Raw genomic sequence first — 144,179 nt, 5'->3', positions numbered from 1 at the left:
ACTAGGTCTGAGGGACAGTGGACCGGCCCCCTGCTGAACAAGTTTGCTAACCCCTGTCCTAGATGTCTGCCTTCCCATATTTTTTCCACTTTTATGGCAGAACACCACTATAGGCAGCAAAACAGAGCACTTTTATTTTTAATGAGACTAATTCCATAATTAAAGCACCTCCTCCACCACCAACCCCCTGCAGGAAGAGAAGCTGGCATTGCAGCAATTTGGAGAAGCTATTAATCAGATACTTTTTATCAGCCCAGATCAACAGGCGATAATAAAGCAGGCTAAGCCTGCAAAGCAGGAGACTTTCAATTAATGTTAAATGGGACTTTTGTTTGTTAAACAAAACTTGTGCATGGACATTATAGAATGATTGTGACCACGGGGAAGGGCATTGCTGGGTAATACTATATTACATTGCTGTAAGTGCCACGTGGAATCTCTCTCTTAATGCTACTCCCAGCCAAATATGGAAAAGTAATGCCTCTGCGCTAAAGGCCACTGCTGTGGAAACACCCCCAGGAATGTAAAGCCAGGACGATGACAAGGGCTGTTTTTCATTTATTCCCACTAAGTTGAAAGCTGCACTGTCTAACACAGCTGAGGGGGCAGAAAGTCACCCATTGCCCCCAAATCAGGGATAACTGGGGGCAGGTTTAGTTCCCAAGACAGGGATGGCGCAAGTGGCACTGTGGTCTAAACCACTGAGCCGCTTGGACTTGTCAGTCAGAAGGCCCGCAATTCGAATCTGTGCAGTGGAGTGAGCTCTCGTTGCTCTGTCTCAGCTCCCGCCAACCTAGTGGTTCAAAAGTATACCAGTGAAAGTAGATAAATAGGTACTGCTGCAGCAGAAAGGTCAACAACGTCTCTGTGTGCTCTGACTTCTGTCACGGTGTTCCATTGCGCCAGAAGCTGTTTAGTCATGCTGGCCACATGATCCGTAAAGCTGTCTGTGGACAAGCGAGATGAGTGCCACACCCCGTAGTCACCTTTGACTTAACCATCCAGGGGGTCCATTACCTTTTAGTTCCCAAACTAAATGTGTGCACTTTTACTTGGGGGAGGGGGGAAGCAAAGCACAGTGCTTCATTGGTTTCATTATATTTTCATGCAGACATTTCAGGTGCATTAGATTCATTGGGTATTGATTACATATAGTCTTTTCTGCAATTTCAGCGACATAACCAGATTCCTTACAGTCTTGTGGGAGAGTTTGCACTGCTACAGAAACAACAGGATGGCTTTTCAAACTATTTAATTAAGCTGATGATAAACTTCGCTTTCCTTAAAAGACATTTCCAAGTTGCTTTTCATTTGGGAAAGAAATAAACTTCACATCCGTGTTGTTGTGGAGAGGAGTAAAAATGCTTTGACAACAAAATGCAAATATCATTTAATTACTGTTGATATGTCAGATTCAATCCCCTGACCAGTTTTTCAGGTCTTCTAAAAGGTACTAGTTCACTGCTCTGCATTCTTGTGTCACTCCAGCCTCTGGCAATTCCCTCAGGGATGATTAGCAAGATTGGGAAGTAGGAACCCAGTTACTGCTGTTATAGTCGAACATTCTTCTGTATCAAAATAATTGTGAGCACTGCATTTTAAAGCCATCAATATAAAAATAGAATATAGGAAACGCAGGGTGCAAGCCTGACAGGTACATCTAAGCACCTCCCAAGTCCTGTTGGCTCATTGCTCAGTGCCATGTGTTCCATCAGATGTGTGAAGAAGGAGCAGGTGGAGAACCACATCTGATGGCCATGCATCTAACAGCATCCTCAATGTCCAAGCATTTGGCTGAACATGTAAAAGGACAGAGGTGTGCCTGCATATCCTGCCCCCAGTGTCCCCAGCCTGAAGAAAAGCCCCCATGGCCAGGGGAGTTGGAGGGTGGGATATGCATGCATGGCCCTGCAGTTTATGAGACGCGGGTGGTGCTGTGGGTTAAACCACAGAGCCTAGAACTTGCCGATCAGAAGGTCGGCGGTTCGAATCCCCGCGACGGGGTGAGCGCCCGTTGCTCGGTCCCTGCTCCTGCCAACCTAGCAGTTCAAAAGCACGTCAAAGTGCAAGTAGATAAATAGGTACCACTCCGGCGGGAAGGTAAACGGCGTTTCCGTGCGCTGCTCTGGTTCACCAGAAGCGGCTTAGTCATGCTGGACATATGACCTGGAAGCTGTACGCCGGCTCCCTCGGCCAATAAAGCGAGATGAGTGCCCCAACCCCAGAGTCAGCCACGACTGGACCTAATGGTCAGGGGTCCCTTTACCTTTTTACCCTGCAGTTTAACTCTTTGCGTGTTCAGGGTAACACCTGTTTCCTCTCCATGCATTGAATGAAAGCGTGGAGGAGATTGTCTGAAGGAAGCTGACCTTTTTAATCCTACATTTCCACACATAATTTTGCAAACACCTCTTGTTGCCTTACCCCTTTACAAGTTTGGTGGTGTATATTTAAACCATTTTAGGCATTCACCTAAAAAATAATGTGAGATGTGGCTTACAATTCTTCTTTAAATTATGACGGTTTTCTCAGATTCTATGGGCACATGGTACATAACTGCCTGCACCTAGCTGCGAAAAAATCAGTATGGGGTGGGTTGGGGGGGTTCCAAATATGAATTCACGCCTTGATGTTTGCAAAAAGTTGTGATCTGATCCTCAGTATTCTTATAAAATTACCAATTTGCGTCTTGAGAGCTTCTTATTGATTGGTAGGCTTTTTAGCCCCTTTTTAGCCCCTCACAATAGAAAATACATCGGAGTGTGTGTCACCTGGTTAGATAATATTATTACATTTGATGTAATTTCTGATATTACGGTGGATGCTTTGGTCTGGTGCTGTGAAGACATTTTAATGTACCCAGTGGGGAAAGAAATACAAAAGCCACAGAAAAGAGAAGCGTAGCTCTGATAAGTGTGTTAACACATAATAGGGAACTCACAATCGTTACGCACCACTGTGTCCTTTCTGAATTAGAGTGGAGATGAGCATTTTAACAGGAGATAACTAGGAAGGCATCACTGAAAGATTTATGGATGGCTTTGTTATTATGGGGATAATGGAAGACATTACAATATACCACTGAAAGCAGGGAGAAATGGGGGTGACACATGTTGGAAATCAATCATTTTTAGTGTGCTTTGGCTCATGTGAAATGCAATTTTATAGCAATGGGTCATCTGACCTACCCAGTTTCTAGAGCAAGGTTACTGCCAGTAGGACACTTTCTGGTGTGTTGTCAGCTACTTAATTTTTTTCCATTCCAACCAATGGAGCAGATACTCACTTCCCCTGGGAGATTATTCTGCTGCCTAATAGATTTCTCTCAACTCAAACCCACTTACCTTGTTGATTCATAATCCTTTTGACGTCAGTGAGAGTATACACACGAGGAGGGCAAGAAGGCTTTGCTCCTTTTTCCAAAGCAGACTGGTGGCCTGATCCTAACACTTTGATGCGCTGGCACGCGCATGCTTCAGAAAAGATACAGACAGCTGATCCTGCTACCTAGTCCATCGTGACTTTACATCAAGCTGGTGTGTTGCTGGGATGCTACAGCAGCACTAAAAATGGTGCAATTGTTTTTATCGTTGTGTTTTGAATTGTTGCAACCTGCCCTGAGACATCAGGGTGCAACTAGGGTTGGTGTCTGAAATATACTCTGAGTCCTGTAGTGATTTCATGCTCTTTATTGCAGCTTGTAAAACAGTGATTGAATTGCCCCCCAAACCTCAGGCTTTTATATACATTATTTACACAATGAGTCCCATCTGATTGGCTGATTCTGCTTCCCTCCTGGAGCCTGATTGGTCTTCTCCTGCAGGCCAATCAGTTGTTCCATTCTATAATCCTACCAGCCTAATAGGCTGATTAACTTCCTCCTGGAGCCTGATTGGTCTTTTCCTGCAAGCCAATCAGTTGCTGCAATCTAGGATCCTACCTGCTGATTGTTCTAGGATCCAAGCTTAGTACATAACAACGTCCATCCCTAGAAAAACGTGATTGTCCGTTTTTTGGAGAAAAGTTTTCCCTATCCTGTTTAGTCTTCAAACAGGAAGCTTTTTTTCACATATTTAAGCTCCTCCTCCTCCTCAAAACTATGCAGGCAGTGGAGACGGCTCAATTGACTAGCAAACTCAGAGGAAACTCAAAGCAAAAATTTGCGTAAAAATGGGATGGTTATAGAAGATATGTTCAAAAATACAATAATCGTTTTGACTCCGTGCTAGCATTCGAGTGATAGAGGAACTAAAAGGAGGTGGATAACAATTAAGGATTTATTATGTTTTCAGAACGTATTGGAAAAATTATATAGAAAGGTTTATTGTTTTATGTGCATTCGATTGTAAGATAAAATACATGCAAAGGGACTTGGCAGGAAGTCAAATATTTTGTAAGATAAAAGGTGAAAAATATTTATTTTCATTATTATTTTGTGTGTGGGTGTGGGTATATGGGTGTCTGCACATATGTGTGTTTTTGTATGGAATGTTTGGGAGGAAATAAGACGGTAAATAACAAATAAACTAAATATTGATGTATGTGATTTTTGTTTCTTAATTGTATTTGGTGGTTGTGTGGTTGTGTTGTTTTTTGTGGCATAAAATCATTCAATAAAGATTATTTTTTTAATTAAAAAAAACTATGCAGGCAGAGGGTAGGTCAGGTGGGGGGGAGGAGGGCGAGGGCCTGAGTGGGAGTTTGTGCCAGCAAAGGCTGGGTCCATGAGGATGAGAGCAAGAGTTATTTTGGGATGCAGGCAGAGGGTAGGGTGGGGCCAGGAGGAGGAGTTCTCCGGTCTCTGAGTCTTCTTTGATTCCGCTTTCCATTTCATCCTTCTCTGCTCCGCTTTTATTCACCATTTCATCAATCTCAGCTCTACTCACTTTTATTTGCTCGTCAAACATTTGCTGAGGGATGCTGACAGCCACTGGAACGTCCAACGATGTATTTGCCATACCGTGTGTTCTTGATATTGTTAACAAGTCATTACAACTCCCGTCTCCACCTTAAGATCTTGACAGCGTTATCTCTTATCAAAAGACATTCCTTTTCCACAGAGAAGGCCTGGAGTGGCAAAATTACTTTTGATTCCAAGGCACAGTTTCGTCATGAAAACAGAGAATTATAAATAATAATTTAAAAAATTCTTAAGCACTCAGAACTCCCTTGATTGTTTAAAGCTTTTTTGGCTCAAACAATTAGAGCATGCTTTTTGGTCTGCCTTCAGCCCTTTAATGACCGACTCTTCTTAAAGCCAAGAAAGTAGCTCACACACCAGGTGTATATTTCCACCAGCAGAGAAAGCTCTCTCAGTCATAAAATAAAATATCTCAGAGATAATTAGAGAGAATGATGCTTTTGCAAACCCCATTAGGGCGTTGGGGGGGCAAGATATTGATTCCTCTACTCTTAAGTCTCTCACCCCTGTCCAGGTTTCCAGGAGCTTACAACTTCTCAGTCTAATTTTGAAAACTTCACTTGTGGGGGGTGTCAGGGTACAATAAACAAATATCCTCCCCATCCACATAATCTTATTTATTTGCATAACAGAAGGGGGGGGGCTGAAGTAGTTGAAATCAATAGTTGTGCTTTGAAGAACTTGTAAAGATATGTTTAGTGTGGAGTCCTACCAGAATCTTTTTATACACATATTTTAAAAGAATATGATGTTTAAAAAAGTTTTGCTTTTCAGTATTCCTTGATTATTACTTTTCTTTCTTTTTTACTGTTAGCAGAATATATTTTTCTTGATGATTGGATAAAGCAACATTGTTTTGCTTTCAACTTGCAATATAATGGGGGAAGGTTTTAGTGATCAAGGGACTAATTAGTCATCGTACCAATAATTTCTGAATTATTAAAGGATATTTTCTCTATGCCATGGAGATGCTACATGCCACAGTGCTCTCTAGGGCGCAATCTATCAAATTTGTACCAGAAAGTCCATTTACTGATTCACTACACTGTGTTGACGAAGATGACCACAGTTGCCATAAGGGTCATTTCTCCATTGTGTTGAAAGCTGCTCTCCAAATTCTCAGAAGTTTCTTCTTCTATGTTAGGGTCACCACATTTCAAAAAGTAAAAACCAGGACACGCCAAAAGTTGTTGAGCTTTTTTTCAACAACAAAACGTCAAATTTCGGATGTATGGCAGCCCTACTCTATGAAACAAGCTTCCATTTATTCTGCCTCTTTCTCAAGGCATTCTGAAATTTCTTTAGAACTTTCAGCTTTATGCTTGAGAGTTGGTCGAGAATGGTGTGTGCATGTTTTTGCTTTTCAGTAAACATTTATCCAGTGCTCTGAAGCTTTGTCAGCTACCTTTGCTTCCTAATCTGAAAATGTCTCATGGCATGGGAGTGGTTACTCCAGGTGTCTTTCCTTGGGCTTTACCTAAAATGTGGGAATCCAGGAATAATAATATAATAATAATTTATTATTTATACCCCACCCATCTGGCTGGGTTTCCCTAGCCACACTGGGCGGCTTCCAACAAATATTAAAATATAGTGGTCTGTTAAACATTTAAAGCTTCCCTAAACAGGGCTGCCTTCAGATGTCTTCTAAAAGTCTGGTAGTGTGCAAACCACTGGTGTCATAGTTGACATAGTTTATAGAATGAAAAAAGGGCATTCTAACACCCCACAGCTACCTTAAAAGTAAGCTAAGAGTGACGAAAACCTGTTCCCTACCCATAATAATTCCATCTAAATTTTCTCTTCCCCTTGGATAATTTTCACATTAAGAGAATGGATAAAATACAAATTGTGGGGGAAATGTTTTGCCCCTGTGTAGTCCAAAACACCTGGTTGGCAAATCCTACTCTTTGGACAGAATTTGGTTTGCACATGGTTAGTTTTGCATGATGAGTGCAATATGTAGCCAGGGTTGGGGGGCCCCAGGAAAATGAACTTCAAACTCCTGTTTTAATTTTTAATTCAAGTCCTAAACATACATTCTAGGAAACATGCTTCATTCAGATCAGTGAGATTGCTCTTGATGGGAGGGTGTTTGGTGGATCAGCAGTTATAAATTTGAAGTTGCCTACTCAAGTCTTAGGGACGCAGGTGGCGCTGTGGGTAAAACCTCAGCGCCTAGGACTTGCCGATCGCATGGTCGGCGGTTCGAATCCCCGCGGCGGGGTGAGCTCCCGTCGTTTGGTCCCAGCTCCTGCCCACCTAGCAGTTCGAAAGCACAATTAAGTGCAAGTAGATAAATAGGGACCGCTTACCAGCGGGAAGGTAAACGGCGTTCCGTGTGCTGCGCTGGCTCGCCAGATGCAGCTTGTCACGCTGGCCACGTGACCCGGAAGTGTCTCCGGACAGCGCTGGCTCCCGGCCTCTAGAGTGAGATGAGCGCACAACCCTAGAGTCTGGCAAGACTGGCCCGTACGGGCAGGGGTACCTTTACCTTTACCTTTACTCAAGTCTTATTCACTTAATCCTGGTTAGTCTGGAATGAGAAATGAGGATAAATATTATGTCCTAGCTTTCCTCTCTCTACGCACATGACAAGTTGGTTTTTACAGCTGTGTACTATAGAAGGACTGAGATTCATCAAGGTTTTCCTGACAGCCATCTTTCTAATTACAGTGGTACCTCAGGTTACAGACGCTTCAGGTTACAGACGCTTCAGGTTACAGACTCCGCTAACCCAGAAATAGTACCTGTGGTTAAGAACTTTGCTTCAGGATGAGAACAGAAATTGCACCATGGTGGCGCGGCAGCAGCAGGAGGCCCCATTAGCTAAAGTGGTGCTTCAGGTTAAGAACAGTTTCAGGTTAAGAACAGACGTCCAAAACGAATTAAGTTCTTAACCTGAGGTACCACTGTACAGCATTCCATCTTACTCCGAGTGTGCTATGTTACTTCTGTTTCTTCTTGATGTTTGTGACCTCCAAATTATCCATGCTGTAATAATGACAATAATTTTGGCATTCGGCTCCAGGCTTTTAATTGCATTAATAACTGTTCTGTGAATTCTCTTTACAACATGCCTACTTTCCTGGAAATATTCGAGCCGAACAAGCACCACAGCAATTGCTTGAGATTTTAATGCACTGTATTGCTGCAATGTAGACTAGCTGCCAAAGAACATTTCCTCATGCAACATTTTTACCTCAAAAAGGCCATGGGTACACGATCCCAAAGACAAAATGACGCAATGTGTTTTGTGATGGTTTCCAAGACACTTGTGGCTAATGCTGTAGCATAGCAGTAAACTAAAACTCCTGTTTCTTTTTTATTTAGGAGTAGCTTGCTATTTCATGATGACCAGGTGAAATTACACAATTCTCTCCAGCTTATTACTCCTCTTTGGTGCTCCAGATAAAGAATTGCTTATTGAGTGAGTTTAGGGCTTCAGTTTAGGGAGACCCTGAGATGATTATGTTGATGATGGTGATTAATTTCTGTACTGCCCTTCATCAGATAAATTTTGAAGGGTATGGATGGAGCCTGATCTCACTGTGCCAGCCCATAAGCATAGAACAAGAATAGATAAGGTAAACCATCCTGGGGCAACGGCAAAACAGATAGTTCTGCATTTCTTTAGCAAGGATCATGTGGTTGCTAATATTAAATATTAAAATTAAACTATAGGTGAGCTGTTGTAGCCTAGTACAGGTTAATCCAGGCTCTGAACTGTTTATGCTGATTTTGATGTCAGGATTTCATTTTGTTTTTGCTGTCTTGTTTGTTAGTCATAATTATTTTATATTTTAAAGATTGTTCTGTTTCTAAGTAATCCAGGGAATAGTTATTGATCTATAAATGTCCTCAATAACAATAATATTAAATGTTAACAGTTATACAATGCATCTTCACTGTGTAATGATGATAACAAAGAGAAATCCCTGTATAGCTTTTCGTCCCTTCGAAATATACACATATTAATTTTAAAATACAGTTTCCCCCATCTTGGCTGTCATCCTAAACACTGTAATCAAAATCATCCATCTGATGGTATCTTCGAAAAGGTGTATGGTACAAAATGAGTGCAGTGACAGCCAGTTATTATTTATTGTTGCTATAATCTTATCTTTGTGATTGAAGACTGCTATTATCAAGGTCAAAAGAGTGAGGGGTGTTGTTTTAAGTTCATATTTTTGACCAAAGTATTTTAGTTCCAATATACTTGTGCAGTTGCTCAAAGTAAAATGACATTTCAGTTGGGACGCAGTAAAATCAATACATATATACTGTACAGCCTTCATTTTAATTTTCTTGTTGCCCAGGCAACCTCAACAGAAAAGAATTCAGGTTGCCATGTTTATACTTCGAGCTCCCTCTAAAAGCCTAGCTCTTTTTGTGGGTTTCAGAAAATACAGGGTAATTTCCTGTTCTGTCTTTGGGTTCTCCTATTCTCCGGTGTAGCAGAGTGGCTAGTTGTCTTCCTGAAGGGCCCCCAATTCACGTATTCCTAGTTAAGCATGAACAAAGAAGCCAGCAAGGTCTTTTTTCACATGCCTAGAAGTAATTGTAAGATCTCTTCAATGGCCTTAGGCAGGGTAGAATGGATCCATTCCCTTCTCTGCCATAATTTGGCTGAGCATAACTAAGTGATTTCCTAGTCCATGTCCTCTAGAACTTGATAGTGCACAGGGCTGAAGGTGGATACAGTGGTACCTCGGGTTAAGAACTTAATTTGTTCCGGAGGTCCGTTCTTAACCTGAAACTGTTCTTAACCTGAAGCACCACTTTAGCTAATGGGGCCTCCCGCTATCGCCACACTGCTGCCGCTCAATTTCTGTTCTCATCCTGAAGCAAAGTTCATAACCAGAGGTATTATTTCTGGGTTAGCGGAGCCTGTAACCTGAAGTGTCTGTGACCCGAGGTACCACTGCAATTACATGCAGTTTTGGGTCTTGAAACAGATGCCCTTGGGACATGCAGCCAGCCATATGTGAGCAGCTTATCAACCAGCAGGTCCTGCAAGCTTGGGGGAACACAGAAATTTGCTAGTGGTGTAGGCACTTTCCCATACCACCCAACATTTTGGGAGAAAAAAATCAAGGTACCACCACCCCGCTGCCCCCATTGCTCACCCCTTCGCCACCCCCTTCCCTCGTCCCCCTTGCTTGCTCACAGCCACCATGTCTCTCCTTCCCTCCTCGTACCTTCATCTGCAGCCTTTGCCTCCTCCTTCTCCACAGCCTAAGCCTGCACCAGCCAGCGCAGCCTTGGGAGAAGCTGCGCCGGCCAGCCCATTTTTCAGTCCCGTGCTGTGGCGTTAGCCAGCTGACTCACTCCACAGGGCAGGATGGTAAAACGCCTGTCTTTGGGCCCCATGGTCTGGTGTGGCCAGAGCATGGGAGGCAAAATGGAACACCTGGGATTGGGAACAGAAGCCAAGATGACTGTCAGGTGTGCGTGCAGGAGCCAGGCCCTGTGACCAATAGGACTCTGCCTTCCTAAGTTTGTTCTGAAGGGGCAAGACCAATAGGCCTCTGCCTTCCTAAGTTTGTTCTGAAGAGGCAAGGCGCTGCCACACAGGTGAGGTCGATTGGTAACTCACAGCACCTGGTGGCAAGAGCCAGGAAGGGATGTAAAGTCAGCATTTTCCCTTTGGCTCTTTGCCACAGCAACACGTTCCCTGCCCTGCTGCGTTTGGTTCCTTGACCCCTTACTTCCTGACCCTCGGACCCTCGGCTTCTTGACTCCCAGCTCTCTGACCCTCTTGGCTTCCTGATTCCTGGCTTCTGGACTCCTGTTCCTGCTCCCACTCCACCATCTTGCCCCCGGTCCTGACGTCCCCAGCCGGGACTTTGATCGCCTGTGAATCGGACTGTGACAATGACTTTGTTAATCTGGGATGTCCTACTTAAAACGGGGCAGTTGAGCAGTATGCTTTCTTTCCCACCAGGGAGACTGAGGGTGTCAAGTCTATGGCTGAAGACCAAGGCCAACACCCTTGCTCTACAGGTCATGTAGTCATGAGGCGCCTGTTTGTGGGCAAGTGGCTGCTCCAAGGTAATTGAGAGCGGGTCTTTTGTGTGGTCCAGGGAGTGCGAGGATACATAAAGGAGAAGAAAATATTCTGCACAGGAAATAAATCAATGTGCATTTCAATCTTTGGGTTAAACGAGGCAAAGAAAGGGTGATAGCTGGCTTCTGTTTATTACTATGAAAAATCTTACATATTTGTTTAACCTACTAGACAAGACAGCAGGTGGAGTTGCTAGGAAACGGACAGCAAATCTATGCAGGAATGTGCTGCATGTAAAGTCAAAATAAAGTAAACCAACAGCACCTACGAACCAGTTGCTGACTTTTGGGAAGCACTGACAATGGGTGTGGCTGCTGTTTTTAGGCAAAGTTTTAATTTTTTTGTTTTGTTTTTCAAAGACAGAGCACCTCACACACTTTTTTTTGTTCCAATCAATAAGAGTTTAATGCCAGATGCAAGTTTTCTGAATATTCAACTTTTTGCGCACTAGTTTCTCTGAATAAAGATTTTGCTTCTTTTTTCTTAATTCTTACTTGCAGCCTTATACCTAGCATTGCTAGAGAGGTGTCCAGATGCAGAACAGACAACTTATATAAGTGATTCTGCATGATCAGTAAGACAACTGTAACTCTGATCTGCTATGGATTTTTAAGGCATTGATTAAAAATATGATATACAGTAGGTTGATGAATTTTACCAGTTTAAAACATGAGGTCATTCTTTTTCACAGCGTTTCAAACCGCATTTGCACATTAAAGGAATGTGCAGTCATTCATTCTGGGTGTTTCAAGTGGTGTTTGCAATGCGCACCTTAATTTTGCAACATAATTTGGCCAAACATCTGGAGAAATAACATTGTTAGCCTTTTGCATCAAAATCAACAGAGTCTTGTGGTACCTTATACCACAGATTTATTATGCCATAAGCTTTTGCAAGCTAGAGCCCACTAAGCCTTACAAATCTGCAAAGCCATTATTATCGACATTTTTCATCAGTTTCATTGGCTATATTCATCTGGAAAGAAAAGAGAATAGTTGAGAACAACAGAGTACAAGGGGGACGATCTAGAGATAAGAAGCTCCCCAGACAGAAACCATCTCCATAGGATGTCAGCTAAAGCAGCCAATACATTGATGTCTATTCCTGTGTAGCCGCCATGAGGGAGCTTCCAGCTAGACAGGGTGCTCTGAAATCCCCCTTCAACTGGGAGACCGCTGGCAGGGTCATCCTTCAAACGATTTATTTTGTGCTGTGGAATTGGATCTGATAGCAGCTCTTTCACTTGCAAACAGATCAGATATATTTCTGACACCAAGAGCTGGGGTTGTTAACCTTACCTGTCAAGAGCAGCTCCCAAGACGTAGCTGCCTCCTTTCCAGATCCATGTTCATTATCTTCCTGATAACAACTCTGATTTTTTAAACTAGCTGTTACTGGAGAATTGCTGCGCACAGCAGCAAAAACAAACACATGCCAAATTTTAAAGAATTGTCTAAGAACTTGATGTATGCTCATTTTTTATTTGAATATCACATGTTAGGTGATCAGATCCCAGGGTGGACAGACTGAAGGATGATAATCTGAAGAAGGACCTGGTGGCCTCTTTATTTATTTATAGATTTCTATATTGTAATCCATCATATGTCAGGGCAGTGTTTAATTAATTTTATCAAGGATGTCAGCCAAAGGGGAAGTCTGAATGAGCTCTTAGACTGCTAAAACAAAGAAAGCTTGGAGGAACCAGGAGTGAACTTCGTGAAAGGACTGAAATGGTCCAGTGCAGTTCTAGAGCTGAAAACAATCTCCCAAGCTCCAGATGTGCTCAGGAACACTCAGTTATTTCATTCTAACCAGTATGTCTTTTGTATTTGGCTGTAGCTGGTAGATCATAGGAACACAGGAAGCTGCCTAATTCAGAGTCAGACCATTGGCCACCAAGTGCTCTGCTTCCTTAATAAAGACTTTCTTGGATCCAACCTTCTCATGCTTGTTCATATTTTATTAGCAGAACTGCTTTCTCTTCTCACCTGACACTTATTTGCAGGGGGAGTGTTCTGGACCCGGGGGGTTACCGAGAGGCGTGGTCAGAGTCTGGTCCTGGGTCGAGGGTCTGGAGACTGTTCACCAAGGGCGAAGTGGGGTCGGGAACTCCAGAAGAACAGGTCTGGGTGCTGGCAGAAAGAGGTTTCCAACGACGTTGCTCCCGCAACCTGGGACTGGGCTGACTGGCCTTTATCTCCTCTGAGGCCAGGGGCGGTCCCGGCCCACAGGTGACTCGCCTCTCCTGGCCTTAAGGCAAGCACTCCTCCTGAGAGCACTTAGTTCCCTCCGCCTCTCTGCCTCTGCAGCTCAGGTGAGGCTGGAGGGTTACTGGACCCAGGGGCAGCTTCACCTTCCCCTGACAGGGCTGGGAGAGGTGCACCTGCAGGCAATGGGTCCTCAATCACCTCCGGAGCCAGAGTGGATACATCTGGTCTCTGCTCCTGAGGACCCAGCACAGGTGCAGGCCCTTCAGATTCAAGCCCCAGCCCCGGCTCAGCCGGTCCTGGAGGCGGGGACTCCTGTGCAGGCTGGGACTACTCAGGTTCAACTTCTGAATCAGATTCCCAGGCCATCACAGGGAGGGTGGCAAGGAGTGACATGAGCTCATGCCACACATGTATGTTTTTTAAAACTTTCAGATTCACACTTTTCAAACTGGACTTAATCCACCATAATTTAAATTTGAAGAGATTTGCTGCAAGAATCTATCTGTCTATCTAGCTATCATATATCTATCATCTATGTTGTTGAGACCATTAACTGATTATATTTTGCACTAATTCCACAAGAACATTGGTCCCTAGCATGTCCTTTGAGAATGACAGGCTGGGATTAATTTGTTGTTTGAGTTGTACCTATGGCTGGCTTCCTTTGCAAGAGTCAAGTCATCTTTTCAGAGAAGGGATGGTGTTAAGTAACAGAGTCCTGCTTGCATAAGCTGTAACTTAGAGGTTAAAGATCTTGCATAACCTTTGAAACATAAAACCAGTTATCATTGCATTAGGAAGAATTGGGACAAATGCGAAGACTTGGCTCATTTTCTAGCCAGTCCTCCAATAGGAACTTGGCCAGGTGATGTCAATGTGACTTTCCTAAATGAAAACTGAAGCTGTGGTTGGCTTGATTTTTATGCTCTCTCAATTCCAATGTCACTGGCAAAATTCGCACTGAAAACACCCTGCTGATAATCCAGCCAGAGTTAAGTGCTTCTAAGTCCCATCCATTTCACTAGAAGAGTTAAGTATGTGCCATGTTACATCTCTCCCATAGAAATAAAAGGCAATGAAAAGTTATTCTTTTTGGCTGGATTGTCAGAACTTTAGGTTTGTGTTTAAATAGCTTCTAACAATTAAATTCTAGGTACATAGTGGTTTCTGGTGCAGCAGTGCCTAAGAATTCACAGGCTGATCTGACGTATACTGTGGTCGTAAACATCATAATGATGTGGTAGACAGCATAGCAATGGATTTTACGTTCTAGCCTATTCCTATGCCTGGCTCTCTCCTTCACCATAAAAAGTAGGATTCCCTGATGTGCCAAACTGTGAAGATATGTAGGTTGTAGTCTGGCAACCTAACCCAATGACACGAAGCAGCTCAACCTCCAGAGAAAGTGGTTGACTGCCAACCAAAATATTCTTATTCTAACACATACACATTTTGACCATAATGGGATGTTCTTTTACCAGCAGTTAGGGTTGCCATATTTCAAACTTGTTGGGCTTTTTTTGAGTTTTGCCCAAAGTTGTTCAGCTTTTTTGGCAAAATCTGATTATTATTTTGCTGTTTTAGAGCTGTTTTTATGGGAAAACGGCACTGTCAACATGGGCTGCCATACGTCTGGATTTTCCTGCACATTTTTGCAGATTTTTGCCCGGACACTGCTGCCGACGTATGGCAACCCTACCAGCAGTACTTTCCTACTGAGAACTATAAGCATGGACAACAGTGTTCAGCCATGAAAATGTTACACATTCAAACTTCTTCAAGCACACAGATCTACAAGTGTGTACATATGTTTTAATGGTAACTGGGATCTAATAAGAATTCAGGGGCTGTAACATACTGTCAAGGGCTGTCCAACCTTTATACCTACCACCAGTTGGCGAGTATACAATTGTATACTAATATATAGTGTAGCTGTATAATGCATGTGTGTGCATGCATTAAAGGGCATATTTTTAAAAAGCTAGCATTGAAAGTTAAATCCTTTTCTTTACATGCTCCTAGGCCTCTATACAATTTATACTGTTAAATATATAAGTCCTTTGTGGACTTGCTGGAAAGGTTGAAATAAATTACTTTCATTGATTCAGATTATTTCGTAGGAGAAGTTGCAAACCGTTCCCCCTGACACTCTTTTTAGTGTGATATATTAAACACAAGATGAAAGAGAACTACTAAATACTTCCATTATAGTTGGAGTGTGTATTTTTTGCTAGCAGTTCAGACAGATAAAAAATGCTGAATATATGCTTTCTGGGGATGCTTGATCTTAAACTGAAACAAATGTGGAAGGATCAAGACTCAAATTATTGAATTATTAGCTTAGATTTATTATTTCCATATGGACTACTCATTTGGCTTTCTGCATGATAATGGCTGCATACAAACGAACCCGTATGCAGCACAGAAAAAGTAGTTTTGCTCAATCTGGGATTGTTTATACTCATCCTCAACCTGCTGCTTTCAATTTAGATTGATTCTAGATTCTGCTGTGGGTGTAGTTACTTGATACACATTTGGAAAAAACTCCCCGTTTTGGTTTTGCTCTCTGCACATTCCTCAAGTGAACTAATTCACATATTTCCCCCCTTACCGCTTGGTGAAAGCATTTTCACATGGAGGCGTAATCTGGCAATCAGGAGAAAGATCGTTGAGCTGTCAAAAGCACGAAGCCAGAGGATTTGGCCCAACCAGATGGTCCTTAGCTCCTATCAGCTTCTCCACCCCTCAAACATTTCAAAAGCAAAATGTTTTGAGCCAGCCAAAGCAATAGAAGAAGGGGTGTCCAAAATTCCCCCTCATTTGCTCTGACAGTCTTTGCACAGCAATGACATGCTTCACCTTTCAGTGGTTTGTAAAATTTCAGCACAACAAAGAAATTGAAGCGGGGAGGATTCATCTTTCCTGAACCCCCTTCTCAGATGTCCCATCAAATCACTTAGACACAGTGTGGTCCTCCACCAGTTTTTCCCTTTACCACAAGGATGGATATAGCAGGCGGTTGCTGAAAAGCAAAAGAATGATGCCTCAGCAATGCTAAAGACTTCTAGTGTGGACACAACCTCCATCTGTCTGCATGGAGGGCAATAGGAAGAGTGCTAGGAAACAGGGAAGCTACACAGGATTGCGGGCCACTTCATCATCTAGGATTCAAAGTGTATTTTGCTATAAAATTGACTTTTTCATTCTCTGTAACAAAGTTTATGCCATTTAGTAGTAAGGGCTTCACAGTTATGGAATACAGTGGTGCCCCGCAAGACGAACGCCTCGCAAGACGAAAAACCCGCTAGACGAAAGGGTTTTCCGTTTTGGAGGCGCTTCGCAAAACGAATTTCCCTATGGGCTTCCTTCGCAAGACGAAAGCCCATAGGGAAATCTCCGGGACAGCGGGGAAGCGCAGCGCGTCTTCCCCACTGTCCTCGGACCTCCTCCGAAGGCTGGCGGTGGGGCGGAGAGACCTTCTCCCCGCGCCAGCCTTCGGATGGCTGTCCTGAAGACTTGTGGTGGGAGGAGGGTTTTCCTTCCCACCGCCAACATTCAGAATGCTGTTCTGAATGTTGGCGGTGGGGAGGAAAAACCCTCCTCCCACCGCAAGCCCCGGGAACAGAGGAGAAGCGCTGCGCACCTTCCCCTCTGTTCCCGTACCTGTCCTGAAGGCTTGCGGTGGGGAGAAAAGCCCTTCTCCGCACCGCCAGCCTGGCAAGCGGTCTCCATAGGAACGCATTAATTGATTTTCAATGCATTCCTATGGGAAACCGTGCTTCGCAAGACGAAAAACTCGCAAGAAGAAAAAACTTGTGGAACGAATTAATTTCGTCTTGCGAGGCACCACTGTACAGGAGCCCAGGGATGACTAGAAGATGGCATACAAGAAGAAAAAGAGAAAAAGAAAGAACATTGAAGTGTGACTGGAATATTTATCTCTTTTTTAAAGAAGAAGAAATGTGAAAGTGCTGTTTTTAAATATAAATTAGTAGGGCAATGGGGATGCAGGTAAGATAAAACTGCTTCAGGCTGAACGCAGCCTGCAGGCCAGCAGCTGCCTTTTATTCCCTCTATTTTTGGTAGCTAGGCACCAATGCTTACATAGCCAAAATGGTGCAACCTGTGCACAAGAGGTATCTCTTTCAATCTTTTTCAATCTGCTCTGCATTTTTGCATGGTGTCAGTCAGTATGGCTGGTGTAATATTAAGTGCCTTGCAATCCAGCTGTGAAGGATGAGTCATAATTAATCAGCACCTGCCAGTGAAATTTCTCAGGGCGAGCTCCTTTCCCCTCATGACAGCAAGCTAGTCTGAATGCAAAGCATTCTCTTTCCTCTCTGGGCTCCAGGGCTTTTAGTCTTGATAAACTTGGCTTTTATTCAGCCGGAATCAATCTATTGATTGATTAACTGAAGTTTGACGTTATTTTCAATACTGTAATTTAAAGAAATTACATAGGTATACTTTTCTTTTTCTGAGGGGGCGGGAATCCTCTCCAATGCATTTTTGGTCACAAGTCAGAGGCGTACATCTTATATTCTTTTTTGAACAATAAGGGCATTAATACTTAGATGCATTTTAAGGGTTCAGATGCAGGCAGGAACAGACCAAGGCATTTTGCTGCCCCTGTGCTCCTTCAGGTCAAGGTTCATAGTCCTCAAGGCAGCCAAATTAGTTGGCACTGGAGGCATAAACTCTCACAAGCTCCTCTCATGGCAGTCAACATTTAGTGATAAATTAAATAGTGCATGATTTGTTGATCTTTTACGAAACCCAAGATGGACTGCAGTGACGGTTCTTTCCTGAGGCAAAATGAGTCAACTGCCTCAGGTGGCGGACTCAGCCACTCAGGTCGTGCGTGGCTCTCCAGAGCCGTCTCCTGGCCATCTCTTCCTCGCTTGCAGCCATCGCGGCCCCCACTTGCTCATCTCTCCTCCTTGCTGCTAATGTGACAGCAATGCTGACCATTCCCTCGGCCCCTACAACCCGCAACTCCATCTTGGTCTGAGAAAGGACCAGGGGCTCTTTGTAGCAAGGCATTCTGGGCAATGTGGCGCAGAAGGCTGCCTGCACTGCTGCAGGTAGATATTACCTTTGAAAATGTGTTGAATTTATGAAAGGAACTTTAAGGGTGTCTATTTTTTTTAAAAGGAATTTCTAGCTGTGGTGGCAAAAATTTGTCAGCACAAGCAGCCTTCATACCCACAGTGCTTTTCTCTGAGGGACACCTGACCCAGGGAGTCGGAGGCTACGGAATGGCCACCCAACTAAGTCATGGGGGGGGGGCAGAGTGCAGAGGAATAAGCAAGTGGAATGGGGGGCGGTTGTGCCCATCTTGAGGGGCATGATGGATTGTGATAATCTCCCTGATGTGGTGTCGTGACAGGGTCAGCCTTATCTCCATAATTTATTAATGTGCATTATTTGCCACAGTGTGCACATAACTGCTTGTAAGTTAAATGTCTGTCTTGCCTCATGGTGGTAATCATATGCAGATGGTGCTATGGTCTAAACCACTGAACCTCTTGGGCCTGCCAATCGGAAGTTTGGCGGTTCGAATCCCCGCAACGGGGTGAGCTCCTGTTGCTGTGTCTGAGCTCCTGCCAACCTAGCAGTTCGAAAGCACACCAGTGCAAGTAGATAAATAGATACCACTGTGGTGGGAAGGTAAATGGCGTCTCCATGCGCTCTGGTTTCTGTCACGGTGTCCCATTGTGCCTGAAGCGGTTTAGTCATGCTGGCCGCATGACCCAGAAAGCTGTCTGTGGACAAACACCAGCTCCCTCAGCCTGAAAGCGAGATGAGCACCGCAACCCCATAATCGCCTTTGACTGGACTTAACCATCCAGGGGTCCTTTACCTTTACCTTACCTAGTAATCATACCAACCCCTTTTCTTCTCAGGCTCTCTGATGAGATGGGAAGATTTGTTTCGCTGTTTGGGAGGACGGAGAAGACGATGGCCTTACTGAGTGCTATTACGTACCGAGCTACCGTTTGGTGAATGACCGTCTCTATTCCCTTCCTATTTAAAAAGAAACGTGCATTTTAGAGCCAACGGCAGCGATTGGATTAGGTGCTTTTCCATTCACCGCTTCGTGACTGAAGCTGGATTTCCCTCTGCCCCAAATGTCAATTAGTCTGAGTGCATGATAGCACTTGCCAGTGAATGGTCTACGTCTCCTCTCCTCTTCTGCCTGCCGTTTGCTTTTGATCTTGAACTGCTGCCATTTTGCAGCATGGACTGGGGGGGGGGGAAGAGTGATGTCATCAAAACAGCGTGTTCTGAATCATTATGTTAGTGCTGCGCTCTCTCAAGAGACAGGGTCACTCTGTGGAGAAAGCGTCTCATTAGCTGGTAATGAGGAAGGGCCTGCAGCAGTCAGCCAGGTTATGCAGACCACTGACTCCTACCAGCTATTAAAAATCTCGGGTGCTGCGCTATTGCTATTTTAAGAGAGAGGGAGGGTTTTTTTAGGTCTTAGTCTTTAACCTCATTCAGCTGGAGAATCAGCCTAAAATGCTAGTTACCAAAACATTTGCTTCTCGTTTCATTTTTTTAAAAAGAAGTGTGGGGGGGCTCAACAGAAATGTGGAGGAAATTGGTATGTGGATGCACACAGAAAATAATAAATGTATAATATTGAATTAACTGTGTTTTTTAAAATGAAACTCGAAGCCTATCCTTGGATCACATTCGCTAATCTTGGAGTTCCTTTCCCCAAAGTTGTTGCTGCTCTAGGCATTAAAATAAAAGCAAAAAAATGTTCCCTACTTGGGTCTCTTATTATAATCTAAATATCCTAACAATGGAACATTAAATGCTAAAGAGAATTTTTTAAAAATGACAGCCATTCAATATAGAAGCACAAAAACTGAAAAATGGTACAGTTTTTGTGCTTCTTTATTGAATGGTTGTCAATTTTTTAAACTTCTCCCCTTTACAATTATGTCTATGCCTGTATATCCAGTGGGGAACAAAAGGCTCTCAACTGCATCAGTAGTATGGATGCAAGGATTTGTCAGTTCCACTTCTCTCAGTTTCTCATATTCCCAATGTTCACATTTCCTCCACATTTCTGCAGCAATTTGCAAATTTTCTTTTCCATACCCCCTATGAAATTTCTCCTGATAAGACACATTTTTGAACGCCATTTTGACGCATGTACACATTTTTGCATGCAATTTCTCCGAACGCAAGGCATTTTGGTACATTTTTAAACTCTTATATTCATTGTTTATGTACACCTTTACCTAATATATGTGTTTTTATAAACGTTGTTCGGTTGGGGAACTGTACTGCAAAATTTGATAAGGGCGAATTTTGAAGGACAGCTATGTTTTGGCTGTCATATTGTTTTAGAAAGTGCAAATATGATAGATTTGCCTTTAATGGGAAACGAACTGAATTTCTCCCCATGGAGTTGCTAGTCTCCCTCTGTGCATCTCTTCCAAAGTACAGGTGTGCCTCTCTCCAGTGCTTTTTTTCTAGAAAAAGAGGTGCAGGGAACTTGTTGACCTTTTTTTTTGGAGAAAAAGCCTGGCACGCTCTCTCATCCATCTGAGGCAGCTCCCACTGAAACTTCAGCAGGAAGAAAGAACTTGATCTTGTGGATGTTTACGTATTCACTGTACCTTTAAAGCACATTTTAAGCACCTTCTTTCCCTCAAAGAATTCTGGGCACTGTAGTTTAACCCTCGCAGAGTTACAATTCCCAGTATCCCTTAACAAAACTGCAGTGCCCAGAATTCTTTGCAGGGGGAAATCTGCTTCCTGTGTGCTTCCAAGGTTTGGTGTGTATCACACAGATGATGAATTAATGCAACTGAAGGTCAACTTGAAAGCAGAAAGTTGTAGTTTGTCTTCTGCATCATTGGTGTAAGAGCATTGTTAGGCGTGGTTCTCATGGTGGTAATAATGACTCACCTTGGCAGATTGAATTCCAGCATTCCTGTTCTACCTGATGCACTTTCATCCAGGGCACAAAGAATACTTGATTCCTGGACAGGGAGCATATATAATTGAACTCCTTACATAATGAAAAGGAGAATGTGTTATCCTGCTACCAACTCCCAGCATTAGCTATTGTAAGATAACAACCCACTTTCTCTCCTACTAGAGAATCTACACAGACCCACACCATACATTCAGCACGCGGCATGACTTCCCCCAAAGAACCTTGGGAACTGTGGTTTGTTCAGGAAACTGGGGACTGTAGCTCTGTGAGGAGGAAATTACAGTTTCCAGGATTCTTTGGGGAAAGTAATGTGTTTGAAACATGAATTGGAGGTGCTTTAAATGTATCTGTGCACCACTTACTGACTTGGACTCAGATCCAGCGCCGAGGGCCTTCTGGCGGTTCCCTCACTGTGAGAAGGCAAGTTGTAGGGAACCAGGCAGAGGGCCTTCTTGGTAGTGGCACCCACCCTGTGGAACGCTCTCCCATCACATGTCAAGGAAATAAACAACTATCTGACTTTTAGAAGACATCTGAAGGCAGCCCTGTTTAGGGAAGTTTTAAATGACTGCTGTTTTAATGTATTTTAATCTTTGTTGGAAGCCGCCCAGAGTGGCTGGGGAAACCCAGCCAGATGGGCAGGGTATAAATAAATTATTATTATTATTATTATTAGTAGTAGTAGTAGTAGTAGTTGTAGTAGTAGTAGTAGTAGTAGTAGTAGTAGTAGTAGTAGAACCATTGTGCAGAAGCGGCCATTCCAGCAGGTCATCCATAGAGCTTTCCCTGCAGTGCTGCCAGGGAAGCCCCCAAATGCAGCAAGGCTGGCTGACTACCTTCCATAGAAGGTGAAATAACACATGTTCACCAAGTAAAGAGTAAGGCATCTCCATAAGACCATTAAGTCCAGAATCTAAAATTACCCATCACTGCCTGCAGCTGCTGCTTCTAAGTGAAAAACAAGCCCTGGATAAATGATCGCATGGCAAACACATTGTCTGGTCCTGGTCTAAGTTTCTAGTCCTGTAGCAAAGGAAAACCTGAACTGTGGTAATTGAACATGTGTCTTTAACGGGCGTGAGATGCAGGAATTAGCAGGTGAAGCTTTCGCTGGCATGGAGATAAGCCATTTGTTGCGGATCACATGGCTATCGAAGGCATGGCTAAAAAGCCAATTAAAAAGATGGCAACGATCACTAGATACAAGGAAATCATTAAGAGTTGAATCATAGAATTGTGGAGTTGGAAGGACCCTGAGGGTCATCTAGTCCATCCTGCAATACAGGAATATCAACAGGTGGTCCCCCATCCAATTTGAAACTCTTCTAAGCTTTGCAAATGTGCCAGCAGTTTTATTGCTTCTAAAGTAATCTAAAGTCAACTCAGAAGTAGTCCCATTGGATTCAGTGGAATTTACTCCCAAGTGATTGGGTACAGGAGTGCAGACTTGATTGATGATTAAGTTCTTGGACAGAGCTGTGTAATTATTCTTTTTGCTGAATTTATGGTAACCATTAAGAGAATGAGATTATTTTTGCCTGTATACTTCTAACACCATGCATTTTTTAAATAATCAACTTGGGGAGCGTGGGGGAACAAGCCCCTCATTTTAAAGATCTACTTTATAATTAATACTTTCCCACCTGCTATATAAGATGGGGAAATACTGGGAAAATTTGGGCTTTTGTTTCCAGAAGCAGCTGAAGGCCATTTCCAAGGGTGGCGCTTACAAAAGATCTCATTTTCCCGTCTCTGCTTCCATCTAGCGTTCCAACAGCAAATTACACTAAGCTGTAGCTTTTTACAGCTTTTTGTATGAATCTGGTAAAAAGTGGCATTGCTGCTGTGTTATGTGAATCCTCAAGGCCAACTGCTGCTATTCAAGCTTCACAAACTACATTCCATTTAATATTGAAGCATTAGCAGATCATGCCGTCCAACTGGGGAAAGAAATGTGCTAGCAGGATAATTTTGTTTAATGTATGATTGCAAGAAAGCCAAACTGCTCCTTTGCTATGGAGGGCTTAAAGGACACACAGAGTCTATTTTGTGATATTTTGGTGGGGCTAAAAAGATATTGCGCTGCATTCAACTTTTGCTCAGAGTATTGAAAATAATGAACCTAACTTAGTCACCTTCATTACTTTCCATGAGTGACGGCAATTTTTTAAAAACAAAAAGTAAAAGAAATTAATTCCCCTCAAAGTTGCAAGTGTGCCCCCTGAAACTTTCAGCAATGTTCATTTCCCCCAATTGCTGAAATACCATCTCTTCAAATTTCTCATGTCTGAGTGGTGTGACTCCACACTTGATTACCACTCCTGCATCATGGTGATTTACAGGTGCCAAGACTTTTTGGCACCTGAGACAAACCACAAAGTGGCACTCCCCTCCCTGCCAGGGAAGGGGTGAGTGAAGACCTATATCAGGAACAGGGTATGGGGCAAGGGGATTGGAATCTGCTACCCCTATGGATCCTATCATCTGAGGCAATCACCTCATCTTGCCTCATGGGTGGTGATTTTTGACTGAGCCATTACAGATCAAAACAAAGGTTGGAAGGCCATCTGTCACGGATGCCTTAGCTGAGATTCCTGAATCACAGGGGATTGGACTAGATGACCCTTGAGTCCCTTTCATGTCTATAATTCTATGAAGATAACAGACTAGATTTGAGACAAAAGTAAGGATTTGCTGAATTAATTATGTGAATGGGAATACAAAAAAGGGAGGTGTGAGGAGGTCAGGGAAACAAGTTAAGGAGAATTTAAAATTTGAAAAATTGATTTGTTTTTAATTATCTTTTTGTTCGTTGTGTTTTATGTATTTTTGTATTTTTTGCATTTTCTTTTTTTTTGGTACTTTCGTTGTTTTGAAATGTCTGTCTTTTTATAAAACTTTAATATATATCTTTTGGGGAAAAAATAGATTTGAGACAAAAGGTGGTGGTTGTTTTAAGTGGGAGAAGAGGACAGGGGGTGATGAGAGAGGTTAGATGAGCTAAACATAGTAATCAAATAATGAAAAATCCATTTATTAGTCCCACTATCAACATATAAGAGGGACGCGGGTGGCGCTGTGGTCTAAACCACTGAGCCTTGGGCTTGCCGATCAGAAGGTCAGCAGTTCAAATCTCCGTGACGGGGTGAGCTCCCATTGTTCAGTCCCAGCTCCTGCCCACCTAGCGGTTCGAAAGCACATCGAAGTGCAAGTAGATAAACAGGTACCGCTCCGGCGGGAAGGTAAACGGCATTTCTGTGCGCTGCTCTAGTTTGCCAGAAGCGGCTTAGTCATTCTGGCCACATGACCCAGAAGCTGTCTGCGGACAAACGCCGGCTCCCTCGGCCTATAGAGCGAGATGAGCATGCAACCCCAGAGTCGTCCGTGACTGGACCTAATGGTCAAGGGTACCTATCAACCTATATGTCAATGTGCAAATGGTCCTTATGAATGAATCTCTCAATATATAACCACAGTACCTTGCAACACTGATACAGTGTCTATGTACACTTGTCTTACTGAATTTATAGGAAGTTGTCAGGGGAAGGGCGCAGCTATCAGGCTCCTGATGCACACAGTTTGTGATGGACATCAGTCAGCTAGTGGGCTCTCTTTCTATATGTTTGAGCTACGACCTGTAAAACTATGCAGCTGGAGTCCCACTGATCAGCTTTTTGATAGGACAGCAGAATGATGGAAAACCAAGGGTACAATGCTGCCTTGGTTCTCAAATGTAATCCATTCCAGAAGTCCGTTCGACTTCCAAAATGTTTGACAACCAAGGCACGGCTTCCAATTGGCGCAGGTGCCCCAGGAACAATAGCCGACATCTGCATCGGATGTTCAGCTTCCAAAAAACATTTGAAAACCAGAACACTTACTTCTGGCTTTTTAGCATTCGGGAGCCAAAATGTACCAAGGCATTCACAGAATCACAGAATCATAGAGTTGGAAGAGACCACAAGGGCCATCGAGTCCAACCTCCTGCCAAGCAGGAAACACCATCAGAGCACTCCTGACATATGGTTGTCAAGCCTCTGCTTAAAGACCTCCAAAGAAGGAGACTCCACCACACTCCTTGGCAGCAAATTCCACTGTCGAACAGCTCTTACTGTCAGGAAGTTCTTCCTAATGTTTAGGTGGAATCTTCTTTCTTGTAGTTTGGATCCATTGCTCCGTGTCCGCTTCTCTGGAGCAGCAGAAAACAACCTTTCTCCCTCCTCTATGTGACATCCTTTTATATATTTGAACATGGCTATCATATCACCCCTTAGCCTCCTCTTCTCCAGGCTAAACATGCCCAGCTCCCTTAGCCGTTCCTCATAAGGCATCGTTTCCAGGCCTTTGACCATTTTGGTTGCCCTCCTCTGGACACGTTCCAGTTTGTCAATGTCCTTCTTGAACTGTGGTGCCCAGAACTGGACACAGTACTCCAGGTGAGGTCTGACCAGAGCAGAATACAGTGGCACTATTACTTCCCTTGATCTAGATGCTATACTCCTATTGATGCAGCCCAGAATTGCATTGGCTTTTTTAGCTGCCGCGTCACACTGTTGGCTCATGTCAAGTTTGTGGTCAACCAAGACTCCTAGATCCTTTTCACATGTACTGCTCTCAAGCCAGGTGTCACCCATCTTGTATTTGTGCCTCTCATTTTTTTTGCCCAAGTGCAATACTTTACATTTCTCCCTGTTAAAATTCATCTTGTTTGTTTTGGCCCAGTTCTCTAATCTGTCAAGGTCGTTTTGAAGTGTGATCCTGTCCTCTGGGGTGTTAGCCACCCCTCCCAGTTTGGTGTCATCTGCAAATTTGATCAGGATGCCCTTAAGTCCATCATCCAAGTCGTTGATAAAGATGTTGAATAAGACCGGGCCCAAGACAGAACCCTGTGGCACCCCACTAGTCACTCTTCTCCAGGATGAAGAGGTACCATTGATGAGCACCCTTTGGGTTCGGTCAGTCAGCCAGTTACAAATCCACTGAGTGGTAGCATAGTCAAGACCGCATTTTACCAGCTTCTTTACAAGAATATCATGGGGCACCTTGTCAAATGCCTTGCTGAAATCAAGGTAGGCTACATCCACTGCGTTCCCTTCATCTACCAGGCTTGTAATTCTGTCAAAAAATGAGATCAGGTTAGTCTGACATGACTTATTTTTCAGAAATCCATGCTGACTATTGGTGATCACAGCATTCCTTTCTAGGTGCTCACAGACTGTTTGCTTAATGATCTGCTCCAGAATCTTCCCTGGTATTGATGTCAGACTGACTGGGCGGTAATTATTTGGGTCCTCTCTTTTCCCCTTTTTGAAAATAGGGACAACATTTGCCCTCCTCCAGTCTGCCGGGACTTCGCCTGTTCTCCAGGAATTCTCAAAGATGACTGCCAGTGGTTCTGAAATCACATCTGCCAGTTCTTTTAATACTCTTGGATGCAGTTCATCTGGCCCTGGAGACTTGAATACATCTAGACTAGCCAAGTATTCTTGTACTATCTCCTTAGTTATTCTGGGCTGTGTTTCCTCTGCTGAATCATTTGCTCCAAATTCTTCAGGTCGGGCATTGTTTTCTTTATCGGAGAAGACTGAGGCAAAGAAGGCATTGAGGAGTTCAGCCCTTTCTGTGTCCCCTGTTTGCATTTCACCATCTTCTCCTCTGAGTGACCCCACTGTTTCTTTGTTCTTCCTTTTGCTACGAACATACCCATAAAAGCCTTTTTTGTTGCTTTTAACCTCTCTAGCAAGCCTGAGTTCATTCTGTGCTTTAGCTTTTCTGACTTTGTGTCTACACGTGCTGGCTATTTGTTTGAATTCCTCTTTGGTGGTTTCCCCCCTTTTCCATTTTTTGTACACATCCTTTTTTAATCTTAACTCAGTTAAAAGTTCTTTAGATAGCCACCCTGGCTTCTTTAGGCACCTTCCATGTTTCCGTCTCATTGGTATTGTCTGAAGTTGTGCTTTTACTATCTCCCTCTTAACAAACTCCCAGCCATCATGAACTCCCTTTCCTTTTAGTATTACTGTCCATGGGATCACACCAAGCACCTCCCTAAGTTTTATGAAGTCGGCTTTCTTAAAGTCGAGAAATTGAGTCCTAGTATGCTTGGCTGCTCCTTTCCGCTGTATAGTAAACTTCAGAAGAGCATGATCACTTGCGCCTAATGATCCTTCCACTTCTACCCCACTAACCAGGTCATCAACATTGGTTAGGACCAGATCTAAAATGGCTGTTCCTCTTGTTGCTTCTCCCACTTTCTGGACAATGAAGTTGTCTGCAAGGCCAGTGAGGAATCTGTTTGACCTTATGCTCTTGGCTGAGTTTGACATCCAACAAATATCCGGGTAATTGAAGTCCCCCATTACTACTATCTCCCTTCCTTTTGCATGCTTGGCCATCTGTTCCAGGAAGGCATCATCTATGTCCTCCGTTTGGCTTGGGGATCTATAGTAAACTCCCACAATGAGGTCACTGTTATTCTTCTCTCCCTTAATTTTGACCCAAATGCTCTCACTTTGGCTTTGAGGTTCTAAATCTTGGATCTCTTCACAGGTATACACATCCCTGACATATAACGCCACTCCTCCTCCTTTCTTGTCTGGTCTGTTTCTCTGAAATAGATTGTATCCCTCCATTATTACATTCCAATCGTGGGACTTATCCCACCAGGTTTCAGTGATTCCTATTATGTCATATTTAGTTTGCTGTACCAAGAGCTCAAGCTCATCTTGTTTATTTCCCATACTTTGCGCATTAGTGTACAGACATTGAAGTCCATTAATCATTCCCCCGTGTCTCTTATTTAAGGATTTTTTCCTCCCACCACTAGGTCTGCGTGCTGTTTGCTCCATTCGGTCTATGCCATTTGGATGATCATCTTCATCAATTGATAGACTCCTACCTTCAGGAGCACTGTCTCCCTCCCCCACATTAGTCAGTTTAAAGCCCTCCTGATGAGGTTTCTGAGATTTTTTGCAAAAACATTCCTCCCAACCGTTGTGAGGTGCAGCCCATCGCTTGCCAGAAGTCCATCTTCAAGAAACTGCATTCCGTGATCTAAGAATCCAAACCGTTCCTGTTTACACCATTTGCGAAGCCAGTTGTTCACTTCCACTATTTTTCCCTCTCTCCCTGGGCCACGTCGTTCAACTGGGAGGACAGATGAGATGACAATTTGTGCATTTAATTGCTTCAGTTTCCTGCCCAGAGCCTCGTAATCTCTTTTGATCTTCTGGAGGCTATTGCTTGCAGTGTCATTGGTTCCCACATGAACCAAGAGGAAGGGGTATTTGTCAGTGGGTTTTATGATTCCTTGCAGTCGTTCAGTTACATCTTGGATCTTAGCCCCGGGGAGACAGCACACTTCCCGAGACATCTTGTCAGGCCCACAGATCACTGCTTCTGTTCCCCTCAGTAGAGAATCCCCTATCACCACTACACGCCTCCTCTTAGGTCTGGTCGGGGTTCTTCCGTGAGCTGTCCGTTCCAAGGTCGCCTGCACATTCCCTGAGGACTGCCTTTGCTGCTCGTCTTCATATACCTGATCGACTGTAATGAGGGAGAGATCCTCAAATGGAGTCTGCTCTTCGTCTTCCATGCTAGGGGAAAGGACCTCAAAGCGATTGCGTATTTCTAAACAATCAGAGCGAACCCTGGGCCTCCTACTTCTTTGAGTCACGTTTCTCCATATATCTGGCTCCTGTGTTGGTGAACTAGCCTCCTTCTCTGGGGAGTCCCCTGTCTCCTCCTTGGTGGAGACGGTGTGCTCTGTTGCTTCCAAGAAGAGCTCCAGCTCTCTAATTCTTTGGAGCGTAGCTACACGTTCCTCCAGTTCCTCCAAGGTTCCACTGTACTTCCAGAAGGGTCCTTATTGTGGGTTCAGTTGCTCCTCATAAAGGTAAAGGGACCCCTGACCATTAGCGCCAGTCGTGGCCGACTCTGGGGTTGCCGCGCTCATCTCGCTTTATTGGCCAAGGGAGCCGGCGTACAGCTTCTGGGTCATGTGGCCAGCAGGACTAAGCCGCTTCTGGCAAACCAGAGCAGCACATGGAAGTGCCGTTTACCTTCCCGTGGCAGCGGTATCTATTTATCTACTTGCACTTTGACATGCTTTTGGACTACTAGGTTGGCAGGAGCAGGGACCGAGCAATGGAAGCTCACCCCGTTGCGGGGATTCGAACTGCCGACCTTCATGATCGACAAGTCCTAGGCTCTGTGGTTTAACCCACAGCGCCACCCGCGTCCCAATAGTTGCTTCTCATACTTATCAGTTTTGTAGTGCTCACACAATATCATTGCCATCAAAATACCAACCTGCATTTCAATCTGGGTTTATACTTTCTGGGGGAAATCTGATAAGTAAAAAAACAAAACAAGAAAAAACTAAGAAAAGCTTAAGAAGATCAGGCCAATGGCCCGTCTAGTCCAGCATCTTGTTCTCACAGTGGCCAACCAGATGCATATGGGAAACCTGGAAGCAGGACCTGAGCACAACAGAACTCTCCCCTCACCGTCCATTTTGTGTCATGAGTCATGTGGAGGGGCCATGGAACGGGAGGTTGGATATGGAGAAGGAAAGGGAGGAGCTTGGAATTGGAGCTAGGTGATTCAGGCGAAGGTCCCAGTGGGAATGGGGGAAGATGAGCGTGGGACCCCAAGAAGGGTCTGAGTCTGGAGACAGGGGCAGTGGTTCAGGAAATCCACTGACATAGAAACATCTGCCAGCACAAACAAAACTTGAAGGTTCAACCCGATTGCTTGCCCAATTCTGGGACTTTGGCTGCTTGCCACACGAATGCTGTGCCTGCTCTGTCCTTCCAAAGGAAGGTGAAAGGGGCGTGCCACTTGTTCGAACAACATCTTAGCTTATACTTAGCCATGTATTTCTACATCTTTTGCGCCTGTGGTTCTGTGTACACCAATCTGAGCCTACATACCAGTTTTATTTATGTGTTTGGTCTTTGTCCAAAAACAAGTCCATACGTAGTTCCAATGATTTGTCCAGCAGTGAGGACATTTTGCCCCTTTTCTCAATCCATTAGGAATTATGTTTTTGTCAAGGAAATTCTCTGACCCAACTAGAAAATTTTCAACACACCTGGTTTGGGATAGAAACACAGGAGTCTGCTTCAATGTGTTATAGGCGTGAGTTGCAGAAAGGTAATTGCATCTTGAGCTGTGAGGAATTTCAAGTGTTTTGTACAGGGAACAGAATAGGTACACATAAGGCAAAGAGAACACGTATCTTTCAAGCAGAGTTGTCCTCCCATAATTGCGTGAGTTCATGTTTGGCTGAATTGTTCCTCTTCTCTACACCTTACTGAACATTATGATTAATGTATCCCTGCTGCTAGTTCTGGCTTTGGTAAGCAGCCTTTGGTAAAACTAATTCTGGCCAAAAAACACATAATTTAAGCATTTGAAAAGTGCTCATTATTTCTCCAGTAAAGAATGATGACAAAAAAGTGGATTTTCCCCTACACAACAGGTGATTAGTTTTCTTGAAGGGAATGTAGATTTATGATGGCTGCTTTTTTTATCTTAACAACAGCAACAAAAACACACCCCATCTGTCCATTCTTCAGGGGAGAATCCAAGCAAAATCTAACATTGCTGATTTCTAAACCATTGCAGTATGGTGCACTAACCTCCACAGAACAGGAAACATTTCAAGAGGGGCAAGATTAACAAATGAAGACAGTAGCTTTGAACACTTGTCTGCTGTTAGTAGTGCTGTATAAAGTGGTGTCTCACTCCAAGACAAAACACCAGTGTGGATAAGGCCCAGCCTATTTCATTGGCATCCATCGTTTATTTTGTATGCTGGGAGTAGAAGAGAATGAATTAAATGCTGCGCTTCAAGCTTGACGATGAAATGTTATTGAACCTGTTTTACCCTGCCCTGTATTTGCCGCTCCCTGAGAACCACACACACTGAAAGCAAGTTGCAAATCAAGTAAAACCCAACTTGGTGATTTGTCATGCAACATGTTGTCAGTAATTTAAATACACACCCAAGTCAGTCATGTTATTTAAGTTTCATTACAGTTCACTGGCTGAGACTTTTCTCATCTTCCAGTCTAAGCGCTTTCCAGTTAAGATTAAGAACTTTGGGGTTTTCTTTTTTTTAAAAATGAAGGTTAAATATCTTTTCACATGGTCAGAATCTCCTTCAGGCTGGACCAAAACAAGAGCTCTCTTTGCAAGTGATGGTCTGCAGGGAGACTGAATGCACAGGGTCGGAGCTGGAATGCTTATTGTGCAATGCGCCTGTTTGCATGGAAGCTTCTTGTGTTCAGCTGAATGTGTGTGGGCTTTCTTTTCAGACATTTGGAACAACCTGTGGGACTTATTAGGACAGTGGTGCATGGGCAGAACCATTAGGCCATGTGGCACAGTCTTGCTCTGACACCCACCCCATATCTAGCCTATGCATGGAGGCTAACCTGTGAAGAGGGCTTTGAACTAGACCCATCTTTGTAGCTCATGTATAAAAGTATATATGGAAAGATGCCTATGGAGTGTGGAGAATTCTACAACAACCTGGGATGTTTGCCCAGACTTGTTCACTCCCCATGCGCTCTATGAAGGTTGGCAGGTTATAGTCCATTGAGAACGTATATGTGGTCCACTTCAAAATTTTAGATAAGGAATTGCATTATAGAATGCTATCCCATGTAAAAATCGACATGACCATAAACAGTTAGACATCATGCTATTTCCAGTCCAGCATGCTGTTCTTCAGTGAAAAGGAACTGAATTTTTGTGTGTGGTGTGAACAATTAATGCATGTGGCTTACCCCATCTGCAGTCTAAACTGGTGTAGAGCAGAAACAGTTGTAATACATGATCTACTGTTTATGTAGACTGGTTGCCTGCACATTTTTGTTTGTTTTGTTTTGTAATTTATGCTTTTCTACTGGCATGTGCTCGTATTTGCCTGTGTGATGATAAGCACCAATGCAAACTGAGGATATGGGCCAACTTAGCTTGGGAATCCTGATTCACTCCTGAAGTAAACTCCTCCTTTCAGAAGACATGCTGGTTGTCATTCTATGCATTTTGGCAAGAATTGTGCAGTGGTACTTGTTAATTAATCCCAGTTACTAATTGTCCATGACAACACTGTGCACTATAAAATACATAAACATATGTTTGGGAAGTATAGTCACGCTTACTCATTTAACCTTTGTGTTCTGAGTAAAGACACAAATGTCAGCAAATGCATAAATGTCTAGTTGGTTTGTCCTTTTTACTCTTTGGAAAGCAAAGGCGGTGGCATTCTGTAAGGTAAATGTTCCTAGGCACCACCATTGCTAATGTACCCACGAAGAGAGACCCTAATTCCTATATGGACCCAAAGACTCCTACCATCTCAGCCCCTATTAAGTCCAACAGTGTTTGAAACAAGAGCCCCTGTAAAATTGCAGTGAATAGGCTGATGTTTAGGGTGCCGTGAGTATTCATGGCATTTCCAGCCAATCTCATTAATTCTCCTTCTGCCTTCGGCATGTGAATTTTGCTGAGACTTGTGGGAATAAAATGTATCGCCAGGAGCCTTTTCGCTGTCACTGAAGGCTCTCTTGGCATCTGAAGTATGTGTTTGCCAACCTGTGGCCACTCTTGCAGTGTTCTCTCTTGTATGGATTAAGGTGTGGCTCAGTTCATGCTGTTGCTGCGTACCTGAAACTTAAAGACGAGCAAATTTCTCCTCAAGATAAGCACAAAGCCTTGGGAACAAGATATACACGTTCTAGGTTCATATAATTAACTCTTGCATTTGCAGTTCTATTAATAGCTTGCAGCCTCCCTTCCAGGAATAGGCTCAGAGAGTGTGTATCAATCACTTTTGTATCCTGCCATTCCTCCAAAGGGCAGCATAGCGTAATCCCCCTCCCCAATTAAACCTGCTTATAACCACCTTGTGAAGCAGGTTATGCTGCCAATGTGGCTTGCCCAACTTTGAGTTTCATGGGTAAAAACAAATATTTCTCATATTGAAGTCCACTTTGTCCAATGCCCCCTGGTTGGACTTGGATTTGGATCCACTGACTGGTAGATCTCAGACTGATTTGCAGTAGATCGCCTAGAATTTCTGATTCATTTTGCTATATGCAGCACCTCATGCCACAACATAGTTACAACATATACTCGGGCTACCAAAACAGAGATAAAGGTAAAGGTAAAGGTACCCTTGCCCATATGGGCCAGTCGTGTCCGACTCTAGGGTTGTGTGCCCATCTCACTTAAGAGGCCGGGGGCCAGCGCTGTCCGGAGACACTTCCGGGTCATGTGGCCAGCGTGACAAAGCTGCATCTGGTGAGCCAGCAGAGCACACGGAAACGCCGTTTACCTTCCCGCCAGTAAGCGGTCCCTATTTATCTACTTGCACCCAGGGGTGCTTTCAAACTGCTAGGTTGGCAGGCGCTGGGACCGAGCAATGGGAGCGCACCCTGCCGCGGGGATTCGAACCGCCGACCTTTCGATCGGCAAGTCCTAGGCGCTGAGGCTTTTACCCACAGCGCCACCCGCGTCCAAAACAGAGATAGCCACTATTATTTGTAGATGCCAGAACAGGTCTCCCATGCGGAAGAAGAGTTAGATGCTAAAGCTATTTAATAGCCAAATTCCTTCTTCTTTTTCTATTTTTCCTTTTTGCTTGCTTCTTTCCTGGGTGAGATATTTCTAAACTTGTGCATATATAGTTTTTGAATTGCTTTGTGTATAAACTCTGTAAATTTTGGGAGTTAGTGAGACATAGCTGATGGGCTTGGAAGTGAAATTTTCCAATACCGAGCTCTCCGGAGGGAAAGAAATAAGAGTTGGTAGCTCTGACCTTGAAGTTGGTTGAACTGAAGTAATTGTTTTGAGAACAGTCATGGCAGAAAAAAGTAAACAGGGGTTTTTCCTGTTCTTATTCTGTCTCTCACAGCTACAATAAACCTACCATTAAAATTATGGACTGGTCATTTCTTTCTCAGAGGGCAAATGGGAAAATTTAGCAGGGGGTCAAATACTTTCCCCCCTCACTGTAACCCCTTACTTATGTTAGGTTAACGGAAAACAATTAAAAAATCAGGAATTACCATAACTTTGAGGATTTATTTTAATCAAAAGAGATATATGCAACATTAAATACTGTAGACGCTCGGGTTGCGAACATGATCCGTGTGGGATGCACGTTCGCAACCCGCAGCGTTCGCAACCCGCAGCGGCACATCTGCGCATGCACGGGTTGCGATTCGGCACTTCTGCGCAGAATGTGATTTAGCACTTCTGCGCATGCATGACTGCCGAAACCCGGAAGTAACCCGTTCCGGTACATCCGGGTTTTGGCAGTCCATAACCTGAAAAAGGGACGTGGGTGGCGCTGTGGGTAAAAGCCTCAGTGCCTAGGACTTGCCGATCGAAAGGTCGGCGGTTCGAATCCCCGCGGCGGGGTGCGCTCCCGTCGCTCGGTCCCAGCACCTGCCAACCTAGCAGTTCGAAAGCACCCCCGGGTGCAAGTAGATAAGTAGGGACCGCTTACTAGCGGGAAGGTAAACGGTGTTTCCGTGTGCTACGCTGGCTCACCAGATGCAGCTTGTCACGCTGGCCACGTGACCCGGAAGTGTCTCCGGACAGTGCTGGCCCCCGGCCTCTTAAGTGAGATGGGCGCACAACCCTAGAGTCGGACACGACTGGCCCGTACGGGCAGGGGTACCTTTACCTTTACCTAACCTGAAAAAATGCAACCTGAAGCGTCTGTAACCCGAGGTATCACTGTACCTCACAGCAGGCTCCAGAATGCCTTGGATTTTTTAAAAAACACACCATTATTTTGCTATATATTTGTTTGGCTCACCTCTTGGCATGGGTGTTTAATGCTGAATGATAGTGCATAATCTGACATCATATGTTGGTTGCCTCACATCCTCTATGGGGTGTCCACCTTCTTCATGAATTAGAATTACATCCTTGGAGAGCGAGTGCATAAATAAAATATCTGTTTCCATACAACAGCAATTGTAGCCCTTTTATTTAGTTATACTTCAGATTGCTTAATAGCTAAACCTGATTTTCCAGAGCAGAGCGAGTTTTCTTCTGGAGTTCCTACAACGCCAGCTTCTAAGAAGGCTTCAGCAAAACGACTGAAATTCTTCAGCCAATAGACATAGGACTGCAGTGTGTAAATTTCTCAGGTTACGGTCCTGAAGATTCCTCACATGCTTGGCAGGGTTTTTTGTTTTTTTTTTAAAAAATATATACATTCAACTTCCAACTAAAGTGATAGGTCTCTTGCAGCAGAGTGACAACTGGCTTCTTGTTTTTTATGGGATTAGGCACCTTGTAACAAAAATGTATTGTTATCATTAGCAACCTGCATGTTTTTTGCTGTCTGTTGCAATCTGTCTCTGCATCACAGGAGAGAATTTAGCAGAGACTAGAGTACAAAAATATGCCAGTGGATTTTAACTGAACTGGTATTTGTGCAAGGTGAACTCCCTCTTCTGCACCTCCTTTCTCCTCCCTGAATGAGTCAGCCTCTGGTAGAGAAGCCTCCAAGCTGTTAAGACTGTCAGATGGAGGACGATCCTGCTCTTCTGTAAACTGAACTGCGTAACAGAGACCACTGGGTGCCGAGTTCTGGACCTTTTCATTCATGGTTTGAAGAGGTAAGCATGGATTTTAATATATACTGGGAATTGTTACAGGCCAAACTCTTCTAGTGAGTTTGGACTTACGGCAGCCAACTTCAGTTTTGAGGACTGGTTTTATTCTTCTTCTACCACATTCCTGCTTCACAGACCTCTGTATAATCTGATGGAACCTCTGAAAGGCTACACAAAAGCTGGGGTGTCAAAATCGCTTTAGAGTTTTGAAAACTTGCTTGTTCAAACGATTCTCTAATTTGTAGTTGTTTGCTTAACTGATAACTCTAGTGTGCACTCACCCTGGAAGGAAAACGGCTTAATCTTTTTATCTATTTTTACACGTGGGAGATGGTGGAAGGAGTAGCATTTTACGCATGTTAATCTTATGTGCATTGTGGTGGAAATGTACCAGTACATTCCTTTCATAGGAAGGAACATAGAAATCAGACATGTCTTTAAAAACAGAGTATGAAATAAATTTGGTAGATGGCAGGGATTAAAAGTTCTGCTTTATTGCAAGTATGTAGCAGATCTTTGAAGGAAGGTGTTTTGCTTTGTTTTCTTCAAAATAACAAAGAAATAAGTTTCAAGTTGTACAAAATGTTCCACCGTGCAGAAACAATTTACATTTGAAGCACAGGAGTGTTTGAAGGAAAACAAATTCACACAAATCAAAAATTTTGTCATCTTTAACTAGCTGATTTCAGGCTATGTACAATTTTAAAGATTAATTTCTTTCAAGGCACAATCTTCTCCACCCAAATCCTGCAAAACCAGTTCCAGAAGCTTGCTTTGCTATGAATAGACAAGTGATTTCAGCATTACACTTTTGTACTGGGTCGTTAAACCTTCTCTTTTGTATTTGTAATCTCCCATGACTGAGATAATGATGATCATATTTTACTAAATACGTCATTCCTTATGTGCAAAACAGAATACATGTCTGCCTGCAAAAAATGCTATTTAGGGTGTGAAACTTGTGAGATGAGATTGAAGCCTGATGATCTGTTTGGTCTCTAAAACATGCATGTAGTTAGCTGCCATTTTGGCCTAATCTAATTAACTGTGTAGGGACGCGGGTGGCGCTGTGGGTAAAAGCCTCAGCGCCTAGGGCTTGCCGATCGAAAGGTCGGCGGTTCGAATCCCCACGGCGGGGTGCGCTCCCGCTGCTCGGTCCCAGCGCCTGCCAACCTAGCAGTTCGAAAGCACCCTCGGGTGCAAGTAGATAAATAGGGACCGCTTACTGGCGGGAAGGTAAACGCCGTTTCCGTGTGCTGCGCTGGCTCACCAGATGCAACTTTGTCATGCTGGCCACGTGACCCGGAAGTGTCTCCGGACAGCGCTGGCCCCCGGCCTCTTGAGTGAGATGGGCGCACAACCCCAGAGTCTGTCAAGACTGGCCCGTACGGGCAGGGGTACCTTTACCTTTACTTTAATTAACTGTGTGCCCATAAGACCTGTTCTCAGAGTCACTACAACCTGTCACTACAAATGCCTCTGATTACTGTAGGTGGCCCAGATTCATTTAACCATAGAGTTGGAGGCTTCTTTTGTAGACTATTTAGTACAACAGTCTGCTTGAGGAAGGAAGTGCAGAGATACAGCAGATGGTTATTTAGTTTCATGACTATTTGCCCACCACCACGATGAGCTGAATTCAGCTTTGAACACACGAATGCAAAGGAGACCCTAACTGTATTTATGGTTATGCTGAGAAGCTTTTTGCTGAGAAGGTTTTGTTTCTGTTCCCTCTACTTAACTGTTCTGCATAAACAGTGTTTCGGCTCCCATGGTATTAACTGCTATCCTCATTAAGCTACTACAGAACACGCTTGCTGGCAAACTGGAGCTCCTGAAGTGGTGTAAACCTTTCTGTGGTTGATTCTTCTATCTGCTGCATTGCAAGCTGTGCACATTTAATGGATAAACCCGATTTAAGTGCCCCCCATAGACTTGGATGCCACTGCCTAGTTGCTTTTGACCAGATCTTTATTGCTGGTTATCTAAAGATGTGCATACATCAGTGTATTATACATATTGTTTGCTGCATGAGGCATTGACATGGCTTAAATGATTGCCTCAGCAGTTGAAAGTGTGAAGATGCCCTTCTTAAAACACCAGTAGTTAGAATGGCTATTATTATGATTTCCTCTATGTGAAAGGATCAGATCGTGCTTGCTTAGGGGATCCTGCTGCCAGTGACTTTCACCTGTTTTAAATCTGTTTTACAAAAGCTTTGACATTCTATATACTTTACAAAACTTAATTTTACTTCCAGCGTGCTATCCTAAAAACTGCATTAGCAACCCTCCAAGTATCCCTGCTTTCCAGGGACAGCCCCAAATTTACAGAAAATGTACCAGTTTCTGATTTGATCCCAGAATGTCATGCTTTTCCTTAGGACATCCCTATTTTCATTGGAGAAATGTTGGAGGGTATGAAGATATCTGACCCCTGAGCCATTTGAAGGAAGACCTGTATAAGGAAGTTTAAAATGTTTATTTTTTTAAAGTTTTGTTATATGTTGGGAGCTGCCCAGAGTGACTGGGGCAACCTAGTCAGAGGGACGTGGTATTAATACTACTACTACTACTACTACTACTACTACTACTACTACTAATAATTATTATTATTATTAATGGAATAGGACATCCCTATTTTCATCGGAGAAATGTTGGAGGGTAGGCATTAGAGCAGGGGTGAGTAATCTTTTTGAAGTTAATGGATGCATTTCCTTGAGGGTGCAACCCCTTCTCTCTTCTTCTTCTTCTTCTTCTTCTTCTTCTTCTTCTTCTTCTTCTTAACACATTCATTCTCTTTCTCCCACACAAACATCTCCCATCCATCCATCCATCCACATACACTCGACACCAGCATTATTCCCATTCACCCACCCATTCTCTTGTCCTCTCATCCATTTACACAATTGTCACACTAATGCAGGCATGCAGCCAAGAGCGCACACCATTCACCCACAAGCCATTCATTCTCTTTCTCACAGAGGGCAGCACCGAGATCATCACTGTGAAGGTTGTTCTAGCTCTGGTGGTCCATAACTGGGCTCTTCTCTTTCTCCTGGCACGTGTGAAGCATGTCAGGGACTGGCTTGATGAAGAAGAGTGATGGAAGGCTGTCTCCCAAGAGGCCCCACCAGGGAGGGTTCTGAAGACTTCACCTTAGAGCCCAGAGCCTGGACACTGAGGAGCAGTCAGCAGAAGGGATGAGCTGGGAGCTGATAGAAGCAGGAGAATTGTGCCTGAGTGAACCAAAAGGACCAAGGATTTTGACAGTATTTTTTCCTTACAACAGATCTGGGCTGAGCTGACTTATTGTGGGACAGTAGCAATTATTATTATTTTTTTGAATACTGAGAACTTAGAATCTCCACAAGTTTCAGCAGGGATAAAATAAAGGCAGCTCTAATGTTGCTAATTGTCTACTCTATAGTAAACCTCTTTTTTGTTTGTTTTTAAATGTTGCCCCCTTCAATTAACCCCTATTTTTTGTGTGTGGTGATTTTGTCATCCACCACAATTTTGAAACAAAAGTTCTTTTCTCAGTGCTACAGGAAACTATCCTTAATTTGTTAAGGCGTGGATTCTGGAGCCTGAGGCAGAGCGAGAAATTAAATCTTGTGGAGTCACAGGATAATAGGTAAAATAGAGATGGGAGAATTAGGCCAGGGTGAGATTGTTTGTAGACCTGCGATAAAGAACAAGGAGCACGAAGTTTACAACCCAGCATTAGCAACTGTTCACACGCCTGCCTCTCCCTCCCCAGGAGCCTGGCTATTTAGTTCACATAGACAGCTGAGGTACACTTTGGGAAATCAACTTGGTACAATGTGGTCCATCATGTATGGTAGCTGGACAGCAGCCGGAGCTTGAGGATAGTGAAAGCCTTGTTGGCTAAAAGGAGAAGTCCTGTCCGGAGCTGTGAAGGGCCAGAGTAGGGCCCTTGTTCAGTCTAATCACACAGGAACAAGGGCATAAGGACAGGGGTGTGTTGTAGGAGCAGCAAAAACGATCTGAGGCACACTTGAGCTTACCTAGGAACTACAGTACTTATACAGTATTAATATCTTCTCCACATTTGAGCATTATTTAGCTGTTGATCCATTTCCCCCCATTCAAATTAGACCGGAGTACTCCACCCCTGAATGCATTTGAATTTGTATATGAAGAGCAACTTTGATGTTGTCCATTAATACGCATAGGAATTCCCTGTTGTGTTTCTTCCCACCTTCTAATTTGTTGATTGTATTATGCTGATTAAGACCAACAGAGCATGCATTCAGATAAATAACCAAAAATTATCCACCCAGGAAGTGTGAAACAAAATAATACACAGTCTCAGGCAATTGTGAACTCTCAGCACACACCTTTGAAGTTTTCCGGTTTTGTGCAAGGGGTCTCCTAGCAGCTCTCAGCACCCTTAAAGGATTACAGATTCTTTGGGGGAAAGATATAACAGCAAACTGGTATAAGATTGCTTAAAATGTACAGTTTGGGTGCGGCTAACACTGAGCTGTGGATGTGACAAGACTATATTTCTTTTAAAAATTACAGGAATTATATCTAAGTTTGCTAATGCGTACAAGCTAGCATGTCTGATGTTTATGTGGTCAGTCACTGAGATCAGGATGCTGGACTAGATGGGTCATTGGCCTGATCCAGGAGGTGCTTCTTAAGTTCTTATGCACAAATGTTATGCAAATACTCATTTGCCCTCCTTTTTTAGGTGATGCATTTCCCTTTTTTATTATTATGCTTAAGTAAAGGTAAAGGGACCCCGTGACCGACTGGGGTTGCGGCGTTCATCTCGCTTTACTGGCCAAGGGAGCTGCCGTACAGCTTCTGGGTCATGTGGCCAGCATGACTAAGCCGCTTCTGGCGAACCAGAGCAGCGCACAGAAACACCGTTTACCTTCCCGCCCGAGTGGTACCTATTTATCTACTTGCACTTTGCTTTCAAACTGCTAGGTTGGCAGGAGCAGGGACTGAGCAACGGGAGCTCACCCCGTTGCGGGGATTCGAACCGCCGACCTTCTGATCGGCAAGTCCTAGGTTCTGTGGTTTAACTCACAGCGCCACCCGTGTCCCATGCTTAAGTGGTCACCCTATTAAATTTTCCTGCCAGACTACAGATTAGTTATTACACAGAGGCCATTTCCAGCAGCATCTGCATGGTAAACATAGCTGTGCCAGGGTCCTTATTTCACCTGCGTGCCTTTTCCTTGTGAATCTATTCCAATTTTGGAGCCAGACTTGCACTCCTCACATGTGAAATACCTTTTGCATCCCTCCTTGACGCCAGCTCATTTCCCTCCCCCCAAAGCCATCATTCCTTTAGTAATCACCACGCCCAATTACCACGCTCCCTTGCCCAAACAGGATGGAGTTATCAAAACTAAAAATGCGTGGATTAAAACACACACACACCCCATGACAGCAACACAAAAATGCAACTGCCCTTCATCATTTTTTCAGCCGTTGAGGACTGGTATTGTAAGCTTATTCACATCACGATGACTTGGAGATGGGAGTCCACCCAAGATTGTTTGCTATTTTGGGTTCATGTTTATTTGTCAGCCGGATACAAGGGTGCCTGTCGCGGAGCTGTCATATTGTGAGTACCCTGGTGCATGCTGAAACTATGACTCACCAGCGTATGACAAACAAGTGAAGCAGCGGCCAAATAATCGGTGGTCACTGGTGTACATGGGGTAGATCGATTAGACAGTGCATCTGCAGAAGATCTCTCAGCTTGGGATGAAGAGAAAGGGATAAGTGAACTTGGGAGCTTAATCTTACAGAGAGCAATGAGCTAAACCATGTGATGTCTAAGCAGGAGACCATAGCCTCATAAATAACAGTTATCAAATGTGGATAAAACAAATCAAGATCTATTGCAGTGAAATCAAAGCCTATCTTTAGCTAGCCAGACAACTCACAGTATTATCAAATACCATATTTTTTGCTCTATAAGACTCACTTTTTCCCTCCTAAAAAGTAAGGGGAAATGTGTGTGCGTCTTATGGAGCGAATGCAGGCTGTGCGGCTATCCCAGAAGCCAGAACAGCAAGAGGGATTGCTGCTTTCACTGCACAGCCATCCCTCTTGCTGTTCTGGCTTCTGAGATTCAGAATATTTTTTTTCTTGTTTTCCTCCTCCAAAAACTAGGTGCGTCTTGTGGTCTGGTGCGTCTTATAGAGTGAAAAATATGGTAGATCTGTGCCAGTTTCTTTTGGTCTGTGATAGAGAACGGGTGGATTTTGCCACCAGGTCAAATTACTTTTCTGACTTCTTGTAGCCAAATGTTTAAATGACATAGTACATGAGAAAAAGGAGACCCCAGTGGTGGGGAAGTAGGTGGGGCAGGGGAGGTTCTTAACCCCTTCTATTTCAGCCTTTTTGTTTTACACTCCAAAATGTGCTCCAAGCTACTTTTTCCATTGTTTGAAGAAGCATTTGTTGCTTCTAGGGGTCTAAAAATTCAAATCAGCATATAAAATCCAGACCTTCCCATCCATTTACTTTCTTGCCCTCTCAGGGTTGCCAGGTCACAAGGTTGCAGTCACAATTTGTACTGTTCCCCCAGCCTTCCCAAAAGCCCTCCCCCCCCTTTGGAAATTGCAATGTAAATTGAACATCCCAAAACATCTGGCAGATATACATTGTTTCATCTCAAATCATCCCACCATCAGCTAGAGCTCAGAGGAATATTGAATATTTTCAAGCTGCATGCTGAAAAAATATTAGTTGGGTGTCCTTTGGGGAAATTAAAATAAGAGCAAGTGAGAAGGAAATGGGTTTTTTGTTTGTTTCAACTTTAGTCACTAAAATTATCAAAGCAACTGGGGGGAGGGTGTCATTATTTTTGCTTCCCTCACCCCTCCCCATTTGTTTTAAAACACCCAGACAAGTCAAAGGGAATTATATACCAAACGCTGGCTTGAAAACTGAAATTGGTAGCATGCATTGTTTAAGATGTCCTGTATACTAGAAAGGTTTGAAAACAGGGCAAAAGTGAGTAAAATGCTTGCACTGTGGTCCAGAGCAAGCAAAGCAATAACTTGGGAGGGAATTTGGGGTTCTGGGAGCTGATCGTTTGCCTCTTCACACACTTGATATAGCTTTGGAAGGTTTATAAAGTTGACAAGAATGTCCTTCCTTCCTTCCTTTAGAAAAGTATTTACATAATGAGACTTCATAAAATATCAGGGTAGTGTACCACAGCAATACCACATTGCAAACATTTAAAAGCAGCACAGAGTGATCATTTTTAAAGGACTGGCTCCCCAGGAAAAAAAATATTAAACAACAGCACAGGCATGACAGCATTAACAATTCTGGAAGAGACTCCTAAACACCAAAAGTGAAATGCAAATGCAAAATGAAGTCCAAATTTGCAACATGGAGCCTTAATTTATATGTTGGCACACCAAAGAGTGTCAACGGTCTGTGAAGGTGGAGTCTTGCAATGAAAGCTTTGCCAGGGTTGAATGCTTATAAAAACAAAATTCCTCTAATTCAGATAGCATGGAAAAAATAAAAAGCAGCCACAATGAGCATTCAGCACCTTTCTTGTTGCTTTTAAATTGATCAAGCACACTTTGGTATAGCCTTTCTTTGGAACGGCAGTAGCTACCGAAACAACATAAACCTGAAGCCAAAAATCAACTATCCCACCCCTTCCCCAACAAAGCTTATCTGATAGTATAAAAAGAGTGGTTACTAGGAAATACTCCATGTTGGCTTAATGCCCAGTGAGCATTTCAAAACAATTTCTTACAGAAGGCTTGAACATTTTTGTTGTTGTTGGGTGAGAAGAAAAGCTTCCCGTCATATGTTCTGCCTGTTGCACTTTGCCAATGAATTTGACATAAATTGAAAGGGCAAGGGTGTTGCTAACATTTTCAAGATCAACAAGTAGAATTCTGAAGCTTATGCAGACAGGTGTGAATTAATAGGTGTGGCAGGACCAAGGTTTTTGGCCTCAGTCTGATACTGTTTTCAGAGTCCTTTATGAATACTTGTTTGAAAGGGCCTGAACAATCTGTGATCTACCAAGCCAGTTGCTACCTACTGACCTGGGTGCGCTGCTGGATGCTCAGAAATAGCCTTGGTGTCACATTCTCCAGCAAGCATTAAAAACAGGAGATGTATTGTTCTCCCATAGGTTGATGATCTGCAGTCAGCTTGACGAGTCACAATTGCTCAGGCCTGTTGTTCAATGCCTTGGTTGTTACAATACTCATGATAGCAAACAATTTAAACTTTCTCCTTTCTTTTGAAAAAAGAATCAACTAGAATCACTTGGAACTGGTGGAAGAGTCTATCTCTCGTGCCCCTTTATCTTCCTGCAGGACACCCTGGGAATGGAGCGTAAAACATGGTGTTGTGCAGCACCTTTTGATCAGTGTACAGTGGTACCACAGGTTACATACGCTTCAGGTTACATACGCTTCAGGTTACAGACTCCGCTAACCCAGAAATAGTACCTCGGGTTAAGAACTTTGCTTCAGGATGAGAACAGAAATCGTGCTCCGGTGGCCCAGCAGCAGCGGGAGGCCCCATTAGCTAAAGTGGTGCTTCAGGTTAAGAACAGTTTCAGGTTAAGTACAGACCTCTGGAACAAATTAAGTACTTAACCCGAGGTACCACTGTACTGGCATTTGCTTTGGACTCCACTCCAGATTTGTGTAGGGTTTGCCCCTTAGCTGTTTCTTCTACCGAATATGTCCTGCAAGGCAGTACAGTGGTACCTTGGTTTAAGAACAGCTTAGTTTATGAACAACTTGGATTAAGAATGCTGCAAACCTGGAAGTAGGTGTTTTGGTTTGTGAACTTTGCCTTGGAAGCAGAACATGTTCCGCTTCCTGTTGAGTGTGTTCCATTTGTAAATTGAGTCCCCCGCTGCTATGGGAAAGCACGCCTTGGTTTAAGAACGCTTTGGTTTAAGAACGGACTTCCGGAACGGATTAAGTTCGTAAACCAAGGTACCACTGTAGAGGTTTAGGATCAGAGTTTGCCTTCTCCTAGGTGGGCTACGTGTTATGTACTGAAGTTCTCACCCTGGGCCAGCAGGGGGATACTGTAGATAGTTTTCACTCAGGTCCTCATATTTAAATAAGGAATTGAAAGTGACGTTCAGTGATTGGATGTTACAGAAAGTTGTTACTGCTGCTTTTGTAGTGGCGCTCTATATAAGCAGGTTGGCTGAACCCTTCAGTTCAGTTCTGTTCTGGCCTGTGAATAAACAAGAGCTGTTTGAAGAATCGCTGTGTCGTCTGATATGTTCACCCACAACTTAACACTACCTTCCCAGGTTGATGAGCCTCGTCTGCCCAAGTGGAAAGTAGCACTTGATTTTAAATTTAATAATGTTGCAGTCACTATATCCAAGCAGTGTGTGAATGATTACGTTGAATATATTCTCTCTTCTCCTGTTTTTGTCCTTGTTCTATGGCACAGTCATTTATTGTATCTAAAAAACTGGTTTTGTTTTGTCATTAGTACCAAAACTTACATGTACCCGGCCAGTTGGAGAGACGTTGAAGCCAACCATTATTTACTTAATTTGATACTTTCGCTCGTTCCCTTCTTTCCCTTTCTAAAAATTGCCACCAGACTTTTAGTTAGTGGTGGTCATGCGTAAGGCAGAGAAGCTCCTGAGTGCTTGTTTAGTTGTGTGGTCAGGAATCAGAAAGCAGAGGGTCTCTGCTGACTAGTGTAAAGCAGAGCAAATAAGGAATGCCAGCTTTAAAAGACAACAGAAGCTGCTGAGGAGGGTGGATAGCTGTTCCTGCCTCCTGTCTGAAGAGGAAATGTCAGCAAGCCAATATCGAAACCTCTCTTTCAGCAGCTGACTGCTCTGCATGTTGGTGAAAAGGAGTCTCTCCTATTCCTCCACATCTCAGAGAAGCAAAGAGCCCGTTCATATTCTTGTATCTGAGGCCTGTGTGAACTGACAGCTTAAGTGAGGACTTGGGTCCTTGCTTGAGATGTATTGGGTTGTGGCTAGTCAAAATGTCTATGTGTAACTCCAGGTTTGAATCAGAGACAATATCTCACTGAATATCAGCTGCTTGGAGCAACAACAGGAAAGGGCTATTGGCCAATTGGCCATTGTGGGAAACAGGATACTTGGCTAAATAGTCCGACCCATCAGGATTCTTCTTATGTTCAGTTATATGAAAGCTGGCACCTGGAAAGTGAAGCTGAGGAAGAGTTGTGGTCTCATTATTTTAGCCTGCCATTTATGTCTTTTGCCAGATTGTGTCTCCTCCCTCCCACACACCGCCCCATACTTAATCTCTCGTGTTTTTACTTTCTTTCAGTGCACCGTAAAGAAAGCACCTCTGAACAAAATGACAACCTTCACTGTAGGAAAATCAGCCCCTAGCAAAAGTGGTAATGTGCTAGCACTCTTTCTGTTCTGCTTCTGTTGAGTTAGTCAAGGGGTTGGGGGGGAATAACATAGCCCCCTCTTTTTAAAATGTCAAACCAACAGATTGGCAAAACGTCTTCCAGCCCTTTGCATTTTGTGTCAGCTGTACTTCAAATTTAACTACATGCTGATTAACCCTTGTTGTTTGTCTGTTTTTTTGGTTATGCTATGAGGTCCCAGTTTGAGTTTCAAACTGGTCTTGAGATCAGTTGAGATGGCTGCCGCTACTCCTCTACAAGGGGATCTAGAAGTCCCACTGAACACATTTTTGAGCAAAAATGCATAAGATTGTGCTGTCAATATCTTCCATTCAGCCAGAAGTACCTCACAAATGCAATATAATCATTTTTAAAAGTTCTATCACGCAAAAGCAAAAGAATCTTTATTTGCATCAGCCACTAGCCATAGCAATAAAATACAATAAAATGTACTGAATATCCAGCTTTTGCTGACAACAGTACATTTGTGCAGAGCTGCAAACTGGAAGAAAGCAAATGTTTCTACTCGGAGAGCTTTAGCTTTCATTACAGCTTTAATAAAATCTTATGGTGGGGCGGGGGAACTAGCTCAGAGAGGTTTCAAGGAATATGGCAAGTGTGTGAACAGACTTTGAGTACAGTCCTTTTACAGAGTTAACTGGAAGTAAGCTCCATTGTACTCAGTGAGATTTACTTCTGAGTAGACCTGCAGTAAATAATAAGATGAATTTGGAGAGTTTTAGATATGGTGGCCTCTTATATTGGATGGGATGTGTTTATAGGTTTTTTAAAAGTTTTATATTGATTATTATTTTTGTATTATGTTGTATGGCACTTTGGATGGGATTCACCTCATGGGCCCCATAAGCGGAAGCCATGTGCAAGTACTTCCACTTGTGCCATGCGGCTTTCTTCTTCCTCTCCCCACACCCCCATGCTCCCCAGTTGGTCCTAAGGGAGGGCTGGCAGAGCCCCCAGAACAGTGCATGGGCGGGGGAGGGGGAGGAAAAGGGGCAAAGTCCCATTAGCCAAATCGAAATGCTTGCACAGATATAATTTTGTCATGGCTTGACATTGAATTCTACCCTGCTTGGAAGCATTTATGGAGGAAGACAATGGAAAAAAAAGTTTACTGAAAATTTAGTTGTTTTTAATTATGCATTGGAAAGATAACATCATGATGTTGATCAACATGCTAAGGCTATAGGACTTCATCCTTAGGGCGAACCCTGGTATAGTGTGGCAAGAGATTTCACATGCATCAGGCTCTAATCCCATGCAAACCTGCCTGGTAGAAAATCTCACTGAACTCAATGGAGCTTGTGTCTCAGTAGAAATGTTCAGGGTTGCACTGTAGGTATTTCTAGCAAAATAGTTAATAGTTGTGTGACATGCAGGCAATAGTCTACCACCCTGATTTCAGCTTTGAGGTTTATCTGGGAACTTTCCAAGTCTCACACTCCTTCTCTTAATTACTATTTTAAGATAGATATTTTATTAGAAACTATAGCACACATCAATGAAATCTGCAAAGTGAACAATGCAAATATTTGATCCAAAATTACATTTGGTATGTAATTTCTAATTTTCTTGCCTGTGCACTAACAGATACGAAGAATGCTTCCATTGCAATGAAGAGTAGACAACAAGTTATTAATGAGGTCAACAAGAAGAGGACTCTGTTACAAGATAACAGCTGGATAAAGAAAAGACCCGAGGAGGAAAAGTAAGCGGGGGGAGACACATTTTGGCTTTTATCTTGTTGTGATCTGCTACTCCAAACATGGCCCAGCAGTTTGCTATTGTGGCCTGCCAAGAGGCTTGCCGTGGACAAACTTCATGTTTTGTAGTCCTCGAAAGGCACAGCCACTCTTCTCGGTAGGTCTTGTCACTATGAGGCAGTTGTGGAAACTGAAGGACTCAGCCTTCCCCCAGCTGCCTAAGTCTCCTCCTGTCCAGGGTTTTCCCCAAGCAATTTGAGACTGCACCTGCATGCCTGCCTTTGCGCCTACTTCATGCCTCTCCTGGTCCTGGGAGACCAGGGAGGAGGGGAGCTTTTTGCAGCAGGAGTGGGAGACACCCTGGCTTCTTCACCAGCCTGACTCATCTCTGCCTCTTGACCTCCTCCTCTCCTGTTTCTGCTTCTGCACTCCTCTCTGCCACAGATTCTCCCTGCTCACTAAAACCTGTTGCCTCTTCGGCTTCCAACATCTCCTCCTCCCAGCCTCTCTTCTCCCTCTGATCACTCACCATCATCCCACCCCCAATCTGAAGCCTTCTTCCCTTGTGTGCTGGTCCCGAGGGTTAACCGTGCGGTGAGGTCCATGTCCAGTCCAAGGTCGAGGAGGCTGTCCATCAAAGCTGAAGCGGGGTCCGAGGCAGGGAGTCGGGTGAGGTCAGGAACTCTGGCAGAAGAGCAGGACAGGGTGCAGGCAGGAACGGGCTACCAACAATGTTGCTCCCGCAACCTGGGACTGGGCTGGCTGACTTTTATCTGCCCTAGGGCATAGGGTGGCCCCGGTCCACAGGTGACTCGCCTCTCCTGGCCTGGAGGTGAGCATTCCTCCTGCGGGAACTTAGTTCCCTCCGCCTGTCTGCCCTGAGCCTCTGCAGCTCAGGAGAGGCTGGAGGGTTACCGGACCCAGAGGCAACCTCAGCTTCCTCTGACGGGGCTGAGAGTGGAGCACCTGCAGGCAACGGGTCCTCCATCACCTCAGGAGCCAGAGCAGACTCAGCTGGTGTCTGCTCCTGAGGATCCGGCACAGGTGAGGACCCTTCAGGCTCATGCCCCAGCCCCGGCTGGTTCTGGAGGCGGGGACTCCTGTGCAGGCTGGGATTCCTCAGGTCCAGCCTCCAAGTCCAAATCCCAGGCCATCACACCTTGGCTGTTCCCCAGCCAGTGCCTCCCACCATTCCTCTGCTTCCAACCAGTCCATGGCATCCTGCCTCTGAAAAGGAGTTTCTAATGATCAATGATGTTTAATAACCACTACTGGATTGATGCTCCATGAATTTGTCTACCAGCCCACCTTTTCCTCGGTTGTATGGGCTCTTTGAATCTTGGCTCTAGACCAAGAATGGGGAACCTGTGGCCTGCCAGATGTTATTGGACTGCAGTCCTCACTTTTCCTGAATGTTGGTCACTGGTTGCCCATCCCTGCCCCAAACCAACAAGTTCTTGCTAAATGACACAGAAAGGAGTTGGCTGCTACAGTACTTGGGCAGCCAGTTTGCTTCTTCTGTGAGGCTTGCCTGTGCTTGCAGCTCTTGGTGCAGCCATCAGCTTCAGAGAGAGAAGGGATGGAAGGCAGGCCACTAAGGTGTGTGTGTCTGTGGTTTTATGTGTAATCTTAATAAAACTTCTCCCAGGGCTAGGCGCTGCAGATCAAAGGATAAGATCAAAGTACTTCAGGAGATGTTTAAATTAAACACAGGTAGCACAAGAGATAGAAAGATTAAAAATGCTTTAGAGAAAGCTTGTAGTATGTAGCATATTGCCAAGGCATGCAGATGTCAGAGTTTCACTCCAAGTGGCAGGGCACTTAACACTTAAAACAAAACAGTAAAAGTAGGAGAGGTCTGGGATGCATCTGTAAAGTCTCCTTTGTCCAGTCAACATCTGTTACATCCAATCTATTGCATATCCAATGGTGAGTCTAACTCTGTGCATTTCAAACTGTGTTCCGGGGAACCCTGGGGTGCCTCATAAATTCTCCAGGCATTCCTTAATGATCAGTACAGACAAACAAACTTACCTGAAAGATGGCTAGCTCACAACTACCCATATTCTAAAGCATATTCTCTGTAAACATAGTGTAATGGTGAGGTCGAAATATCCTGGTCAATACCTTGCATGAACTGACTATGGGCAGTATACACCCAGAATTCTCTGCTCTGCACATATAGACTACAGCTACAATATTATAATCAACAACTGCTGAAATTCCTGCTTTGACGCAACTGCTAAATTTAGTCAACAGAATCAAAATATTTTTTAAATATCTTGAAATGATCACCTTTGTTGTCTCTCAGATCTGCAACAGAATTTTGTTCCATACTCGTTTTTAAGCAAACTGACCTAATTCACACCTCCCAGGCAAATACATGGATTAGAGCTAATTATCCTTCAGATTTTGCACTTTTCCAAAGTTTCTTAGCTCAAAAAAATTACCAAAAGGGGGTATTGCACATGTATATGTTTAGTAATGCATTCATTGAAATAATACATATTTAAATGAGTATTTTGTGATAGCACAGATTTGCAATTTAATGTGAAAATGGGGTGGAATGGATTTATAAATGACCACATGTAAAACCAACAGAGACTAGAAGCAGACTGACCCATGTACTCCAAATCTGGACATTGTAGATGCAGGAGTTCTAGGGCAGATGTGCAGAACTCTTTTGACCAACAAATCTGACTGGAAGGGGTTCCCTCAAGTTTTGAAAGTTCAAAAATTACTGGTTTTGCTTTCGTAATGGAAGAATAGGATTTATGGCCATCTAGTTCAGGCATAGGCAAACTCGGCCCTCCAGATATTTTGGGACTGCAACTCCCACCATCCCTAGCTAATAGGACCAGTGATCAGGGATGATGGGAGTTGTAGTCCCAAAACATCTGGAGGGCCGAGTTTGCCTATGCCTGATCTAGTTTATAATAGCCAGAAGGTGAGGGCTGAAAAAAATCAAACAGTATTTTGCAGAAGAGTTATCTGTAGAGCAAGGGGAAAGTTCAGCAAACAAAGCCTGATGATTAAAGTATGTGAACTTTGCCACACATGTTGGCATTGGGTCCTTCCATATTTAACTCAAGATGAAGGCCTTAACTCCATTATAAGAATCAATCTTTTGTGCTCTGGCAACAGAATTCATTTATTTGTATTACATTAATAACTTGAAACTCAAGAAAGCTCAATAGCTCCATGATTTGTGCGTTGTAGCTGCAGAATTATAACTTCCAAAAAGTCATATGGATAGCTATATAAAATCTGAGTGTATGTTCATATGCTGTAGCTTCAGTGTGTGTGTGTGTGTGTGTGTGTCTGTGTGTGTGTGTGCCCGCCCTTGGTGAAAGGTTTATAGCAATTTATGGATCCACACCCGTTCATAAATTGTTGTGTAAAAATGAGGAGGTGCATCTGAACAGATGCCCAGGGCTTTTATCTGATTACATTACCAATATATGCTACATTTAGAAGTAGAATCAGTAGAAAAGTGTATGGCCCTTGAGTATTTTCCCTTTGTCAGCCTCTTCCTACATTGACACACTTCCTTGAACGGGGCCTTCAGACAGCATCATTAGTTTATAGGCACCATATAAATGAAAATAATATGAAATATTTGGTTTATTGCAGCGCTGATGAAAACTATGGCAGAGTGGTCCTTAATCAATACAAATCACAAGATGGTTTACACAGGTACAGTAGCCTGTTAATCTCTATAAGTTTCCTCCATTTTTTCCCAACTATGGAAATATATGCAAGCTATGGTTGTTTGTTCTCATTAATAACCTATAGCAGGGCTGAGGAACTTGAGATCTTCTAGGCGTTGTCGTAACTCGCATCAATCAGTCCTGATCATTGGCAATGCTGCTTGGGACTGATAGGAGTTGGAGACTAACATCTGAAGAATTTGCTTTATTGGTTCAGCAAAGTCTATGTCTTTGATTGCAATGCAATATTCCCCTTGCAAATTACGTATATTAGTGACAGAATTCTACATTTCAAGTTAAAAATGTGCTGGATCTACCCATCCATCTCCTCTCATCCACTGCTTTTAAAAATGAGAAGATGGAAAATGGATTTGTAATATGTGATAACTCCAACAAACTTTTGAAGAGATAGACCCACGTTAAATTGGACAAGACAGCTGTGAAAGGATATTGACTATTGAGGATATTGCCATGTATTCACATGATACTAGATTCTCTGGAAATGTGAAGATAATTTCTCAACATTTCTTTTGTTCAATTTAGTCAAGAGAATCAAAATATTTATTAAATATCTTGAAATGATCACCTCAACTGTGATATTGGAATATTTCAATTTATTTCTTATCTCAAAAGATCAGTTATTAAATTGCAGATGTTAATCCTCTGACAGATCTAATTTGGATACTTTGGTGACTGAAAATCTTTAAAGTCATTACTATCCCTCAGTTACTATAATGTCTTTCTTAATGTCAGGAGCCCAGATGAAAAGGATGATCAGAAAGCTTTGCTTAGCCGATATAGATCTGATACAACTTTAGACAGGTAAGAGTTTTATATAGATGGCTTTATTGTTTTGTATTATAAAGTTTGGCTGCTCTCAGGCTTTTGTACCCAGCTACACAATCCTGCTACGCTTACAATGTGATTCAGATGTTATTACTGTGTTGTGGTTTGGTGTAACAAATAGTGTTTTGGATAGATGAGACCTGGAGTCAGACTTCCCCATTCAACCTTGAAACTCATCAAGTTGCCTTTACAAAGTTGCTGTCACATAGCCTAACTTACCTCACAAGAATAAAATGATATCATTTTATGTATCCAGAGCGCTCTTGAAGAAGGATGGCGTACACATTTGATAATTACCGTATTTTTTGCACCATAACACTCACTTTTTTCCTCCTAGAAAGTAAGGGGAAATGTCTGTGCGTGTTATGGAGCGAATGCCTACGGATGGCGGGGGGATCTGCTGCAGTCGTGAGCAGAGGATCCATGGTTCCCCTTCCTTCCCTCCTCTGTGGCTCACTTTGAAACAGCAAAGTGGGAGAAGAGCCGCTGAGTGGGGAGGAGAGAGGGACAGAGAACCTGCTTCTTTAAAGGAGCAAAGCGGGAGAGGAGAGGAGCCTTCTCCTCTTATAACCCTCTTCTGCATTATTAACAGCATCCTTCTCCACCCACCCCACGCGTGTTCCTTGTCCCTTGAGTGCTTTTCCTTCCCACCCCACTTAAAACGTGGTTACAAAGCACGGATCCACATGGATCTTCAGGATTTTTGCACTGGGTCACCCCAAATTCACCATCAGATCACATAGCATGTCCATGGCTACAGCTTGCACCAAAAAAATCACGCACCCACTGTTGCCTGGGGCCGCAGTGGTGCAAAAACGTGGTTACAAAGCATGGATCCACATGGATCCTCAGGATTTTTGCATTGGGCTACCCCAAACTCATCATCAGATCACATGTCTGTGGCCACAGCATGAACCACAAAAATCATACATCCGCTGTTTCATTTAGAATATTTTTTTTCTTGTTTTCCTCCTCTAAAAACTATGTGCGTGTTATGGTCGGGTGCGTGTTATAGAGCGAAAAATACGGTAAATTGAATATCTGCCTTAAGACAGTGAAGGGGAACCTGTGGCCTTTCAGATGTTTCTGGCTACAACTCCCATCACACCTGACTGTTGGCCTGGCTAGCTGGGGCTGATGGGAGTTGGAGTCCTGCAGCATCTGCAGAGCCACAGGTTTCCCATTCTTGTCTTAAGAGATGCTTTGGCTTGGATCCTAACATCTGTTCTCCTCTTGGAATGGGACTTTCCCACCTAGCAATGCTAGTGGAATTCAATCTTCATGAATTTTTATTCAGCAGAGGTGGCTAACCTGTGGGTTGCATATGGCCCCCTAAGTGAGTTTCCCCAAAGCTGTCATAAATTGACTGCTCTTATGGGTCCCCCACAGTGAGTCATAATGCTAAAATGTATTTGCCCCCCCCCCAATTTTATTTGTTAATTAATTTAATTTTAATATTAATTTGAAAAACTACTGACTACTCCCATAGGTTCCCCACAAAGCTGTTGTGGCCCTCCAATTAATAAATTAATGATGATATTAATAATAACAATAAATATACAGTATCGTAAAATACCCCAGACACAGAGCAGTGTATAATACAGTCGTACCTTGGACCCCAAATGCCTTGAGAGGCAAACGTTTTGGCTCCCGAATGCCACAAACCTGGAAATGACTGTTCTGGTTTGTGAACGTTCTTTGGAACCCGAATGTCCGACGGGGCTTCCGGGGCTTCTGATTGGCTGCAGGAGCTTCCTGCAGCCAATCGGAAGCCGCGCTTTGGTTTCTGAACATTTTGGAAGTCGAATGGACTTCCAGAACGGATTCTGTTCGACTTCTGAGGTATGGCTGTACATATTAGCAGAGAACCTGGCATGGGGCTGCCTTTTTTAGTAATATCTCTATACTTATTGTAACACAGAGCCATTCTGCCTAAGGTGTGTAACAGGAGCCACCTCCTCTCATCCACTGTTGCCATTGCACTTCCCCTTCCCCTTCCTGTACTCCCTGCCTCGCTCTGCAAAAGCGCCAAGAGGGTCCTTCCTCCGCGTGAGGCATTTGGCTGGGCGAGAGCCATCTTCTGACTTTAGATTTTCACCTCAGCAGAACTTCTAGCTACCACAGCTAGGCCCGGCATGCCTTGCTCTGAAGATGGACCCCCCTTAAAGCCCGTTCTCAGACTGAGGCAGGTTGGAGGAAATTAGCCTCACATAATTTTCACAGAGATCCATTTTGCCATGAGGGAAGGGGGGGGGGCAGGAAGACACCGTGTTGCTGTTCTCCCCATGTCCGTCACCAGAGGCAATAGTCTCATTTTGCTTCAGTGGGATGGCCCTGTGGTAACATGTAGCTCAGCCTTTAATAAAAGTCTGTTTGAAAAGAGAAAGTTGAATGAGTTGGATACCCTTGCTTGGTTCGTTATAGACAGTGAAATTTCGGCATATAGTCATAATCATAATAAGACATCGAGTGAGTCAATTGATATACCACGAGTTTCTACAGCGAATGCTACCCTGGATACAGCAAAATCATATTACAAAGACCAGGTCAGATTGCCCTTTAGTTTATTGCTTTCACACTGTCTCTGGGCACATCATATATAACTAGATGATGGGCAAGATGGTAAATTACAGAGCTCTTGTGAATTCCAGAGATCTTTGGGATTCCTGTGTGTCTTGTAACAACCCCCAGGACTTTTCTTAAGGATATTCCTCCTCAAAACCAGCCTGCTGCCTTCACAGCAAGCATTTTCTCACAGGAGAGATGTGGTCATGTGTTTGCTGATGATGAAACATCAACTAGGTTTCCTCAGCTAGGTGCAGCAACCTGCTCTACCTTACAGAACTGTAGGAAGAAGTGACATAGAGAAAACCATGGGATATTGCCTACGTATAGAAGTACAGTGGTGCCTCGCAAGACGAAATTAATCCGTTCCGCGAGTCTCTTCGTCTTGCAGTTTTTTCGTCTTGCGAAGCACGGCTATTAGCGGCTTAGCGGCTATTAACGGCTTAGCGGCTTAGCGGCTTTAAGAAAAAGGAAACAAACTCGCAAGAACTCGCAAGACGTTTCGTCTTGCGAAGCAAGCCCATAGGGAAATTCGTCTTGCGGAACGACTCAAAAAACGGAAAACCCTTTCGTCTAGCGAGTTTTTCGTCTTGCGGGACACCACTGTACAAGGAATCATAACTGCGCCCAGTCTACCACATTATTATAACAGCATGCCTCCCTTTCGCTGGAGTTGTGTTCCTGAAATTCCTCAAACTCATATGGGGGCATAACAGTCAAATAAAAGGCCTTTTTGAGTAAAATCCTGCTTCATGGGTCCAAAGCTCATAGGATGCAATATGCTCACTCAGCTTATGCTTTTGTAGCACTGCAATTGTTTTGTGAGCCCCAATATGTCCCCAGATCTGTTGCATTGCCTCCATGTTGCTCAGTCTTCACCATGAGATCATTCAGAAGCACCACTTTGTGGCAGATATAAATGGCATTGCTACCTTAAATGGTTAATTCAGCTCCGACAGCAGGAGCCTTCCATTTAAGTGGAAGTCAGGAAAAGGTTTTCCAGCAGTGACTTTGAAATCCATAAAGGCCAGGAAAGGGCTTGTGCTTTTTCTTTAATGTAAATCTAATGGCTTAATGAAATCAATGGTAAGCACAGCTACCCTGGCCTCCTTGGTTTGATGCAATGGCTGCGCTCCACAAGGAATTATACACAATGGGCAACTTCAAACCATATTGATCTCCGGAAACACTTGATGGTCGGGGGTGAGCAGCAATATATAGGGAGTGACAATGAGCTGTTTCGACTGAAGATGCATTTTAGTTCTTTATTAAGGGGCTTCTCAAAGGATTTGCTGTTTTTCACTACTCGTTTAAAAAAGAGCGTGTAATAATCTCTGGACATTTAATAATTCATTGGTTTTCTAAGACTTAATTAAAATACTCTTTCAGCAAGCAGGAAAACTTTTTAAAACTAATAAGCACAAACGTTATATTGAGTCAGCTAGTATGCTGGTCTCATTATCACTGTAGAAGTGTGTGCAGAAGCTACGGGAAGCTTTTTCTGCCTTGCTAGGAAATATTAGATGTTGACATTTTAATTCAGGCAATCTTTTTCTTTTTTTAAGAAAAGCTAATTTCTACAGTTGGTGAAAGCTCGTTTTGCTATTTATTTAGGATTCCTGGCAACAGTGATGCTGACAAAGCAAATAAGCTTTCCACCTTGGATGGCAAGCCAAGTAGCAGGTATGTGTAAGCCGTGCTTCATAGTCATCCATTTAGGGTGCACCTCAGGTTTAGTACAAATCAAGTGGGCGGATCTCTATAGGAATCCTTCCTTCCTGGGAACCACTGGTGCTGGTGTGGGACCTAGCAGATCACGTACTTTACTGTAGATCTAGGATACAGATCTTCAGAAGTTATTGATATACCATTGGAGCTGGCCATGGAGGAAGGCTTAAGGGTGAATCACACCTTGTGTAAGAGCAACAGCTCTTGATTCTAAGCATCACTTGTCAGTGCTTTGTACACAAACCACAGTGGCCTCATTAAGATCAAATGGTTTATTGTTAGAAGCCCAAGCAAGCAGTCCACCCCTCTCTCCTCTTTTAGTGCAGATGTGAGGAGTAAAAAGTGAAAAACAACAACAACCTTTACAGTACTTCTGTCTTTGATTAAACACAGTTTGTCGTCTCTTACCATTGAAAAAGTAGTTATCCTTATGTATGGTTAACTGAGGGACGCGGGTGGCGCTGTGGGTAAAAGCCTCAGCGCCTAGGGCTTGCCGATCGAAAGGTCGGCGGTTCGAATCCCCGTGGCGGGGTGCGCTCCCGTTGCTCGGTCCCAGCGCCTGCCAACCTAACAGTTCGAAAGCACCCCCAGGTGCAAGTAGATAAATAGGGACCGCTTACTGGCGGGAAGGTAAACGGCGTTCCGTGTGCTGCGCTGGCTCGCCAGATGCAGCTTTGTCACGCTGGCCACGTGACCCGGAAGTGTCTCCGGACAGCGCTGGCCCCCGGCCTCTTGAGTGAGATGGGCGCACAACCCCAGAGTCTGTCAAGACTGGCCCGTACGGGCAGGGGTACCTTTACCTTTACCTTTATGGTTAACTGAAACGACAACACTTTAAACTTTGGTTGATAATTTTTCCAGAAAGGAGCTTGATGCATCTATCAACACTGGCAACACCACATCGCCTGTGAAGAAGAAAAGGTATTCAAGACCTTCTTCATTTTTACTGTAGATATCAACGTTTTCGCAAAAGCTATCTATCTAATATAGAAATTGATTCTAATAATTACTCCAACTGAGAGTGGAGCCCTCATAATCCCCTGATGTTGGTGTCTTGGGGAAGGGGTTAGGATGGTGTACTGTTTTCCAACCTTCACCAACACAGTAGAAAATCGCTGTGGGAGACCTGTGTTATGGCAGAAGTCCCAAGCTTCCACCAGCGGTTCTCCCATTGAGGATAACCAGCAGAAAGGATATTGGGGGCAGCAGCAGGGCACCAGAGGCTTTGGATCAGCTGGATTTGAAGACCCACATATCCCATGAAGGGTCTAGTCCTCAGGCCTTTCAGCTGCACCAGTCTGGAGCTAAAGTAGGAGGAAAAGAAATGGCTCCTCCACCCACCTTTCAGCAGGAACTGGCAGGACTTTGGGTGCTGTGGCAAATCTGTGCCTCCCCAACGCCTCATTAGGACTGCTCTGCTCATCCTTTAAAAGAGAAATTTACGTGAAACATACAAGACGGATTTGAAGAGCACTTACACTGAGGAAACCTCAAAACAAAAAAATGTTTTCCTTCCAGTAGCACCTTAAAGACCAACTAAGTTAGTTCTTGGTATGAGCTTTCGTGTGCATGCACACTTCTTCAGATACACTGAAACAGAAGTTGCCAGATCCCTCTATATAGTGAGAAGGTGGGGAGGGGTGTTACTCAGAAGGGTGGTGGGAATGGGTGATTGGCAGATAGCTGTGATGAGCCTGTTGACGACTCTTAAGGACTGCAATAGGTCTTACAGGAAAAAGCAAGGGGTGAGAAGGTGAAAAATGGCTTTGTCATGTATAATGAGATAAGAATCCAATGTCTTTGTTCAGACCAGGTCTCTCCATGGTTTTAAGTTTGGTAATGAGTTGCAATTCAGCAGCTTCTCTTTCCAGTCTATTTCTGAAATTCCTTTGTAGTAAAACAGCTACTTTGAGATCTTGTATAGAATGTCCTGGGAGATTGAAGTGTTCTCCTACTGGTTTCTCTGTCTTGTGATTCTTGATGTCCGATTTATGTCCGTTTATTCTTTTCACTGAGGAAACCTCAGTGAGACTAAGTAGTAGTGACTCATAAGTGTTGCTCCCTGTGCTACTCTATACTTGGCAAATGTTTTTACGGATCTTGTAAAACATGGGGGATGGGAGATAATGGGACCCTCTTACCGCCAAGGATAGATCCAGGCTGATTTGAGTTAGTAACACATTTTTTTTTCATATGACAGGCATAGGGTAGACAGTCTTTTACGTATTTAATAGTTTGAAAGGTGGTTTTTGTTCTGTCCCTGGAGGTGAGAATGTGATTAGTAGCTGCTTCCATTTGCAGGAAAATTATAACTACGGTATGTTCTTTCCCACTCTTGCCATCTGAAGTTATCCAGGATTGAACCTTAAATCTTCTGCAGGCAAAGGATGGGAAAGTCATTCTAGGAATCTCTGCATACACAAACAAGCAATAGCTACGGGGTTTCCTCTGTTCTTAAGAGAAGTAGCAGCCTTATTCCTGAGATAGGAAACATTAGACACATCAAAAAATAAATTTATTCCCAGAAATTCTCAGTGGGGAGACAAAAATGCGGAATTATACAGTGACAGCTTTGCAGTTCGTATTAATGAACATCACTATAAGCAAGATCAAGCCACAGTTGAGTGCTTAATTTTAATTAGGATTTAAACAATGGGATTTAAGTTGATAACAGGCAGCATAAACTTCTTAGACTTTGGGTCCAAATACAAAGACCTGTAATATGAACTATATGGTTGTACATTATTAGGCAGTCATGGATGCCTCCCCCAGTCTCCAGTCAGAAGGTCACCATAGATGATGAACAACACAAAAGGTAAGAATTTGAATTTTATCCAAGTTATGTTCAGCTCCTAAATGTTAGGAAATGCTTCAAAAGAATTTCTCTTTGGTTGTTATGTTGACAGCTTTGGTTGAGTTTTTGAGGAATATCTAGCCCACATCATTGTTCTAATTTTAGATACAAACTTGAAAAAATCTGTGACAGTGTACCGTAATCCAATGCATCTTTGCTCAAAAGAAAGTCCCATTATATTCATGGAGGCTTACTTCCTATTAATTCTGTTCAGAATTGCATCCTGAAATATTCTAAGCTTGTCTGCCATGATGAGAGCCTCTGGGTAGCTAAACACTGTGGGATAAAAATGACAAATTAAATAAAATACATATCTTGTGTAAGATCCAGGCAAAGTTAAGCCCTAGTAACCCAGACTGCGTGTGCAGCTAAGCCAAACCATAGCTGGGTGCAAACAAGTCAGCTTGCAGATTCCTGGAATGAAGACAATGGCTGCTATGCTCTATGGTTTGTCTTAGCATTATGTCCAAACCTGGGCTCATGATTTATCTCACTCCAAACAAACCACAAGCTGTAACCAAGGTTTGTTTTTACTACTCATGGTTTATTTGGGGATTCTAAACCATAAGTCTGGGTTCATATGTAATATGAAGCCAAACAATGGTTTGGCCAAATTAGCATGTTGGCAGCAAAAGCTGTGGGAACCCACACATTTGCTAAGCGATGATTTGGCTGACGGTTATGTGTGATTTCAAGAGAGCTCATGTTTTCCTTTCCCACTGAAATCAATTAGACTCTGGAATTTTAAACCTCTGTGCGTTTACTTGGGAGTAACCTTATTGAGTAGAAATGTTTATGACTGTGGTGTAAAGTGGTTTGGGCTTTGGTTTGGCTGGTTTTGAATGCTATCCTGACATTGACTCCATGTGTAATACACCCTTATGGACAGATATAAGGAGCTGCCTTACATGGAGTCAATCCAATGGCTCCTCTAGGCAAGCACTTTCTCCTTTGACTGTACGTTGCTCTGTAGGATTCTGGGGTCTTTCCCAGTCCTGCTATTGGATACCTTTTAGCTGCAGATGCAAATGACTGGACCTGAGACTCACTGTATGCATGAAAAGGAAGTGCTCTGCCACAATGTATGGCATCCATGCTACCTGAAAAGAATATTTTAGCTTGCAAGAATGCACACAGACCTTGAAAGTAAAGTGATCTTCAATGTGAATGTGAATTGCTGGTGTGTGGACTTGAGGCATTGTGGTTTCTTCACCACATAGCCATGTCATTGTTTTTCAGCGTGGGTAAACATTTTCCTGCACATCAGCAGAATAATTCTTGTAAACCTTGGCAGTGCATGGTAAAATATCTCCCTCTATTGAAAAAACTGAGCCATCTGCCCAGGGACAGACCACATTCACTCAACCATTGCTTCTGTCCTCTTTCTCATGGAGGTTTAGTGCTCATTTCCATGTTTTTTCGCTTCCAGAAAAATAAACCTGTTTGTATGATTTGCAAAAATCATGGGAGTTTTGCATTTTAATTTCATCGGGGCATACAGATCTTTCCTGCAATTTTAAATGTAGTATGACGCGGGTGGCACTGTGGGTTAAACCACTGAGCCTCTTGGGCTTGCTGATCAGAAGGTCGGCAGTTCGAATCCCCGCCACAAGGTGAGCTCCTGTTGCTCGGTCCCAGCTCCTGCCCATCTAGCAATTCAAAAGCACATCAAAGTGCAAGTAGATAAATAGGTGGGAAGGTAAACGGCGTTTCCATGCGCTGCTCTGGTTCGCCAGAAGCGGCTTAGTCATGCTGGCCACATGACCCGGAAGCTGTACACCGGCTCCCTCGGCCAATAAAGCGAGATGAGCGCCGCAACCCCAGAGTTGTCCACAACTGAACCTAACGGTCCGGGTCCCTTTACCTTTACCTATGACACGGCGATACATTGATAAAAAAGTTGTTGTTCCACAATTCAATAGGTAATGCAGTATAAAAGGAACAATAGGTCTGGGATCACAATACAGTGGTACCTCGCAAGACGAATGCCTCGCAAGACGAAAAACTCGCAAGACGAAAGGGTTTTTGGTTTTTTGAGTTGCTTCGCAAGACGAATTTCCCTATGGGCTTGCTTCGCAAGACGAAAACGTCTTGCAAGTTTGTTTCCTTTTTCTTAACACCGTTAATACAGTTGCGACTTGACTTCGAGGAGCAACTTAAAGCACGCGGTGTGGTAGCCTTTTTTGAGGTTTTTGAAGACTTTGGTGATTTTTGAAGCTTTTCCAAAACTTTTCTGAAACCGTGCTTCGCAAGACGAAAAATTCGCAAGACGAAAAAACTCGCAGAACGAATTAATTTCGTCTTGCGAGGCACCACTGTACTAGCATTATAATAAAGAGAAACAATGCAATAATGTCTGAATGCACTCACATGTACCCGTACTCCCATTTTCTGTTGGTTCAGGGATATATAGAGAGAGGGAGGGAGGGAGGGAGAGAGAGAATATTCCTGGATGCCAAGATCCAAATTTGGGGCAAGTACCCTTTAGTGAGAGAACACCAGCAGAGATTTAAAATAAAAAAAATATGCAGCAAGGTTAAGTGTGGAAATATAGGTTGCTGGACCTTTAAAATAGGCCCTTTAAAGTGAGTTCCAAAGTTTCTCTCTTCCCATGACATAGAAAAAAGACCACACATTTGGTAACTTAAACAGGGTTACAAACTGCCCCAAAATAAGATTCATGTGCTTCAAAAAGCTACACAAGCAGCAGTGCTTTTTTTCTGGGTGTACATATTTTAAATACGCATGTTCAGCACACAAATTAATTCAGCATTTTTGTTCCACCACACAGGCATTCCTGGGCCTCACAAAATACAACTACAGCTGTAGCCACCAATAACAAACCGTAAGTATACAGTGCTTATTGGATTATTCTTTTTTTTAAGAACATAATGCGGGACTTCTTAATATGTTACGTTTTCATGTGTCTCACTTTTTAAGTGTGTGCATCTAATAATGTAAAGTGTAAATGAGTCTCAGTCAGAGCATGGCACTTTTAATCTCAGAGATGTGGATTTGAGCCCCATGTAGGGCAAAAGATTCCTGCCCTGCAGGGGGTTGGACTAGATGACCCTTGTGATCCCTTCCAACTCTTCAAGTCTAAAATTCCAGGAAATGTTTGTTTGCAAACATGTGGATCATTCAAGCATATTTAGGGAGACTGAGTGGTTTTCATTCCCTCATTGAGTGCACACTTGGTGGCAAACCTGGCTTCGCTGCCGTGTCATCTATGAAATAGATGGACTTTGAATGACTTTGAGCATTAATGATACGTGCAAGTAGAGAAGGCTTGAATGAGAGTGAGTCAAGACAAGAGAAAGCTCATCACGTAAGGTCATTCAAAGGAGAGAGGCACAGATCCTCCTTACCTGTAAGCTAGGTGGATGCTGAGGCTCTTTGAGCCTAACACTGTCTACAGAATATAATAATACAATCTATTGCCTTTTAAAATAGGGGTGCTTTGGTTTTGTTTGTTATTATGTTATATGTTTTTTGTGCTTTTATATTGTAAACTGCAATATAACTGCAATATATAGGGACGCGGGTGGCGCTGTGGGTAAAAGCCTCAGCGCCTAGGGCTTGCCGATCGAAAGGTCGGCGGTTCGAATCCCTGCGGCGGGGTGCGCTCCCGTTGCTCGGTCCCAGCGCCTGCCAACCTAGCAGTTCGAAAGCACCCCCAGGTGCAAGTAGATAAATAGGGACCGCTTACTGGCGGGAAGGTAAATGGCGTTTCCGTGTGCTGCGCTGGCTCGCCAGATGCAGCTTTGTCACGCTGGCCACGTGACCCAGAAGTGTCTCCGGACAGCGCTGGCCCCTGGCCTCTTAAGTGAGATGGGCGCACAACCCTAGAGTCTGTCAAGACTGGCCCGTACGGGCAGGGGTACCTTTACCTTTACCTATTGTAAACTGCCCCGTGATCCTTGGGTGAATGGTGGTATAGAAATCTTCTTCTTCTTCTTAATAAACTGACTACTGTTTTCATACCATACCATCTCCCCTTCATGCTTTGTAAATGGATGTTATAAATAACCCATAAGACTCCACCCATCCCTAACTCTGAAGAAGATTTCCCTGAACTTATTCTCCACCAGGCAAAATGGAGAAGAGTAGCGTCTACTTTCTGATACCCTCAAATATAATTTCTTTTACTACTATTTCCATTATCTTCCTATCTTTCCCGGCTTTCACCATAAGATTCCAGCACTTTAAAAAATAATAATCTTAAAATCATTTAAAAACAAACTATAGTGAAGAGAATGTAGTGGGATCCTAAAAATCTCTATCTCAGGTGTCAACGGCCAGTATAAATAGGTGTGTTCTTCTGCTTCCCTCTGTGGGGAGGAAACCCCACAATTTAGGGGGCTGACCCAGCAAATGCCCTGGCTCCCCCACCCAAATTTCTGAGGGCGGTGGAAACTACCAAGAGGCCCTTGGTATAGGCATGCCTTTTCCTCCCCATAGGAGTGTTAAAAATGCTCAAAGCTTGGGTTTTATTCCTGAGGTTTTCATTCTGTGTTAAATTTGCTTACATTCTTCCACAGACGATCAGCAGGGGCAGCCAGCAGGGATGCAATTAAAAAAACACACTTATTTTCTTTTTTTAAAAAATAAATGTTTATTGAAGTTTTACAAATCAAAAAGTTCATCATTTCATATAGATCAATCCATTAGATAAAGCCCACAGAAAAAACAACAAACAAAAATATATAACAAAAAAGAAGAAGAGAAAAAAGAAAAATCCACTTTTAAAATTACAAAATTCCATGTCCCTCTGTCCTGACCTCCTCACATCTCTCTTTTTTGTGTTCCTCTTTATTCCAATCAAATTCAGCAAGTTCAAACCCTTATTCAAACCATACTTAAAATTATATTTTTCTAGTTATTATGTCCCAAATTTCCCTTATCTTAGCCCATTCCTCATCTTATATACTATGACATAATATTATTCTGTTCATAGCCCCCTTCTCCTTTTTAAAATTCTTCTTTTCATTCACTTTTAACCAAATCCCACATGCCCTGTTACCTTCACTTCCCACATCATGTTAACACTCAGACATTTTGCAATGTTTTTGTAAATAGTCCTTAAACTTTTTCCAGTCCTGTTCCATCAGTTCTTCTCCCTGGTCACGGATTCTGCCAGTCATTTCTGCCATCTCCATGTAGTCAATCACTTGCATCTGCCACTCTTCCACGGTGGGTAGATCTTGTGTCTTCCAATACTTGGCGAGAAGTATTCTTGCTGCTGTTGTTGCATACATAAAAAATGTTCTGTCTTTCTTTGGCACCCATTGGCCAACTATGCCCAAAAGGAAGGCCTCTGGTTTCTTAGGAAAGGTAAATTTAAATACCTTCTTCAGTTCATTATATATCATTTCCCAGTAAGCCTTAACCCTTGGGCATGTCCACCAAAGGTGAAAGAATGTTCCCTCAGCTAAAAAACACACTTATTTTCTGAGGGATGTCAGAGATATGACTCATAATTTCTGTGCATTGCAACCATATGGGTATGAGATACTACCCCATAGTAGAAAACGTAGGGCTTCCTTGGTATCAGTTTCTGGGTTGCATCTATTGACTGACTGCACCACAAGAAGAAATCAAGGTTCCCACTGCTGTTCAGTTCAGTCCTGGAATTACTCCATATTGTGATGATCCCTGCCTGAAAAGGGAATTTGGAAAGTATCCATTATATAATCATAGAAGTCATAAAGTATATATGATTTCTAACCAGAGGTTTGTCTGTCTGTCTGTCTGTTTGTTGCTTCAGAGTTTCAACTACTTCAAACAAAGGAGGAGGACCAAAGATGTATGTATTTTCATTTCTAGTATTTAGACTTTAAACTTGGAAATAGTGTACAGGCCAGCACATGTTATTTATAGTTTATTTCATAGTTATCCAAAGAAAGAGAAAAGAGAAGAAAGACAACCATTGCTTTGCAAGGGTATTGAGAAGACTGGTCTACTTTGTGGGGGCATGTGGTTGCTGAATGATTCTGTTTGTCATCTTTTGGCTTCACTGATCAAATTGTGAATCACAGCAAAAGTAGCAGCAGTGTTTGAGATTGGGACAGCATTTACTGCCATTACCATGTTGACATTTTTGTGTGTGTTCCTCTAAAAGCTTTGGCCTTCCAGATGTGGTTGGATTCCAACTCCTTAATAGGTTATTGTATTTTAGTGTTTTGTTGGAAGCCGCCAGAGTGGCTGGGGAAACCCAGCCAGATGGGCAGGGGATAAATAATAATTATTATTATTATTATTATTATTATTATTATTATTATTATTATTATTACAGCCCCAACCAGCATAGGTTGGTGGGAATTATAGCCCAACAATATCTGGAGGAGCACAGGTTCCTCAAACCCTTCAGTGAGGGGTCCTGCAAAAAAATGAATTTTCCTTTTCATTCTGCAGGACTATCTATTCATCGGAACCAATTACACCTCCAAAGTCAAATGCTGCCGTGAGTGATCCAGCCAGAACTAGGTAACATAAAGTGGTGTGATTAATGATTGGTGTTTTATGTGATGACACGAGAACCAATGATGGTTGCTACTGGGTGCAAAGCAAAACACTTATAAGCCCCTCTGATTTCACTGGAAGAGATGTAAGCCAGGAAAGTAGCAGTAGCAGCATTGAAATGTTTTATACATCCCCTGTGACCTGTGCCCCCAAAATCCAAGGCAAACTTCATGTAAGAAAATTGCAGCAAAACCTTATTCTGCTTCTTCTAGGCCAGGCACAGGCAAACTCGGCCCTCCAGATGTTTTGGGACTACAACTCCCATCATCCCTGACCACTGGTCCTGTTAGCTAGGGGTGATGGGAGTTGTAGTCCCAAAACATCTGGAGGGCCAAGTTTGCCTATGCCTGTTCTAGGCAAAGTAGCTTTTGGAGGGGGGATTTGGCAAAAGAAAAACAGTGGGAGGGAGAAAGTGCGCAACCCTTACCCTATCCAGTTATAACTCACGTCCTGGCAAACATGCAGCTGGAACACCATGTGGGAAGGGGTCAATTGGGGACATTTCCAATGTGAAAGTGGCAGTGGGGAAAAGGGTGAAGTTCCCCCTTTCTCCAATACTTCACCCGTGAAGGTGGTTTGCTTCTGAAGGTGCTTTCCCTGGAAGGAACCTTTGGGATTTGATTCTGCCCCTTTCAGTGTAATTTGTAGTTCAATATTCGGCTTTGATGGTAAAGTTATATTATTCACTTTGGCCCTGGTCCTGCAAAGACAATCCACAGAAGTGCTTGTTCGTCACAGTAGAAAAGCCATCCACTTCATTAGACATATGTACCAATACACAGTTTTGCTGCAATATACATTCATGTGTTTTCTTGCAAAGCAGCCCAGAGTAGCTACAGCCCAGCCCAGATGGACAAGAACAGATTCCCAGCAGATCTGAGCTCTGGCTTCTTTTTAGAATTAGCCATGAAATGTAAGGAAGTTGAGGAAAGGTGAGGGATGCCAAGAGAGAGAACTGTAGATACATATGAAGATTGACATTAAGATTGACATTTTGAAAGAGAAAAAGTCAAAGTTGAGACAGATGATGTTTAGAGAAAGAATACCATACAAACATGTGAGGCAGCTGAAACACAGTGGGTAAATACAGATCCAGTATATCATCATAATGCAACTTAGTTTACTTATACCATCCTTCCACAATCCACTGCTCTCCAGATGTTGTGGGACTCCAACTCCCATGAGCCCAGCCAGTATGGCCAATGATTAAGGATGATGGGACTTGTAGTCCAACAACATTCTACAAGATACCAGGTTGGCAGAGGCTGATTTATACTGCAAAAGCGTCTGACCAAAAAATAACTGTGTCTGAGGAAAACATTCAACTGACAGCTTATCCCAGCATCAGACTTAAAGTCTGTTTACAGTGGTAATCTCTGGGTTCCAACCTAGCAACTCTAGTCTTAATTTACTTGGGTCACATCTTAGAGATTATTTCTGGCGCTGTTGTGTGCATTCCTAGTCTAACGTGCATAGCCAGACGTCTTTAATAAATCCCACGGCACGTACTGGAATACAATGGGATCTCCCCTCTTGAAAGAGTTTGAGTCATGAAATATTTCCAGGAAGGAAACAATATGTTGATTAAAGATTTCTGCTGTCAGATCTGGAGATCTTAGAGAATAAAACATCGGCAAATTAACTAGGAAAAGCTGCTGTCACTACCCACTTACAAAGGCTTGTTCAAGCCTTTTCCTAATCCCCTTCCTCACTCATTTCATATTCACTCTCCTCCGTGGTTTTTATTAGCATATCAAGCATTCTGCTCCGGTTTCACCATTGGTAGAGAGCTGCGGTAACAGTATTTGACTGAGCTACAAGTTGCTATAGTAACCGTGCTATATGGCTATTTTGTGTCAGTATCTAAACCATAAGCAGCTTGAGAAGCTTAATTGGGAGACATGATTCTGGTGCAACATCCTTGAATTTGGCCCCCAGGCGGCGGGGGAGGGGAGCAAATCTGACACCTGGCAAGGGGGGGACTCAAAAATCCAATTGATGACACCAGAAAGATGAATCTATATTAATTGTTGTCAAGAGAAACAACTTCTTCTTTTTGTTTTGCTTTAAACCCACTAAGTTCAGTTACTTATTTTAAAGGGTTTTTATTAAAACCCAACTTAGTGTAGTAATGTTAGAAGAGAAAGTATTATCCATTTGCACAGGGGAAATGCAAAACCCGAAGTTTTGTCCTTGCTGTGAAATTAGTGCTAACTCTACCTTCCTTTCGCTCACACCAGCACCAATGAATGATTTGCACAACCTGATTGTAAAATAGGTCATTTGTCCCTCTGATAACCTGCAGTATTTTATGGAAATACTTTGGTTATCAGCCTGAACCTGCTATCAAAGATAGATTCTATCCCAGCCTGGCTATCCTATTTATCCGACAAGATGAACGCTAGGGAAAATTATCAGGGTGGGCAGAGCAAAGTAGGATCCAAGGATGCAAGCTCTTAGGGAAATGGTGCTGTGTGTAATTTGGAGCAGTGGAGGGAAACATGCAGTACTATTTCAAGCCAGTTAGTGTATTCAGCACTGAGCAAGATGGGCAAATGTTCTGACTCAGTATATGGCAGCTTCCTTTGTTCCTATGACTCCCTCCCTGCCTTTTGATCCTGCAAATAAATGGTTCTTGGCCTGTGGGTTGCATTCTAACGCAAGGGGAAATAGTTCTTTGAATTAACTTGAAACCAGCATGCCACCTGGTTCACCTTTGCAGCCAAATGTTCCATCTTTAAGGACTTCTCTGTATGAATAATCTAATTGTTTTACATTTTATGGAATTGCTGCGGAGTGCTCAGATGTGTGCTTTTTATAGTTGTGAAGTCAATAGAGAGCCTGGTAGGCTATGTTTATTCTGAAAGCATAACTGAGCAAGTTGGCGTTCCTTTCCCAGTAATTGTTTGCTCATGCTACTTCTCAAAACATCCTGAAAGACAGCTTCTTCCCATCCGTTTAATTCTGAAAATTACTGTACTCAGCAGCTCAGGGTATTTTTGGCAGGCTGTAAATGTGCTCTCATGGTTTGCTGCAGTGCTCTTTAGTTTCTTAATTCTTGGCAACTCTTTGTGGTCCAGCCTTCAGTGAGGTGAATTTAAATCAGCCTGGCACTGTCTGGTCAATGTCTTGGCAGAGATGAAAACGACGTCCTGAATCGAAACAAATGCTATTCCTGTATCAGCCTCATTTGCTGGCTAGCTTACAAATTGTCCTGTGAGTGAGGGCCGTCCTGGACACAAATAGCCCTGGCCTATCAAATCCAGACATTGCCGATGCACTCTTGACACCGTGTTAGAAGGCAATCCTCTTTTGCTGAGGCCACAGATTTCTATTATGACCGATTACCCTTTTCAACTCCCGCACAGGAATAGATAGTTATTGCTGGTTCTTTTATAGCTTAAGCTAATTCCTCCATACAAATTGTCTGGCATTTAGTACGGGCTAACTGCAGCATCAGGGAAGTTGTGTGGGCATGTTGGAGTAAATTGGAGAGCCTTGTGTGTGCAGACATAAGTTCAGCAGGTGCAAAGGTGTGTGGACTTGCACAGAAGGGTCAGGTTGAATATTAATTGTGGCCAGTGACCCTAGACCAGGGGTCTGCAACCTTTAAGACAAAAAGAGCCACTTGGACCCATTTCTAAAGAAAAAAAAAACTGGGAGCCGCAAAACCATTGCGACATTTAAAACAAATATAACACTGCATATATTGTTTCTTACCTTAATCTGACAGCGGGCGGGAAGGTGACGCCAGGACGGTGCGTGACTAACGCACGCACCACCCCCATGCGACGTCACAGCCAGTACAGCGCCCGCCACAGTGGGGAGTGTCGGGGCGCACAATGCACCTCCTCCCCTCGCTAGTATGCCGGAGTCGCGGCAAAGGTGTAAAAGAGCCACATGCGGCTCCGGAGCCGCGGGTTGCAGACCCCTGCCCTAGACATTTGGAATTGGGTTGTTGTTATCTGTAAAAGGAACATGCAGGAAGAGGAAAGGATCTGCCCATGTTCTTCATTTCAGGTTCTTCATTTTTTCAAAGCCCTGGCAGTAGTGTTGTGCTGCAGGTTATCATCCTGTCCCCATTGGCGCTTGCTCCATGGTAAATATGTTTTATACTTACCTGCTGGGAGTAAATCCAATTGAACAATGAGAATTCCTTCTGAGGAGATATGTATAGGATGCTCCACTAGGTCTCCTAAATTTATGGGCTGCTATCAAAGCCAGCAGTATTTGAGTACACTGGTGGTTTTGAAAGTAAACATGCCTCTCCCCTAAACCACATTTTGTAACCATGGTTCACGTACGTCCTGCTCTAATGATACTGATGTGAAAGTCTCAAATGTTCATCTGTCATACCTGTAGATGATGGGGTTTTGTTCCTGAAATTCCAGTGTGATATCATAATTTTGACATGCAGCTGCAACTGTTCATATCCTAAGCACTTACTGTTAGTTCTCTTAGCCATTGGACTCCTGTGAGATGTTCCTGTGTCTGAAATCCTATTTAAATATTCTTGGCATCTTGTGTTGCAGTTTCTGGATGGGGATCTGACTTGTAGCCAACTCAATCAGCATTAAGTTTTATCCACGAGGAAAAGAGGGGCATTGATTTATTAGACAAATCAGAAAAGCCTGGAAAGTAGCAGTGTTTCATCCTGAGTTGGCTGGGTTAGATGTTGAGATGGCTGGAGTGCACATTCACATATATCACTTAGTGATTCATCCTGCAGAAATGGTAAACGGCTTCCATGGAAAATCCGGTCTTGCTTGATCTTGCTTGCGGTTTGAGATCATCACTAGATGTTTCAGTCACTGAGCCGATTGACACATAGTTCTAATGCAAAGGGCTCATACATGTTGCAAGGCGAGAAAGCAAGTCTGGAGCTCATATACTGTCTCTCACCCTTCTAAACTTCTATGGGAACTCAGCCTTTCTGTGCAAATGCTATATACAGTGTAGAGTCTACAGGGGTCAGCAAACGTTTTCAGCAGGGGGCCAGTCCACTGTCCCTCAGACCTTGTGGGGGGCCGGACTATATTTTGAAGAAAATAATGAACGAATTCCTATGCCCCACAAATAACCCAGAGATGCATTTTAAATAAAAGGACACATTCTACTCATGTAAATACATGCTGATTCCCGGACCGTCCGCGGGCCAGATTGAGAAGGCGATTGGGCCGCATCCAGCCCCCGGGCCTTAGTTTGCCTACCCATGGTCTACACAAACCCTGTTCATGCAACCCACCCAATACTTTTTAATGGTGGGCAGATCACAACACATATTGCACAAATTTATGTACAAGGCCCTTGTTTACATTTAGGGTTCTATAGAAGCCTGGAGGTTTTTTGTGTGTCATTTCCTCACTGTATGAAACTAAACACTGAACATCTCTACATTTTTGTCTGCCCTGCTTCTGCCTGTTCCTAAGGGGTGGAGTTCAATGTAGCGCTGAGCAGATTCTTCTTGCTTGATGGAATGATCTCCTCTCTTCTCCCCCTGTGTGCTGTTCCGGGGGGGGGGCGGTTCTTCTGACACCCCCAGAGCCAGTTTCATGGAACAGGGAGGGGAGCTTTATTGTGCTTGTGTAGGTTTCTTCTGGCAGGCATGGGACTACTTAGTTGAATGCATCTCGTTATATTAAATGTCTCAAAGTGCTTTTCCATGAAGTAGCTTGAGAGTGCAATTTGCATTGCTTATGCAGTCTTTGTCAAAAGAGTTTGGGGGAAATGTTTCCTTTTATATCTAACATCTCCCTGAACCCACCAAACAAACCTGCCAATATCTCATTTAGATGTTTGCTACTGACCTGGTGTGATCAGAACTCAGTATAGCCTTATCTCAGAGAGAGCAGCCTGATCTGCCCCTTACAATGCCTTTTCTAAAAATATTCTCTTGAGACACAACATCCAATGATGTAACCTCCTCTTTCAAAGTATTAGCTTTTGGGTTAACTCTTATAAGCAGTTATATAAATAAAACTGCAAGACAGGCATGGGAGAATGGCAGGGATCACTTTTTTTGCATTCCTTTCTGGTCCCTGTTAGGGGTTCTTGGGTTGTTCTTGTTTTTATTTTCATTATGTATTTTGTTATTTTATATTCTGATTTTATCCTGTGAACTACTCTGAGACCTGAAGGGTGGTATACAAATTTAATAATAATAAATAATAATTTGTGCATGTGTGTGTTTAGCTTGTGATAAATGCTTCTTAGCATTTCCATAGAAACTATGGTGGATTATTATAATAGGTACCTGCAGAAGAAGATGCTATTCGGTTCTCTCTCATAATCACTTCATTTTGACCTGGTTACGTCACAACAATAACTTTTTTTAGCTATTCCTGTGATATCCAACCTTCATTGCACAGTCCAAACTTACTGCACTGCGAGAACCACTAGACAACTAGCAACTCTCAGAGTGAGACATTTGTGCTGCACATATCCAAGCAGATGCTAGACTTTGTATTGTCAGAGTATGAACTGTGTCAAGATGAATCTTTCTAACTTCTCTGGAATATCATTTTGGTTTCTGTCCTTAATCTGGGCAAGCTGAATAATTGAACATGCACAACACAACTTATTTAGATGAACCCATTTTCTCTGTTTTTTAGGCAGACAGGCCCAGCAAAACCCAGTGAATCAGATGCTAACAAAACCATGACAAAAGAGAGAGCTGGGAGGTAGGCCCTATTGTATTTGATCTGTCATTTTCAGAATGAGAGCTAACTGTGTGAACTACATCCTAAGCACCTCATGTAGGCTTGTTCTGAGGATAAAGTGGGATAACCATGTTTGATGTTCTGAGCTTCTTTGAAGGATAGCATGCATTTTATTTACAACTGTCAGTGGCAACTGGGTCAGAACAGGCCTGTACAATGTCTGACCCATCAAGCTAAATGCAGCTCACTGGCCATGTATAACAGCTCACTAGGGAAGTCACCTGAGAAGTCTTTGTTTATTTGTCTGACAGTCTGTGACTTCAAAAGCCAGCAAGAAGGATGTGTGATATTAAAGAGTGATGTCTGAAGTTGTGTTCAGCCTAGTTGTTCCACGCTGTGCAGACTGTGGAACGTGAACATGAAGTAGGGGGACGTGAGTTCAAGGAACCAGGGTTCAAATTCCCAGTTGGCTAGACAGCTCATTGATTGGACTCAGTGAATATCTCACCATAACTAACCTTACAAGACTGTTGTCAAGAAAGGAGCCTGTATATGCTGTCCTGAGCTCTGTGGAGGGAAGCTGGGCTACAGATATAGTAAATATGCTACCATGACATGATGCACAGTGCTTATTTATACAGGACAGCATGAAGCAGAAGGCTTAGCCTCATTTCATGTGGTTTATTTGCTTTGAATGTCAAATTCTAGCTGACTATTGAAATATCTCTGTACTTTCTTCCACTGATTTTGCTTAATCTCTGAAGAGGCCAAGAACTGGATGATCTTATTGATGTCAAAACCAAAGGCAATAAGAGTAACCAGGGGTAAGTCTTGAAAGACTCTATGGCTTCAATAAAGTGATGGAGAGGGCATGGATTGTGACCATAGCAGGGAAGGCATGGCAATGAGTCAAGAAAATAATGCATGGAATCATAAGGCCCAGCTCATGTGCTTAGTCCATGACACTGAAACAATGAAAGACACTAAGTTTGCTTGTTTTCCAGTATAGCTTCTAAGTTCTCTCCTCCAGCAATAAGACCTGGTCCTGCAAAATGTCCAAAAAGGTTTCCAGATGGCTCCTCTGGTAGTTTATTAGCAAACTCTAGGCAAGGCAGTGTGAATCCTGCAAGACTTGTGGGCTCAGGACAAAGAGAAAGACCCAATCAGCTGGCCAGCTAAGTGCAAACATGAAAAACCCTGTAGGTACTGATGTGTCACTAGGGTCACCTGGGTTGCTGACTGACGCAAAGCTGAAGGTCAGGGTTCGGAATGGCAGAAGGCATCTCTTTCATGCAAACCTGAGAAAAATTGGTTTAATCAGGCTACATGAATTTTGGTACACATAGTCAGGAAGGACCTGGCAGCCCATCTGCTGACAGAGGAGCTACCTCCTGGGGTACCTGAGTGGAAAGGATGTCCAAGAGAGCTAATCACCTTGACCATCTGTGAGCACCTACAATGCTCACCTGGGAGTGGGGTATAGTTGTTAAGCTAGCTGCTGGGAATGAGTTGACATGCAGTCTCCAACCCTCAAAGGACCCATAGGTGGCACCTGAGAATTGGACTCCAGCCATCCCTTGACCTAAGATCTCTGCCCACTACACAGTAGATCCATCACCCCATCTTGGATCTCCCTTAGTGAAATGCCATTGCCCTAGTCTTAAAGTTGGATGTCATCAGACCTGTAGAAGTTGAGGACCTTGTTGTCTCAAATTCTGTGGAGGAAGGGCGAGATACAAATGTGATAAATAGTCTATTAAGGAACAAGACATAGTATTTATTTATGCAGGACATTATGAAGCAAAAGGTTCCAGTTGAGAGACTTTTTTGTTGTTGTTGCCTAAAATCAAATCTATCTTAATTATAAATTGCCATGGATATACTCCAGCTGCAAGATATTTTGTGTGGTTTATTTAGTTTCAATATCAAAATCATCGTTAAGAAATGAAATATCTCTGTACTTGTTCCCACTGATTTTGTTTAAAGAAGTCAAGAGCTGGACAATCTCATCCAAGTCAAAACGAAAAGCGATAAAGGTGATAAAGGGTAAGTCTTGGAAGTTTCTTTACCACTTAATTTATTTCTGAAGTTGAAACTGTGGAGAGGGCAAGGTGATAGATGCCAAGAACGATTTCATAAAGCAGTTTAATCAATTAGAAGGAAAACACTGGATTCTAAGCAAAGGAGGTATGATCTACTGCTATGAAATTCTCTTCCAACAATTCTCCCCCTACTCTGCCAATCCGCTCCCAAAATCTGTAACATGCTGAGGTTAGTAATTGCCCAGTCCCATCCAGATGTTGAACCTGAAGTCTCCTCAGAGGAGGTCCAAGAGAAGCAGGACCCTCTGGCATATATTCCAGACCATAGAAAGCCATTGGATCAAGACTGAGAAATACTACATTCATGTAAATCTCCCTGCCCCTGTCATATAAACTCTTGTTTCAAGTCTGTTGTTCAAAGCAAGTCCATGGTTTGTGGGGCAGTCTAATTCTAAGGGAGGCTTGCACTGCAAGAAGCAAAGTTGAAGATTCTGCAAGGCCAAGTGGGACAGAGCATTTTTTGAGAAATCACTACCAGTCCCCTTCTGTTGCGCTTTCTTACTCATGCAAAGTTGTGCTGGTGTCAGGTGGCTGTGGTTGAATCCATGGCATTTAGGTCCTAAAGTTTTCGATGTGATGCAAGGGACCTGTGGTGGTTCCTCCCCTTCCTCCCTGGTCCCTACGCTACCTAAAAGGTCCTGTACATTGACCATAACCTTCCTTTGTGTTTCTTTCCTCTTTAAGACACCAAGATCTTGATGATTTCATCAAAGTGAACCGTACATCTAATGGACATGCCAAGGGGTGAGTCTTGTCATTGAGCTGCACATCTACATGCATTGAAGGCTTAATCTGGTTTTGGTTTTTGGTTTTAACAGTGTGACTTCTAATGTTTCCTTACCCCACCCAACTTTGCAAATGTTGGTTTTGTAAGAGATTTAAGGCAATTGATAGCTCCTTAACTAGAATTTCCATGATTTCTTAGTTGGGAACTGAAACAGTTAAGTGATTGTTTAAATTTGTCGGAGAGACATGCCTGTAGTTAACTCCCCCACCTCCCAGCTCAAGTGCTGTGTAACTGCACAAATTCAAAGGAAGGCAACATAATTTAAATATAGCACAGAGTTTTCTCCTTATATCGGCAAGATCTCCTTTTCGCAGGTGTAAGGAGTTGACAATAAAAGAGAAAAGGCACCCAAAGATTAGTTTTCCAAGGTTGGATTAGATGGAATGCCTCTTAAAAAAAAACACCACATGTGAAAATAGCCTGTATGGTCATAAAACCACAGAATAGTAGGAAAACATAAAAAGCCAGTGAATCTAACTCCTTATCAAAAATGTGGTTGGTATCTTCCCACAAAACTATTTGGGCTGGTCTATGTTGCCAGTTTTGTCCCTGTAGATAGAGAATGTCTCATATGAACCACAGATACCGCCATTGTTTCTCAGGGACAATTCTCATGACCCAGAGAATTAAAGAAATTGAAACAAGAATGGTAGTTGTATTCATGGAAATCCCTGTTTATGCTAGACATTTCCCACACAGATGCATCATTGTGCATCATTTAATCCATTGTGCATCATTTAATCCAGACTCAGTCACGCGCAGAGTAGATTGAAATCAACGGGACTTGTAGTCATGACTAACTTAAAAGGTGTACCATGGTGTTTCCTCCGTCTGCACTGTTGCCAGAGGTCATTTCTCCTCTGGTCACTCTTGTGGATATACAACCTGACTGATTGTCTCCAAGTGGGAGTAAGCCCCACTGAATTCAGCAGAGCTTACTGAATAAACACAGTTAGATTTGCAACCTTAAGTATGGAAACAACCTACTGTGTGAACCAGTTCTTTATGAGATGGATGGGCAGAAATGGGCACTTCAGGTCTGAATCAGCGCCAGGCTGTCTCAGCTATCTGCTTACCCCCACCAATGGTAGACTTTGGGCTCTCAAATTTCAGCAGCGCCCTGTGCACCACTAAAATTTCGTGCCCTCCACCTCTCGTGCTCCATTCTGCAACATTGCTGCAGCGCTTCCTGAATAAATATGACCTAACTGGTTGCGCTACCCTAAGATTACCAGACTTTTTTCAAAGAATCTGGGGACACTTTTTTTTTTGAAAAGAGAAAAAAAGTTATTAAAAATATTTATTTATTTATTTTTTTAAAAAGAAGTAATATCTCCTCTTCTCTGGTCTCCTCTGTTGCGTGGCCTTCCTCTGGGCCCTGGCCTGCTCTCTTGGAGTGTTAGCCACTGTGGAGTAGGCTTGGGTCGGGCCTGGACTCGGCCACGTGTCCTTGCCTTCCTGGTGCTCTCCTACCTCTCCTCCTCAGCGGCGGCAGTGGCGTGACAAGCACGCCCCCCCCTTTTTTCTCCTTCCTCTTTCTCTCTCTTCCTTCTCTTTCTCCTCTCCTCCTTCTCCCTGCATCGGCTCCAGGGTTTTTACTGGCCCCAGAGTGCCGCTGGGCAGTCAGCCAGGCGCTCTCACTCACAACTCAATTTGGGTCGCAGGTGTGTGTGTGTCAGTGGTTCCCCCTGTTGATGCGCCAGGCGTCCCCGGTTCCCCCTCAGCAGTGGCAGCAGCAGCAGCAGTCTCAGCGGCCCGGAGCCAAACTGGTAGCGCAGTTGGCTCTGGCTGGCTTCAGGAGCTGCTCACTGCTGTGGCGCTTGCCATTTTGCCTCACTGGAAGTCCCTATATGATGTGTCTTGTGCCGTTGAACCAATCACTCAACATTAATTCCCTACTCATAAATCTACAACACTTAAAATATCAATCCAGGGACATTAAATGAATTCCAGGGACATTCCGGGGACGGATTTTGTCCAGGGACAGATTTGTAAATCCGGGGAGAGTCCCTGGGAAACGGGGGCGTCTGGTAACCATACGCTACCCTAAAACTGCCTCTGTCCCCACCTTCTGGCATGACTGCAGAGGCAGCAATGACCTTGCCCTGCTGGGCTGGGGGAAAGTTAGAATTGCACTCTTAAAAGACTGGACCAGAGAAGGTAGCATTTAATGGAAAGCTTTTGGAGGTACAGTGGTACTTCAGGTTACAAACGCTTCAGGTTACAGACTCCGCTAACCCAGAAATAGTACCTCAGGTTAAGAACTTTGCTTCAGGATGAGAACAGAAATTGTGCTCTGGCTTTGTGGCAGCAGCAGGAGGCCCCATTAGCTAAAGTGGTGCTTAAGGTTAAGAACAGTTTCAGGTTAAGAACAGACCTCCGGAACGAATTAAGTACTTAACCTGAGGTACCACTGTAGTTAAAGCAGGGAAAATAACACACGTTGACAAGGAATGGTCAAAACAATGTTTAGGCGAGGACTTAGCAGGATTTTCCAGTTGTAAGACTATATCTGCACGTGTTCCGAATGGCTGTAAACATGTTTGGTACAAAAGGGCTGAGCTTTCACCTGTAGCATCAGAGCCAGCTGTTGTGCTTGGGCTACCCAGAACGTTTGGTGGGCGTGATGGGCTTGGCGCTTACTGCAGAAATCCCCAAAGACCGGTGAGAATTCCATCCCTTTCCTCATTTTGTTAGCTATCAGTTTGGCACTATTTGTACCATGATTTTAGATGTATGCATTCATTTATGTTACATTTTGAGAGCATGGAGATATTATTTATTTAATAAGCAGTTTCTGGGGTGGGGGTTTCCCTGGCAGATCCATTTGGACCCCTCTCTTACTGTTTCCCACCAACTGATTAAAATGTTCCTGTTCTATCAACCATTTGTCTTACTGATGGCAGGCGGGTTATGTATCTGACCCTCATTTTAGGATGTTTCCTGAATTTGTTTAGAATGTTTGCAAATGTTCTGTTTCTGTTTTCATGCTATTGTCTTTTATTTTTTCCATAAGCCAGCTTTTGATGCAAATTCATTTGAAGGGAAGCATATCTATATCTATATCTATATCTATATCTATATCTATATCTATATATCTATATCGAGATCGAGATAAATAGATAGATAGATATAGATATAGATAGATATATAGATAGATATATATAGATAGATATAGACATAGACATACTGTGTGTGTATATATATATATATGTATAAAATAAATAAATCAGAGCTTTTGCCCTCACAGCAACCCCTTGAAAAGTAAAGGCTGCTCAGATGCGGTACATTATTATTACTAAATTTATTGGTCGCTTTTTCTTGCCAAAGGCAGCTCAAGGCAACTTACAACTAACTGAACCCAGGCCATTCAGTAAGCTTTGTAGCCAAATAGAGAGTTGAGTTCAGAGTCCAGTGCCCTAACCACTAGGCAACCACATTGATTCTGTTGACATTAGAAGTCTAGTTTGGTCTGTTTTTATTAATGAGGAAGTCTTCAGAGATGATCATCTCCCTATAATGTCCCAGGGTCTGGTCTGAAGTTATAGGAGGCCACCATGTTGGTGAAACTAAGCAAGGTCTGGTCAGTAGTTGGCTGGGAAACTGCTTAGGAACCTCTTATGGTACAAAATAGGCAGAATGTACCTATAAGAAAATAGATAAAATAAAACTCCCCCTAAAATATATGACTCATAACTCTGCTCCAGAAAAAATAAAATCCTCTGCTCCAACAGAATTCCTGAACTAATGTTATATTTATTGCGCTGCAGTTTGTTTATGGTTTGGCTATAAGCATAATTCTTGAACAACAGGAATGTTATGAAATGCTTATATTAATAGCTGTATTAAGAAGACAGCGCATTTCATTTTTATGTCTTGAGACATGGTGCGCTAATGCAAGCTGCTTAGCATCGGAAGTATCTACGGTTATCCTCAAGTCAACGTTCCGGTGGCTGCCTAGAGATTCAAAATACTTAGCACCAAAGTGTCAGTTACTTGAGCAAACAGCAAGAGCCGTTGAAGCTACATTTGATGGGAGCAGGCTCCAATGGTCAAACCTGAATCGGCTGCAGTCAGGTAGAAGAAAGTGGGTCCGGTGTGGATAAGGAGTCTGATTTTTAAGAGCAAAAGAGATGTGTGAGTGAGCACAGGGTCTTGCCGGCACTTCCCTGCTACTTCCTTCCCTTCCCTTTCCCTGCTGACATCATTTGTCCCCCAGCTGAGCTCCCAATTCCACAGTGAGCCTGACCGGGATAAAAGCACCTGTGGGAGAGTAGCTGAGGGGAGATAAATACTGGACAGGGAAGGACCAACCTGTATTACGGCATGTGGTTAACCTGGATAATAATAGTAGTAGTAGTAGTAATAATAATAATAATAATTTATTTATACCCCGCCTTCCCCAGCCAAGACCGGGCTCAGGGCGGCTAACAACCAATAATAAAAACAAGTTGATTAAAATACAATTTAAAAGATTAAGATACAACATTAAAACATTAGGATGCAGCCCCTTCACAGGAGGAGAAAGGAAAAAGAGGAGGAGGGAATCAAACTGATTCTAAGCCAAAGGCCAGGTGGAACAACTCTGTCTTACAGGCCCTGCGGAAAGAAATCAGATCCTGCAGGGCCCTGGTCTCATGAGACAGAGCGTTCCACCAGGCGGGAGCCAATGTTGAAAAGGCCTTGGCTCTGGTTGAGGCTAATCTAACTTCCTTAGGGCCCGGGACCTCTTGTTGTTGTTGTCGTTTAGTCGTTTAGTCGTGTCCGACTCTTCGTGACCCCATGGACCAGAGAACGCCAGGCACCTCTGTCCTCCACTGCCTCCCGCAGTTTGGTCAGACTCATGTTTGTGGCTTCGAGAACACTATCCAACCATCTCGTCCTCTGTCGCCCCCTTCTCCTTGTGCCCTCCATCTTTCCCAACATCAGGGTCTTCTCCAGGGAGTCTTCTCTTCTCATGAGGTGGCCAAAGTACTGGAGCCTCAGCTTCACAATCTGTCCTTCCAGTGAGCACTCAGGGCTGATTTCCTTCAGAATGGAGAGGTTTGATCTTCTTGCAGTCCATGGGACTCTCAAGAGTCTTCTCCAGCACCATAATTCAAAAGCATCAATTCTTCGGCAATCAGCCTTCTTTATGGTCCAGCTCTCACTTCCATACATCACTACTGGGAAAACCATAGCTTTAACTATACGAACCTTTGTTGGCAAGGTGATGTCTCTACTTCTCAAGATGCTGTCTAGGCCTGTAATTGCCCTTCTCCCAAGAAGCAGGCGTCTTTTAATTTCGTGACTGCTGTCACCATCTGCAGTGATCATGGAGCCCAAGAAAGTAAAATCTCTCACTGCCTCCATTTCTTCCCCTTCTATTTGCCAGGAGGTGATGGGACCTCTATGGTGTGGCTATATATGGACCTTAAGGTCCTCCGTGGGGCATACCAGGAGAGCTAAACCATGAGCCTGGGTTCAGATGGCAGGCTAAATCCAAACCAAGGCTTAGCTCAGTGTCCTGAAGCAGCAAAACAACCAGGAAGGAGCAGAGTGGTTGCAATCTCTTTCTGGGAGTTTGCATGCTTAGGTGTTTGCGCTAAGCCATGGTTTGGCTTATCATGACCCACAAACAAGGCCAGTTTGTGCAGAGCAGAGAATTCCAATGAAAACAGGAACAGGAGTAGAAATGGCTTATTTGTTCTAGGTCTGGAACCAGAATCAATTCAGCGAATACCATTGATATTCACTGTTGTTGCTGCTTTCAGTCTGCAAATGACATGAAATTAGTGATGTTTCCTTCCCTCCAATTCAGACGGCATTTCCTTTACATTGACATAAATGGGTGCATTATATCAGGGTAGGTTTATGTGCTGGCATTCGAGTTCTTCAGGAAGCTTAGTTTTGATCATGTCGCTTAATCAGGAAAAGAGAAACAAATCTCAGGATAATTTTAGTATATTTAAATCTTGGAAGGAAAACATTTTGGTGGAATTATTAGCTGTAATGAATATCTGTATGAGTTGACAATTACCTAATGCATTAAGTTCTCCCCTTTACTCTTCCCTGAGAGTATTTGTGATCAGCGGTTCCTTTCTTGCAAAATTAACTAGTCCAATTTTTTTGTTTCTTTGCTTTTCTCACAGAGGAAGAGACCTAGATGACCTCATCACTGTAAATAACACTGCACAGGAAAACAAAAGGCAACCCTTTTAAATTTTATATCTCCTGCACTTTAGAAAATCTGTTACCTGTGGCTTGAGTTAAAAATGTAGGGAGGGTTTGTAGCCAACTAAGTTCTCCTCAGTATAAGTAGAATGAACAGACCTAAGTTAGTCATGGCCATTAATTTCAGTGGGTCTACTCTTGAGTAGAACATTGGCTACATCCCACATATGTGTAGCTGTGAGCACATGGTTTCCTTGCCCATGCAGCACTACCCCTGTATCAAATGCATGTCCAGAATTTTCCCTCCCCTGGAAAAGGATAGCTTGAGAGGGACAGGAAATGAGGCCTAGAAGATGGCAGTGATTGGTGACCAGGAGGATAGAAGCATGTGGGGCCCTGCAGGTCAGGAAAGAGTTGTGTGTGCATCATTGTGAACACGAAGCTCTGGAGTGGAGCACTCCTTCCTGTGAAGTCTGCAGGATGAGGGCGGTAGGCTGCTATGCTCCAAATGTTTAACTAAGCAAGCCTCTTCAAAAATGAATAAATGACTGATACATGGAATTAAGGCTTGGTGAGCTGTAGGTGTGATTAGTGGCATGGTCGTAAGCACACTTACTTTCTAAGAAGTTACTGCAATAATGTGTAAGGACTTGGGACCAAGTCCTATTAGATACAGTAGGCTTTATGTCTTGATAAATGATCACAGGATCAGCTTATGGGACATGAAGTCAAATGTCTTGATTTGTAATGAAGGGGCCATATTTCTTCACAGCAGATAATGCCTCATGCTTTTTGTCTAGTGCTTGAATCTGATATGAAAATTAAAATAGATGCTGCCTCACAGAAATCATTGATGACTTGATTAAGTAACATGCGTGTTTGCATTTTTTAAAACGTCCAGTATTTTGTGGTCATCAGGCTCTGCTCTTTATATTTGACAGAAGCCAAGAACTAGATGATCTCATTGTAGTAAAATCCTCTCCTGAGGATCAAAACAAAAAGAGGTGAGTCTTAAATCTTAGTTCTTCTAACCATGGCAGTAATTCATGTCACTTGTTTATTAATTCAGAGGACTTGTTTATTGTGCATTTGTTCTTATTTGTTTGTGGGGAGGTCAGATGAAGCATCAAGCCAATGCCATCCCATGCTCATTTCCTCGCCAGTATGACTTGGTATGAGTATACAATGTTGCCTTTCCCCCTTCTCCATTCACCACTGCAGATGCTTCTCTGGGGTCTGGAAAACCCCTTAGTCTGCTGGCTGTTTTTTAAAAAACGAAGCCTTTGGTGGAATAGTGGCAGGGGTGAAACATCTCTAACTTCAGAGTCAGCTCAAGCAAGAGTAGGACTGCAGCCAAAGATTGTATGTGAAGAATGAGCTCCGTTCTCTGCTCTCAGATCAGCCTCATTGCTTTAGATTGGAAGAACAGCGGAGAGGCCCTCTCTCAGGCTACATGTTCTGCATATAAAACAGGGCCTGGCACTGATGGCTATTCATTTAGCAGAGCTTAAGGCTCTGGCACAAAAACAACAGGCATTCAAAATAAAGGCAGAGTAGCCAGTGTTTGATGAATGCATTCCCTCTGAGAGTTTTCCCTCTTAAGTTCCCACCCTCCTCTTTTCCCTTTTAATATTTTAAATCCCCCTCCTTCACTACATGCATAGTAGAAGAATAGAGAAATGGTGGGGAAGATAAATCATGGCTAGACTTCTTTTTCTTACTCCAACATTTTCCTCCACAGGGCACCAGAGCACAACCATGAATCTGCCAGTATTCCAGGTGGTCCGTCAGAAATGAACCATTTATACCAGGACACAAGAGGATCCAGGTACAGTATTCCTTAAGCCAATAAATTGAGTGTTTTTCCTTTTTTCCCAGCCGCAAAAGGCTTTCTCTCCTATAAACCCCCACCAAGGAAAATGTGTTAGAAGAAATTCAGCTTTCCCAGTCCAGCAACTCTTTCTGAGTACAGGTGGGGAAGTTCAGTGTGGGTAACACACACACGTAGCTTTGCCCGTCTGTAAATCTCAGGGAAGAGAAGTGTTCTGCATGTACAAACCACCCCCTTTATTTAAAAGAACAGCTTGGGCAGGCATTGGAGAACAAACTGCTTCTCTCAGAAGCTCCCTTTTCCATAGTTCCTTCTGGCCACAGTATGAAGTGTTACCGTCCATTCTACCACCTTGGAACTCTGTATTCTTGCTTTGTTCCAATGAGTTTAGGATTATATTCGCCCGTGATCCTACACAGAATTGTGATTTAAAAAAACAACAACTTCTCTCTATCAGGTAAAACCTGAAACAGGAACAGCTTTCTAAACAAATATGTGTGCCCTGTGTTAAGTTACCATTTGTTAAACATCTGTCTGTATCAATCCAGTGTTTCAAAAATGTGGTCAAGAACAGGGCCTAAACAGTGAACAATGGAACCTGTAGTATTTTGCAGGTGGCATCATGAAGGTGGTTGGAGAAAAGCTTTCCTCCCTTTCTCATAATAAACCTGGAGCCATCCACGGAAATGGAATAGCAGATTTGGGCCAGACAAATGGAATTGCAGTTCTTTGCACCATGCAGTGTTAATTATGCAATTAGCTACCCAAGCTATGGCGATGTCCAGCAAGTTTAAAGGCTGAGGCAATGGCAACTAGTCACAGTGGTTATAAGCTACCCCGCAGCATCAGGGGCAGCCTGCCTCCAAACCCCAGTTGCTGAAAATAATGCCAGGAGAGAGCTATTGTGTCCCTGTCCAACTAAATCAGGTTGGGCACTCTGAACCAGGGTGCTGGAACAAGACAGGCCTCTGGCTTGATGCATCAGGGATCTCTTGCGCTGTTCTTATGACATTGCTTTTTCTTACTGCTTTTGTATGTTTATTTTTAGAGAATGAAATTCTCCTCATTTTTTGTATGTGTTTCAGCTGTATTGCCTCAAGCAGTTACTCAAGTCCAAAGGACACAATTGTGTACACAAGGACATATGAGAATAGGTACCTGAAAAATACACATCGTATTTTTCCAGAAATACTTCCTCGTGTACTAATTCCAAAAATAACAGTTTAAACATGATTTGTTTAAACACAAACAATGTTATTTCCCCCCACCCCCACCCCAGCTATGGCATGGCTAACTTTCTGGTTTCTTGAACGCATAGAATGAATGATAATCTAGTACAATATATGGTTTTCTGGCATCCCAGAATAAAATGCGAAATTAAATGCAAGTGATAAGGGATTAAAACAAAATGGCTGGAAAGGGCTATTGATATTAACAGACTACAGCCACAATACACAGCTCAGCTCAGCTCATTGATTCCAATAGAGGTTTAGCATGCTTAATGTGGGATCTATGTGGAGAGAGAGAGAATGTATACATGCATGTAAACACCAGATAATAATTAGGATTTATGGAGGGAGACATGCATTGACCTACAAAGATGAATGCAGTCATGTTTGTTGAACCCATCAGGGGTATCATAAATCTTCTGGTTTTGCTGGCCTGGCTGGGACTGCAAACATGTAAACAATCATTGCAGCATTTCTATTGACTCTTTTCTGGCCCTGCAATAAATTTCTGAGAGTCATAAATGAACAGTGTTGCAAAACATAAAATAGCACATTTTTATGTTTTCTTATTTCACCTTGTGCCTTATCTGTCTTCATTCTGCTGAATGGTTTCACATATGACATCTATATCTGACACTATTGTGTGCTTTTCTGTTATTTTAGAAATCCATTACTTCTAAAATATCAAGTGCTTAAGCATGCTCTTAAGATATAAGCTCCTTGGGGGCAAAATCCTCATTCTGCATGAGCCCTACTGAATAATGGGAGCCATGCAAAAGCAACTTTTGTGCCCTTTTTGTATAATGCAATACAAGTCTCATCTTGCCCTCCTCCCCCAACTGTTCTTTTAAAACTGTTTCTTGTATATCTGTATATTTTTGAAGTCTGCCCTCAAGTCTCTGTGGATGGCTTTGATGTTGATTGATGATATACTCTCTTTGTCGGAGTGCAAACTTGAAAAGCGTTTTTTTAAAAAACAAAACCCTATTGTTCATTGCTCGGCTTATGTTCCTTGTATCACAGCAGATTTCCCCATGATGCTTATGAAGACAACATCCCTGGAAAATCTATCAAAACTGTTTATTCTACTTCTGATAGGTGGGTATATATACTGAACACTGTAGAATGAAGAAATATAGTGGAAGAAAGCAAAGAGAGAAACATCTATCTATCGATCTATATCTATCTATATCTATCTATCTATCTATCTATCATCTATCTATCTATCTATCATCATCTATCTATCTCTATCATCTATATATCTATCATTTATCTATCATCTATTATTTGCTTTTCCGCTGCAGTTCTTCATTAGTAGATCCACATTAGTACAACGGTTGCGTTCAAAAAAGAATGATAAGAAAACTTCTTTTCATATACTTCCCTTCCCCAAGTTTCCTCTCTGTTCCCAACCTACCTGCATTGTCTTGTTCTAAATTTTCCTCTCTCCTTCTCTTTATCTCATGTTATAACTTACACTGCTGAATTATACTCATCCCGCTAGGTTCATTGTCTTACTATAATACTTTTTCATATAGTCTATAGATAACATCCAATCCTCTTTAAGTTCTTTTAAATCTCTGTTTCTTATTCTATTAGTCATACCCACTAGTTCCGCATATTCCAGCCGTTTATGATGCCCCTCCTCCTTTGTTGGAACTGCATCTGTTCTCCACTTTTGTGCAAGTAAAATCCACATGGCCGCAGTTGCAATAGACTCATTTGCTTCTTCTTCTTTTGAGATTTCTATCGATATTATACCCAGAAGATAAGCTTCTGGGTTTTTTGTAAAGGATCTTTTAAACATTTTTTCCAGTTCATTATGGATTAATTCCCAGTAGTCTTTAATAACCCTACAAGGCCACCACATGTGGTAGAATGTTCCTACTGTCTCTTTACATCAAAGTGAGAAACATCTTGTCCGTTTTGCCCCATACCCAAGTTTTTACACTTATTACTTTAAAATGTTGTCTTATTTTATTGTTGTTAGCCGCCCTGAGCCCGGCTTCGGCTGGGGATGGCGGGATATAAATAAATTATTATTATTATTATTATTATTATTATTATTATTATTATTATTATTACTACTACTACTACCTGAAAGCTTTTCCCATTCACATGTCCACATTCTTCACTCGATTTCTCTACACTGTATGCTAGATTGCTAGCTGTAGAGTGGGTGAATTGATTTCACTGAAAAGGTATGACTACTAAGATGAATATGAAAATTTGTCTGTAGTGTTAGATTCGTGTCAGTCCATTCATACATTTAAGTTGTCACTTGATGTTACTGTACCGCAGCTGACATTATCCCTAAACAATGGACCATGCTAGCTGAGGCTGATGGGTCAGATTCCATCAATATCTGGAGGTCCACAGGTTCCCCATACCTGCCTTGGGAGATTCACTGTTTAGCAACAGCTTTTCCAAGTGATCTGTTTATCTGTGCTTTGGCAACCTTGCTGAATGAATGAGAGCTGTGCAAGAGCTTAGCAGTGCAGTTATGCAGCTCCCCTTCATGGGTTTGCCCCGGTGAATTGCGCCTTATGCCTTCAGACAACCCAATCTTGAAACCGGTTCTAGCCCGCTCTTTGCACATCGAGCCATGGTGAGAAGGTCACAGCTTCACGCAGGCATGGAAAAGTGAGAATATTTGCACAGTGAAACCTTCCAGTACTGTAGTACAGTATGCACTCAATGAATCCTGTTCTTACACAGGGCCGTTATTGAAAAAGAAATGTGCACTTACTGCCGGAAGCCCTTGGGCACAGACACAAAGATGATTCTTGATGCCTTGCAGATTTGCTGTCATGCAACTTGCTTCAAGGTAGGAACCTGTCTTTCACCCAACTGTCATTAAATATGCATGGATTTGTAGTACGACGATTGTGAATTTTGACCAAAGCACCGGGTTTTAAATCAAATTAGAGAGCAACCCTAAGGTCCCTGGAAGGGCATCCCAAGGATGATAGGATAGGGCAGATCTCCCTCTTTGTCTCATGGAAAGGGAGGTCCACGGGTGGAAATATTCACTGCTCTTATGGAGATGACAATGGAGTCATCATGGGACAGATTGGAGGAAGCACCCAGAACAGCAGAGGGAGTATACTAGCCCTGAAGCTGCTACACTGATTTTCCTTCTGCAGAACCAAGTTATAAGAGAATGCAGCATTGGTGTGCAGTGAGGAGGGGGGGAGGGAACATGGGAATATGGCATTTAAACAGATCCTGCATTCTCCTTATGACAGCCAAAGAATAAAGAAAACTATATTTGTACAGGGGGAAAACAACCCTGAGGCTGAATTTCTCTGAGATCTTAAGTTCAGTTGTACTGAAATGTTAGTGAGTCTTCCATGCTTTGCACACCGTAACGTATATTAAAGATGACTCGCTATCAGGCATTTTTCATAACACGGCTGCTGATTAGCTACTGGACTGGATTCAAGGTCTGGACTGGATACAAAGCCTTGCAGAGCTTTGGGAACAAGATGCCTAAAAGATTGCATCATTTCCTGCATGTCCAGTTGGTCACTCTGCTCCACAAGCAAATACATCCTGCAGATGCTACCTTGTCAGGTGTGTCCTGCACAATGCTGAAGCCGGGCAGCACCTGCCCTTTGAAGCTCCCTTCCACTTCATAGCAGGCAGGCACCTTCTCTGTTGTCTTTTTGGCACTAGCTAAAGGTGCTCACACTTTTTCAACAAGCTTTCTAATGCCTTTATCCTGGTATCTGACTCAGAACTGATGAAATAAATAATAACAACAACTAAAGGTTTTTGTTTAACTCTGTGTGTTCCTAGTGCGAAATCTGCAAAGCACCTTTGGAAAACGTGAAGGCGGGAGATAGCATTTGGATTTACAAGAACACGGTGCATTGTGAACCATGCTATTCCAGAGTTAAATGTAAGTTGTACTGGAGGGCACCTGCTTGAAGGTTCAGTTGTTAACAACAACCAGGGAGGCATGGAGTTCAAAGTACCTCTGAAACACTTCAGTTCAATTCCTGCTTATGGTGCTGTAGATTGCAGGATTTGGTGAATGCAGAAGTCCAACATACATTTCTTGAATGTCCAAATATATGTTTCCCTGCTTGATATTCACAACACCGGTAGGGAGAAAATTCAGTTCAGTTTGCGTGTAAAGAGAAATATATCAAACTCATGCTTTCTGAAACAACATCCAAACCGAGACACAGTTACCCTTCTAAATTCACGCTTATCCAAATTTTGTGATACCATTCTCTAACCAAACAATGTTTACAAAATGCATCTATTAGGTAAAAATGCACATTAAAATGAATGCATTAGTTAACATAACATATTAACATGCATTATTTTAGGGGGAATGAGTACGTCAGTCACAAGTGTGCAAAAATGTGTGGATTAGGAGAAATTCCCAGTAAAATGATGGCAAATTGTCATGATAATTTTAAGGTGCAAACTGCTGAACTGAATTTAAGATTGGAAAAAGGATAAACTGAGAGATCTGAAACTGACAGATCCTTCCATCCCATCCCTGAACACCAGTAAATGTTAAGAATCACATTTAAAAGTCAATCAGTAGCTGGAATACCTCAAATAATATGAAGCTGAAATAGCTCTGTGTTTAGAGAAACTTAACACACTGGTCTGAAATGGTTGACTTGATAAGGCTGTGCACATTTTCAGTTTCTAATGGGCATTTTCTTTCCCTTACAGCATCATGGGCCTACTAATTTTGACTGAAGACAGTTCAGGTCGATGGATCAGCTGCATGCGTTTATCTTTGAAAATCATATGCTTTTTTAGGATGAGTAAAGAACTCCAAGAATAATAAAAAATGGTAGACATTTGAAGATGTGAAAAAATGAAACTATAACTCTACTTCTAAAAAGAAGGAAGCACATGGTGGCTTCTGCCTAGAATATGTGTGTGTACATTATCAGTAAGAAAACGTCTAAGACTGCAGTCCTCTGTCTGCTTACTTAGAAATGAGTCTCACTGAAAACAGTACAACCTATTTTTCTGAGTAAACACGCATAGGATTGTAGTGAAAGTGTATCTTGGCTATTCTTGACTGCGGTTCCACTGGTTCCTGTTCATTCTGAAACAATTCACACACCCGTGCTTATAATCCGAATACTTGTGTCTGTAAATGAGTCATTATAGATCTAAGACATCTCAGCTCAGTGGGTCCAGTCCAGATAACTTGAGTTGTGTTTTAAGTCCCATGGGAATCAGTGGGTCAGAACCAAAATCATGAGAGTTACCACATAAGGGCTTCCTCCCTTTCATCATTTACTGCTACACTGGAAGTAATAGGAGCAGCACTAGGTGAGGCAGAAGGTACAATATTGTTTGGGTATCTGTGTGTGTGGCACTCTTTCAATTGTGTCCGAAGCCTGCTGCCAAAGCCAACCATCTTATTCGGCCTAATGGCAACAGGTCTGCATGTTGACCTTCTGCAGTTCCCAGGCAATTAAAAGAAACGTAAATAAAGCAATGATGGATTGATCATGGGACAGATTGGGGGCATCCACAGAATTCTACCGTGCAACCACATCCTCTCCCCAGACACACAGAGGAGGAGACAGTGGTCATGTCAACACAGTCTGCAGCATCACAAGCTAGAGCAGGGGTTAGCAAACTATTTTCTTTCCAGGACTCCAGTTGCTCAGAGGTAATCTGTTAGGTGCGGCGGCGGGGGGAGGTCACATTCCTGCAGTGAGCATGGACAGAACCAGTGATGGGCAGAGAGAGACAAAAATGTCCTGGGTTAACTAATCAAGAATAAAGACTGCTCTGCTTCTGTGGCTGTCTCAGAATTCCCAATCCTGTTCCGCTCTACTCAGAAGTAAGCTCCATTGAGTTTGATGGGGTTACTTTCAAATGAGTACAGAATTTTATTATTATTATTATTAAACACAGTAATTGACACAGCTGCTATTCTGGAAAGCAAGTGCAAGTAATTCCTTTTTGACATGGGTGCCCTATGCAAACCCATGGCAGCAGGGAAGGGGACAAACCTTTTTTTTAAGGCATCAATTTATTCTTATCAAATTATTTCCCCCTTCCAATTGTACTGCACCTGCAATGAAAGGAAGCAGGAGGAAACACTTTTTTAAAAAAACAAACAGGAAGGCGGTCTAATGGGATGGCAGAAAGGGGTCGATTTCAGGAAGTGATGGAGTGCACAAAATGAGGTTGAGGGTTGTAGGTCGCTCACCCGTGGGATAGAGGTCTTCCGGTAATCACTGGGCTGAGTAGGCAATGAATGAGTTATGCTTTAGGCAGGACCTCTGCATAGAGTAGTATGGCAGCTGAAATAAATGCTAATGTGAGCTAAGGTGGTGATTGTGAGAGAAGAAGCAGCAGGGACTGGACACCCTGGTGGATACATACATATATTTGGCTTTGAAAGTTTCAGCCCATCTCCATTAAAATCTACTGCAGATACAATGATCCTGCAAACACTCATCCTCCACATATGAGAGATAAATATTCTAAGGATTGGGACTCAGCTTGCACTGTGTTTTATTTAAAACTCATGGATTTACAATTGTATAGAATTGTAAACATGAATTCTTTTCTCTCTTCCTTTCGTCAGTCTTAGTGCATGCAAACAGCTTAACTCCACTAGTGATAAAGAGTAGAGAAAGTTCACTGTTATGTAGAACTTATTAAACTAAAGATATAAAAGATTTTAAAAATAAGATCCTGGTTGAATTCAGACATTCTAAGATAAACCATGGTTGTGATTAGAACAAAGGAGACTGTATGCTCTTGCTTCCATTTTTGATTAAGTGCAGCTTGTTTCATGTGAACCAGACAAATTGCCATGAACCCTAGCTATTGTTTGTTTGAAACAAGCCAAATTAATAACATGGGCTATGGAACTGGCTTTCCTTCACAGGCCACAGTTAAAATTAACCGAAGTTTAGGGTTTGGACAGAATGCTAAACCCTGGTGGTTCCAAAAATGGAAGTAAAGTTTTCCAGTTTCTCCATGATTGTTCTGGGGGTGGAAGTGTGTGAGCTTGAGGTTTATTGCGATGCAGCCATTAAAATTACAATTTAGTGCATAGTAAAGCCTATTAGTTCATATACAATCCTAAAAATAATCCACATAGAATAGTGTTTCAGTGACATTGGAAAAAGACGTGGTTCTACAGTTATTTTGTTGCTTGTCTCTCATATCAATGTTGTTTGAAATTGATTTCCCCCCGCCTGAATCTTTCCAGTAAAGATTACTAAAGATCAAGTGTGACTAGGGAATAATACATTTTTCAAAGGAAGCGCCGAATTTCAAAGTATGTACATAACAGACTGCTCTTAGGAGATTTCTCAGCAGTGGGGAAGGAGGAAAGTCAATTAGAAGCTCTTTTCAAAGTGAAATATAATTCTACAAGGATGGGTAAAAATAGTCAGAATACCGAAAACCACACCAGAAGGTGATATTTTATTATATGTACTTTGCTGCACAGAGTCTACCAGGCATGCATTGTGTTCTGTCAGGCAGAGATACCTTTTCAGAGATTTCCCTGCCTCTGTATTTAAGAAATGTTGTCATTCCTCAGGACCACAGCCATTTCTGGACAACTTAGGCCACAGCAGGGCTGCATTGCTGGGCTGTTCCCAGCACTTCACTAAACTCCAACACAGATGTCCACAGACCATGTATGGAAACCCCATGCATTCAAATCTCAATGCCTGTAGACTTTCCATGCAAGCTGGAAATCTGTGCCACTGGAGTTCTAGTTATTGTGGAAGACTATGCATGCTGCCTGCCCAGTGTGTGGATGTCAGGGAGAGCAGCCCCTTCAATGTGTGTAGTCCCTTACACGCAATTTACACAAGGACCTTTTCTAACTGATTCTACGTTGCACGGCTCCTAAGCATGGCGAATTGGTTACATCAACATCACATACCGGTACTGTGTAGGCCCTAACACATTGTAAGCCTTTCTCCCCCTAGCAATAAAAATCTCTCTCTAAAGCTTGATCTCAACTGGATGACATTTCATTTTGGCATCCTTGGTGAATGTAGGCTTTGGAGGAGAGCTGCATCCAGTGTTTTCACTAGGCCATTGAGAAAGAACGTGAGCTCTTTTGCCCTTCCAGTGATTCAAAAATTAAAGATGTTTGGGAGCATCTGTTCTGCAAGGTTTTGATCAAAGACCATTGACACCATAAGGCGGCTATGGCTTATTTTTCCACAAGAACACAGCAAGCCATGAACAATAAGGGCTGGTTCACACTTACGAATCCTTGCTAAGCAGCTGTGGTAACTGCACCATGTTGTGTTTTATTGTTCTTATTATAGGTTATCTAATAACTGAGCCGTGAAATAAAGGATGCTTTAATGGATTCTGGAATGTATAACATTATAGGATGTACACAATCTCTTATTTAAAACAAAAACAAAAAAATGGGGGGAGGGATTATCATTTCAATGCTGATGTAAAAAAACCCCCACGACCCAGGAGTTCTTTTTACATCTGTTTTACATATCACTTGCCTTGAGGCTTTCATTTTTCTTTGGATGTTTTTATGATGGAGTCCTCAAAGGAATGGTTTGCTGGCAGCTGTTTTAACGAATGGTTTTTCTTCAATAACAGATTAAATTAGCCACATTGAAGAATGCTCTCATAAATTATAGGGATATCTGTGACTCATCAAGTCCATTTTCCCATTCACATAATGAAACTACTTCTTTATTTTACTAATCAGGGCACAATTCCTAAAGGAAAGGAATCAATCAGAACAGAAAAAAAGGCCATTCATTTTGCCACTCTCTTCCCTGCCTGGGTTTTCCCTGTGTGGAGAGAGGATGGTCCTAACTTTAAAAAAGCAGAGCATGGTTCTACACTACTAAAGCATTCATTTGTGAAGCTGGTGTTGGTGATGCAGTTATTCTATATGCTAGGTTTTACGTGTTGCATGTTTGGCTCATTGTGGCATTTTGTGCTTCATACGTTGGGTGTGTCTGTCTTTATTCCATTTGCTTTGGAAGAGCTCAGGCTGGTATATGTCAGACTAAACCAAATTCTGTCCTCTCTCAAATCCAGTGAGGCAGTGGATGCTGAGAAACAGTGACTAGCTAAGGTCACCCAGTGAGCTTCACAACCTGACTGAGGCCAAGAGACCTGAGGCAGAACAAGATGTTGTTTTGCCAAATGCAATAGTCCTTTTGGATTTGGGGCAATAACGCCTCTAGCGGAAAGAAGTTCAGTGCTTTTATTAAGTAGCAGGCTTGAATACATAATAAAAAGCAGTGGAGCAGTCGTTAAGCAGAATAACATAGCACAAGCAAGATAAATTACGTCCCCCTCCTGTTATGTCAGAAGGTCAGGCCCCATCAGGGAACTGTGTATACCTTAGACCAAATGCCTCACACCTGTTCCATAAGTTATTGGGAGGGTGTGAAGGATGTTACATCACCTGCCAGGTGTAATAGGCTTATAGGGGCCAGCATGGTTAATAAATTCTGCAGCTGTGCTACTTCTGACAGGCATATCAGCCTTCAGCCCCCATACTGCCAGCACTTACTCCTGAAGCTCAAACAGCCAATCAAGACAATAAAGCAAACCAGCTCACTGAGGAAACAAACGGTCATTAAAGGGACATTATGGAGTTATATTGTCAAATCCCAAACTACCCATTAAGCAACACATAAGTGTCCATAATGATAGATACATTCGCAATAATCGAATAGCAAGAATGCAAGATTATGCATTCTTTAAATATGGCGTAACATACGGGTTGGTTTTATTACGGACATGGTAATAATAAATATTGAAATAATGAGAACATTTGAGTCCCGCCATTGCCACCACACCTCTCAGGATATGCTGAATAGATTCTTCTGCCCTATGAGAACTGATCCCAGATAGGATAAAAAAGGAAAAGACTAGACGGTGAGTGCATACAAAGGTCCAGCTATGGGCAATCTGAACTCACTGGATAACTTTGGCTCACGGGTTGAAGGGTCCCCAACCATGAGGTAGATGTGAAATAGCACAGAAGACAATATTTGGTCCTTTTGTATTGCATAGCATAAATGCCATGGCGCACAGCTCTTGCATGTCTTCTGGTATTTGCTACCACAAAGTTGTGTGGGTATTTTCCTTCTGGGTTGAGCCAAAGTTATTCAACAAGTTAGGATTCAACAAGTGGTGCCTCGCAAGACGAAATTAATCCGTTCCGTGAGTCTCTTCGTCTTGCGGTTTTTTCGTCTTGCGAAGCACGGCTATTAGCGGCTATTAACGGCTTAGCAGCTATTAACGGCTTAGCGGCTTTAAGAAAAAGGAAACAAACTCACAAGAACTCGCAAGACGTTTCGTCTTGCGAAGCAAGCCCATAGGGAAATTCGTCTTGCGGAACGACTCAAAAAATGGAAAACCCTTTCGTCTAGCAAGTTTTTCGTCTTGCGAGGCATTCGTCTTGCGGGGCACCACTGTAGCTTCACATTTGTATGCTGCACGGGTGCTTTCTATACTCCCAATCGCTAACCTAGACAGTCCAGAAAGATACCTTGGCCCACGATATCAAAAACCACTGAGATGCCCAGGGGAATTAGAAAGGTCACCATGGTTCTCCTTTTTCTCCCAGCACAGGTTGTCCATCAGGACACCCAATGTATTTTCAGGACTAAACCCAGGCCAGATGCCAGACTGAAATGGATCCACATAATGTGTCCTTCAAGAGTGTTTGGGAACTTTTAACCAAAATGTGGAGAGTTGAGACTAGCCAGCAATTAGAACAATTTTCAGGTTTTCAGAGAATTTATTGGGGAGTGGTCCAAGCAGCTGGGACCATCTTATCTCTTAAAGAGGCATTAGTAACTTCCAGACCTATATGGACATCTTCCCCCAGCAAAGAATGACCAAACATTCACTTTATGGACATGATTTTATTGACTGATTGACTGACTGACTGACTGATTGATTGATTTTCCACCCTTCACCATAAGGTCTCAGGGTCTGTTACACTACAGGATTACAAACAATATCTTGATCCACTGAACGCGAACAAGATGCCTTCCGAGTAGCAGCCAGCAACTTAGTTGCAACAAAACTGGCTTTCAGACTGAGGTGGAGGCGTGCAATTTTATCTGCAAAGTACTGTACTGTGAAAATAAATTACAGCATGCTGTCCACTGAGTCTGGATGACCCGGACTTCATAACCCTCAGGACAACTCCAATGAACAATTCTGAGTAAATTGCAATCACAGTGCAAAACTATTCATTTATAAGAAAGATACATTCTGTTGAGTTAGCTCTATAGAAATCAAATCCATTATTTGATTTATTGTACGTTTTGTGTATTTTTAAACAAAAAAACATTTTGTAAATGCAATTTAATTACCATCCTAACCATGTGCATTCTATTCCCAATGTTAGCGTTTTGCTCATGAAAACAGTCTTAGAATATGAAACTCTTAACTTTCCAGTGTTTCTTTGTCTACAATGGAATCACTGCATGTTAATACATATGAATTAAGAGGACCTCTTCCCTCCAAATGATTGGGTATAGAAAGCACACGTGCAGCTTCCCTTTAGGTTATCAGTCGTTTAAAACAATCAACCTATATTGGTGATTTGTGTTTCAGCAATGTTACATTTGCATAATTACAACCCTGAAATTAGCAGTTTCAGCTTCTAATTATATGGTTTGTTATCTTTTCTCCCCCTTTTTGAAGGAACGTAATTCTGGGAGCTTCCTAATTCAGCAATGGATATAAGCCTACCTTTTTGTGGTGCATTTGGATCAATAGTTTTCAGTACTGTTTCTGAAGGCCATCCAGTCCAGGCATGGGGCACCTTAGGCCTTCATGATGTTGCTGAACAACAACTCCCTTCAGCCCCACCAAGCATGGCCAGGGGTGATGGGTACTGTAGTTTAGCAGCATGTTGAGGGCCAAAGCTTCCATACGTCTGAGTAAGTCTTGTCCCAGAGACTAAGCAAAGAAAACTCAACACCCCAGCTTGTTTTATGCAAGTATACCTTGCTACTAAATGATTGTTAGAAACGCTTGTGAATGGGATAATTTCTGAACTCTGATTTTACTGTGGGTAAAATCTAAAGGAACAATCCTATAATGTCTACTCAGAAGTATGTGCCTTTGAGAGTAAGATGGTGCTTGTTCCCAGGTAAGGTTGTACAGGATTGCAGCCTAAGTAATAGTTCATTCCAGCTGAAATCAGTGGGATGAGTTAGTCACAGCTATCATATTTCACCAGAAGCGACGTGCAAATCCTAGACACGACTACTCAGAAAGTCATTGAGCTCAGCTGGGGCTTACTCCCAGGTGGCAAGTGGGCATAAGCTAGCCAAGTCATATGACTCACTGAAATCAATGAATTTCATTGGGTCCTGCTCTGTAGATAACGAGCATTGGATATCAACCAAAGTTGCAACCTAATCTAACCTTTTGGGTCACTTTGCTTTTGCAGAGACCTTGCTTCTGCATACAGACATTAAACACAGGCTGCTTCCCGCATCACTTGATCTCCATGCTAGGAACCACTTTGCCTGTTCTCAACTTCAGAATACCAGGCTGCGGTGAGAAGCACAAAGATTGCTGTTGGTGGCAGGGAGAGTTGCCAACCTTCCACGTCAAGGGCACTTACTGTGTAGTAGGAAGCTGATCACGATGCACACCGAGCCCAGAGTTACTGCTCCATTCAGTTGCCAGAGAGCATGGTGCGCTGCTTGGCTAGAGTTTAAGGCCATTTCCAAACAGTGACTCAGCGTATGTGCAGCCTTCTTGCCTCACACGCATTCAGGAGGCTCACAGGTCCGCTGAGAAGCAGGAACCATGCCAAGGGTTAGCCAGGGCTTGCAATCCCCACCGCACAAAATTTACTTCCACCCCATTTGTTTCCCTCAGATTCCAGCCACAGCCCATTACCCTCCTGTACAGCATGGGTTAAACAATCACTAATAATAACCAAGTGTTTTCAGATAATCCAGTTTGATTCAGTGTTGGTCAGCTACCTCATATTTTATGAATGTATTAAAGCTCTTTGATGTTTCAATTATATTATAGCTTAATGTGTTTGCCACCCTGGGCTCCTTTGGGTGGGGGCAGACTTTGGTAACATGGAACCTTGAGAGAGGACAAAATTTGTCCTCCCCCCTCAATATTATTATTTTTACTATTATTATTAATTGAATTTATATACCGCCCTATACCCTTGGTTTCACAATGATTCCTTTTGGCATTGCTTTTTTACTGGAACTTCTCAGTATTTATAAAGATAAATATAGGTATTATTATTATTATTATGATGCACCTCTTCAATCCAGCGCCCTCTGTGAGGGAACCACTCGTACTTCCCTAAATCCCGCACAGCTTTGGGTGGAATAGAAATGTAATTTAAAACTAACCGCTGTTATATTTCCCCAACCCCTCTGCCCTGCTGCTAGGCAGATATGAGGGCAAACCATATGAGTCACGTGTTTGCCCATGTGGCTCATCGGAAGTGGAAACAAGTCTGCATGTATTGCTGCACTGTAGTTACTACGAGGATCTACGCCTGACCTTTATTGCCCCAGTTCTACAAAAGCTTAAAAATGAACCAGAACTCCAACGTATGAGAGCCTTGGTAGAAGAGAAGGTTCCTGAAATTACGATCAATGTTGCCAAATTCTGTGTAGCCGCTATTAGGCGCAGGAAACAAGAGCTTTCCAATGCCAATATGCAGGCGAAGGCAAATACTTAATTTTATTTATGCTGTCTAATTTTAAATTGCTGTTATGGCCTAATCTGTATTGAAATTGTCCTTTGTTTTTTCCGGTGTTATGCTTTGCTGACTAGCTGTACGAGTTAATCTGGTCGGTGACCGTTTAATAAAATTTGATTTGATTTGATATTTCCCCAACAAGCTGGCGCCTTAAAAATACCTCAAAATAAATAGCGGCATTTCTTCCCTCAAACTTTGTCCCTCCCCCCCCCATCACCCCTGCTAGGAAACGTTGCCATTAGCACTAACTCGCCCTCAGCACGTGCCCCTTCCCGCCCATTGTCTTCCTGGCCAGGCCAGAACTGGACGTCTGAACGTGCCTCGGCACCCACCCCTCTCAGCCGGACTTCCACGACCCCTTTCCTCATCGAGCGAATGTAGACGTGGGGGAAACCATTTCCCTGCAGGGGGGCGGCGTCTGCCCGTCCCCCCGCCCCGCTTCCCAGCTCCTCGCGCGCGCGCTCCCCTTCCCTCCGCGCAGGCCCAGAGCCCCGCGCGCCGCTCATTAGCCTCTCCCCGCCCTGCTTTGTTCCCATTGTGCGCCTCGCTCGGCCCGGCGGAGGGCGGGGAGGCGAGCGAGCGAGCGCCGCAGCCGCTGCGCGCCAGGCGCGTCTCCGGCCAGGCGCGTCTTGGAGGTGGCAGGCAGGCAGGCGCCGCGTCTGCTGCCTCCTCGGCGGAGGGATGGAGGCTGCTGTGCTGAAGCCCCTGGTGGCCGAGGTGAAGCCGGGCGCCGTCAGCGCCGAGCTGGAGGTGAAGAAGCTGCAGGAGCTGGTGCGCAAGCTGGAGAAGCAGAACGAGCAGCTGCGCAGCCGGGCGGCCGCCACCTCGCCCGCCTCGCCGGGAAGCGCCGCCGCCGCCGCCGCCGCCGCGCTCCTGCTGCTCCCCGCCGCCACCCCCAGCACCTCCCCGACGGCCTGCATGCCCAGCCCGGTGCCCGCGCTCCTGTGCCAAGCCGAGCCCTTCGTCTACTTCAAGCCCTCGCCCCCCGGAGGAGAAGGAGGAGGAGGAGGAAGCTGCCGCCCCGGAGGCCACGAAGCCTCTCCCCCTACGGACACCGTCCTGGATGAAGTGGAGGTGCTGGATCTGCAGGGGGTCGAGTGCTGCCATCCGGAGGACGACGACGACGACGAGACGTGGTGGGTGCCCCACTTGGGTGCATTTCTAGGCAGGCTCCAGATCCAGGACCCCCCCCCCCAGTGGGACAACCCAGTCAGATGGGCGGCATATAAGTAATAATAAAAAGATTATTGCTTCCATCCTCACCGAAGGAAAGGGTTCCCCCTCCCCTGCTGGTCGCCCTTCCTAGGAAAGCCCCCTCCTCTCTCCCCAGCTGGCGCTTTTCAAGGCTGCCTTATTAGCATTAGCTCCGCAATCCCCCTTGATCCTGTTTCGCAGCGATTTAAATCAGCCTTTTTCACCCCCTTAACGTCTTCTCGGTCATCATTATTAACTCCTTCCCCCGCCACGGCGGACTCGCTTAGGGGACTGGATTTGTCGCTTCCTGCTTCCCACAAGCTCAGGATTTGCCTCCTTGATCCTGCTTGTTCAGAAATATCCTGCCCTTGCTGCATGCTTAAATTTATGGGGTCCTACCCCACCCCGAATCCTTCAGAAACACTTCGGCCTAATGACTAGGGTGTTAAGAATGGAGTTGTTGTCTTCTTGCATTGGGCTGATCAAGTAGCTCATGTTCAAAGGCAATGGCATGTTCTCATTTAATGTGATTTCCAGAGGGTAAGCAGTTGGTTGCAGCAAAACCAAACAGAGGTCTTCCGACACCTGAGCAAATTTTAGAATGGTTATAAGCTTTCATTGCACCCACAGAAAATTCTTTGCCACCTCAAGCCTTTTTGATGTTCATTTAATATAGAATTCCAGGATTATCACTGAAAACGGTTGGGGGGCGGCAGCCAAGTAATAGTTTATATTCTGAAAAGGAAGTCAGAATGGAGTTAATGGCTTGAACCGAACGTGTTTTTCATTCTTTGCTCCTTTTTTTCTTGGTTGAGCACCTTAACGTTTGTTGAGCAGTGCTGCTGAGATACTACATTTAAACGCCACTCTGCCAGTTTGGAGGAGGAGGGAAACCTGACATGCAAAAAATGTGGTTTTGTTCAAAGCTTGCATCCAATTAGTTAACCCCCAAAGGCAATCAGTGGGGCTTATTTGATGCATCTTATGAATTAGCATTTTATGCATGTCATAAATGGCAATGAAGATAATGGGAAATGCCTTGAAAATGACGCTTCGTTAGTACTGATGCCTCTGTGGAAGCTTGAGATCCCATTGCTTTGAAAAGATCACAAGGGATTTCAGGACTGTGGTCAGCAACCCTTATCCGCGAGGGCTGCTGCTTGCTCCTGAATGGATGCTTTGTGAAGCGAAGCTGCGAGTAGCTCTGGAAGCAGAATGAAAATGGAGGTAGCACCAGTGATTTATACAGCTGCAGCAAACTGTGTAAAGTGTGACAGTCGAAGTAGCCTGCAAACCGCCCCCTCCCATTGTTAAAAAAATACTGCAGAGATGGTAGCAGCAACCTTCGGTCTTTTCAGACCCTTGTTTTAATTCCTGTCTGCAACAGAAATCCACTCTCATTTTATTTCTTGTTGTGGGTTCTTCTTTATCTGTGTTTCTCATTTTTCTCTGGGGCAAGCTATATGTTAAACAAAAATGTTTGTATATTCAAATCTTGATGGCTTCTTCCAGGGAAGAGGGGGGGGGAGGAATGCTTGAGTATTCCTTCCTTCGCCAGTTTCCTACCACTACAATTTCCCCTCACCCCAAGATGCCACCTCCCCAGTGGGTTCTGTAATGCATGCTTGCATCTCAAAAATTCATCTGGAACCCTTGCAGGAGTGGGGTGGGGAGAGCTGCAAACAAAGTGTCAGGTGGAAGAAGGGCTAAGTGTGAACATGCATGCTCAATCACAGGCGCAAAACAGCTTATTCACTCAAAATTGCCTCCTTCCAAATCCTCTTTTCTCCTAGAAGAAGCAGCTGTTAGGGTTTAAATACATTCATGTATAATATAGTCCTTTCTGATAATCTGTCTTTCTCTTCTACTCTGGTCATTCTGCCCTCCCCCTATCAGTTTCCTGCTCCTTTTTTAAAAAATTCAAAACCCCCCAAAATGTTAGTCACTTTGGTGCAACACGCCTTGACTCTAGTTGTGACATAGTTGTACATCACAGTTCAACCCACCAGTTGAAGATTGATGCATTGTAGGATAGAATTGTGTTAATGTTACCTTTTCTTTTTAAAAATAAATAAATTCTATACCACTTTTTCAAAGTATGGAGAATAATGCTTCATAATTGTCCCAAGCTTGATGTGCCTCATTTTTTCAAAGTATATAGTATAGAATATATGTCAATGCAAATGATTTCTGTCTGCACATGCACAAAACACACATCTGCTCTTGTGAATGGATGTCAATCCACATGAAGCTGAACACATTTAAAGCCTACTGATTTTGATAGGAGAGAATGAGGCAGCAGTTGCCTCATTCTCTCTCTGCCCCATTATAATCAGTGGCATTTACATGTATTTAATTCTAACTGGCTCACATCCAGTGTGGTTAATAGATGCATTCATGATTTTTAATTCCAGGGGGCTACATATAATTTTGTAGAGTATGTATCACTGTAACTGGCAAGAGGACTGGTGGAAATCAACTAGGTGCAGTTATATATGAAGACAGAAAGGAGCATTCCCCAAAATTCAATGGGTTGTGTGCTTTCAGTGCTGTAACGTGCCTTGATTTAAGGCTGCATTTCTAAGGTAACTGACCTGCAAATGGATTTGAGTTAGTGGTAACTAGGGAGAGCTCAGATGCACACAAAAATAAAAATCAAGGCTCAGTCATGGAAAATGTGAAGCACATCTGAACATACACAGAGTGTATTTTTCTCACCACCAAGTAATCATAGTTTACTCTTTGTAAATAGGCATGTGGAACTGTGCCCCTGGTTGCCTGCAGTAAGTAATAATCACCCCTGGCGAGCAGGCAGCAAATATTTTGAAATTTGAAGGTAATTGGTGGTTCTTCCTCAACCCCTGGTGGTTTTCCAGAGATGACTTTCAGGTGGCTGACACATTGCATGCGGATCAATCATTCCAGTTAACAAATTTCAGATAACAGAACTGGCAAAGACCCCGCAGAACTGCTACCGGTCAGAAATTAAATGGAGCAATGATCCAAGTTCCAGAGGAGAAAGAACAAAGATAACATTCTTCTTGCTGGTGGGTTTCCCTGGTGTTTGGGTGGTGGGATGGGAAGGGGTTGAGCTAGCCTGGGATCTGCTGGATCCTGAACTGCCCTCTCTGACATCACTTGATGACATGGGCTCGATTCCAGTCTGATATGCCAGCTCCAAGTTGCCTTTTCTTTTTTTATAAAAAATTTATTAAGTTTTCCACAATTATAACAAATATCGCCTAACAAACTAACAAACAAAAGCAGAAACAAAAAACAACAAAACATCAAAGAAGAAATCAATACACAAATAAACAATAAAAACAAACTTAGTTCTTTAAAGATCCAACCTTATAAACATATTATTGACTTCCCCTAGTCCCTCCCTTCTGAGTTTCCTTGTATCTGCATGTAACAGCTTTCCAATATCATTATTAAACAAAAATATTTCCCAAGTTGCCTTTTCTACTGCCTCTCCACCTTTTGTCCTAGCCAGGATGAGTGAGGGTTGTAACAGCTGATGTCAAAGGGCATTCCTTATTAATACACATACCCTGGATTGGGCTGTAACTGTGGTTACATAGTCAGTTTTTACTTTTACTTTATGGAGGAAAAGAAGAGTACAGTGACAATTAAAGGTCAGCTGCTGGGGTCCTGCAACAAGACGTTGCCTTGTGGAGTGCTTCTGTTCGGGAACTTTTTCTCAGTTCGTATTCCCTCTCCTGGTTTTTCTTCCATCTTTCTCACTCTCCTCCACACTCCACCTTAACATAAGGTTACCAGATGTCCCCATTTCCTGGAGACAGTCCCCGGATTTACAAATCAGTCCCCATACAAAATCCATTGAAGTTGAAAAGTGTCCCCGGATTCATTGGAAAAAATCTGGTAACCTTACCGTAACAGGTATTCAGTTCTCTCTCTTCCCCCTCTTCTGATCGGACCAGAACTGGCCTGGGACTTTTGGCTTCCTGTCATCTCTGACCCACTTCCACCAGACAAAGTGCATTGTGTCACAGGCCAGCCGAGTTGTTTTGGCACTGAAGGCAGAAAAATCCTGCAGGTTCCACTTCCCAAGAGTAAAGTTGGAATAATAGTTGTTTACTTACTGAAACAATTAACAGTTTGCTTCCCTTTTGTGGCACTCAGAGCCAGCTAATTGAGATTGCTGACATATTCTGCCTAATATTAAGACCAGCCACTGGTTCAGTCCTCAGGTGGGCTATTTGTAGATTCACAACTCTCCATTCTGGTTCATGGATGGCAGAGCAGTGAGGTGCTGCACTAGTTCTCTATTAATTTTTTCTTGTGATGTGTACGGACAGCTCTCCCCTCAGCCCCTGGGGACATTGGGGAAAAAACAGCTCCTAAGTTTGCACAAGGATGTGATCTATCCAGCTCATGAACTGGTTCTTTCTGAACTTGCGTATCTATTTTTCTTTGACCTCCTGTTCCTCAGTCCCTTGATGGCTCCATGCCATTGAGTATTGGTGGAATGTGTTCTTAAGGGGTATTTTAATCCTAAAGTCTGCCTGTATCTCTAATGCATCAGTAAAGTGGTAAGTGCACAGAAAGACTCAAATCAGTATTAGTATATAGATGTCCTTTATTTCTAGCTTAATTAGCAGTGAAGTCTGTTAACTTCTATGAGATTCTGGAAATAACTGCAAACACCAGATCATACTTAATAGTAGGCATATTTCAAGGTTATACAAATAATAACTTGTAGCCACCACCCGTTCCCTCTCATGGAGCTGGAGCATGAACAGGTGTTAATTGCAAATTGTTCTAGAGCCGGGAAAGTGTTGAATAAGGAGAAGGATTCTCTGCCACAGCAGAGCGGTCTTTGCTCTATTGCTAGGCTAGACCTTGGCTAGGTAATAAGTCCCATTGAACTAAATAAGACTTGCTTCTCAGTAGTCATGCATAGGCTCACCCTGTGAAACTCCTGTTTTAATTAAAACTAGTCTCCAAGGGCTGCTATTCTGAATTCTGGTCAGGTTCTGCATTTAGCTCTTGGCATTAAAACTTTGATCTTGAAGACATGTTGGCAGTTGCATATCGCTAACTGTTTGTCCAGAAAACATATCTGTATTTCTTCATTTGAAGACTGCAGCACAGAGATGTCTACAGAGGACTCCAGACTTTACTGGCAACTGGCCTGTAGATTTCAGTGAGGCTTGCAGTAGAATAGATCAGGGTTTTTTCTGAGAATAAATCAAAGGCTGCGTTGTTTAGAGAGCAGTCCTGTAGCAAACTCCGCTGGGGTGAGTGGATTAGGATCCAATGGATCTCCAGCTAAGCCAGGAGGTTCCTGGTACAGCCAGGCCAGCTTAACTCCCACATCCTTGGCTTTGCTGGAGATATGCTGGTCTATCTCTCCCATTCTGGCTCAGCCCAGGACCCTCCCCCCCGAGCCTGGTGGATGCTAAGTTGGTGCAAGCCATTATTATTATTATTATTATTATTATTAGCCGCTCATCTGACTGGGTTGCCCTAGACACTCAGGGCAGCTTCCAGCAAAATATAGAAACACAATAGAGCATCAGACATTAAAAACTTGTGGACTTCTATCCTGTGGCTGCAGCTGGAGTTTACTATTAATCTCCCAAGGTAGCCTGCCCCTTCCTTTCCCTCCCACATAATGACCTTCTCAATGTGGGGCATTTGGGGAGAAGGGGACAACGGAGGATGAGATGGTTGGACAGTTTGTCGAAGCTACCAGCATGAGTTTGACCAAACTGTGGGAGGCAGTTGAAGACAGGAGTGCCTGGCGTGCTCTGGTCCATGGGGTCACGAAGAGTCGGACACGACTAAACAACAACAATTTCTGATTTCTTTCGGCTTTGTGCATTCATCTTAAAAAAGAAAAGCCAAGCTCTGTATGTGGTTGATTTCTTTAAAATGATATATGTAAAATAGATAATATGGTTAGTTTTGCAACACATCTTCTGTTTAACATTTGGCCTTTCAAACTGCTGTGGGGGATGGGCAGTGTCTGTGGAGAGTGGAGGGATAGCTATGGGGGAATGAACCTTGGGGTTAATGGTTGACATCCGTTTGCCTCGGGAGACAGTGGAAGAGTGTGGCTTCAGGGGTAAAGTCAAACAATTGTTGAGTTTCAGCGCCAGCTGTGGCTGTACAGACTGCTGCGGGAGAGACATGTTTTGTTGCATCTGGGGCAGATGAAGATGTCTAGTTTTGCTGCTACAGGTGTACCATGACATTCATTCTCGCTGTGCTCCTCCCAACAGTCATTCCTCCTCTGGTCACTGATACACAACCTATTTTTCGCCCTATAGGACACACTTTTCCCCCTCCAAAAATGAAGGGGAAATGTGTGTGCGTCCTATGGGGCGAATGCAGGCTTTCGCTGAAGCCTGGAGAGCGAGAGGGGTCGGTGCGCACCGACCCCTCTCACTCTCCAGGCTTCAGGAAGCTATCCGCAAGCCTTGCGAGCCCGGCGGGAGTTGCCGCCGGGCTTGCAAGGCTTGCGGATAGCAGCCTGTTCTGGGGTCGGGGGAAGCTCGGGCTTCCCCCACCCCAGCCCCGTGGCTGGGGGGGGGAATAATTTTTTTTTATTCATCCCCCCCAAAAAATGAGGTGCGTCCTATGGGCCGGTGCGCCCTAAAGGGCGAAAAATACGGCAACTGATTGTCTCCAGGCACTACAGTAATTGGCAAAGGATTCCCACATATAATATTAATGTTGCCAGCCTTCATGTCGTGTTTGCAGACGACTCTGCAACACAGAGTTGGTCTGCCAATGAACCTGGTTCCTGAAGTCAGCTCCCTGTAGAGTACGTCCTTGGGGGTCCAGTTGCATTGCAATAGTCCAGTCTGTAGATTATCAGAGCATGGAGAACAGTGACAATCTCTGTAGCTGGCAAACCAGCTGGAGATGGAAACAGGTGTGCTTAGCCACTGAGCCTGCCGAGTCTCCAGTAAAAGTGTTGGATCCAGTAGCACCCCAAGCTATGAACCTGCTCCATCCAGGGGAGTGTAACCTGCCCAGGAGAAGCCATCTCCCTCCTGGACTCAAGAACTTGGAACGCATAACCCCTCTGCCTCTTCGAGATTCCCCTTCAGTTCATTGGCCTGTACCCGGCCCATTACTGCCTCCAAGGAGCAGTCTAGCACTTCACCCTCCTCTCCTTATTCCAATGGATTGGAGAGACAGCTGGGTGTCATCCACATATTACTGATGCCTCATTCCAAATATCCTTATGACAGCTGCCAGTGGAGTTCCAACATGCGTTCTAGCCTGGCAAGAATGCTCAAGGAGTGTGCAAAACAGCGCCAGGGAGGAGTTAGGACAGAGATTCCTGGAGGGCCATATTTGACCTTCATTCTTAAGGCGTTAGTGTCGACAGTTCACAGTTTTCTTAACTGAAGCCTTTTCCTTCATTGTTTGTAACACCCAGTTGTATGGTTCATGGAAAAGGGGAATCTTCCTCTGAACCCACCCACCTACCCCAAAACCACCCTACAACAAGATGGCAGGATAGAGTTGACTTTAATCTAGGGTGGCAAAATCATGATTCGATTGAGAGGTGATGTGATATTTGATGGGCTTTCACATGGATGGAGCAAATTTGTGAGTGTGTGTGTGTGTGTGTATATATATATATATATATATATATATATATATATATATATATTGCTATTGCTTCAGAAAGTAGGACCCAAACCAACAGGTCCAATTTACAAGGAAAGAGGATTTCCACCAAACGTTAGGAGAAACTTCCTGGGGTACAAGTTGTTCAACCATGGAACAGACTGTCTTCAGAAGATGGTAGACTCTTACGCATTAGAAGTTTTTGAAGTAGAGGCCTTGGCCTCTGACGGGGGTGCTCTAGAAGCGGAATTCCCTGCATGGGGGTTAAATTAGATGACCTTTCCCTTCTAGCCATGTGATTCTTCAACCTCTCTGAGTTAAGATTGGCTGCAGCTCCCTGTCTAGTATATACTTGGACATGAACCTGGGCTTATGGCTATGTAATCTGTACAAAGACTCTTGATGAGTGCTTAACTTGTTTTTGTCCAAGTTAAGAGTGCTTAACTTTCTCTGGATGGCACCCAAGGTATTAAAAAGCTTCTGTCTGCTTACCTACGTTGAAATCCTTAACAAGCAACTCTTCACTCGGAGGAATATGATGAGAGGAGCTATTATTAGATGTTGAATATGCCCCTTCACACTCCAGATGCACATCTCAGGCTTACTGTTATTCAGTTAGAGGGACTCGCGATATGCACTCTGAAAAGGGTAGCAGTCTCAGATAGGGGACCAAAAGGTAAGTACAGAATTGTGTTTCCAGTAAATTGCACAAATAGGGAATTAACATCTAGAATGGAGTTCAGTATTCTAGAACTTTCTAAACTCTCAGATTATACCAACATGTTTTATGTGCTTAGCCGAAAACTGGATTTCACTGTGGCTCAACCATCCTTCCCAACCCTGGTGCCCTGTAGATGACATTGTACTCCACTCCCAGACAGCCTCAGCCAGCATGGCCAATGGTTGGAGATGATGGGAGTTCTAACAACATCTGGAAGGTACCATGTTGGGGAAGGGTTGTTTAACTTTATGTACGTGACCACTAAATAGGACTAGTTTTTTCTGAAAGCTATTTACTTTAGATACAGTTCTGGACCTATTTGAGGCTTGCCTTCAAGGCTGTAAACTCCAAACATAGTAATTATAAACCAATTAGAATGAGAATACACTTTATTATTATTTATTATTAATCTCAATTTGAGATATGCTACCGTCTCTGCTTTTGTAGTGCTATACATCTTCCATTAGAAGCATCAAATTTATGTGTTGTACTAAAGCTTTTCTTTGATTCTATTTAGGTTGTATGTTGCACCAACAAAGAGCATCGTACCCCAAGAAAAATCACTGACCCCTTTGCAGTGGTGTCGCCATGTTCTAGATAATCCAAGCCCTGAGATGGAAGCTGCAAAACGCTCTCTCTGCTTCAGGTTGGAACAAGGTAGCTTTGGGTTTTTTTATTCATTGTGTTTCCATTGCTTTCTCAGAGAATCTGTTCCTATTGGTTTTAGGCTGGTCCAGTTGAGTAGCGGCATAAAGGATTGTCTGTGTGCAAGGTGTTCTGTGGCCTACACATTGAAAACCGCCGGAGTAGGGATGTTTGAAACCAAGTGCTGTTTTTCTTCAGGGCTTTCTGCCCCACAGTCTCAAATATTTATGGGAGCTCTGCAGTGTCCCAGATTTCCTTGTTTGAGGATTTATGTCCTAAAATCAGATTCACATCTAAATAAGGATGTGCTTCTTTGCTTTCGGTGTAATGTACATTTGCATGTACACCTCTGCTCTTATACCATCAATGAGCTTGTACATGAGTGTCTGGATTCAGACACCAGCTGCCCACCAGACAGACACCCCCGCCTCGCTGAAAGTAAATTGGGGAGAAGGTGGGTTTATCATATCTGCACTGACAAAGCTACAACACTGTATTGATTTTTTTTTTACTGCTGACTTTGTATATATTTTATTCTGATTCCCCTTGTTGAATTGGTATCTGTTTTTTAAAGACAGGGTTTCTTTGGTGGGGGTGGCCCTAAAAAGTAGAATATAGATAATTTTAATAAAAATAAATACACATGCTGGACTATCAGACTATCCCTAGCGTGTGTGTGTGTGTGTGTGTGTGATATCATGTGTCACCATCATGAGGAAATGCTGGTACCGAAAATGTCAGTGGGTTTATTAATTGTTTTTTGGTGGTGCTTTTAAAAATGAAAACTGCTAAACCCTATTCTTTACAGCCTATACATATCTGCTCAGAAGTAAGCCTCACTGAGTTAAGTAAGACTTATTCACAGGTAAGTGTATACAGGATTGCAACTATAGTCGCGTGCAACACTAAAAGAGCTAAACAAATTTATAGCCATAACTCTTCATAAAACAAGAGTTCATTAAGTAAAACTGGCCAGATTTCCTGACAGAAATAATCTTTATAATGAATAGGAGATCAGTTCACTTTCAAAATTCCCTGTGAAACTTGTCAGTTGATCTCTCGTTTATCATTTCCTTTGTTTTTCTGCAGCATCTGAGAGAGTTGTTCCAAGCCTATCATATGCGTCAATAACACTCAAGAGTTTCTGTTTCCCCTGTCATGTTTATTTCCACAGTCTGTGTTTTACTTTGGCCTCAGGATGCTGAGGTTTCAGAAGCAAATGAGGGATGAACACATGTTAATCTCTTGAGAACTTGTTTTTAAGAAAGGGGGAAATGCACCATTCAAGTCCTTGCTTTTGTTACAGAAAGTATATTCTGGCATGAAACTTACCAAATACTTGGCTTTGTGTGTGTGAGCATGATAGTATCTTAATTTTATTCTGCAATGGCCCAATGAACTGAGCACATGGAGGAGTCTGGGCTCCATCAGACTGGTGGCTTTTCTTTTCTTTTGGCAAATATATTCTGCAGTGTGTCATTCATAAAATAATAGCGCATTCGTAGTGGAGTTATACTGCATTCTCTTAGTTGTTCTACAGTGCTTCCCTAATGCCTCTGGTGGGGCACTCTTCTGCTATAATGTGCAATGAAGGGAGAACAATGCATACACCCCGGCCCAACCCTGGACATTTATGGTCTGAAACAGTACAGAATTTTAGCAGGAATCAACAGGATGTGCCCCAATTTGGAAACTAAGCCGTACATCTGCCCCAAACCTGCAGCAGGCACGGAACAGAATTGAAAGCAGGATTGCACAGAACAGCTCCAACACCATCATGAGCACAAACGATAATGAATAAAAAGGAACGCCTGGTGCTTCTCATTGCACAAACCTAAATTTCTGTTATGTGATTGAATCCCTCTTGCAAAAATACTGACAGTCTGGAGGTGGCTATAAGCAAGAAGCATGTACCACTACAGTGTTTGTGAGAGTGTCATTTTCCCTGTGATATCTGTCGCGCATGGCAATTGTTGAGCCATTTCAGGAACTCTTGGGTCGCAGCTCCATGTCCTCTGAAAGCGCACCCTGCCCTTTGTGTATCTATCCGTAGCAAGGCAATATCTTGTCTGGTACCTGCCAGCCACCCTTTCTTTCTAAGCAGTGACTGAGCTGACAGTACGCGTCTGCTGTGAGGGAAGCTATAGTGTGTAGGTTTAAAACCTCACACAGGGGTCTAGCCCTGGGAAAAGTTGAATGCTATGTGCAGAAGGGTATAAGTGGGGAGAAGGTCCCAGAGTTGGAGGTTTCAGGAATAAGGACCTCCAGGGCAGGTGCAGCAGAACAGATTGAGCAGTACTGAGAAATAAGGGCCCGTAGGAAGTAGATAACTGAGAAGCAGAACGGCAAGCTAGTGAGAAGAAACACTATGTACTGTCTGGGGGTGGGGGGAAGATTGAAGAGTCATGCAAGCTCTGGAGGAACTGAATTTCAACATATTGATTTGAAATAATCACCAAGACATTTGGCTGCAGGTCTCTGCTGCATTTGGTTCCTCTGACAAAAATGTTCTTTGGAAAAGGCAGCTATGAGGTTACATAACGCGGGCATTTTCGGCCACACTAAGCAAACGGCAAAAGTTGGTGGAGGAGAGTATCATGAAGGAACTTACCGGGCATATTTGGAAGTCCTCTCAGTAGTTGTTAGTTGATGTTTACATCAGCCTACCTAGACTCTTCTTTCTGCACCTTTTGTCTGAAACTACAGTTCTTGGAGAACCAAATGCGATGCAGAAATAAATGGAGGTGTTGTAGCTCAGTGGTAGAACACATGCAAGGCCCAAGTTCAATATCTGGTGTCTCCACATAAAGAGACTTCTGGACACCCTGAAGGACTTTTTCCTAGCCGAGTGGACAGTAGTGAGTCAAGACAGACAAATAGGCGGACCTGGTGTGAGGCAGTAGTCTAATGTTCTTATGATTATAAGGACATGTTTCCATTCCTATTCTGTGACTTATTTTTACTGATCGATAGTTTATTTCATTATTCCTGCATAGCAGGGGTTGGACTAGGGGTCCCTTGCAACTCCACAAATCTGTGATTCACATTCTTACTGTGTTTCACTGAGTTTTTGTGCAGAGGTTTCATAACCATGGCAATGGTTTCATCAGCTGTCTTGCTAGCAACAACAACAACAACAAGCCATCAGCACAAATCCATATTTCAGCTGCTTCACACGCATTTACAGTCTCTTTCTATATATCAGTGTCTCTAATTGCTCTTGGGTATGGCTTGTTGTTTCTCTTCTGCTTCCTCATTCAAAAGATGCACCCAGGAAAGTGCCAGTAAGAAACAGCCCTAGGGACTAACTTGCCCTTGACAAGTCAGTGCTAATTTTATCAGGAGGGGGAGGTGGAATAAATTCTGCAAGTCATGTTCCCCAGATTGTTCTTTCCGCACACCTTTTCCATCTGCTGGACTGGCAACAGAAGAAAAGAGTAGTCCTTCTCAGGAGGCCAGATTGCTGGCCCCTAATCATAGTAGAATGATGGGTCTGCCATATAGTAAATTCCAGCTGTTGTGAGGTTGCGAGGTGTTCCAGCTGTTGTGAGGTTTGTGTGAAGTTGTTGCCCAGTCCTTTATCATCCCACCCTCTGGACTCTTGTTCAGAAGTGGTCCAGACACAGTTTATCCAAATATCGTGATTGACTGAATGGAGAAAGTGGGGGGGAGGGAATCTCTCTCGGAACACTAGAGCTTGTGAACATTCCGTGAAGCTGAATGTTGGAAGATTCATAACAGGTAAAATAAATCACTGTGTTGCACCTAGTTAAACTATGGAACTCACTCCTGCAGGAAGCAGCAACGGCCACCAACTTGGAAGACTTTAAAAGAAGATTTGGTCATGGAGGACGATGCTATCGGTCACTACTTGCCATGAAGGCTATGCTCTTCCTCCACATTCAAAGGCAGTAATGCTTGTGGTGATGATGATAAGATTTATATACCACTCTTCATCAAAAGATCTCAGGGCAGTTCACAAGAAAAAAATATATAATTTAGTTTATCAATGGAGGGGTATAAAAAAAATAAAATTTGCCCAATTGCCTAACAATTTGAGCAACTTAGAGGGATTTGAAATTCTAGGACAAATGGAAAGAAAATAAATAATCCTTTTTTTTTATTAAATATTTATTGGCATTTTCAAAAAACACACAACAGACACAAACAAGAAATAAACGAAACAAAAAAAAAGAAACACAAAAATACATAATATTCATAACTAAACAAAAAAAAGAAAAAACACATAAAGTTTCTGATACTTATTATTCTTAACCTTATTTCTCAGACCTCCTCACACCTCCCCTTCTTGTATTCCAATTTAAATTGTCAGTTCAGCAAGTCCTTAACTTATTTCTTTACCTTAACTTAAACATTTGTTCTAACATACTATTGTTTTACTTTACTTCTTTTTTCCATTTCCTCAATTTATTTTTAACAGCCTTATTTTCAATTAATTTAAAAAGAAAAAAACCAATTTTACCCTATTAAAATCGCACATCAATACTTATACCCCATTAATTATTCTTAAACCTTTTTCCTAAAGTCGACCAAAGTTTCCCTTCCACGATTTACCCAATTTCCTTACCACTAACAAAATATAAAAAGCAAATTATCCTTATGTACCCTTTGGATTCCCAACCTCCACCCACCCTTTTCCCGGTTCCAGTCCCCAACCAATATCCATCAGTCTTTATGTTATTTATTTAGCCTGGAGATCTCACGTCCGAGGCCCTTATATCTCTCTCAGTTCCTTTCTGCCGGTCTCTTTGATAGTCCTTGATGTTAAGCCCCAAGTCTCGGAGGGGCTCCGGCCCAACAGAATCCATGTTGCTTCCAGCCAGTCCTCCATACTTAAAAGCAAAGCCTATGGGGTGCTCCAACTCTTGTTTCAATTTTCTTTCAGATCCAGATGTCCCCAAAGCTCCAGCTTTCGCCTTCAACAAATTTGTAATCCTCAGGTCTTCAGATCTCCTCCAAAGGGGATCTCTCCATTTTCCAGACTCCCATTCAGACCAGGCTTTCCACATCCAATTTTTATTGTCCTTTTTTATCATCATGTCAGGCCTCATATTGTAACTCTCCTTTAACTCCTGCAAATCTCCTGCTCCTCCTTCATTTTCTTCAAAAACAACATATTGCTCCATCATATCTACACTTTCAGTTTCATTTATTTGTTCAGTTGAATAGGCTTCCTGTTTCAAGTCCTTATCAGGCTCAAAACTGTTGTTTACTGTCCAGTGTAGTAGTGATACCTTTGTAGACAAAGCATTGTATTCATCTTGCAAGTTTCCCAAGAGAACGAGTGCTCTGTCCAATTCTGCTTGGATTTTACATACTCCAGCCATTTTTGTGATGTAGTGTCCCTATTACCCCTCTAGGGGGATTTTAGTTCCTTAATATTCCTTTCAGCTCAAAACCAAAAGTCCAGTTATTTTGTATCAGCCCTCCTTATTTTCAACAAGTTATACCAAGTAAACCAGCAAGAAAATAAATAATCCTTATATAGGTTTCCATTTTCAAACAAGAACCCATAATTTGTTCTTTTTTCCCCAGGAAAGTGTAGTACATACACACATACAAAAAGAGCACACAGTTGTTGGAGACTGTGGGTGCTTTTGTGCTTGCAGGCTTCCCATAGGCATCTGTTTGGCCACCATGAAAACAGGACGTTGGACTAGATGGGCCATTGGCCTGATAAAGCAGACTTTCTTATGTGACATGCATACGTGCTTTAGGGAATCATGTGACTTGTGCTTCCTTTGAGAAACGACTCTTCTATAAGAGCTAGATCATACCAGACACAGTAGGAAAGGCTCTTGATTTGTTTTCTCTTGTTTCTGTCTGGCCCAAGTGCCTCTGTAAGTTATATTTTCATTTTTTAAGCCTCCACGCTTGAGCTGCACCATCACTTCTCATCAAATGTTGACTTAGTAGAAGTTGGTGCAGCAAGGTTTTCTGTGCCTCTTGAACAGTGCTTACTCTTGGAGGGGAATGGTTGTTTTTGCATTTGCCCTTTTGCTGTATATGTGTGTGGGGGGATGACACATTGTGGAAATATGGTTTTGCCTTTAACCCTTATGATTATATTTTGTTCTTGCAAGGAAGAAATGGTTCATATTCTGAAAGGTTTAGATCAGGCTTCCTCAAACTCGGCCCTCCAGATGCTTTTCGGCGTACAACTCCCATGATCCCTAGCTAGCAGGACCAGTGGTCATGGAAGATGGGAATTGTAGTCTTAAAACATCTGGAGGGCCAAGTTTGAGGAAGCCTGACTTAGATAATGTGCAGAACACACTTTGGCGTAAAACCATGGCAAGTAGTCTAAAACCTCTGGTTGTGGCGTACTGTGACCCAGTTAAAATGTCACTTGGAACCATGGGTTTTTTTGTTTTGGACTGAGGAACTTGTGGTCTTGCAGGGGTTGTTGATCTCCAACTCCCATTACCCCTCTTTAGGGCTGATGGGAGTTGGAATCTAACAACATTTGGACAACTACATATTCTTCATCCCTAGCTTAGCTAACCCATGATTGATCCCAAGCTTGCCTGCAAACCATGGTTTGTTTTAGGCCTAAAAACCAGGATGTGAAACCATGGTTTGAAGTTAGTGCAAAATACTGTTTGCAAACAGTAGCTTCCCATACAAGTCCCTGGGTTGGAACTCTCATTATCTGAAATCTCAGATATCCAAACATAAATGATAATAATTTATTATTTATACCCATCTGGCTGGGTTCACCAAACCTTGTTACACAAATGGATGATTCAAATAGGCAAGCTCTGTCTGTTTATTTCAGGCAGAAACCATGGAGGGAGGGAGAGAGATTGGACAAATCCATTTTTCCTTTGTTTGGTGATTGGCTTTAGCTGTTTGAGCCAGAAAGGATGGATTAAATATGTTCCCATAGGAAATCATGGCAATCATCATCTCGTTGTGCGAACCTTACGGAAGTTTTCCTGGAAACACATCGTGAGGCCTGTGTATGCTTCCAAACTCTGAAATCATGATGGCAGGATCATTATTGTGTGTGGCTACAAAAATGGGAGGATGGAGCAGCTCCACGTTGAACTCTCTCCATTGTCTGTGTGCCTGTCCCTGCTGCCTTAAGTCTTCCTGGACTCAACCTCATTTCCCTGCCCCTCTCCTTGTTGTGAAATCCACAGGCAGCCTCCCTTGCTCCTAGGCTGGCTTGCAAAAAGGTAGGGATGCAGAGGAACTGAAGTGATTGTTTCACTATCTTTACCTGGAACAAACTTAACAGTGCAACGTAGTCCAGAGCACAACCTTTATTACTCAGTGCTTACAGTTTCACACCTTGTTATTTACTCTGCACCCCACAAATGGGACATCTGCATCTCAGCAACCCAGTGTTCTCTCTACCATAGGGAAAAACACTTCTGAATGTCCATCATTTCCCCAATAGCTGTTCTGGGCAACCCATTGACCAATCAGGTATAAAGCATATAGCTTGTTTACCCTGTCTGCCACACCTCTTTAGCCAATCAAGCCCTGCCCAAAAGTGTGAAGCGAGCAAAGAACCATTCTGTCACAAGCACCTGGAGATCTCGGGATTTCTGGGAGGTCCACACTCCACGACTTCATATGATCTGGGCAGCTGTTGAAGTTTCTGCCTGTCTTCAGGTACTTGGAGGAGAAAAAACCTGCCCTTGTGTAGCATTTCAGGCCACTTCCTTTTCAGGCTCCATTTGCACATTTAAACAATCTTGTCTTCCCCCAAAGAATCTTGGAAACTGTAGTCATAACTATAAGGGTGCTGAGAATTGCTAGGTGGCCCACTATTCCACTCTCAGAGCTACAATTTGCAGAGTGGTTTAACAGTTAATCCCTCTTCCCCAGGGGACTCTGGGAATTGTAGTTCTGTGAGGGGAATAGGGGTCTCTCAGAAAGCTCCCAGCACCCTTCACAAACTGCAGTGCCCAGGATTCTTAGGTGGTTAAAGTTGGGGTTAAGTGCTGAACTGAGTCTGAGATAGGTGCCTTCACTGACGTATGGGGCAGTGGGCATGTCTTGAGGGGCTGCAAAACACATGCAGGATCTGGCGGTGATTAACTGCACCATATAACAATCCCCAGGGAAGTTTCTAAGAACTTGAGAAGCATTGATGAACAGAGGGATTCTTGTTATCAAAGCAGAGAGTTTGGCACCTTTCGGCATGGATATCTAGTACATGGGCCAATCTAATTGTTTGGGGCTGCAAACTCCTTATCATGTAAAACTAGCGATCTGGCATGTGTGTGTCTCTGTGTTTCTGAGCTGACAGTCAGCCAAATTATTCCAGTTGCATTTATAAGGATGAGAATAGGTGAGCACTCTTTCCCCACTTTCTATGCCACGGAAAGATTGGGTCTTGCCCCTCTCTGAAGAACAGCTGATGGCTCTAGAATATATTTTCACCTTTCTCATCCATTTCCTTAGTGACAAACGTGGTGTTCTTCGTGTGGTTCTTAAGAGTCACAGCTGCAATAACAGTAGCTTTGTTCAGGAGAAGTCTTGTCACAGGAGTTATTGTGCAAAATAATGAATGCGGCTTACACTTGCGTTGTTGACTGCATCTGTGGGTGAGAGCATGCAGGCCATTAATTTGCCTTGGCAAATGACCACGCTGTTACAAAACTGTCTTGTGTTTAAAAGGAGACTCACAAAGGCCTTTTAACGTCTGCCTCCTTTTGCTGGTTTATAATGAGAAGTACAAAATGTTGCCAGTGGTTTTAAAATCACAGGTATACTGTAGCTTTTGCTTCTTTCGAGTTTTCTTCTAAGGTGGCAGCTGCCTGCTTGTTCCTAAAATATATTTTGCATTTGTGGAAAATTCATTTAGTCATTAAAGCTCATGATTTAATAGACCGGGCTTGATTTTGGCAAAGGAGGCCTCTGTAACTTGTGATCAAGTCCTAAAAACAGGAGGCCTGGCTGGGATGCCGTGCATTGCTAATGTGCTTTGACATGCGTAGATTGCAGACCCAAGTGGCGCCCAATGCTATAGTGATCATGTGTCTCATTTATGGGATTGCTGCATCAAAGCTTACAAAACAAGGAACTCCATAGAGCTGCGTTGTCTGTGGTTCATTGAGTACAATGTATTGACAGTGGGAATGCCCAGTGTATTCTGGGATGTCTGCTGCCCTGGAATGAGGTGGGACTTAAGGGAAAGTGTGCCCATTTAAAATATTGGTACCCAAATGATATGAGATTGACACTCTTGGACATCACTTAACTTTCAGTGGCAAGTCCTAGGAGTCTTCTGTAACATGTTGACATTTGATGCGTGGGGTTGACCCTGTTGTTTTAATAATAGGTGGTATTAATAGTACGTTCAACTACTTTTAAATCTGAACCCTGCGGCCCTGCCAAATTTTGCTTGAAAACATGCTATCAGGTTCGCTAATATGGAAGATACTTTTTTTTTTTTAAAGTTATAAGAGTCAGATTCTCACACCTGGAATGTTACATCTCTCTTTGGATTTCATATTAATATTTTGTTGCTCAACAACAGCTGTGATGCCGTTAATGGCAGGTCGTGGTAATGCTGTCGCAGAGCATGATGGCATGCGAAGAGGGACGTGATTTGTATGACATTTTGAACTTCCAGAACAGTGTCTGGTGGAGTAGAGAATAGGGATGTTGCCCTGCTTTTCTTTCCTTTGTTTTGTTACATTTTTATCTCGCTGTTCCTCCCCAGAGTCGTATACCTGGTTCTTGAACCCTTGTCTCCCTGGTCCTAGCCTGACGCTGTAACCATTACACCACACTAGTAGCTTTCTTAGATACATAGAGAAATTTTATTCTACTTTTAAGAAATCTATTCTGAATATCATTTTCTGTATATGTAAAAATTCCTTAAGCCTTGCCCTGGATGTGGCTGTGAGATTACTGAGGCTTTCTGATGTTGCATATTTGATAGATATGGGAGAGGTGTCTACTTCAGAGTGTGCAGATATGCATTAAATATATTCATGCTTATGTAACTTGGAATTTCATGTTGTTAAAAGGAAGAAATATTTGTGTCTGATGGCTTAAAAGCTTATGAAGGGGATTAAGTTTGTTTTTAGCACTTGATGAGGGAGCCTGTACTTTACAGTGTGCCCTGTAGCTTAACTCTCAGTTCAGTTATGTCCCAATTAACCACACCCAGTAATGTTTTGTCTGTTACACAGTATACTTAAAGAAAATCAAGACAATGATCCAGATTTATTAATTCAGTTTATTACTCTCCTTTCAACCAAGCTGCCAGGATGGGCTACAACAATTTAAAATGCAATATTAAAGCAATTTATTATTGTATGAAATACTGAGTTAAAATCTATTCTACAACAATACCTTGTCAAGATACTAGAAACAAATACAGTGAGCTCAGCATCTGTTCTGTAGCATTTACTATTTCAGTAAGGAAAAGAGCAGTTCCAATTTGTAATAAACTTAATTAATTGCGTGCCAATTTTGTCCATTTCTGGCTCTGCTATGTACAATAACATGATTTTGTCCATTATCAAAATCTTTTCTTTATATACAAACTTGCATTAGCATTTTTTAATGTTTGAAATACTTGACATCTTGTCTCTTAAGCCTTGAGATAGCTGACATAATCAATAGTGCAAAGGCAAAAAGTTAGAAACATTGCGCTCTAAATCTGTTTCTGGAGATTCACATCCTGTCTTTAATAACCCTTGTTTATTTTGTCTTTGAACACCTGCTGTTTTCTCTCTCTCATCTGCTGCAGCTGAAGCTGCAATCATATATACACTTACCTGGGGCTAAGTTGTGTTTAATAGGACTTAGCTTCTGAGCAGATGTGTGTAGATTGGTGCTGTTAAGCTTTTTATGCCTAACTTCCTAATGGATAAGAGTCTGCTCCAAATATAACCTCTTCTCTTCCTTTACCATGTCTGTTAACAGCTAGTCGATGGCGGAGTCTCTTCTCTACGTCTGTCTCCTTGGCTTTCCCCTATAGCCCTGTTGCAAGGCTCACTCCGTATAGCAATGGCTTTAACACTCCTGCCTTCTCTAAAACCTTCAACAAAGCAATATTAACACCTGAAAGAACAGGTAATGCTTGCTTTCTTACTAACATAGCACTGTAATAAGGCCTAACTAGTTCCTGTTGACTTTGGTTCAGTGTTGAGATACATATGTAGCTTTGAGGGGCCAAACTAAGCATGACCGGGGGGAGCTATAGAATATACTTTTGCTGCCTTTCTTCTCTGTGCTCCACTGCTTGAAACAGGGCTGCTGGCAATACTAAGAATGGAGAGGCGACCACTGAAGGTCGAGAGCAGGTTTTCCCAAACTTTGGGTCTCCAGCTGTTTTTGGACTACAACTCCCATTATCCCCAGCAGTAGCAGTGGTCAGGGATGATGGGGATTGTAGTTTCACAACAGCTGGAGACCCAAGTTTGGGAAACACTGGTCAAGAGCCTCTGGGAAAGGCCTCCGAGTACTTGAGTTGGTCCTCCCTACTTATCCCTGATCTTGACTCAGATTTATGGAGCAACAGTGGTAGGCGGGTAGGAAGCCGCTATTTTGACATCCCCACACTGCTCCACAGTGCCTCTTTGTTGAGGGAACCAAAATGGCAGGTGGCTTGCAAATACCTTGGCTAGCCTATGCCACTGATGGGTTGGGACACCGGAGAGCACTCTGCAACCTCTCCACCTACAGCCTGCCTTGATTTGAAGTAGCTTTTTGCCCACCCCAGCTCTGAATGCAGACATTGGGGGACAGGTGGAAATATGGGGGGCGGGGTGGAGAATATTGAAGTAAGGAAGGAGAGCGAAAGGATTTAGCTGCCTTCGTGCATGCACTGCTTTTCACATTCAGGAAAAAAATTACCCATTCCTTCACTGTGTATGTGAATGAGGGAAACATGGGTATAAACACATATGGTTGTCCCCATTGCATCTAGTTTGGTCCCACAGGACTGGGGCCAATGCCATGACCTAGACTTAAAATTCTGCTTTGTGGATACATTTCCTTTCATCCTCTTCCTTTTGTCTTCATGTTGTTTCCCAAGGAACAGGAAAATTCTTACTATTCCTTCCTCCCACCCATCCACACAGGATGCACCCTGGAGAACATGGACAGCTTCTGCTTCCATGTTACATTGAACAATGGGGTTCCCCCACTCTGCTGTTATTTATTGTGATCTGCTCCAGCCCATGGCCTGTGGAAACATCAGGCTGTGACAGTAGGGCCAGCACCTACACTACTAAACAATGGCAATAATGTGGGTCTGGCCTGTGTATGTTTGGGGCCACCAGAAGGAGAGATATCAATAAATTAAGGGTTGCATTTAAGGGATGTACGAATATACTGATCTGTCTGGAAGAACAGTTCTCACTTATGAGAACTCGCTTATGGCTTATGTGTGTGGTACGGAAGCTGTACTACGCAGGACAGGATGGGGTTGTGCAGAGTTGTTAAGGCAGCAGAGAGCATTGTTGGCTGCCCACTCTCCACCTTAGAGCAGATTTATGCCACAAGGTGCCATAGGAAGGCACTGGACATAGTAAAAGATCCATCGCATCCTGGTCACTGTCTCTTGCCGTCGGGACGGAGATACAGGACGATGAAGACAAGAACGAGCCGTCTTAAGAACAGCTTCTTCTCCAGAGCGATCTCGGCCCTGAATGGGAAGCCTGGACTTTGAAAGTCATCTAATCTTCCTTGCTGTACTATACTGTATTGTTTTAATTAGTGTTTTTATGGAGCAGTCAAGTAATTTCGTTGTCCCTGAGAGGGGGCAATGACAATAAAGATATTATTATTATTATTATTATTATTATTATTATTATTATTTATTTATTATTAAGAAAAGGTTCTCTTCCTTCAGATGCTGCGTTTCAGATTTACCTACATCAGGGCTAAAAGCATTGGAAAAATAATAATCTGGGCCTTCCAGGAATTCCAGATCCACACCAGAATTTGCACTGAGACTTTTGTTTTTGTTTGTTAATGTTTGAAATCGTACACTTGAGCCCACTAGTCTTCCCTCTACTGTAGATTCATGCTGCAGAATTGCTTGTTTTCTGTACTAACAGAAACACCAAAGTACAGAACCATTTTAAGTAGACTTAAAGACCTTCACAATGTAAAAGTAAATAACGGAATGTAGCACCATGCCGGTTGATGAAGCCTGTTCTGTTTATATATGCAGTGCTGAATATATAAACGTGAAACGTTGCTTGAAAAGTAGATGCTTTTGCATGTCGCTTGAAGTTAAGGGGTTTGCTGTGTTGTTGTTCTGCAGGTTGTGTTTCTAGAAGTTCCCCTCTCAGCCCCCAGTCATCCATAGACAGTGAACTGAGCACCTCAGAACTAGAAGACGATTCCATCTCCATGGGATATAAACTGCAAGACCTCACAGACGTCCAGATCATGGCTCGACTGCAAGAAGAGAGTAGGCCATTAACTGTCCTTCCCTTCCCTCTGCTCTGCCCCCCCCCCCCGCCACCACTTCTTTTAAAAGCTGCATGTTAATGTCTCAGGGAAAATACTTGATTGTAGGCATGTCTAAGCTATTGTATGGGATGGTTTTTTTAAAACAACAACAACAACAACACCATGTTGGTGCTTTGGTTTGGCTTTCAAGTTATTATACTTGAATGTTCCCCCTCCAAAAAAAATCCTACTATGAATAAGTCTTAAATGTAGTTGAGCAATGTATCATGTTTAGTACTGTGAAGAAAAGAAGCCTAATTATTATTTTTTTGAGAGGGAGCTAAGTGGGCTATGGGGTAATTGTGTTCACAAAGAGAAAATCTTATTTTCTTTGAAAGGCTCTGAAAGCGCTCGTCTGATCTGTGTCAAGGAGATGTCATTCAGAATCCCATGCCATACGGAGACACACGAAGGGGGTTAATTTGGCACAAGCTGTTAAAGATCTTAGAATTCAAAGCTTTCCTGTTTCCCCCTCAGAATTCACCAACTTTGCTCAAGGCTGTCTAGGTCTTCTGTGACATTAGGGCATGTAAGGCGGGTGATGGTTACAGAGGGATCCTTCATACAATCCTATATCTGTAGAGTTGGAAGGGACCTCAGAGGTCTTCCAGCCTAGCCCCCTCAATGCAGGAATCACACCTATACCCATGTCTGTAAAGGCTTGCTGTGACATCACAGCAGATCAGCCAATGGCATTAAGGTGGAGGCAGCAGAGCAATTACGGGGGGGGGGAGGGGAAATTTCAAGGAGGTTGGAATAAGAGAATTGTAGAGAGGGACCACAAGGGCCATTTAGTTCAACCCCCCGCAATGCAGGAATCTTTTTGCTCAAACTCACAACCTTGAGATTAAGAGTCTCATGCTCTATTGACTAACTAAGGTATCCTGCAGGCTTTAGATAGATAGAAGATACAAGGAGAATACCAGATCATCTGGAGAATTTCAAATGATGCTCTTTAGATTTATTTTCTGCAGCTTTGTCACTATGACATAGTTTGCACATGGCTTTGAGTGAGCCGTTTGCACAGAATAGATATGTATGCTCTTTGCAACCATCTGCACCAGCCGGCATGGCTAATGGGTAGGGAAGATACAAGCTATAGTCCAACACTTTGATGTCTGGAGATTCCCTGCTTCTGGAATATTGGATTTTCAGTGCAGGGAGTTCCAGAGTCAGGTGTCACAGCGGGGGAGGGGGGGAGCCTAGGAATGTCGGGTGTGTGAAGAATGTTTTTGATCTATCCCTCATATTAATGCATTTCACAGGACTATGTTGAATTATGTTGTATGTTCACACAGAGCTAGTTCTTTGCTTAAACAGCCTGAGGACCGCTTCTCTTCATAATGCACTTCAAATATAGTGCTCTGCCTTCATTAAGAACTTCATATTCATTCCCCTCTTCGAAATAGGATGTGAAAATCAGTTTATGTCTAGCTGGTGTTCCATAGTTTTCCTTCCCACTTGCATGCATTTACATTTTGACTTACGTTTTCATGCATCTTGTAGACATGGGAGTAAGTTGCAGAACCCATGCCTTCCATACGAAAATGGAGTCTTGCAGAAGGGGTGATGTTCATTACAAATGTTGACCATATGGGGCTCTCACCTCGCCTTTTCCTTACACTTACCAGGTCTGAGACAAGATTATGCGTCTACTTCAGCATCCGTATCGAGAAACAGCTCCAGCGTCTCTCTCCATTCGAGCAAGAAAGGGACAAGCAGCGACCAGGAATTTGATCGCTACAGCCTTGAGGACGAAGAGGAAGAATTCGACCACCTGCCCCCTCCGCAGCCTCGGTTGACCCGCTGCTCCCCTTTCCAAAGAGGAATTCCCCATTCACAGACTTTTTCCAGTATACGGGACTGCAGGAGAAGCCCGACTTCCCCATATTTCCCCTCAAACAATTATCCGCAGCAACAGTGTTACTCTCCTCAAGCCCAAAATCCTCTTGAGCCACAACCAAACAGGATTAATGGAGGTAAGGTTGGCTGGCTGGCTGTTTTCTGATGTATGGATTTATTTTGCCCTTCTGGTGCCGAATCTTTAATTTTGAGGCAGATTTCTTTTGGCCAAATTCTGTATTCCTGGTGGACATTCACTTCTCTAGGCAGTGGCTGGAGGCTGGAAATATGAAGACCACAAACTGGTCTCCAGTGCATGGTCCACTATTATGGGACACATGTCCCGAGTCATTATAACTTAGAGGTGAAATGTTAAAGTGTAGATCCTCAGTGTCTGTTTGTCCCTGTCTCTGTCCCTCTTGCTGGTCACATCACTCACTGTTTTAAACAGGGGTGGAAAACCTGTGATCTTCCAATTGTTGTGATACTACAGCTCTTATCATCCCAGTTGCTGAGGGGAGTTGGATTTCGTCAGCACCTGAAAGGCCAGAGCTTTCCCATCTCTGTATAATAAATCACTTTATTTTTCTTACTAGGGAAATAGTCCGCTAAACTTTTACAAAAGACAGGACGATGTAGAGTCAAGATTAAGTTTGCCAGTTGGGCATCTTTGGTTTAGTTTATGAACCCCCTTTCAAAGAAACAGTACTGAATGCCATTCATAAAGATCTAAAGTGTGTGTGTGTGTGTGTGTGTGTGTGTGTATATATATATATATATATATATATATATATATATATATATATATAAAAAATATGGCAGAGTCAGTGTGTGGTCTCCAGGATCCATTGCTTTCAATCAGTTTATTCTGAGTAGGACTTAGTTGTATGTCACCCATTAAGCAGTGCACACTGGAAACTGTCACAACGCAATCTTGCCTTCCTTAACACTGGTTGCCAAACAGAAGAGAATGCTTTCTGAAGTAAAATAGTTTTTTTGTTTGCCAGTTGTTTTTATTGCTTTTCAAAAAATTTAACAAATCAACATCAAATTAATTCAAATTTAATACAGATTTAAAAGTTGACTTCCCACCTCGCTTCCATGACGTTTCCCGTCCCTCCTTTACTTGCTGCTCAATGTAATGTACTTTTCCCAATTCCATTTCAGTACTTAAAATATTTTAGCATTTTATCATTCATATTTAATTCCCCCCTCCTTTCTTCATTTAACAGTTTTTTAACAGCTAGTGAAAATGGGGACAGTGTAGAGCCCTGATTACATATGGATGCAGTAGTGTAACACTCATCTAGTCGTAATCAAGAACCTGTTGGAAGACTTTGGGTATGATTCCTGAGAAGGGAAGGTTCAGTATCTTATGGACATGCCTTTCATTTGTGGATCTCCCCCAAAGATGGTGCATGCCAAAATTCTGTTATATTGAATCTTAATGAATACAGTAGGCTGGACAGGATGAACTTTTGAGTCTCCTCTGAGTGAGTTTTTAGAGGAAGTGCTGCTGTACAATCTCTGCCTGTGAACACACATCAGACTTTCATCTGCTTCAACGCTTATGCAGCCTGGAGGCGAAGCACTGAACCAGCAGCCCCCAATACAGTTTTACCTCTGCCATTAACGGAGCAGGCAGGCTTAAGCTGCTATAGCTCCCCTCTGCAATCGGAGAATAATAATAATATACGCTTTGTAAGATTTCCTGTGATTATGAATGCAGGACTCTTTTTTTGAACACCCTAAAGCGCTAAATAAACGTTAAACATTATTCTTCTTTCTCAATCATTTTACATTAATTATACAGGCTGAATATCTTGCTGTAGAAACAGGTCCCTGAACCTATATTATTAATTAGAAGTTAATAGCTATGTAAAATAAGCATGAATAATAAATACATCATAAGTGATCACGGTAATCAGTGCCCAGAAGCTGCTTAACTACGTTGCAACTGTAGCCCTAAGAAAATAAGTTTGTCTCCCTTTTCTATCTGATCATCTGTCATGGAGTTTTGCTGTTCTTTTTGTCATTATATCCCACATTAATCTAGCATAGTGGCATCATTCTGGAAGCAGTTTTTCCTATCCCCTTACCCTGCCTCTCTCTCTCTCTTTCTCTCTCTTTCTTATTCCACCTGTTTCCTTCCATAAGAACTTATGAAGACATCTGTCAAATTGGACTGTATATTCATTTGGTCCAGCATTCTGCCCTCAGTGGTTGGTGTCAGGCCAAAGCATTTTGCTGCCTGAATTGGCCCCCTCCAGGTGCATCATCAGGTACATGCAGCATCATTCAGATACCAGTCCCTGCCTTCAACTCTTTCCTCCCACAACATTCATGGTGCTGCCTGAAGCAGATGGCTTCACCTGGATTCACCACAGGACCATCCCTGCCATCAGTAGCCAGGCAGGTCCTTCTAGAAATGGACGAACAAGACATGGAGGCAGTTTTTTGTTCCCCTCCAGCATCTAATACTCTGTGGTATACTGCCTCTAGCATGGACGCTTTACTTAGCTTATCATGGCTTCCCATTACTTCATCATCTTCCTTCTCACCCCGTTGGCGGTCTTGAATAACGCATGCTAATTCCTTTGCACTCTGCTAATTCTACGATTGGTGTCAACTGTGGCAAACATCTCTATGGAAAGTTAACATATTGGGGTGCTTCCAGTGCCGCACAAGCAGTGTTCTCCGCAAGCAGTGAGGCTCCCCACTCCTTCTCTCTCCCTGGGCACCCTCCAGATCTACTCTTGAGGTTCCCCCAAACCCCGGGAAAAGATTCAGAGTGTGCTGGTCCTGGGGGCTAACCGAGAGGCGAGGTCCGAGTCCAGTCTGAGGTTGATGGTGTGGTATGGAGGCTGTCCATCAAAGCTGTAGCTGGGTCCAAGGCAGGGAGTCGGGTGGGGTCAGGAACTCTGGCAGAGAGGCAGGACAGGGTGCAGGCAGGAACGGGCTAGCAACGACATTGCTCCTGCAACCTGGGGCTGGGGCTGGCTGGCTTTTATCATAGGGCATAGGGCGGCCCCGGTCCACAGCTGACTCGCCTCTCCTGGCCTGGAGGTGAGCACTCCTCCTGCGGGAACTTAGTTCCCTCCGCCTCTCTGCCCTGAGCCTCTGCAGCTCAGGAGAGACTGGAGGGTTACCGGACCCAGAGGCAACCTCAGCTTCCCCTGGCGGGGCTGAGAGTGGAGCACCTGCGGGCGATGGGTCCTCCATCACCTCAGGAGCCAGAGCAGACTCAGTTGGTGCCTGCACCTGAGGATCCAGCACAGGTGAGGACCCTTCAGGCTCAGGCCCCAGCCCCGGCTCAGCTGGTTCTGGAGGCGGGGACTCCTGTGCAGGCTGGGATTCCTCAGGTTCAGCCTCCGAGTCTGAATCCCAGCCATCACACTGAGGGTGTGCAGGAGGCTGAATCAGGGAGAAGAGGAGGAGGAAGTTCCATTATGTAAGTGGAAGTCTTGTCACAAAGCAGCATATTGGGTTCAAGCAGCCATGCGTAAACTAGTTACTATTGTTCTCAGTGTGCAGTTTTGCATTCTTGGCAAATAGCTTCTGGCAGGGCTGTAACACAAGCACACGCAGTTAAATCTAGCTGCAGTATGACAAATAGAAGAAGAGAAGAGTTTGGATTTGATATCCCGCTTTATCACTACCCTAAGGAGTCTCAAAGCGACTGACAATCTCCTTTCCCTTTCTCACCCACAACAAACACTCTGTGAGGTGAGTGGGGCTGAGAGACTTCAGAGAAGTGTGACTGGCCCAAGGTCACCCAGCAGCTACACGTGGAGGAGCGGGGAAGCGAACCTGGTTCATCAGATTATGAGTCCACTGCTCTTAACCACTACACCACACTGGGCAGGAGGTGGGCATTTCATAGAATCATAGAGTTTGACCGGACCTTCTAGTCCAACCCCCCTGCAATGCCAGAATCACAAAGGCAGGAGAAGGAGAAGCCCCCTTCCCCCCCACCCCCAGTGTGGCTGATTTGAATGTCATGTACATACTACGTTGCCTTTGACTTGCGTAACTGAATATGGCCCACCAAGCCAAGTTTGGTGACCTACCCTGTGTGATGGCTCAACAAACCTCATGTTCTGTTGGTTGGCTGGGGCTGGAACAACAGAATGGTTGTGTAGCCCATGTCCATGGCTGGTGGCTGCATCTGACTTGGGGAGGTCCTATGTTGTGTTAGGCAGATTTATGGTCTTCAGTTTCCAAAGTTAAGATGGTTCAAGAATGGGTGTTGGCGGCCACACATTCCTTATCCCTGGGGAAGAGGCTTATATGTGGCTGCAGTAACATACGCATTGGCTCTATCGGGAGTATAATCAAGAGTCTGAAGGTAGCATGAGCATATTATAAAGGAAAAGCTATCCTTCATCCAGGGAGGTTTCTTGCCTTCCATGTTAGGGCATAGCACTTCTACTGTTGACAGTACTTTGAACTTTGCCCAATAATTTTTATGGTTTTTCATGTAAATACAAAAACAGCATATAACTAGGTACCTTCGACTTTTCAATGTCAAAATAATTTTGCCCTAACTTAATTTCTTGCAGCTCTTAAGACAGCGGATCTACAGATATCAGATACTGGGAACAAAGAGTCAGAGCGGCTGTTGCCTTTAGTACCTTACTTAGCCACTTAGTACCTTACTTCTGGGAAGTTAACAACAACAACAATTTATTATTTATACCCCACCCATCTGGCTGGGTTTCCCCAGCCACTCTGGGCAGCTTCCAACAAAGTATTAAAATACAGTGGACGCTGGGGTAGCGAACGTGATCCGTGCGGGATGCACGTTCGCAACACGCAGTGGTGTGTCTGTGTACGCATGGGTTGCGATTCGGCGCTTCTGCGCATGTCCACCCGCCGAAACCCAGAAGTAATCTGTTCCAGTACTTCCGGGTTTCGGCGGATCCATAACCCGAAAAAACGCAACCTGAAGCATCTGTAACCCGAGGTATGACTGTACAGTAGTCCAAACATTAAAAGCTTCCCGAAACGCTGGCATCATACCAGGCTGTTGAAGACCCGGAATATTAAGTGGTGGTAGTATCATAGCTCCTGCTGGAGGCGGCACAGAGAATGGAATAGGTAGAATTTTGCTATGCTGAATTGCAGCCGTTGTTGCCATTGCTGAGGACAGAATGTCACGTTAAGTTCTCCTTGGGCCCAGTCAAGGAGAGTTTCTTTTTATGTTATGAGACATGGGTGAGAGGCGACTTGACCACAAGCGGTTCCTAATGGTGACGATGATTTGCCTTTGTTGCAGACAAGCTCCGAAGGAGCATGCCAAACTTGGCTCGGATGCCCAGCACCCCAACCCTCAGTTCCAATGTTGGCCCTGCCATCACTGTGAGGAACAGCCTAAGCTTTGATTCTAATCTGCATGGAGCTGGCAATGGGATATCAAGAATACAGTCCTGCAGTAAGTGTGAAATCTTTATATTTCATTGTGGGATGGGAAGCTGTCAGGGTACAGCACTTTACAGTGGTACCTCAGGTTACAGACGCTTCAGGTTACAGATTCCGCTAACCCAGAAATAGTACCTTCAGGATAAGAACAGAAATCGTGCTCCTGCGACGCAGCAGCAGCAGGAGGCCTCATTAGTTAAAGTGGTACCTCAGGTTAAGAACAGATCTCCAGAAAGAATTAAGTTCTTAACCCGAGGTACCACTGTATTTAAATCACCGGTATTCTGGGATGAATCATGGGCAGTGATCCTTTAATACCAGACATGTCTGGGTTTTCTTAGCATGCGTTTGTGTATAGCTTAGAAAAGCTGTAGCCATTTAAATGGGTTTCCCCCCCTTCCTAAAGGGTCAAAATTGTTTGTGTGCTTAAAAAAACCATTTTACACATTCAACAGGAACAAGTTACTAAGCTTTATAAAGGATTAGGGGTGGCGAGGTTCAAGTGTGGTTCTGTTTAACATACAAGGAATGTATACATTAGTCCAAACTGATTAGTTTGTTAAAATGTTCTGGCGCAAAATTCCTCTTTGTGGCACTGAAAGAGAAAAAAAATCAATATATAGAGAGGGCAAATGTGGTTTGGTGCTATTTTGTTCCTTTCTTGGTTTTTTAAAGGTAACTGAATGCTGTGTAGTTTGGGGTTTCGCTTTTTTGTCACTCTTCCTCTGCCTTTTGGAAGGTGACTTTCAAACAGCCAAACAACCAAACAAGGTACTTCAAGGTCTTGAGGCTCCGTATGATTTTTCCGTCAACTTGGTGCAATAAAACAGGAGCTGATGCCACCAGAGAGCAGAGTTGCATAATGTCTTGGGTGCTTTAGCGCTGATTCCTAGTGACAATTCGTACCAAGCCAAATTTAGATTGTGCTGCTAAATCTGTACTGTCACTTTTTAGCTGTGAAACATGAAGCTGAGGGGATGTGGTTTTTTGAAGTAACAGATACTGAGTAGCAGTGTTCCATCTTGACAATATTTTTGAAGGGTGTCAGATATTTACATCAGTCTGGCTTAAAATTCTAGCTGAGTAAGAATTTGACTTGCTGGAACTGGCCAGAATGAATTCAGAATTCTGTAGGGGACCAGTGTTAGGATTAAGATAGATGCACAGAACTGATGTGGACTGGTTTTCAACAGTTGCTTCCCCTGGGAATTGTAGCAAAGGCAGTGCAGTGCCTTGCGGTACCTTAAAAGTCTAACACAATATTTTGCGGCATAATTTTCCATGGACTTGAGTTCACTTCGCGAGATGCATGAAGTGAGTTGTAGTTCTGCAAGGTACACCAAGGGATCTGAAGCACTCTCGCCAAGCTACAGTTCCCAGGGTTTTCTAGGGCATAGGCACCCATAGCTCCTACTTAAGTGAAAAGAAATGGTTCTGAATTCATGTACAGTGGTACCTCAGGTTACATACACTTCAGGTTACATACGCTTCAGGTTACACACTCCACTAAGCCAGAAATAGTGCTTCAGGTTAAGAACAGACCTCCGGAACGAATTAAACACTTAACCTGAGGTATCACTGTACTGTAGTACAATACAGTGGCACCTCGAGTTAAGTACTTAATTCGTTCCGGAGGTCCATTCTTAACCTGAAACTGTTCTTAACTTGAAGCACCACTTTAGCTTATGGGGCCTCCTGCTGCCACTGCACCGCCAGAGCCCGATTTCTGTTCTCATCCTGAAGCAAAGTTCTTAACCCGAGGTAATATTTCTGGGTTCGCGGAGTCTGTAACCTGAAGCGTATGTAACCCGAGGTACCACTGTACTTTTATTGGTGCACGTTGAAATCTGCGTGACATAAGGCGGTATATAAAATAAAACGGAATGACAGATAAAACTTGGCATATAACAATATAACCTAGTAATTGGCTATCTGCAATCTCTCGGCCTATCCTGCTCCACTGGAGGTTTGTGAGGACGAAATGCTGCTCTGAGCAAAACACAGCAAGGAAATATTAACAATATACATGGAACAAAGCCTTGTCTCTTTCTAGGTTACTGCAGCCTGAAGCCATCTTTTGGGCTGGCTTTATTGTCTTACGTCCTTGACCTATAAATGCACTTGACGAGTCTAAGGTTGCCTTCAGGAGTGTGTGGATTTCTGTGGCACACAGACCTGTAACCCCTTGGGCTTTTTGTGATGTTTATTTTTTATTTTTTGCACTCCCTTTCTCTAGTTCCTTCTCCAGGGCAACTTCAACACAGAGTTCACAGTGTGGGACACTTTCCAATATCTGTTCGGCAGCCTCTCAAAGCCACAGCCTATGTCAGCCCGACCGTTCAAGGGAGCAGCAGCAGCGGCAGCAGCGGTGGTGGTGCTCCGTTGTCCAGCAACTTACAGCTACACTCCAACACAGGCATCCCGATGCCAAACAAGACTGCAAACGCCAGCATTGCAGCTCGCAGCGGCCTCCCAAGGCCTTCCCTGGCTATAGGGGGGAGCAGCATACCCAGAAGCAAAATTGCACAGCCAATCCGAAGGTAGGAGTTGACTTGCTAAAGGGGAAAATTGGAGCAACTGGAGAACTAGCTGAGCGATCAGCCCTCTCCGGAGAGCTGTAAGGCTGTCAGGAGGGGGCTGGACGTCTCTTGAGTGAGAATTTGCAGCCCTGGAATAGGTAGGAGTCTCTGGGAGAGTCATGAGAGCTAAACTGGTATCAAACGGATATAGGTTGAACAGTTCAGATTTGAATATAATGCCTTAGCTTAACAAGTCTGTTGTAGATCAATACTTTTTCTTGATGTTATAGCCAACTCTGATACGGGGGACGGAGGGTGATTAAAAAAAGTAAGTTGCAACTTACTTCTGAGTAAACATGCATAGGGTTGCCTTTAAAGGTAAAGGGACCCCTGACCATTAGGTCCAGTCGTGGCCAACTCTGGGGTTGCGGCGCTCATCTCGCTTTATTGACTGAGGGAGCCGGCGTACAGCTTCCGGGTCATGTGGCCAGCATGAGTAAGCCGCTTCTGGCGAACGAGAGCAGCGCACGGAAACACCGTTTACCTTCCCGCCGGAGCGGTACCTATTTATCTACTTGCACTTTGGCGTGCTTTCGAACTGCTAGGTTGGCAGGAGCAGGGACCGAGCAACGGGAGCTCACCCCGTCACGGGGATTTGAACTGCCGGCCTTCCGATCAGCAAGTCCTAGGCTCTGTGGTTTAAGCCACAGCGCCACCCACGTCCCTTTTAGGGCTGCCTTTTATGGACTACCTAAAAAGGATGCACTTGGCCACCACCTGCACCCATAATAGAAGCCTCACATGACCCCTTTTTCTAGGGCTGAGTATAGACTTTAGTTTAGAGGATTCACTCCCCACAAATTTAGCTGTTGTTGGAAACCTTAGCATAGGAGGGTTCCCCACAGGTATTTGGTTGCCCCATGTGAGAACAGGTTGTTGTAGTCTTCAAATAAGCACCTACCGCGGGCAAAAAAGGAGTGAGAAACTGCCTTTAATAATATGCAAGAAATCCCTTTCATTCAACACTTTCTATATCCTTCAAAAATAAATTACACTGTGCCATGTGTAATTTATGAGGGAAATAGACTTTTTTTCTCTTTTTTTGCTGCCTGACTGCAGCTGAACCAACTGGAGATAAGATTTTGAGAGTTGCCCAAACAAAGCTGCAGTCACGTGTTGTGCCAGGCCGACTCTTGTTCTGCTCTTCTGTTCTCCTGCGGGGTTGACCAGCAGACTTTCCCAAGAAGAATAAGAAAAGTGCTTTCCAACTCCCTCCTTTTAAGAATATTTTAAAGCAAAAGGAAGCCAGCGATCGTATAAACTTAGCCTGCGACCCACTAAACAGAATGCTGCCTGCTAAAAGGTAAAGGGACCCCTGACCATTAGGCCCAGTCGTGGCCGACTCTGGGGTTGCGGCGCTCATCTCGCTTCATTGGCCGAGGGAGCCGGCGTACAGCTTCCAGGTCATGTGGCCAGCATGACTAAGCCACTTCTGGTGAACCAGAGCAGCGCACGGAAACGCCACTTACCTTCCCGCCGGAGCGGTACCTATTTATCTACTTGCACTTTGACGTGCTTTCGAACTGCTAGGTTGGCAGGAGCAGGGACCGAGCAACAGGAGCTCAATGCTGTCTGCTCGCGAGCAGCAAATAGAGGAGATCACTCAACCCCTAGCAGAGCCCGTAGCATTGGAGAGGAGGCATAGTTCAGCAGTAGGACATGTGCTTAGCATGCAGAAGGCCCCAGGACCAATTTTGGGCATCTCCAACTAAAAGTAGCATGTGATGGGAAAGATCCTGATGAGACAGGCGATGCTTGGGTAAGTAGACTAATGGTCTGACTCGGTAGAAGGGGGCCTCACCCTGTGTTCCTGTGGCTGATGAGCTGTGCCTGGTTTTGTAGGTCACAAGTTGTGCAGACCAGCTATGTTTTGTTTTTTTCTAATGGAGCAGCTGGAACACTGTCAGCTACTGCAGTGCGATATTTCCTTGGGGAGAACCCTGATTAAGTTATCCCGTTTCGTTAAGCCCAGAGCCATTTAACAATTCGACATCCACTTTAATTGTGTTGATAGTTTGATAATGAAGTGTTACTAAATGTTAGATATCTGTAATTAAAGGTAGCAACCCAAGGGCTAAGTTCTGGCGCACTGCTGGGCAGCTTAAAAATGCCTTTGGCTTCAGTAGGATTTGAGCAACTTAACTGTGCATGGATTGCCGCTAAGGTGGTTTAGCACTGGGTCAGGGAGAACTTACCTGCATCGTTCTTGAAATAGTAGCATGTGGGAGATGCAGGGAAGTCTTCTATAATTGGCAGTAAAGTATTTTAACCTGTACCTCTTACCTTGGGCAGTCTATCCAAAAATACTGTCTGGAAATCTGCAAAATCATTGGCACACAGTTGCTGAATCTACCACAGAGCTACCATGTCTCCCAAAATTACTGAAAAAAGGGCGGGGCGGGGAAGGTGGATTCGAAGCTCACTCATATTTTGGAAGGAACTCTGCATGTTTACAGCTGTTGAGAAAATGGTCTCTCTTAGCAGTACCTCACAAATTATGGCTGCGCACATGCCATACATTTAAAGCACATGACTGCCCCTAAAGAATTGTAGGAGCTATAGTTTAAGGGTGCTGGGAAACTACATTTCCCAGGATTCTTTGAGAGAAGCCGTGTGCTTCAAATGTATGGTATGTACATGGAGCATGTTTTTAGCATGTACCACATGGTAAAATGGTTACGTGAGGAAGACTTAATACATAATCTGGAAGATGTGTACCTTCATCATGGATCTTGTGATTCAGCCAACCTCTCAGCTCTGTTAATACTTTAAAAAAAAATTGAACTGTAGACCAAACTGAGTGTTTTTAGTGCCTCTGCGTTGCCATTTGTTAACCTTTTGAATCACTAATTTTGCACCGCATATTTCATCACTTGTGATGCATGGTTGACATGTATGGTCAGGATTTTCTGGGCCCACTGCACTGTATGTGGATGAAGCCCACTGACACAGCTTTGCATAAAATTTACATGTGTCTTGTATTTGAAAACCCTACTTGTCCCATCTTTGAGGGACTATCAGAAGCCTCTTATCTGAGAGTGATGGTTCATTTTTAAAAATGAAAAGAAGGCTAAAGCCTCTTTCCAAACTCTGTAGGGATGACAGACAGATACTGTGTGTTGCCTTCTCTTAAGCTATAATTTAATACCTCTGTTCCTCTGAAGTGGCCCCTGAAATCTACCACTAGCAGCATAGGCATTTTTTCATGTCGTGGTGGAGTGGGGGAGCGCTGAGGAGAAATGAGTTTCAACAAGGTGTAGACTAGTGTCCTTCCTCAATTTGCAGTTGACAGTTTAGTCCAGGGGTCAGCAACCTTTTTCAGCCTTGGGCCAGTCCACCATCCCTCAGACCATGTGGTGGGCCGGACTATATTTTGAAAAAAAATGATGAACAAATTCCTATGCCCCACAAATAACCCAGAGATGCATTTGAAATTAAAAGCACACATTCTATTCATGTAAAAACATGCTGATTCCTGGACTGTCTGTGGGCTGGATTGAGAAGGCGATTGGGCCGGATCCAGCCCACAGGCCTTAGATTGCCTACCCCTGGTTTAGTCCATGGGGAAATAGAAGAGAAATTTTGAATTCTGTTCTTTAATAGTGTTTCTTGAATCTGTCATTTTAGATATTAGGAGTCGTCACATCTCCTTCCTATCTTGATTCTTGATATCCTTCCCTACACAACATAGATAACTGGGGCTGCCTACGCACTGCACCTTTAAAGTACGTTCTTTCCCTCGAAGAATTCTGGGCACTGTAGTTTACTGCTTTCAGAGTTACAATTGCCAGCAACCCTACAGTGCCCAATGAATGGGGAAAATGTGCTTTGAAGCTATAGCCTCAGCTGCTTTCCTCACAGTCACGCAGTCAAAAGGCTCTCTTGACCCCATCCTTTGCATTGTGAAAGGCAACAGATGCATCGACAAAGTAGTTGTGTAATGTGTGTTGTCACTCTTTTCTCCATTGCTTACCCTGAACTATGGTTTGTTTCTTGAAACAGTTTTCTCCAGCCGCCAAAACCTCTTTCTTCGCTTAGTACTCTACGGGACGGCAACTGGAGGGATGGCTGCTATTGACAGTGGGTCGAGCCGAAAGACAGATTCTCCTACCCAGCTGGCTGGGTAAATATAACTGTGAGAGGCTGGGTGAATAACACAGGGCTGTTTCTTACTCTTCTGTCATTGTCGTTGGTCACTAAACATATTACACTTAGTTGTTTGCTCAGAAAAACAAACAAACAGCAGTGTTGTCAAATTAACGTTGCAGCATTATGGTTTAGGTTTTTAAAAACACATGCATAAAGTATCCCACTGGGGGGAGCCAAAATGTGACTTCTGGGTGCTTTGCCATAACAGTGTTCAGATCTCTTTGATTTGTGTACTACTTTTTGTTGCTTTAACGAGTTCCCTTGCAAATTGGCAAAATAGATCTATATCCTGACCTCCTGCTTCTTTTGTAGCCTTTCCAAGCGAGTGTATTTTTGCACACACACCCCCACATTTTGCTTGAATCAAAGCATTTTGTGTGTGCCATAAATCTACCCCCCCCCACATTTTTTAATAGTAAGGTACTGTTATGTTCAAGATGTATTTCTAACCATGCCAATCTCCCCAAATCCAGCTACAGCTATCCACACACAGATGCAGACATCCATACACATATTTCTAACTGCATGGGGGAATATGGATGGTTTTCAGCTGCTTAAGAAGTCACATCCAGTTCCAGTCAGATTCTTGGTGATGCTCAGTTCACCTGTTCTTGGGCCTGTGTGTATGTTAGAGAGATGGGGTGAGGTGTCTGGATTTAGGCCTTTCCCCACTCTTGGGACTTGAAAAAGAGTACCCCCCCACAAGCATCACATGCCAGGTCTATTCTTGAGTACATATATTGGGACCATGATGGACAAGATGACAGCTGTGTTGTATGTTTATGTTGTGAGAGCACACACTAAAGTATTTGCTCGAAACTGCCATGACTTCCTGGTCAACACAAACCTGTTCTCTCATTTCCTTGTTCCAATGTTAATTTATTATCACGGGGGTGTTGTATTTATAAAGAGGGCGTAAATTGCATTGCACTTGAAAGATGCGATGGTCTCTTAAATGGTTGGATTTCGATACTTTGTAATAAAGAATAAAATTGCAATGTTTTATTAACACTTGTGTTTGGTGAAAACAAACAGGTTTTCATGGAAGTAAAACTTTTTTGATAGACCTTTTGCAAGAAAAAAAATTGCACTAATCAATGCTTTCTTACTATGGGGATATGATTTTAATACTTGATTACAACTTGTATTCTGCTGATCTGGAATGTTTCAGAAATAAAGAAATCTATTTCAGCAATCTCATGCCATTCTTGGATGTGCAATAGAAATAGTGAGTGTGTCTCTTATTTCCTTAGTAGAATGGAGAGTTCCTGTGGTAGAGTGAGCAAATTTTGACTGGAAAAAGTTGACAGTGTAAGTTACAGGCACTTGGTACTCCAGCTGCTCAATCCAGACTTTTAGGTGTTCCATTTGGCCTCCAGAACCACACATATCTTTCAGGTGGCACAACTGATCCATGCATCTGGCTGTTAACCAGAAGGTTGGTGGTTTGAGCCCACCCAGCGATGGCCAGGGGGCACGATTCCGGACTATATACCAAGAGCAAACTCAGTCCCCAGGTGCTGGTCTTGATATAGCCAAATCCATATCAGCATCCTTTAGGGAGCTCCACAATTTGCAGATCTACACAAAATCTTTAGGGGGCAGAATGTTGGAGAGTGTTGGACTTTGGCGCCAACACAGAGTGTGCACAGTGGCGTAAAAATAAAAGGCTGTCCGCAATATCTTCGCTTAGATTAATTTCAAAAACATAACAGTCAAACTCTGTAAGCCATCACTCCTCCTCACCAGCAGCATACAAAAATATTAATCAACTTAAATACAGTTTTCAAATAATCAATTATCCTATCACATCCCTTCCTGCATCCGGTGCAGAAAATAGTCAAATAGGCAAGAGACCACAGGTGTGCAGCTAAGTAGGTCAAACTGCAAACATACACCTGTGAGCTTCAATTAATCAACCCCGTTCCTGCATAGCATCATTGACCACTTTAAGATAAAGAAAAACCAACGGAGAGGGTGGCCAAAATTACTGAGCTCTAAGCATTCTTGGTGGCCAAAGAATTAGGAATATACATTGTGGGGTGGAGAATAAAACAGGAAATGGAATGTTCTGACAGTCAACATGGCTAGCTGGAACACTGAAACGTGGAGTTACAGGTCCCACTCTGAAATATACTCGGAGTCGAGAGTGGATTTCATGCTCTTTATTCAGCTCATAGTGGTGAGGAGGAATGGAAGTTCCCCCAGAATGTCTGCTTTATATACATTGTTTACATAATGGGCCCCACGTGATTGGCTAATTCCGGGATTCACCTGTAGGCCAATCTGGTTACGAATTCACTTCCTCCTGGAGCTGGATTGGTTGGCTCCTGTGGACCAATCAGACTGCTGCATTCTGAATCCTATTGTGCTAGGACCAATCAGACTGCTGCATTCTGAATCCTAGTGTGCTAGGACCAATCAGACTGCTGCATTCTGAATCCTAGTGTGCTAGGACCAATCAGAATGCTTCCTTTTGGATCCTATTCAATTCAGTACATAACACACTCCTAGCTCCTTTATTATGTACCTCAGACATATTTTCCTGCGCCGCACATCCTTTGCTCCCCCTCACAGCTCTGCCTGAAAAGCAGCTGGTGTTCTGAGGCCAGGTATATTTGGGAAAGGGTGGGTGGGAAACTTTACCTTGCAGGGCTGTCCTCCAGGGTCGCAGAAGTAGACTGAAAAGGGTCACTTGTTGCAGCCTCCATTAGCGCACCATGTATCGATGCCACAGGTCGCAGGTATGACACTCAGCATGTTGTTCTGACTAAGGTGTTCTGTCTTTTTGCCTTGCAGCATACAAATACCTAAATAAGCAAAAGTGAAAAGACATGGAGCACAACATTCCTCAGTTTACCATCCCGGCCTGAGTTGTTTTGTTCAATTGGTGCGTGTCTCTATGGTTGGAAAGGGACATTTTAAAAAGGAGGTTGCTGCCAGTTTCTTGTTTCTGCTCATAGTGGGAGATTGTGGGTTACAGAGCCCTAACCTGGGTCTGGGCTCCCCTAAGGGCAAATCAATGAGGCGGAGAAATTGTTGCTGGCACTTTGTCCCTTCCTCAGTTCAATTGGCCCTGTTAAAACCAGGGAGTAAAACAGTAACTGTAATTAAATGTCCATGTTCTTTTTGGGTCCTGTAGAAACTCACCTTTACAATAACCATACACACTGTGTGAGGGTCACTTTACAGAAACTCATCTTCCCTTTCCACCCACCCCAAGACAATCTTGTGTGCTACATCAGATATGAAAGTCATATTAGTATGGTTTTGGTCACTTTCCCCTTCAAAATGAGCAGGGGCCTGACCATTTCACATTTATTTTGCATAATTATAAATTGGTTCACAACTAAAAGTTATTGGAGCATTGTACAGTGAAAGATTAAATATAAAATTGTTTTGTTTTTATAATTATGCAGTTATTCCATGGAATGGCTGGGTCACACAAAAATTGTCTTCAATAGCTGCTTGCCTGATTTCAAGTGCTCACTCCAGAAGGCTAGAGTTGCAACACTAAAAGCCCAGTTTTCTGCTGTATGCTACGCACACCTCTTAGGTATGCAACAGCGCCTCATCAGAGGACCACAGTTGTTGGATGGGAACAGGGGGCATCTGCTTCTATGCATAACAAAGACACTCTGGCAAAAGTGTGAAGAGTGTATTTGGCATATCATTTTATCAACTACAGAAGTATAATTCTAAGGTAGTGGGAATTGTCTAATCTCTTAACAGCAAGGGGGCCTGCTGTCCAACTCATTCAACCCTCCTCGTTCAGTTCAGGAGCAATATGGATCTCTGAATTAGAGCATTCACAAATGCAAATTGAATAAGAAATGCACTGCAGTCAAATCTACATCTCCCTCAAGCAGCGATTTCTGCCACAGATGCAAGAAGACATTAACCCTTGCCCAGATTGTCCAGAGCTTTGGGCTGGGTTGTCATCAATATGCTGATGACACCCAGCTTTATCTGTTGATGGACAGCCGCCCTGACTCGGCCCCAAACACACTGACCAGATGCTTGGAAGCTGTGGCTGGATGGCTGCATGGGAGCTGGTTGAAGTTAAATCCTTCGAAGACAGAGGTCCTCTGGCTGGGTTGGGACAACATGGGGTTGGGGGACCAACTCCCAGCTCTTGCAGGGGCTCAATTAGTGCCAGCACCTTCTGTCAAGAGCTTGGGTGTAACCTTTGACGCCTCCCTTTCCATGGAGGCGCAAGTTGCAGCCACAGCAAAGGTGGCATTTTTCCATCTCTGCCACATTAAGCAGTTGGTCCCTTCCCTTTCTCGCCCTGATCTGGCCACAGTGATCCATGTGACGGTCACCTCCAGGCTTGATTATTGTAACTCGCTCTACGCGGGGCTGCCCTTAAAGCTGACTCAGAAACTCCAGCATGTGCAGAATGCCACAGCAAGGCTCCTTACAGGGTCCTTGTCGCGGGATCACATTCATCCAGTGCTTTACCAACTGCACTGGCTCCCGGTGGAGTACAGGGTCAGGTTTAAGGTGCTGAATTTGACCTTTAAAGCCCTATATGGCCTAGGACCCTTGTACCTACGGGACCACCTCTCCTGATATGCCCCGCGGAGGACCTTATGTTCCATAAATGACAACACTTTGGAGGTCCCAAGCCTCAAGGAGGTTAGATTGGTCTCAACTAGGGCTAGGGCCTTTTCAGTACTGGCCCCAACTTGGTGGAACAAGAGACTAGGGCCCTGCGGGACTTGACATCTTTCCGCAGGGCCTGCAAGACAGAACTGTTCCGCCTGGCCTTTGGTTTGGACTCAGTCTGACCCTTATGATTCCCTCCCCTTACGGTTTTGATCTATGCGCTATTTTTAAAATGAGGCTGCATTTTAAATTGCATTTTAACCTGTATTTTAAATTGGTTTTTTTCCTATTATGTTTCTACTATAATTTTATTGGTGTTAGCCCCCCTGAGCCCGGCTCTGGCCGGGGAGGGCGGGGTATAAATAAATTAATAATAATAATAATAATAATAAAAGAAGAAGAAGAAGAAGAAGAAGAAGAAGAAGAAGAAGAAGAAGAAGAAGAAGAAGGATGATATTAATTTAAAATCCATAGAAGTAAAGCATGTACTTGTGCAAATCTCAATTGCTGCATTTTATTTTCTGTACATTGCGTTACAAATTCATGACACCTGTGGCTTTTAAATTATACCAAGGCTTAGCCCCGGAATCCGTTTTACATGCCAGACCATGGGATGGTGAAGAAAAGTGCCTTTGAGCATGTGCAGTGTGCTTTTTCCTCGTGACAGTAGTTCGAGTCCATGCACATGGATTAAAAGTGTGGAATGCCAGAGCCGATGGCATGCTATTTCAGCAGGCTTGCGCCTCGGCACATCTCAGATTCCTTCCCAGTTAGGTTGCAAACCTGTACACCAAGGGGGCAGGCCAGGGCAGACAGTATCTCTCCCCTAAGCCCAGGGCTATGCACTCAGTAGTGGGCTAGGTCAAACACATAGAGTAAAAGGAAGCATATGTGATATAAGTGGGGCATTTTAAAAGGATGGCTTCCCCACCCTGCCCCATTGCACACACAAAAAAAGCTGCTATCTCAGTTCAGGGAATAAGGGGCCCTTGAAAAAATCTAAAGTTCTCAGCTGATTAAGCCTAGGTGCTCTGTGAGCCTCACCAAAAAAACCAGCTTCATAATGTCGCATAATCTACATGTCCAGTTCAGACAGCAGATTCAGAAGCATCTGCCATAAACATTACCAAACATGTCCAGCCTTCTCCCAAAGCTACTCATTGCAAGGCACAGTTTGTAATAAGAGAAGGGATTTATTTATTTATTTATTTATTGAAAACAGTCCATTTGTGACCCTTCAGCAAAGGATTAGTGCAAGGGAGAAGATCCAGCTTGTGTAGCAGCTCCACCCAAGTGACTAAGCATGAAGGTAAAAGGAAGGTAAGCAGACAGGCGAGCTAAATGTCAGTGTGAGCAGAAGATGAATGGTGTTTAATCATTTGAGTTATTCATCAGCTGGAGGTGAAACAAGGGTATAGCAACTGGGGATCTGCAGGAGCTACTCTAATCTTAGCTGGGTAATCCTTTAGAAACCTGCAGTTCAGCTCCTTGGTTTCCAGAGAAGATCCTGTAAAAACTTGCAGCTCTCCTCTAGCAGAGAAGCCCTGAGTGGCTGCAGTAAACTTCAGCCAGGGACCTAAACTAAACCTAACTTTGGAAAGGGGAGGCAAATAAGTATATAGTTCCACATTAGCTAAGCCCACAGTGCAGAACTAGCTGATGGGGAAGTCTACAGACAAAAAGTGTAAGCTTAGCTTTTAGTTTAAGCTCAGTGGAGTCTAGGGATGCATGAATCTCCTAATTCTGGTTTCTTTCAATTTCTTTTGCCCATTCTTAAGTCAACATCATTTTGTGATTCTTCTCGAATTCAAACTACTAACAGAATCTGAAACTGAATTTAAGCTTTTTCCTGTCACTGTGAATGGTAATTATTTTGCTGTCCACATGAGGGCACTATGCACTCTGAATTTTCCTTGGTCATCCTCTGAGCTCTTTCGTAATCTTGCCAATATCATCTGCTGACACAGCAGGTTTTTTCCTGCCTTGTGTTCAGATACAGAGATTCACAATTTCATCTTGCGGGGAGAGCTACTATGAGTAATGCTTCCTATTTGCTCGTTATTGGCTTCTATCAGAAGTGGTGGCATAAGTAATGTGAAGTTTCAGGCATTCATTATGAAGTTATCTGCCAATATTTTGGCTTGAAGTAAACCATCCTAGTTTTAAAATATTGTTGTTTGATGCTGTTTAGCATGGAGAGTGTATTCTGTATGTGGGGACTGGTTCGTAAAGGTAAAGGCTAAAGGGACCCCTGACCATTAGGTCCAGTTGTGGCCAACTCTGGGGTTGCGGTGCTCATCTCGCTTTATTGGCCGAGGGAGCCGGCGTACAGCTTCCAGGTCATGTGGCCAGCAGGACTAAGCCGCTTCTGGTGAACCAAAGCAGCACACAGAAACGCCGTTTACCTTCCCGCCAGAGCGGTACCTATTTATCTATTCGGGGGGTCAATTTCGTCCAGGGGGTCCGGCACACTTCCTCCGCGCAGCTCTGCTCTTCCCCCCTGGAACCTTTGACTCCAGCAGAGTAAACACAGCAGAAGCAGAAGCAGGAACGTTCTGTCGTGTGGTAATAACTCAGGCTGACACGCAGCAGTGTCCTTATCTTTAACGTCTTTATTGCTGTACAAATCAACACATCGTAAATCTTCCCGGTGAGACGCAACTCATGTTGCTCCTTTCTCCATGGAGCTTAACACGCAGACTGAAAGCACACGGAGAAATCCACGCCCCTTCCGTGTTCTCTGCCCGCCCTCAGAATGTGAGGCGTCATCACTCAGAACTCTTAACCCTGTAAGTTCTGAGCCCCCTCAACACCCCCTCTCGAATCACATTCTGAGAGGACTTCTGAGTGTTCAACACCTTCCCCATTGCCTTCCGCCCCTTCCTGGCATCGTTGTTAGGCACCTGTTGAACCTCACAAACCTCAGGTTCGCACTGTGCGAAACCAACCCACGCATTTGTGACCTGAAACCTCTCAGGTGGAATCCCCTTTGTTGCCCTTGAAGACCGCCTGGGCACAAACTGGGGTTCTCCTCCTGACCCACTGGGGCCAGCTTGTGCGTCTTCCTCATCAGAAGACTCCCCCTCTGACTTGACACGTCTGTGAGCTTTCTCCATTATGCGCACAGGAGATGAGGGCTCACTCTTGGACACTCCCTTCACAACCTGTGGAGACGCCCTACTCTGTTCAGGGTCCTGGTCTCCACCAGCAGGTTCAGGCTCTGGCTCTCTTTCCTCCTCAGAGTCAGACAGACAATCTGAGTGAACGTCAGAGCGCGCTTTGCGCCTTGCC

The 144,179-nt window shown here is 43.5% G+C and overlaps 2 protein-coding genes across 4 annotated transcripts; both read left to right on the top strand.

Moving 5' to 3' along the window:
* Positions 1-35,337: 35,337 nt before the first annotated feature.
* Positions 35,338-90,047, top strand: SCEL (sciellin). The gene is made up of 23 exons (XM_053384628.1): positions 35,338-35,812; positions 46,134-46,206; positions 47,830-47,947; positions 51,576-51,638; positions 52,406-52,474; positions 56,678-56,746; positions 57,653-57,712; positions 59,541-59,606; positions 62,437-62,490; positions 65,413-65,451; positions 66,060-66,131; positions 72,779-72,847; positions 73,591-73,650; positions 74,813-74,872; positions 75,613-75,672; positions 81,847-81,903; positions 82,810-82,872; positions 83,610-83,696; positions 84,785-84,853; positions 85,952-86,026; positions 87,647-87,755; positions 88,730-88,832; positions 89,627-90,047. Exons 2-23 carry the CDS (start codon positions 46,164-46,166, stop codon positions 89,641-89,643), a joined length of 1,482 nt encoding a protein of 493 aa, XP_053240603.1. The 5' UTR covers positions 35,338-35,812; positions 46,134-46,163; the 3' UTR covers positions 89,644-90,047.
* Positions 90,048-99,251: 9,204 nt separating this feature from the next.
* On the top strand, positions 99,252-136,640 carry SLAIN1 (SLAIN motif family member 1). Of its 3 annotated transcripts, XM_053384625.1 has the most exons (8): positions 99,252-99,790; positions 108,701-108,840; positions 119,746-119,895; positions 122,096-122,245; positions 123,918-124,265; positions 129,407-129,562; positions 131,786-132,089; positions 136,131-136,640. In XM_053384625.1, the coding sequence occupies exons 1-8, from the start codon at positions 99,336-99,338 to the stop codon at positions 136,204-136,206; spliced, it is 1,779 nt and encodes a 592-aa protein (XP_053240600.1). In that variant the 5' UTR covers positions 99,252-99,335; the 3' UTR covers positions 136,207-136,640. The 3 variants fall into 3 exon arrangements, with proteins under 3 accessions (XP_053240600.1, XP_053240601.1, XP_053240602.1); XM_053384626.1 differs by lacking the exon at positions 119,746-119,895; XM_053384627.1 differs by lacking the exons at positions 119,746-119,895; positions 122,096-122,245.
* The last annotated feature ends 7,539 nt before the right edge of the window (positions 136,641-144,179 follow it).

Source organism: Podarcis raffonei, chromosome 4 (genome assembly GCF_027172205.1).
Source record: "Podarcis raffonei isolate rPodRaf1 chromosome 4, rPodRaf1.pri, whole genome shotgun sequence".
Taxonomy (NCBI): domain Eukaryota; kingdom Metazoa; phylum Chordata; class Lepidosauria; order Squamata; family Lacertidae; genus Podarcis; species Podarcis raffonei.
The sequence above is the reverse complement of the archived record's forward strand: the minus strand, read 5'-3'. Positions and strand labels throughout refer to the sequence as shown.

Coding starts and splice junctions, on each gene's coding strand:
- SLAIN1 (XM_053384625.1), top strand. CDS start 99,336: ATGGAGGCTGCTGTGCTGAAGCCCCTGGTGGCCGAGGTGAAGCCGGGC. Junction 108,841..119,745: donor CTGCTTCAGGTTGGAACAAG/GTAGCTTTGGGT, acceptor GTCTGTTAACAG/CTAGTCGATGGCGGAGTCTC. Junction 119,896..122,095: donor ATTAACACCTGAAAGAACAG/GTAATGCTTGCT, acceptor GTTGTTCTGCAG/GTTGTGTTTCTAGAAGTTCC.
- SCEL (XM_053384628.1), top strand. CDS start 46,164: ATGACAACCTTCACTGTAGGAAAATCAGCCCCTAGCAAAAGTG. Junction 65,452..66,059: donor AAAGGAGGAGGACCAAAGAT/GTATGTATTTTC, acceptor TTCATTCTGCAG/GACTATCTATTCATCGGAAC. Junction 74,873..75,612: donor AGCGATAAAGGTGATAAAGG/GTAAGTCTTGGA, acceptor TTCCTCTTTAAG/ACACCAAGATCTTGATGATT.